We start from the raw sequence: 144,179 nt of genomic DNA, 5'->3' as shown, positions 1-144,179 counted from the left end.
CTAAATCGCTTAAATTAATTTAGCGATTTATTGGACTATAATATTATTATAGAACTTATTTTAAATACATGATAGGGTCATTGTTATATTAAATTTGAACTATGCATGTTTTGGATGTTAATTGTTAGAATATTAAATTCTTCAATGCAATTACATGGATTAATACTGGATTTCAATTGCTAGATTGTTAATATTCCTTCTGTAATTATTTGGTTATTAGTTTTGGATTATAAATTACTAAACTGTTATATATATGATGTAATTTATAAGGATATGGAGGATTGTATACACCGATATAGGACGGTGACATACTAAGGACGGTTTAGCTCAAAACACCTAAACCTAACCTAACGGATTAAAGGAATGGATTTATAAATATTGAATCCTAATTTTGTTTAAGTCATATCAACTGCAACTAAGTTGAGTGGCTTCTTGGATTAATGGATGGTAGTTAAGTCATCTCAACTAAATAAGTTGAGTGACTAACTAGTTGGTTTATTGTATGTCAGTTTAATAAATAGTTGAACTACATACCCTGGATTTGGACGGACTTTATATATATATTTATGGTACCACGAGTTAAGCTTGAGTCTCAAACTCGTTGGTTAGGGTGCGTATATGCAGAGGATGCGTAGCTGGTTATAATAGGTTGAGGTGTACCCTGTTAGGTCTAGGTACTCATGCCCATCTTTGGGTGCGTATTCGCATGTTGCCTTCTATTCAGGTTGAGACCCCTGTTAGGTCTAGACTCTCATTCATTCCACCAGCAACGTAGGATTTCACTTCACACTTTAGTCTTGGATTATTTTTACTTCCAGTTTTTCAGTTTCAGTTGAGGTTTTATTTCGGGGTCCACTAGTTGGATTCCCAAGTTATAACCTTGGAGGTTTTGGAAAGATTGGATTATTAATATTTTCAGTTTAGAGGATTTTATATTTCTTTTGGTTCTTTATTTAAATTCTTAATTTTTTATTCTGTGTTCTCTTTAAAATACTTAAATTGTTTGATATTCCCTCGGGTTTGGGCCTGGGCCTGATCAACCCGTGTCTCGGATCCGAGGGGTATCACAAGAATGCCCTGCACCTCTCTTTTGCTTCCACTGCTCCCTTCTTGCATCCTTATCTTTGATATCAGCCTCAAGTATCAAAGCCCTCTCTACTGCTTCAGAATAAACCTTGATGAACTATGCCGTTATCAACGGCCTCATTCTATCATGAAGACCGAAAACAAACTTCCGAGTCTTGTCAACTTCATCTCTCACCATTTCCAGAGCAAAGCGAGAAAGTGAAGTGAACTTGTTCTCATACTCTGCCACTGACATATTGCCTTGGATAAGGCCAAGAAACTAGTCTTTTAACTCCCATCTTTTAGAAATCAGAAAATACTTCTAGTAAAATAGCTCCTTAAACTTGTCCCAACTCATCTCTTCCACTTTATACCGATTCGTAACCGTCTTCCACCAAAGCTTGGCATCTTTAGCAAACTTGTAAGTTGCTAGGATGATCTTCAAGTGATCCTCTGTCAGATCCATTGAGGTCAACTGAGTTTCAACTTGATCCATGTAGTCATCTGCTACCATTGGATCCACACTGCCCTTAAACATTACCGGCATCGACTGAAAAAACCCCTTAATAATCTTAAGACGCTTCTGAACTGGCGTTTCCTCAACTTGAACTGTAGGTTATGGTGCCGGCTGCAGCTGAGCAGCAATTGTTTCCCTCACGGCCTTTTACAACAAGCGATTCAATACTAGTTCCGCCGAACCTTCATCTACTTCTACGGGTACTTCAACATTATCCCTCCTTGTGGGGACATTTCTCGAGGGAATCAAATCTCTGAGAAGTGTGTCCTCATCATTTAGCTCCTCCGGATTAGAGCTAGAGCTCTCGCCAACATCACCCCTTCCCTAGTTTCCTCACGCTATTACATCGTGCTATAAAACGAGAAAATGATTCAATAACAAGACACTAAGGTCCATTGTGGTTGACTCAACATGAAATGATGCCGTAACGACACTTAGTATGCACAACTATACAAGAAACATTTTAACATAAACGTTTAAGCATGTAAGCACATAAGCAGTTAAGCATGCTTCTTCAAGTAATAAGCAAGTAACAAATAGTCACATAAACAATGCAATTAACATCTCATACAATCCTATGTAGGCCTCTACCCGTCGTCTTATAGGTTTTCGAACCATCGCTCTGATACCATTCCTGTGACGACCCGAACCCGGAGGTCCGAACCGTTAACCGGGTCCTTACTCGAACCCGAGGTCATCTACGACAAGCTTATCATTTCTAGTGTCACGACATCACCTTTTAAGATCGTCATTAGGCTTTCACGAAGTTCAAAACAAATTCCCAAGGTTTGAGAGAAGGATATATTGACGAGAAGAGCAAATTGGACCAAACGGATTCACTTCGGTCGACCGAAGTGGAGCTTCAGTAGGCCGAAGCAAACCCTACCAAACCGGTCGACCGAAAACCCCTCTTCGGTTGACCGAAGCAAGAGATCCTGAGAGCATGTGAATGGTTCGGTCGACCGAACCCTATTTTGGTCGATCGAAGCAGGAGATCCTGAGAGTCAACAAAGGGGTTCGGTTGACCGATGCACCATTTCGGTCGACCGAAGTGGCTTCTTCGAGCCCTGAAGCTGAAACCGACCTGCTGCCTCATGGGAATGAAAGGGGGACTAAAATGGAGACTTTGCAGTGGTTTGAACTCAAGTTAAATCATCTATCATGAGTTATTCTACGATCGTAGACAAGAGAACCAACACGTAATCAAATTAACACATCATTTAAAATCAATTGCATAAGTTTAAAACATAGACTTTACATCATAGATAATTTACATAAAAAATGAGTTTCAACTTCCAGTTATATTCCCGTTTACATACAAAATGAACCTAATACATTTCTTCTCATGTGCTTTACAAAATAAGTTCAAGCTCTACAAAAAATACTTCCAAAGTGCCCTTCTAATTCCTTCAATTCAGTGGTGGATTTTCGTCCACCGTTTCTTTACCATGACCTAAAAAAAATGATAAGTATAGTGGGGTGAGCAAAAGCTCAGCAGGTGACACTTAAGACACGCCTCTTGCGTCCCCGTGAATCCATACAAAGAATAGAGCAATGGGGATGGGGATCATACCATGTCGGGATAATACAACATACTAATCAATCTTAAGTATAAATAATGTAATGCAATGGAATGCAATGCATGCCAATGTCACTCCCTAATTTCAACATTCAAAACCATCATTTTCAAACGGTTAATATAACCCGCCTTTTGGTGACCCCGCAGTGACACGAGAAAAAGATTGGCTAGTGTCCCTGACCCTTGGTACCGTCGCGGTGTCATTTTAGGCCCAGCTAGCTCAACCACGCTAGAACAATCTCTCTAGTTCCCTCTAGGCTATATTAACCCTTCGGCCTTTTGGTACCCCTGCGGCGACCGGGTTTTCATCAAAACACTTTCCCAAAATTCCTCATTTTCATTTCAAAACAATTCTTCGCATTTCTTGCCCAATGCCAATGCATAGATGCATCAATGCCATATATGTAATTATCATCCCATAACTAGTACAAATTTTGATTAACAAGGCATAATTTGCAAGGATCATTAAGAAGATCATAACATACTTTTATACATCAAAGATCTAGCATGATACATATTTAAAACTCAACAATTAAGCATATTCTTCACATAGGTCATTTAACACACATGATTCACAATTAACATATAAACATAACCAATGATTTGCTAGAATCTACATAATCTAATCATGATAAACAGTTAAAGGTAATTAACTCACTAAGGTACAAGATCTCATGAATTAAGGGCCCCTACCTCAAATTGACGCAAAACCCTTAAAATGGGTGTCCAATTTCGAAATCCCTAAGGAGACTCAAAGCTAAAATTGTTGGTATGGATTTGAAGGCCTCGTTGTGGGCTTCGATTTGCCATAAACGGCTTCCAAAAACTCCAAGTATTGAAGATGAAATCAAGATTCAAAGTTTGATGCAAAAATGAAAATGAAAAAGAAAATGTGATGAACAAGAGAGTGAGAGAGGGACTAGCGGGGAGAGAGAAAGTGAGGCCATGTGTGGTCTCTAGACCACTAAAAATATGAGTGGTGGGTCCCACCACCAACCTTTGACTTTTTTTTTTTTTTTTTCCTTCTTCTTTGTTTTAATTTCTACAACACACAAAATATATATATATATTTACACCACCATAAAAATGCCACTTAAAACACATAAAATAAAATGTGTGAAATGCAAATGGAGCCAATCAAAATCCCCGTGCACAACAATACCGGTAGCGGGTCCCACATGGAACCGTCTGGCCCGGAAGACGAAAAATGCAAAAATGGTCACGCTTACATTTTAAAGAGTCCTGGATTCAAAGAAATGTCCCAAACAACTCACCATCACACCCGACACATCCCACGATGTCCGGCACGAAAAATGTGAAATGACGAAAATGCCCTTGCACCATCAAAATTCCAGAAAAATGAAAAATGCTGAAAATTGGAAACCTCACAATCTCATGGTTGTTTTGTGGACTGTGTGAGATTATATTTGAGGTGTGGACCTGAGGATAAGAACGACGTTTGTGCTGAGACCGGATCGAGGATGAGGAGGGCCTGGCCAACCATTTCTCCTAAATTAATCTCTCTTTAGCACGATGTCGGGTCAAAGGTCAATGATTGTTTTTAGTTGACATGAATAGTGAGAGTATGGTATTGGGCGTGTGTAGTATGGTGGAGTGGATTCAAGTGGTTTATCTCAGGTGACGAGGTGTGTTAGGTGGGACTAAGTATCCAATCCGTTTGATTATTAAAGATCTTGTTTTGAGAATTTGTGCCCTCGGTACAGGATAGTGCGCTTTACTAATTTAGTGACTATTGTTTATGCCATCATTATGGGACTCATTATTTAATCATTTTGAAGTTGTTAAGTGGAATGATTTTTATATAGTGTGATTAGTAGTCGTTGGTACGGTTATGTGGTGGTGTAGTTACGTACTAGATAACAAGTGTTTGGTCTGTCATGGATGTGTAAATTAGAGTTAAGATTGATTGAGAGATGGACAGATCCCTTGTTTGGGGTTTAGTGTGTCCTTTGAATGATGTATTGAGGTTAGACGTTGTCTTTTTCGGTGGTCTGGCAACTGTTCTTTTCTCGGGCTTTAGAGCCTTTTGTGACTGTGTAAAGTAGACTGATGTATGTTTTGAGTCAGTCGTAAGGTCTAGTTGGTCTGTGTTATGATGAAGGGAGAGATGGGTAACCTCATTGGGCTTTGGTGGCAGTGACGTGTGATTGCCTGGTGACATCCGATGACAAAGATAATAATGTCAGTGAGTTCATAGTCTCGGAGTTTTGTGATGTGTTCTCGGAAAGTGTGTGGTTGTGGGCTTTCTCCATAAGGTGAGTAGATTTCGAGGACTAAATCTCTTTAAGGAGGGTAGATTGTAATATTTCTAATTTTTACCATTTTTTATTTTCTGAAATTTTCTTTTTTTGTAAGGGCATTTTCGTCTTTTCTCATTTTGCATGCCAGACTTCGTAGGGCGTGCCGGGTGTGATACCCCCAGATTTCCGGATGCGGGTTGGCCAGGCCCATGCCCGATTACCCGAGGATATCAAACCAATTAGCAATAATCGAACACAGAATAATTATATCAAAAGAGATAAATAAAATTTGCTGAAATGAAAACTAAAAGAGTAATCCAATATTTGAAAACCTCAGAATAAATAACTCCATTGATAAATAAGATATTTCAGATACAACTGATTCACCACGAACACATATCGTTCTCCAACCTATACAACTCGGGAATCCATCCAGTGGACCCCTAAAATAACCCACTGAACTCAAAAGACTGGAAACAAAACCCAAGTCTAAACACAAAATATATTCCAATGTCATCGGTGGAGTGAACAACTATATCTGCTCAGCACGATTAAGCTCTGCAGCCTGAAACTGACGAACACCTGTAAAGAATAATAGAAGAGTGGGTCAGGCCCACGAGCAAGTTCTAATCTAGCTGCAATCCATACAGTGACCCGATACGTAGATACACCGTAGATACCTCACAATATCTATCTAGTCCATACATATATATATCCACACTATGGGACATTTACTGAACTACAATAGGGGTCTCAACCTGAATAGAAGGCAACATGCAAAAACGCACCCAAAGGTGGGCATGAGTACCTAGACCTAACAGGGTACACCTTAACCTATTATAGCTAGCTACGCATCCACTGCATATACGCGTCCTAACCAAAGAGTCTGAGACTCAAGCTCATCTCGTGGTACCATAACCGTATATTTAAAGTCCATTCAAATCCATCCATAGGAACTCCAATAAATCGTTCAGCTTATTCAGCTGCACAGACTTATATAAGAGATCCAGTAAGTCGTTCAGTTTATTCAACTGCACAGACTTAAATATAAGGAGAATTATGTTTTTATAATTCGTACCCTTCTTCCCAAAATAGGTAGGATTGAGTATTTTGAATCAGTCTGTCCCTAGTATGTTACTGTCCCATACCGGTACATACAATCCACAAAATCCATATAATTGATAGAACAGGCAAAGCTGTTCACCAATTAAAATCTATAAGGTAGGAATTAGCATTTTGAGCTAAACCATACCTAGTATGCCACCGTCCCATACTGGTGCATACAATCCTCCATATCCATGTAAATTACAACATTCAAATGATAAGCAAGTAATTTACAATGCAAAACCAAACCCAGATAATTGACAGAATTTTAATGTGAGAATTCAGCAATTAAAATCCAATACATAATTCCAAATAATTGGCCAAATTTAATATAAGAATTCAGCAATTATAATCCAATATATGATTCCAAATAATTGACCGAATTAAGTATAAGAATTCAGCAATTATGTTCCAATACATAATTCCAGGTAAATTACAAGACATAAATAATAAGCACGTAATTTATAGTCCAAAACCAACCATCCATATCATTGCCGAATAGTATTTAGTATTTCAGCAATGTAAAACCAAGCGTTAATCCATGTAAAGTTTAATATTCCAACAACCACCTCCAAAACCATAATCCAACTCCAAGCCAAAATCCAGTTAATTGCTTAACCGTGTGTATATTACCCCAATTAAATCCTACAATACCATTCCGTTCAAAACCATGCAAACTACAGATTTATAACAGAGTAGTTTAGCAACCAAAATCTGAAACATGCATAGGACCAACTCTGTTCACTAGAAGACCCTAATATGCATTTAAAACAAGTTTTAAATTCATGCTATACTAATTAAATCACTAATTTAGAATTAGGTAATTTTAATCTTTTCCATCCGTTAATCGCATGCAAATAGGTTTAATTCCGTATTATGCATTCTACTTGTCTACCTGTATAAACCACGCATGGAGAACCATTAAGGACACCCAAGTGACATGTTAAACACCTCAGTTTACTTCCAACTCAGTCCCAAACTCACAACCCTCCAACAGTAACAGGTAATTCGTAATAAAAAAAAAAAATCAAAAATGAAATTCCAAGAGAGCCTGCTCAATTTTTCGAAAGAGCAGGCTCTTTTAGAGCCTTGAGCCTGCTGCATTACTTCATGGAGCTGGCTCTTTACCTAGAAAAGATGAGGGAGCCGGCTCCCTCATTCCATGGAGCCGGCTCTCTCCCCTTCTAAGAGCCGTCTCCAACCTCTGCAATTCCTGCGACTCTCTGCTTTGCACTTTCCACCTCTACCAGCCTTTCTATTTGGCTTTAAAACAAATCCTAATAGTCTTAATAACACCCAATAGCATCTCAATGGTTTGTTTACAGTTCGTTGGAATCAATTACAGAGAATGGACTTTTAACAGTTTTAATAGGCATACAGAACCAACACTGAACCCAGATTTGCAACTACTGTAACAGAGTTATTTTAACACATATAGATTATCAAAATATCATATAATAAACATGTATTCTCAGTTAACGATGAATTAAACCTCAGAGAACATCTAGGTGCACAGAACACAGGTCAGGGGAAAGAGGAAGAAAAGAACTCGCCTTTACAATTTTGGATGAAACCATGTCGCCGTCTTTCTAAGTTTTTTCGGCGATCTCGACTGCCGTCAAGGACTCTCCTACTCCGGTTCTAACCCTCGAATATCCCTCAACCATCATCCTTGGTCCAGCCCAAATCCCTTGTGCCAAAACTTTCATCCCCTTCTCTTTAAACTCTCTGTTTTTCTCTCTAACTTATAGGTACGTGCAAAGAGTTTTGTTAACCCTAACAGACCACTCTATTCTCTATATATATGCTAGAACAGAACCCCATCCATATATAATTAGAGTAAAACCCTAATTAAATCCTAGTCGGCCCATAGAGCAACCTAGGTTACAATACTCAGCCGCCTATACTTGAATTGCTATCAAAACTATAATTGAACTTAAATAAACTAACTTAATTTTAATTAAACTAAATAAAGAATAACACAATTAATTAAAATAAACAAACAAATAAAGAATTACACCCTTAATTAAAATAAACAAACAATTAAAAAAAATAACACAATGAATTAAAATAAACAAACAATTGGACACATAAGCATATAGATACAAAATCAATTTAAAATGCACAAAAATAAAATTTAAATTTCATTTTTTATCCCTTTTGAAATTAGGGGTATTACACCGGGTGTGTCCGAGATTTGGTTGGGATATTTTCTTGAGTTCAGGGCTCGTGGAAATGCAATGGTCGCCATTTTGGCATTTTCCGTTTTTCGGGTCGGGAAGTTTCAAGTGGGACCCGTTATCGGGATTTTTGTGTACGTGGATTGTGTCACAGGTCCATTGCATTTCTTGAATTATATTTTTGTGCATTGATTATTTCTTTTTATGTTAATTGGTGTAATGGTGAATTAGTTATTGTATATATATAATTTTATGTTATTAAAGATTATTATAAAAGAAAAGGAAAAAAAAAATGGTGGGACCCACATGATATTATAACAATTATAATGGCTTTATAGCCAATATCTTCAGTAGAACCTCACCATCTCTCTTGGCCAGTTTTCTCTCTCTCACACTGACTTTTGTTTTTTCTTTTTCTTTTACAATTTCTATCTTTGATTACTCTTCAACCACTTTAAATTTTTGGGTGTTGTTTGCGGCAAATCGAATAGCTCAGCGAGATCTACGCGTGAGTATAAACAATTTAAGCTTTTGCCCACTCTAAGAATTCTAAAATTTTGGACCCATTTGGGGTTTTTTTACAAAATTGAGGTAGGGGTTCATAATCCACGAAATTTCTTATTCCTTTGTGAATTTCCTTTGTTAATTGTTACCTAATATGCTTAATTTGTCTTGATTACCTCTAAAATGATTTATTTGTTATGTATGAAGTTCATGAAAATGTGTATTAGTTGATTTATATGAAAAACATGCCTAAATGTTAATTTTCTATGCCTATTGTGTTGTTGACTTATTAGAATTACTATATGAAAGCATGTTGTAATTTTATTGGAATTTCTTGTTAAGTATGTTATGTAGTTTAAGTTGAATTAGTTGTAAAATGATGATTATTGACATAGCATGATGCATTTTTTTTTTTTTTTTTTTTTTTTTTTTTTTTTTTTGTATAGACATTGGAATGAAAAGGGGAAAATTGTTTTAAAATACAAAAATAAAAAATAAAAAATAAAAAATAAAAAAAAATAAAATAAAATAAAATAAAATAAAATTTGGGACATAGTTTTGATAAAAAGAGTTTTGAGAAAACCCCGACGCCGAGGAGGTACTGAAGGTCCGTGGAGTTAATATAACTTAGAGGGAACTGGGGAAATCACCTTAGCGTAGTTGAGCTATCTGGGCCCCAAATGACGCCCGGAGGTACCAAAGGTCAGGGACAGTAGCCAATCCTTCTCTTGTGTCGCTGCGGAGTCACCAAAGGACAGGTTATATTAACAATTTGGAAATGATGACGAAAAAAGTTTTGGAAATGGGGAGCGACATTGCATGACATAACATGGCATGGTTCATTTATAACTTGGATTATTGTTTTTGATGTTGTGGTAATATTTTTTTTCTTCTGGAAATGGCATGATCCCGGTTCTTTTTCCTATTCCTTGTTTGGATTCACGGGGTCACAAGAGGTGTGTCTTAGGCACCTCCTACTGAGCCATTGTGCTCACCCATTTATTATTAATATTTTTCAGGACACGGAAAATAAGTGGCGGACGACCATCCACCACAAGATTAGACGGGATTAGAGATTTATATTTTGCTATTTTTGTTTTAGAACGAGACTCTTTTTATATGTATATTGTTGTTTTGGGAATATTTTATATTATTTGTATTGTGCATTGGGACATGATAGATTAGTTTATGGCCAAGTGATGCCATTACATTTTTTTAATGCATTTCAATAGGTTGTAATAGGACCCTTTCTAGCAGAGGTCATGCCGAAATTTTTTTATGACTGGTATCATTTTCGGGTCATTACATTTAGTATTTTAATAAATTAATTATAATATTAAAATTTTTTATATTTAATTCAATAAAAAGAAATCTAATTAGAAAATGAAATTAGAGAAGAAATATATAATTTTGTACAAAGGCATGGGTTTCAAATAAGTACCAAGCTAGGTATGTTTTTTGTGATTTGCTTCAAAAGTTTTGGCAACACTTGACCTTACCAAACATGTTTAATGTGATTTGCTTTCAAAATTATGAAAACGCAATGACCTAAAATTTCAATTCCAAACACTCTTATAACAAAAATTGTTGTTTTGTTTTAATCGAAAATAAAATGCAAAAAATAATAATGCATACCAAACGGGCCCTTAAGTTTTCAAAAGTATAACTAAAATGTTTGATGTTTTATGAATTTGAACGGGACACAAGCTAAATTTATTCTTTTATTTAATTTTTTTTATAGCACATGTATCGGTTTCACAATACACGCACTATTCAAGTCAGGAGTGCGATTCAAAAGCGAGACATCAATGACTTACTGTAATATTCCTAATTTTAAAAAGGATATTCCTGGTATTTAATGGTATTTAATGGTATTTAATTTATTATTTAAGTGCATTTTATTTGATTATGTGTCATTATTTTTTTATTAGGTGCTTAATTGTTTTCTTTTGTGGTGATTTAATTTATTTAAATGATATTTGTTTTTAGTTATTTGATTGGAATTACTTGTTAGTGTTTTAATTATTTAATTGGCATTAATGGTTTAAGTGTAATTGGTTGAGTTATTTGATTGGAATTACTTGTTAGTGTTTTAATTATTTAATTGGCATTAATGGTTTAAGTGTAATTGGTTTAATTATTCTATGTGTGTCTTATTTTATGTGTGTCTTATTTGGTTTAATTGGGTTTACTAATTATTATTTTGTTCAATTAGATTATTTATTAAGTATTTAATGGTGAATAGGGTAATTAGGTAAATACATCTAACTAGGGTTTTAATTACAGTATAAATTAGGGTTTTATATTATAGCCGTCGTAGGTTTCTACGTTAATTGGATGGGCCAGTTAGGATTGTGAGTTGAACTTAAATGAACCTAGGGTTTAGGAAAACTCTATAAGTATAAGGTAGACGTCTGTGTAGGGTTTTTTTTAAACAAAGCACACGTTTTGTAGAAGTGGAGAAGGAAAAATGCAGTTTTTCATATTCTGCCAAGGTTTGATCAAAGCTCTGATCCCGCTTTGTCCGTGGTCCGATCAAGCTGAATTTTGGAGGAGAGGTTCACGACTCAGTGACGCACAATATGAACGGTGGAGATCAGAGTTTGACCTCGGGAACAGTGATTCGTACTCGTGAACAGTAACTGGGTTGCACAGGTTTTTTTCCATTCTGCCCAGATTTCATCAAACATCCGATCCCGCTTTGTCCATGGTTCGATCGAGCTAAAATTTGGAGGATAGGTTCATGACTCAGTTTCGCACAATCTGAACGGTGGAGATCAGATTTTGAGTTCGGGAATAGTGTTTCGTACTCGTAAACAGTAACAGGGTTTTGGAACTCGCCGGGATTTTTTTAGAAGACGACGTTGAAACTTTGAACAAAAGTTTCTGAGGCAAGATTCTATCCTTACTCTTTCCCTTAGGCTTCATACTCTTTGCACTCTTAAATGATTCCAGGACTAATGAAGATTAAACCAAACTAAAATGATATCTGTTTTGCTATAAAACTGGTAGTTACAGTAGTGTTGTATGCTTGTTCAACCTAGACTAAGCATGTTTATGGATGTATTGTGGTTCTGTGGTTCACGTTTTTCCTTACCACTGCTAGTATAAATTATTGGAAGGATGGGTCTAGATAATAGCTATCTTAACTTCTGTAATAGCAACTGTTGGAACTTAAATACTAGGAGGATTTGAGTTTAACACTAGATTGATTCTGTGGAACACTATAATTTGAGCATGTCTACATACATACTGTGAATATTGTTTTGATGCTTACATTATCACAGTTAGTATCAACTGTGGAGGTTAGGATTTTGTGATACATACCCTACATATCTGTATGTCATTTGTAAGGTGTTAAATGAAAGTTTTAATTACTTCTGTCTTTATATCAGACTAAAGGGAACAACTTAAATTGGGCATGTATATGTTGTTGTTGTGACCCTATTTATCAATGCTTATTTTATCACTGCTAACATTGAATGTTGGATGTTGGAATTTAGTTGATATATACTTGATTTATTGGTATTATTGACTACTGGAGGATTGGAAAGTAGGCACCGGTATGGGACGGTGGCATACTAAGGATGGGTTTGGTTTTTAAATCAATACCATTACCCACTTACTTGGAATAAGAATGGGATTAACTAAAAGTTAAGTCCCGTGGATTTGTATTGTCATGGCAACTACTTGTTGAGCAGCAATACAAGGGATTTTGGATAGATTTTATATATGTACTGTTATGGTGCCTCGGTATGAGCTTGAGCCTCAGGACCGATGGCTAGGGAGCGTATATGCATCGGGATGTGTAGCTGGCTACGATGGTTGGAGGTGTACCTTGTTTAGGTATAGGTACATATGCCCACTTCGTGTGCGTTTTAGCATGTTACCTCTAGTCAGGTTGAGACCGGCCTGTAGTCCAGTGAGAGTCCTTTAGTGTGACTATATATATATATTTACGGACTATTAGCTATTGTTGAATTGTTTAGGATGTACATGCGTATCGGGCCTCTGTTTGGATTGTAGTAGTATAGAACTTGCGCGTAGGCCTGACCCACTTCTATTTTTCAGGTACACGACAGTTCCAGGATTAGACGTGTTCGTGCTGAGCAGAGGTCTCTATTCACTCTTCCGACGATGTAGGGCTCTCTCTATAGTTTTATTTCTGGACGTTTATTACATTTGTTTTATCTTCCGTTTGGATGTTTAATGGGGGTCCACTAGAGATGGATTCCCAAGTTGTAAACTGATGGAGTTTTGGAGTTTGGGTTTGATGGATTTTAATAATTATAATATTTTGCGGATTCTATTTTTAGTTCCTTCCACTTTTAATTTCATTTCTAAATTTATTTTGTATTCCGTGTTCATTATAAAATATTAATTGTTTGATATTCCCTCGGGTTTGGGTCTGGACCTGATCAACCCGTGTCTCGGATTCGAGGGGTATCACACTTACCTCCCCCGCCAACGCCGCTATGCCCCGGGGGCAAAAGCTAAATTTATTCACTCTCTTTAATTTTGGGCCAATAAATAATTGTTTTAGAAATATTTTGAGAGCATAACTTGAAATTTTTTATGAATTTACTAGCACCGCCCTGCTCGCATGGTTGAACAAATAATTTAAATAAACTTAAACGTTAATTAAAAAAATAAAATTGGTTAAAAAATACTGTACAAATTGATTTTTCTCCTTAAATGCTTCTTGCATTCACAAATATGTAAAATCCACAGATATTAGAAATATTATTTTTGTAATATTTTTGAATTTCATCATTTTCCATTTTTCTAGAATTTTGTTGATGCGAGGGCATTTTTGTCTTTTCACGTTGTGCGAATTGGACACTGCGGAGTGTGCCGATTGTGTCCGAGAGTTGTTTGGAGCATTTCATTGAGTCCAGGACTCTTTGAAATGCAAGGGTGATCATTTTCGCGTTTTTCGTTTTACGGGTTGGACGGTCCCGTGTGGGACCCGCTACCGAAATTGTTGTATGCTGGTATTTTAGTTGGGTTCAATTGTATCATATTTATTTTTATTTATTATGTTTTGAGTGATTGTAAATTAAAGGTGTGTGCATATATGTATGTGGTGTAGAATTAAAAATAAAAAGAAAAAGGAAAAAAAAAATGGGTGGGACCCACAAGTACTTAAAATGGTCATGAGACCACTTTTTGTTTTCAATTTTCTCTCATTTCCCGCAAGCTTCTCTCTCTGTTCCAGAAACATTTTTTTTTTTGGTCATGAGACCACTTTTTGTTTTCAATTTTCTCTCATTTCTCGTAAGCTTCTCTCTCTGTTCCAGAAACATTTTTTTATTTTATTTTTCTTTTTTTTTTGTTTCAATCTTCACCTCTCAATTTCTCCTTCCATACTTAGTATTTTTAAAAGCCGTTTGCAGCTATTCGAAGCCCACGACGAGACCTACAAGTTGATAGGAGCAATTCCTTGGTTGGTGCACCATAGGAAATTCGAAATCCTAAGGTTTGAGGTGAAGAAAATTAGGGGTTGTCTCTTCCTTTGAGGTAGGGGTTCTAATTCACATGTTCTTGGGCCTGTTTTTGTGAATTAGTCTACTTAATTGATGATTAGCATGCTTAATTTGTAGAAAATTTCTTACTTTATTATATGTATATTGTGCCAAAGTTGTAACTATGTGTTGCTTGATATATATGATAATGAAGCATGTAAATTGTTAATTAATTCAAGCTTTTGTGCCTTTAGTGCTAGTTTGGTGATTGGAAAGTATGAAATATAATTTTAGAATTTTTTTTTTTTTTTTTTTATGTTGTAAAGCCTGTCTAAGTACCAAATTTTCATGCCTATTATGATTAATTTGCAAGAATTTGCTATATGGAAGTGTGTTGATTTGTGAATTATGAAAATCTTATGTTGATTTGTGAATTGTAAAAATCCTTCATTTGACATGGCATTGAGAAGCATGAGATATTCATGCATATCATTAGGAAAAAATGGGAAAAATTGATTTGAAAGAAATGGATATGGATTTTTGGGAAAGAATTTTGAAAAGGATTTTGTGAAAAACCCAGCCGCCTAGGAGTTGCCTAGGGACCGCGGTGTTAGTGAGACCTAGAGGGGACTAGGGAAATCGCCCTAGTGTGGTTGAGTCACTTGGGCCCCAAATGACTCCATGGAGTTGCTATGGGTCAGGGACAGTAGTCAATCCTCCTCTCGTGCCGCCATGGAGTTGCCATGGGACAGGTTCACTAACAGTTTGAAAATAATGATGGGAATGGTTTTGGAAAAATGGGGAGTGACATTGGATGACATGTTATATCATTGCATGGCATATTCATTTGTGGTATTGGATTAATGATGTAGTGTCGTAATTATATTTTACTCTCGGCATGGTATAATCCCAATTTCCTTATTCCTATTCATGGTGTGGATTCACAGGGTCTCAAAAGGTATGCCTTAGACACTTTCTACTGAACTTATGTTCATCCCTTCATTTTAACATTTTTCAGGAAACGAAAAAGAAGTGGCGGATGACGTTCAACCATAGGCTTAAATTGGACTAGAAGACCTTTTTGTTATTTTTGTATTTAAGTCCTATTATTTTTGTAAAACTTAGTATATAGTATTTTATACTAAGACTTGTAGACTTTTGTTATTGTACTTATATTCATGGACTTTAGATCTTGGGATTGTAATTATGATACTTGGATTAAATAGAATGTGGTTGATCCACCATAAATTGAACTATGTTGAGAAATAATGAATGGATAAAAGAAATGTATTATTTGCATTGTGTTGGGATATGTTTAATAAATTTTAAAGGCCCAAGGGAGGCTATTGTATTTTTGCACATAAGCAGGTTGTTGTAGGATCCTTTTTAACAGGATTTATGCTGAATTTTTTATAAATGGAATCAGTTTAAGGTGGTTACAATTTTATATATAGCACAAGTAAAGCTTCCTTCACAAGTTTACAACTACCACATGCTATAATTTTCACAATTTAACAATATCAGAAACATCATTGACTGAAAACCAAGAATTGTTCAAAACAAAGCTTACCTTTTACCTTAAAAAAAAAAAAAAGAATTGTTCAAAATATAAGAGATCAACATTGAAAACACCACCACAGATGGATAAACTCGAGAAGCCCGCCCAAAATTCTCACTGTTCTTAAAGGCACGCTTTGCCTGTCATTGCATGATTTGCATCAATGCATTGCCTCTTCTAATGATCATTCTAAAAGCATCTCTACTACCTGACTCATGGTTGGTCTTGCATCTCTGTCTTCCTCGACACATTGCAGAGCAACTCCAATAAGAATTTCCATCTTGCATGTGTCATAGTTACCATTCAATGTAGGCTCTACAATTTCTTCAATAAAGGATGTCATTGCAGTCCCTTGAGTCATCTTCTCCCTTACCCACTTAGCTAACCTCCTCTGTTCCATCTGCCCTTCATTGTTAATGGCGTCCACACCTGTCGTAGCACTCCTTCCGGTAACCATCTCCAACACAACGATCCCATAGCTGTAAACATCAACTTTCGAAGTGATAGAGCGATTTAATAGCCACTCGGGAGCCATGTAACCTCTGGTCCCTCTTATTCTCGAGAAGATTGAATTGTTCTCACCACTTCTACTCAGTAGTTTAGACAGTCCAAAATCCGACACCTTTGGCTCGAAATCAGAGTCCAAGAGGATGTTCTGGGGCTTCACATCACAGTGCAAAACCCATTCCAAGCACTCTTCATGTAAATAAGCAAGACCTTTAGCTGTACCCACTGCAACATTGAACCTCTTTTCCCAATCAAGTGTGTTTGATTGCAAATTCTCTGCCAATGATCCATGTTCCATGTATTCATACACCAAAACCCTGTGCTTTCCTTCTGCACAATATCCCCACATATCTATCAAATTCATATGATTTAGCCCTCCAATGGTGCTCACCTCTGCCAAGAACTCTGCTTCTCCTTGGTTAGCTTCTATGAGAACTTTGATTGCCGCGACACGTTGATCAGACAATACGCCTTTATAAACAATGCCACCACCTCCTCTTCCTATCTCTTGAGTAAAATTACTTGTCGCCTTCTTTATCTCGTCATAGCTGAATCTTTTGAATCCAGAATCAACATAAAGGTAACCTTGAATAGTTGCATCTGACCTTTTTTGGGTCCTGTACAGGAAGCACCACACGAGCAAGATACAGATCAGTTCAACTCCTCCAATTGCAGTGGCAAACCAAAGCATAAACTTCACTGTCTTATTTTCATGGAATTTCCTATAAGGCCTATCAAGCTGTGTACTTAGTTGGCTTGAGCACTCTAATCTGAATGGTTGAAACGGCTCGTCATATGAGGAGAGTTCATTTTTTGGCAATTTTATATACATGGAACCTTCAAAAGTTGGAGTCAGAAGCCCGTTACGCAACTGTGTCTTAAGGTTACAAACATAATAACCGTTAATCCGGTCAATTTTGTGTTGGAACCCTTTGCAACTACACAACTGCAAGCATTCCTTTGCACACCTCTCTAAGGTGTAATTTGAGTAGACCCCAATATCATAACCATAGAAATCACCACGAAGAAATTCCAGAAAACCAGCCTCACTTTCGTCACAAGGCAGATTAGATATTGGTTCACATCCAAAAGTCCAATCTGTCTGATTAACCATCTTGTATCCGGCTAAGCAGGTGCACCTCCTGCCCGGATTTTCATGTGGAATATAAGTGCACAGGCTGTTAGGTCCACAAACACCAGGCATTCTGCATTGTTCCTTAAAGGCTTGCCACGAAGAAACCCAAAGTCGTCTCCTCTCATCTAGGCTGTATACTCGAAGGTTACCATCCGTGTCCATGGTCAATCTCCTCCTTGGCCCAATGCCCAAATCAGAGGCCATGAACCAGAAACTATCAGATGAATTGAAAAAACCTGTGTCACTAAGTACTGCCCTTCTACTAGTGTTGTACGAGGTTCTTCCAACTGCCCAGATAGTTTTCCACGGGGTAGGCCAGTAAACGCTGGATGTGTCAAGACCATCAAACAAAAGACGAAGCACGTTGTCATCGTCGAAGTAGAGCTGGTAAAAGCCAGAAGAAGGATCGCTTTTGCTGCGCCACGAGACTAGTTGTGTGTCTCGAGTGAGTAGTTGATTAGGAAGAAGGGTATTTGTTGGCGAGTCAAAACTTTGCCAAAGAGTCACACCCTCCAATGTAAGAAGAACAAGATTACCAGTGTCAAGAAGATGTAATTCCACCATGGAAATTGACTGAGTGTTCGTAGCCCAAACGGTGAGTTGCCCGGCATCTTTTAGCACAAGATTACCATTTCTTTGTAGGGAGAGGATTGAGAGCTTTTCATTAACTGGTTGGTCTCGATTGGCCATCCAAACCACCGTGTGATTTCCGTCATTTAATGGTTCAGTGAACCATATTGCAAAGAAACAGGCATTGTCATGGCCATAGTGAAAGCCGGCAGAGAAAAGGGAATTTGGTGAAATTAAGACCTCGTTCAGTTTCTCTACTGAGAGAGACGAGTCTGCGCTTAAACTACTAGGTAATGTTGAAAATGAAAATAGTGGTGATGATAGGAGCAAAGAAAGGACAAGGATAAAAGATGGAGAACCCATGAAATGTATAATTTGAAAGTATGAACTCCTGATTCTTAAATAACTTTGCACATGAAGGGGCTACTGGGTCCAACAAAAGTCAGTTCTAACATTGAAGGGGCTACTGGGTCCAACAAAAGTCATTGACCGATTGTTGTATAAATTTTATGGAAAATAAATGTTTACAACAAAAGTCATTGGCCATTGTACTTCAAAAGTATTGACATTCCACTGTTTGGAAGTCAACTCCTGTTACCGTCACCCAGGGGCGGCGCAGCCCCCACCCCCAGTTTTTTTAATTTTTAATTTTTATTTTTATTCGTGTTAAATAATTTGGAAATCTAGTCACATACGTGAAAGTGAGAAATTAAATTAACTTTTTTTTTTTTTTTTTAATGTTTTTTCTTATTTGTTTTAATTTATAGAAGAATCCAGTCATATGGTTATCACTCGGTATTTTTTTTTGGTTAAACAGTTGGGAGGTCTCCCTCACATATACGAAAGTCAGAAATTAAATTTGTTTTTATATTTTTTTCTTATTTGGAAGAGTTCAAGTCAAATGGATTGAGTTATCACTTATGCCAATTAATAACTGAAAAAAACAATATTAAAATTAAGGACATACTTGAATGTTGAATGGATCTTCATCCCTTTCCTCTTCGCACGCAGTAATGATGATATCAGGTTCACATACTCATGGGTGTTTACTATGTGTGCTTAATCCTATACAAAGCTAAGTACACATACATAGTCCATGTACACTTCAACTTTCATAAAATACAACTCATGGGTGCACCATTTTGTATCCTTGTTCTCTTTCTGCTACCATCATCACCATTTTCATCTTCAGAAGTACCTCATAGTTTAACTCAAGGCTCTTCTCTCTCGGTCGAGAGACAAAACCACGACGTTCTACTTTCACCAAATGGCCTATTCTCTGCCGGCTTTCACAGTGTTGGTGACAATTCGTATTGCTTTGCAATATGGTTCACCGAACCATTATACAATGGAAATCACACAGTAGTTTGGATGGCCAACCGAGATGAGCCAGTTAACGGGAAGCTCTCAACCCTCTCTCTGCTGAGAAACGCCAATCTTGTTAATCTTGTACTAACGGACGCTGGGCAACTCACCATTTGGTCCGCCAACACTGGTTCGATTGGCTCGGCTTCTGTAGTGCAATTGCAACTTCAAAACAATGGTAATCTTGTCCTCATCACCTCTGGGGGTGTGACGCTTTGGCAAAGTTTTCATTCACCAACAGATACACTTCTTCCAAATCAACCTCTCACCAGAGACACAGTTTTGATCTCGTCACGTAGCCAAACCAATCATTCTTCTGGTTTTTACAACTTACATTTCGACAATGATAATATCCTTCGTCTTGTATTTCATGGCCCTGATATTTCTAGCGTTTACTGGCCCTCCCCCGGGGTACCTAGCTTGCAAACCGGAAGATACATGTACAATACTAGCAGAAGTGCAATACTCGATGAATCAGGCCGTTTCATGTCATCTGATGACTTCAATTTCACTGCCACAGATTTTGGTGTCGGGCCACAAAGGAGAATGGCCATTGATGAGGATGGTAATCTTCGATTGTACAGTCTAGATGAGAAGAGACGACGTTGGGTGGTTTCCTGGCAAGCCATGGCTCAACCGTGCCTGATTCATGGCGTGTGTGGACTTAACGGTCTGTGCACTTACGTTCCACAAGAAAATTCAGGGAGGAGGTGCTCTTGCATACCTGGATATAAGGTGAAAAATGACACTGATTGGTCCTACGGATGTGAACAAGAATTCGATTTGTCTGGCAACATGGATGAATATGGTTTCGTCGAGCTTCCTAACGTCGAATTCTATGGCTACGATAATGTCTTCCTCACGAATTACACCTTAAAGAGCTGTGAGGAGTTATGCTTGAAGGATCCCGGTTGCAGAGGGTTCCAATACAAAGATCAAAATCTCTGTTACGTCAAGTCACAGTTGCGCAACGGACGTCGTATTTCTTCGAATTTATTGTTCTCAATGTACATAAAATTGCCCAAACGTGAACTCTCAACGTATGACAAGCCGGCTCAACAATTCACATTCAATTGCTCCGGCCAACTCGGTGTGCAGCTCTATAGACCTTATGAGAAATCCCACGAAAATGGGATACTGAAGTTTATGCTTTGGTTTGCAACTGCAACCGGAGGAGTTGAAATCATGTTGATCTTGCTCGTGTGGTGTTTCTTGTCTAGAACCCAAAAAAAGTCGCACGAAACTGTGCAAGGTTACAATTACGTTGATTGTGGATTCAAAAGATTCACCTACGCGGAACTAAAGAAGGCGTCTAGGAATTTCGGAGAAGAGATTGGAAGAGGAGGTGGTGGCGTTGTGTATAAAGGCACGTTGTCTGATAATCGTGTCGTGGCAATAAAACGTCTGGACGAAGCTAACCAAGGAGAAGCAGAGTTCTTGGCAGAGGTGAGCACGATCGGGAGGCTTAACCACATGAATTTGATAGAGATGTGGGGATATTGCGCGGAGGGAAAGCACCGGCTTTTGGTGTACGAGTACATGGAGCATGGATCCTTGGCAGAAAATTTAAATGCTGACACACTTGATTGGGAGAAGAGGTTCGATATTGCTTTAGGTACAGCTAAAGGGCTTGCTTATCTGCATGAAGAGTGCTTGGAATGGGTTTTACATTGTGATGTAAAGCCTCACAACATACTCTTGGACTCGAATTACCAGCCAAAGGTGTCAGATTTCGGGCTGTCTAAACTATTGAACAGAAGTGGTGAGAACAATCCGAGCTTTTCCAGGATAAGAGGAACACGAGGTTATATGGCTCCGGAGTGGGTGTCCAATCTCCCAATCACCTCCAAAGTCGATGTTTATAGCTATGGAGTGGTCGTGTTGGAGATTGTGGCCGGAAAGTGGGCAACAACAGGCGTCGACACCATTGGTGGCGACGAAGGGGAGGTGGAACAGACAAGGTTGATTAAGTGGGTAAGAGAGAGAATGAATAATGGAGTTGCAGTGACATCGTCAATTGGAGAAATTATTGCGCCTACGATAAACGGTAACTATGACACTCGCAAGATGGAAATTATGGTTGGGGTTGCTTTGCAATGCGTAGAGGAAGACAAAAATGGCAGACCAACCATGAGCCAGGTAGTAGAGATGCTTCTACACCATCAAAATGATAATTAGCATAGGCAATTCATTGTTGCAATGATAGACTATGTATAGCATTGATCCAATCCTTAATTGTACTCCATTGTAGCTCAAATCCATAATTGTGAAGTCGTTTTTCAATGTTTAATGTCCATCTTTCTCGGCAAATCGAAGGGCTAGGAATAAGTTTTCATTATCCTATTATATTTATCAGTTGTACTCAATTGTAGCTCTAGTCCATTATTTATAAAATTTTGTTTTTGAAAGGTAGCTCTAGTCCATAATTGTGGACCTACTTTTTAATGTCTAACGTATGTCTTTATAGTAAAACCGAAAGACTAGGAATGAGTTTTCATCAAATTCTTGTCTACGTCCGTTGTAGTCATATTGTAGCTCAAATCCATAATTGTGAACCTACTTTTTAATATCTAATGTGAGTCTTTCTAAGGAAACCAAAAGACTAAGAATGAGCTTTCATTATATTGTTATCTTTGTCCGACTTACTCAATTGTAGTTCAAAAGTCCATAATTGTGAACTTATTTTTTAATGTCTAATGTCTGTCTTTCTAGGAAACCCAAAAACTAAGAATGAGTTTTCATTATTTTGTTGTCTTTGTCCGTTGTAGTTAATTCTAACTTCTGTCCATGATTTTGAACTTATTTTTTAATGTCTAATGTCCGTCTTTATAAGAAAACCAAAAGACTAGGAATGAATTTTCATTATCTTGTTTTTCTGTCCGTTGAAGTCAATTTTAGCTCAGGTCCATAATTGTAAACCTACATTTTAATATTTAATGTCCTTCGTTTTAGACAAACCGAAAGACTAGAAATGAATTTTTTTTGTCCGTTGTACAATTATAACTCAAGTCTATAATTGTGAACCTACCTTTTAATATCTAATGTCAATCTTTCTACACAAATTGAAAAACTAGGTTGTTGTTTGACGAGCTTAGATGTGTGTGTATTACATTCAATGGTCCACATCACACATGTATGATTGCTTACATCCGCAAGTAATGAAAATTGTCCGATGCAATATAAAACTTGTCTTGTATTGCAAATGATTCTTACTCCTTGTTGGACATAAGAATTTTAAAACTTAACAATTGTTGTTCTAACCAACAGGCCTTAAGCCTGAGCAACAGGCCCAAGGGAAAGCAGGCCGCCAACTCTTAGGAGAATCCACATTACTGTAACTTATCTGCCTAAATATATATGGTAGAGAATATAGTAGAGTTGTACATGGAAACAAACTCGTATGGAAAGAATTTGGAGGACAAGCTATGCAAGTCTAACCCTAATCCCGACATATTCGTATAAATAGAGGCAAGGATCTCCCATAAGGATATACGTAACTTTTGCACCATTCTTATTCTTGTTGAGTTTTACTTTTTTTTTAGTGTGTTGATTTTATTCTTTGACTTTTCTAAGTTAACGAATTTTTGCACTTTCACATGCATAGTTAAAAATTCTTAATAATAGTGGATAACTAATATATAATAGGGGAGTGTGTGTGTGTATATATATATATATATATATATAAGATTCAAAATAAATGAATTGTTAAATACAACAATTTTAAAGTTGCTCCCTAAATAGTCTTCCCGTGCTTCGAGACAGTGACGTAGCCAAGAATTTTCTTTTGTGGGGGCAATCTTTAATAGCAATAATATATATATATATATATATATATATATATATATATATATATATATATATATTATTTGAACCAAAACAATATATGTAGAAATTAAAACGTTGATTCATTATATTTCTATTAAGTACATTCATAACGATTTTTTCAGATTATTCATTGATGTTTCAAAATTGAGTTCATTTAATTAAATATACTAAAAAAAATCATATTAAATGAATCAAGAATAAAATATGAAAAAGAAAATAACATAGTTACCGGTTCTAATGTATCACATATGTAAAAAAAATAAAAATCCATGATAACATTTAATCTATGATTTCATTGATTTGGGTTGCAAATTAAAACAAATTCTAAGTGTTATTTAGAGAATAATAATTAGTAACACGATTACACAAACTAAATTTTGAAAGAACAAACAAGCCCTAAAATAATTTTGATAGTAATAACTAATAAAATTTCTAATTAAAATTATAATATGAAATAATAATCGTAAATTTATATGATAAAATAAATAAATAAAAAAATCAAATTACCAATCTGCCGCACTGCAATATGATTACACATGTTCTCACATATAGATTACAACTACTCACATAAACCTCTCTTTTGCAGGATTTTTCAAAACTATGTAGATTTCCACTATGTCGGAAGCGGAATGACAATGTTGGACAAAGTGCAAGCATTTTTTTTATTCAATGAGACATCATATAGGACAAGTAGGTTGAGTAAATACACATAAAATTTCAAGTTTAATGGGTTGGGACTTCAAAAAATGTGTTTTTTTTTCAGAAAGTGCAACAAGTCGCACTATTTCAAATCAGGCTAACTTTCTCAGCTAATACAAAGAATAAAAATTCATTAAAGTCGCACCATTTCGGACCAAATTTTGAAAGGAAATTTTAGTTTTTTATTTACCTTCATCAAATTCAAATTTGGAAAAAATGAAGAATCGATCAAGTTACAAAGGGGTCAGAGCATTCACGGAGTGTTCGTGATCTATTGACAACCTTCTATAAGAATTAAATGAGTAAGAATGATGTCTAGAGCGTTTGGATGGGTCGGGGAGTACTCATAAAGCTAGAGAGAGAGAGAGAGAGAGAAAGAGCAAAGTGGGTGTGAGCCCGAGTTAGAGTCCATTGTACTTTACTTCGAAAATAGTAGATCGTTTTGCTCAAGACTACGAAAGTATTGTCCGTGGTTTTTATCTCGGATTTTCAAATTTCTTCCAGCAATGGTTTTCACATTGAAAATCCTAGTGTTATCTCTCAAATTTTACTTTATTTACTTGCACTTTATTTTTGTTTTATGGGTGGAAGTTTTATTTCGGTAAAATATTTAAAAAAAAGCAAAAATCAGATAAAGGAGTAACCAAAACCTATTCTTATTCTTCCCCTTCTAGGTTATTTTTACATCAAACTTCTACATTCACTCCGCATAGCGCCACTCACACTACCTTACCAAACTTGAAATATAAAGTATTCTCACTCTCATACCTGTTCTAAGTGATGTTCGTTTGATAATTAAGACACAAGATAAATCGAAAAATTTCTACTCCATCGTCAAGTTTTAACACCAAAATTTGCCAATACAAAAACTTACATCTCACAATAAAGCAGCTGACTCCTTCATACATGCTCCAATTGGCTCGGGCTGTTTACACGAGGGCTAGGATATAATTATGATCAAATGGGTGCAAATTAGTTATCCAAAAGCCAAAGGTTATTACAGTATTGTCTACATAAATCTTGAGTGGACTAGGGTGATACTTGACAATTCAAGAATTTAGTGAATAAAGTGACTGTTCATATTCGAACTTATATTTTTATACTTGGCAGTTCAAGTATTTTTCACTGTGTTTGCTCCACTATTTTTCGCCCAATGGAAAGGCGACATGTGGCGAGTTCCAATGAGTTTGCCACACTGGATTGTTATTGGTAATTTCCAAAAAAGGAGGCATGATTTGGAGTTGTTGAAGGTAGATTTGATTCTACCCACCACCAATAAGGAGGAAATATGTGGCGAATTCCAATGGAACTTACCACACTGGATCGCAACTTTTATAAATCATTATTGGAATTTATTCAAAGTTACGTAGTAATTGGATGGGTGGGCCATTCTTGTTATATGAAGTTTTATATTTTGGCTAAAATAGAAAAAGGCGAGTCCAAATTAGGACTTGCCATCTTTTAAAGCAAGGGCCCGCATTTTTTCCCATTTTACCACACTTAGCAAGTTCCATTGAGTTTATCATAGTTTTGACCATAGTATATCAATCCTTTTAAAGAATGATTATTATGGTTTTAATAAATGGAAACTTACCAAGTTTGGTAAGATAAAGGTTGACTCAGCTAGATGAAGGAGAGCGTGGGGTTAATAGTCCCCTTATTTATAGGGGATTTCAATGATGGTGTAGTCAAGTCAGACAACATTGCTAAAAGGAAGGAGACGTGGGAGTTTGTTTAGTTTATATATATATATATATATATATATATATATATATATTAGACTTAACCCACGATGAAGTAATCATCGTAAAATGAGTCCATGACACCTTGAGTTCTAAATCCATAAGAGGTAAGGTTGAAGGGAAGTTGCTAAAATTAAGGAAGTATATTACAACTGCAACCCACGATGAAAACTCAGTGGAAGAATAAAAGTGACTATGACGCCATGAAGACAGTATGGAAGGTTTAGCCTAAAATTAAGGGAACATGGTGGGCAGAAAATATATATATATATATATATATATATATATATATATATTCTGGAAAACACTCACGATGGGGAAGTTGCTAAAATTCAGGAGTTCATGGCGCCATATATTTCCAAGCTCAGAAGGAAAATACCCACGATGGGAAGTTACCAAAGTTAAATGGACATGGGTAATAATATATCTCTGATATATATACATATATATTTGGAATGTTATTCAAGATAAGGAAGTTACGTCATGAAATGAGGGTTTTACAGAAGAGGAAGACTACTAGAGATCGTGGGACACTTAGCCAAACAAGAAAATGTTAGTTAAGAGTGGTGGAATTTCTTAAGGGAACTACCACTAACCGAAGCAGTTGTTGAAGAAAATGGTTTAAATCAGGTCTGAAGAAGGAAGAAGTCTGCGATAAAGGAAGAAGGAGATGGGAAGAGGAAGTTACAACTACCAAGAGAATGTAGGGCACTTGGCAGTCTAGAATTTGGCCAAGTGGAAGCTACCAAGGCTGCCACACATCAGTTTACATGCATGGAGGAGCTCTATAAATAGAACACTTAGAACTAGTTTGCAAACCCTGTTCAAATCACACAGCAAAACCAGCACTTCAATATCTTTACATTTATGTAATGCACCTTCAATATGTTTAATTCAAGTCCCGCACTTATCTTTCTTACTTTCCAGCACTTTATGTTGAAGTCCTGTACTTTCAATAATGCTTTCTTTCCACTAGCCATAGATTAATCCAGAACCCCTTTTTCAAGGCAAAAAGAACATTTGAAGGTGGTAATTCCAGTTCTTTATATAATCGCCTGATCCCTGTAATCTCCTACTGAATAATTGTTCGGATACTCACTTTGGAACGACAGCAGTTCCTGGCACGCCTGACATTCACCTTTCTTTCCATACTTAGAAAGGACCACGATTTTTAGGAGCCGAACATTCTTGGCACGCCCTGTGGGACATCTTAACAAATTGTTCAATGGCCGGTGGAAGAAGGTAAGGCAAGTCTGACCAATACCCTGCCGAACTAGAAGAGATGCAAGCCAGTGAACTTCCAGTGGAAAGTTCACGATTTGCACCTGATGAAAATGATATGGTGGAAAAATTTGCTCAAACAATGGCAAATGGACCCATCATGGACAACATCCGCATGATGGCAATGCAGCAAGATAGGTATGGGCAAGACCAAGCTAGAGTCGCCCAAGACTTAGCCAGAGTTGCGCAAGACCAATCTAAGGCTAGTCAAGACCATGCAAAAGTCGCTTTTGCTAACGAGCGAAAGTTAGAAAAAATGGTAAACCGAATCTCTCAAATGTTAGAGTCTATATTGGAACGAACTCTTGGAAGCTTAAACCAAAGTTAGGCCCCTCGGCCAAACAACTCTGAAGGGTTTCAACAGTCGGCCTTCCAAGCTAGCAGGCTAGCCACATTTATTAAAGAAAGTTCCTCTCAGCAACATACAGGGTCGTTCACTCCAACTCAGCAGCAGGTGCAGTCCCTTCCAATGGCACAGACTTACATTCCAACTGCACCTGTGATCGCTCCAGTGGCACAAATGACTATTCCACAAGTGGCGCCCATGCTAACTATATAGCAAGTTCATAATCTTCCAGCTGTGGCATTTCCACAGCAGACTTGGTGTAATACCCCTAATTTTAAAAGGATAGTCTCGGTATTTATTTATTTATTTTAATTGTATTTTTTAATTTTTTAATTAATTATTTGACTAATTGCTTATGTGTTTAATTGAATTAGGTATTACTTGATTATTTGATTATGTGTCTATGTATTATTTGTATTTGTTTATGTGTTAATTGTTTAATTAGATTATGTGCTTAAATGGTGTTTTGATAAATTGTAAATTAAATGTTTTCTTTTCTTTTATTATTTTATTTTATTTTTCTTTTATGGTTATGGTTAGTAATAATGGGCCAACCAATTGGGTCCCATGGACTACTTGGATAGGAGGTTGGATGTGTATGGATTATTACCCATGGATAATGTATGTATATATATAGATATATATTATATACATATATAAAAAGGAAAGTAATTTATTAATTATTTTTATGGTAATTTGGGTAGTAATATTTAATCTGATGTATATGTTTTATATTTAAATAATAAAAATATACATAGATTTGATACGTGTTATGTTTTAAATTACTTTATAATATTATGGTAACTTAAGTATTATTGGATAATCCATTAATAAATAATGGAATGTGTATAATTTATTTATTTAATAAACATATACATAAATTATATACGTAACATATTTTACTTACCTTTTTAATATATATATATAAAAGAGAAAGTAATTTATTAATTACTTTTATGGTAATTTGGGTAGTAATATTTAATCTGATGTATATGTTTATTTAAATAATAAAAATATACATAGATTTGATACGTGTTATGTTTTAAGTTACTTTATAATATTATGGTAACTTAAATATTATTGGATAATCCATTAATGAATAATGAAATGTGTATAATTTATTTATTTAATAAACATATACATAAATTATATACGTAACATATTTTACTTACCTTTTTAATATTTTTATTTTCATTTTTTTTTTTTAGTTGACTTAGATTGGGAAAAGGGTTAGGGTTATTTTATTTAGCCTATAAATATATAGCTATAGGTTGTAAAAGGGGGTTAGAAATATTCACGTGATATATACTGGAGAGATAGTGTTAGAGAGGGAAGGAGGAAAAGGAAGGAATGAGGAGAAAAACCCTATTGAGAGAAGATCAAAGAAGAAGAAGTTAAATTTTCGATCCGAAAGTTTAAGGTAAGTTCTTCTTTTTTCTCTTTCCCTTTGATTCGTGTTTCTGTACATACCTAGAAAATTCCAGAATTTATTAAACACATAAAATTAAATAATTATGTATGTTTAATTGGGTTAGAACATAGGTTTTATGAAATTTGTTCATATCTGTTCTTGTGTTATGAATTGATAAAATGTATGATTTTGATTTGATTTCTTATGTGAATTTTTACATGTTTAAATTATGTATTTTTCATATCTATGGAATGATGGAACGTAGAAACATGCCTAGGATTCCTGAACATTAAATAGGGACTAGGTTTGGGTTTTAATAAATTTAAATAGACTCAATCATAATGATGCTTGCTATTTGAATGTTTTAAACAAACGAATGGATTTAATCTTTTAAAATATTTTAGCAATTGAGATTAAATGTGTAGGATGAATTGGATATAGAGAATCCTTATTTAACGGTATAATAAAATATCATCATGTATAAGATTCAGTTTGTGTAGGACATATGATATAGGAAGTTTAAAGAAATAATAAGTCATTCCTATTATGTGATAACTTGATATCATATTTATCATAGTTATTTATGGAATGTTTGATGTATTTCTTTAATTGTTACATCAATTATTGAATTGTGTGGTTTAATGCACCGGTATGGGACGGTGGCATTCTAGGGATGGATTAACTTATCAGTTAAGTCCTACCTATTTTATATAAGGGAATGAATTAACTAAAATGTTAAGTCCTACTTATATTTAAGTCAGGTCAGCTGAACAAGTTGAATGACTTATGGAGGATTAATTTATTATATAAGGGAATGGATTAACTAAAATGTTAAGTCCTACTTATATTCAAGTCAGGTTAGCTGAACAAGTTGAATGACTTATGGAGGATTAATTTATACTGGATAGGATGGTTACTAGATTATATATATATATAAGTATGGTGCCATGATATGAGTTTGAGTCTCAGGATCAATGGTTAGGGCGCGTATATTGCCAGGGATGTGTAGCTAGATATAGTGTAGTTGTGTACCCTGGTAGGTCTAGGTACTCATGCCCACTATATGTGCGTTTTGCATGTTGCCTACTATTCAGGTTGAGACAACCCTATAGTCTAGTGAGGTTCCTTTAGTGTGTATATATATATATACGGACTACTAGTTACTGTTGGATTGACTAGGATGTATACGTGTATCGAATCTCTGCTTGGACTGTAGTAGAGTAGAACTTGTTTATGGGCCTGACCCACCATTATTTTTCAGGTGTTCGTCATGAGTAGAGGTTGTTCATGCTGAGCGGGGATCAATCTACTTCATTCTTCCGATGCTATATAGGAGTTCCTTTATGATTCAGTTTCCTGTTTCAGATTACTGTCATTTGTTTAGTTTGGATTTTCTAGGGGTCTACATAGTATGGATTCCCGAGTTGTATTATCAGAAGAGTTTATTAATCAATATGAGGTTTATTATTAGATTATCATTTTAGTTTCTTGTCAGCATTTTATTTATTCTTCTTTATTCTTTTGTACTCTGTGTTCGTTTATTATCAATTTGTTTTGATATTCTCGGGTATTCGGGCGTGGGCCTGGCCAACCCGCATTCGGAAATTCGGGGGTATCACACTTGGCATGATCAGCCTGGCCAACCATGGCTATACCACATCCCTCAAGCACAACAAAATGTTCCACCTGTAAACATTCAGCCAGCCGCACCTGTTCCAACAAGGCCACCCATGGTCGTTCCTATGGCGGTTGAGGGGCAACCTTTTCCAAGGGAGCCACTTCTTGACCAATGAGGAAAGAACCGTGGTAGGAACAATTATGGAGATGCCAACCCACTGCTAATGGCGGGTGGGGGGCATCAAGTGGCCAATCAACCTTAAGGTTGGCCAGACAACAACCTTCCACAGCCTATGGTGCTTGACAAAGCCAATTTGCAGAATTCCTTCAATAAGAATTTGGCCTAACTCGAAGGGGTGGAAGGCCAACTTAAAGAAAGTCCTATCCAGAGTTCATTGATGAAGTTGAATTCCCAAGGAATTTCAGAATTCCAAAGTTTGCAACGTTCAATGAAGAGGGTGAACAGTCTACCTTGGAACATATCAGTCGGTTCACTGTCCAATGTGGAAAAGCCGCAGCCAATCCATGGCTGAAAGTACGCTTATTTCCAAACACACTGACTGGATATGCTTTCAGGTGGTATTCCAACTTGCCAGCCAACTCCATCCAAAGTTGGCAGCAATTTGAGGATTCATTCCATACTCATCTATAGAGCTGAGCCTGGAGTGTCTATGGCAGACCTTTCTAGACTTCATCAACCACCTGGAGAGTCGGTGATGAGCTTCATTTCCAGATTCAGGAGGGCTAAGTACAAATGTAATTTGTCTTTGCCACCAGAATAATATGTGAAAATGGTTATGAACGGCCTAGAATTTGAACTTCGTAAGAAGTTTAAAGGTGTACAATTTTATGACTTGTTTGACTTGGCCGACAGAGTGGCTAAGTATGAAGAGCTCCTTCACGAGGAGCAAGACCGGAAGAGCTCCTCTAAGGGCACCTACTATCGTGATCCTAATTATGAAGCGTACACCACTGAAACTGATGGGGAGTGATCGAAGGTTAAACTATCAATTATAATTCAACCCTTTTGTAATAGCACAAATCATTGAAAAATAGGGCTATTGGTCGGGTAAGTCGAACCACTGGGACTGCTAGTTTATGGCAACTTAGGTGTCTAGAATCATTTTTAAAATGATGAAAAGGTAACGAGGATTTGTTGGTTTGTCACTTAAGCTATGAATTAAGAAATGCATAAAACAGTAAGTTGCAAGGAGTTTAAAAGGAAGAAATCTAGATAGAGAGGTCTAGGGAAGTGAATCCACTCTTACACATGCTAAGTAAATGATTGATTTGGGGAATTAATGTACATACATGACCATGATACATAGCAACACATAGTTACTACAATATTTTCAAGAAATTCATTTAATCACAAAGTAAGAATAACCTATCAAAACTTCACATGCTTGAGCTACCTAAACTATGGTGTAACCTTAGACATGCTTGCTAAGCTAGAGATTGTCAAACCCTAAATTAAATGGTGAAAGCACATGGAATCAAGATGTAAGATTAACCCATCAAAAGAAAGTCTTAAGCTATGGATTAATAAGTTCCTCAAAAACCATGCCATTAGAACCATTCCATAATCTTGTTTCCATTGTCACTATGAAAATACTAGCCACACAACCATGAGAATAAATAATCTAAGACCGGATCATTTTATTCAACATGATTATTTATAATTAAAAACATTCATTACAAATTGTAATATGCTCTAGATTATGGAACTTGGCCATACATATATTTCATTCCCCAAAATAAATCAAAAATTAAACATGCTTACAAGGAAGTGTTTCATCACCTCCCTAGATGGAGGTTTAGTTACCCATTAATGCTACAGGAATGAAGAGGAAGAAGAACATCCCTCCATTTCTGCACCCTTGCTCCAAGAACACTTCTCTCTCCTCTCTAGATCTCAAAAAATGTTAGATGTCTCATATGAGATCACTTTCCCCCCTTTATCCATCCAAAACCTACTCCCCATACTCACCATCCCGAGCTCCCCCCTCTGTATGAAGCTAGACCACACAAAAGAAGGATAAGGGGACCAAAAAGTTAAAAATTAGGGGCAGTTGAACTACCTTCAACAGTTCCGCCGGCGCCCGTAAGGCGCCGGCGGGGGCTTGGCTTCACAAGGGCTATACTGGTGTGTTTGGCGGGCGTTTGCAATGGCGCGGTGGGCGCCCGCAGTGGCTTGCGGGGTGATCGGTTGGTCAATTAAACATCAACCTTCGCAATAGCACGAATCATTGTAAAATAGGGCTATTGGTCGGGTAAGTCGAACCACTGGGACTGCGCTAATCTATGGCAACCTAAGTGTCTAGAGTCATTTTAGAGTGATAAGGGGTGTTCATAGAGGGTTTGTTTTGTTTGTCACTAAATTACAAATTCAGAATGCATAAAACAATAAATTGAAGGAGATTAAAAGAGAAGATTTAGAGAAGGAAGTCTAGGGAAGTGAGTCCACTCCAAACCTCTACACAAGCTAATTATATGATTAATTTGGGGAATTAATATAGAAATGACCTTGATATATAATAATACATGACTACTATAATATCTTCAAGAAATTCAATTAATTAAAGAGTAAGAACAACCTATCAAAGCTTCACATGGTTGAGTTACCTAAACTAAGATGCAACCCTAGACATGCTCACTAAGCTAGAGATTGTCAAACAATTAATCAATTGGTGGAAGCACATGATATCAAGTCACAAGATTAACTCATCAAAAGAAATTCTTAAGCTATGGATTAACAAGTTACTCAAAACCATGCCATTAAAACCGTTCCATAATCTTAGTTCCATTGTCACTATGAAACTATAAGTCATACAACTATGAGATTAAATAATCTAAGACAAGAGTATGTAAATCAACATAGTCATTCAAACATTCAAAATCTTCATTACAATTTGTAACATGCTCTAGACCATGGAACTAGCCAAATATACATTTCATTCCCCAAAATAAATCAAAAACTAGACATGCTTACAAGGTAGAGCTTCATTACCTCCCTAGATGGAGGTTTAGTTACCCATTGATGCACTAGAGGAAGGAGGAATCAAAGCCTTGACCTCCATTTTCGAGCTCCCTTCCTTTTGCTCCAAGAACCCTCTTCTTCTTGCTCTCTTCTCTCTCCTCTATCTTGTAGAATATAGGATAATGATATGTGTGGCCTTCCTTGCCTTATCTCCTTCAACAAAGCTCTCTCTCTCTCCTCCAAAAAAAAACATCCCCAACCACCTCATAAAGAAGTAAGTAGAAAATGAGGAAACCAATGCACAAGTGGCTGCCAAAATGAGAATTCCCGAAGGCAATTCTGCCCCAAATTCGAGCACTCTAAGCAAGGCCTCGAGCGCTCGAATTTAGTGTAAAAATGCCCATACTTCACTTGCTCCGCCCAGACCTACTTTGGTTAAACAGCCATAACTTTGCGCTCCGAACTCCGAATGACGAACCGTTTAAAGATTTGGAGAGCTGATTCAGAGCTTTAAAAACTTTATGTTTTGATGAAGACCCAAATCTCAAGTCTGGTTGGTCGAAAATGGGGAGAAAGGCAGTACTTCAGTGCTGCCAGGCAGTTCTGCGCACCTCTGGTAACAAGGCCAGAACTCTCTGCTCCGAGCTCCGAATGATGAACCGTTTGAAGATTTAGAAAGCTAATTCAGAGCTCTAAATCTTTCATGTTATGATAGAAGTCCAGTTCTCGAGCTTTCTGGGTCAAAATGGCGAGCAAAGTCCTAACTCCACTGCTGATCTCGTGAAGCAATCTGCCCTAATTTCGAGCACTCGAAATTAGGCCTCGAGCACTCGAAAATTGGCCAGAATGCCCTATGCTTGGTTTGCTTATCCCGGACCTACTTTGGTAAAATGGCCATAACTTTGTGCTCTAAACTCCAAATGATGAACCGTTTGAAGATTTGGAAAGCTAATTTAGAGCTCTAAAAACTTCATGTTTTGGTGGAGATCCAATTCTCAAGGATGATTGGTCGAAAATGAAGATCAAGGCAGAATTTCATTGCTGCCAGGCAGTTCTACACACCTCTAGTAACAAGGCCATAACTCTCTGGTCCGAGCTCCGAATGATGAACTGCTTGAATATTTGGAAAGCTGATTCGGAGCTCTAAATATGCGATTTTATAATGGAAGTCCAGTTCTCGAGTTTGCAAGGTCAAAATGGTGAGCAAAGTCCTGACTCCACTGCTGCCAGAAATTCAGAATTGTGCCTTTTGATGGCCAAAACTCCACAAAGCCTTGATTTTGCTCCTTTTTTGGCAAATGGACCTGAAAATATATACATACACACAAATGAAGATAATCTACTTAAATAATCAAACGATGGACTTAACTAATGCAATTTAGGGTGCTTGAATATACAATATTCGGCGCTTATCACACCCCCAAACTTACATTTTGCTAGTCCCTTAGTAAAACTACAATGAAAAACTTAATGAAAAGACAACCATGGGCATGCTACTACAAAAATATCATCCATGGTAAAATGAGATAGATACATAGCTCAAATACAACTTGAAACAGACAGAAACTAGAGATGGGGTCATTGGGAAAACTACCTTGCATATATGAAGCATTGATACAAAAATTGGCTAAATACATTTCCATATACATGCATCAACATCAAAGTCTATATAAATAACTCAATTATCATCTCTTGAATGGAAATCAACTCTAGCTTCAGTGAAAGTGAATTAGATTCTCAACATGCGGCTTTTACTTTCTTTTCCAATTCCAAAGCGCAAGTTTTCAAATCATTGAATTCCCCTTTAAATGAGGTCCCTAAGGCATGATTTTATTTACAAGACAACTTTTGTTGCTTGTTGACAATTTATTGTAACTCAAGTGAAACATAGAATGGTTGTGCAATGCTGAAGTCCCTTAAGCTTTCTAACCAACCCTTGTAGCAAGCGTTAGGCCAACAACTCCCAAACCAGATGGCTTTAGGGTGTTAAGTGTAGAGACACTCCATAGGGCTTAATAGCTCAAGTTGGAAAGGCTACGAACTCCAACGAACCATGTTTATTACCAGTTTATTTTTTTGAATGACCGTGCAATGTTTAAGTCCCTTAAGCTTTCTAACCAACCCCTGTAGCAAGCGTTAGGCCAACAACTCCCAAACCAGACGGTTTTAGGGTGCTAAGTGTAGAGACACTCCTAGGGCTTAATAACTCGAGTTGGAAAGGCTACGAACGTCAACTGATCATTATTTTCTTTCTTTCTAAGTTTTTTTTTTTTTTTTTTTTTTTTTTTTTTTTTTTAGATTCATGCCAAAAGTATTCATCCATTAGGTTCATCAAATCAGATTAACTAGGGCAAGGTCAAGGTCAATCAAGTTGCATGCCTCACAGTTAAGTTTCCAATGTGCATCTGTGCATTGTGAAGCTTAAAAGAGTGTCAAATCCAGCGAGAATTTAATTGAGACATTTATACAGACTAATTTGAATCTACATGATCATTTCAACTCAAATTTTCTTTATTTTCAAAAATATCAGCTGCTTCTATACACAAAGTTTTAAACATATGCTTTCATCTCCAACAGGTTTCAAATTCCATTATCATTGCTTAGCAAAAATGTAAAACCAAAAATACATAAATGCACCCCCAAACTTGAATGTCACATTGTCCTCAATGTGAGAAGACAAGTAAATCAAAATAAGCGCAAAGAGGGTAAAAGAACAATAATACCAAGTGGAGTGATGACGACGTAGATGTTCAGCCATGTGAGTGCGCAACGGCGTCCCCCAAACTTGGACATGAAGACCTATCAAGACAGAACTAATGTACACAGGTGAAAGCATAGGTCTCTTAAGAAAAAAAATCAAAACAGAAATGAAAACACTAAGACGAATGTGATTGCAAGGTAAAAATCCATACAAAATACAAATTGGCACACATGAGTCATAAGTGTAAAATGGAAAACAAAACAATGCCAAAAGCCGTGCATTTAGAGAGATAAAGTTGGCTTAGGCAATTCGTCAAACACGTGGTGTGCAAGACAAAAAGGAAGAGGGCCAAAGGTTGATTAGAGATGAGAAAATCCACAAATTTGGCCCTGCAAATGCAATACACAACTCCCAAACAATCACAAATCCTTCACACAAGCAATCCCATCCTCCATTGATCAAAAATTGAAAGAAAAAGAGGGTAGACACTTACCCAACAATGGAGAACACAAGGCCCATTATTTGTGGTTAATGGAAGATGTGGATGAGAGGTTGATGATGGTGCTTGGGTTAGAGGAGAGTGGGGAAAAAGGTGGAGGAGGTGAAGGTGGGTTTGCATGGGGTGGTGAGGTTGAGGGTGGTTGGGTTGTGAAGTTGGTGGAGGAGAGGGGTTGGCATGGAGTGGGTTGTTAGAGAGTTGGGGTGGTGGATGGAGATGCCGAGAGGGTGGGTTTGATGGGTTGAGGTTTGCCGAGAGAGATGAGGAAGGTTGGGGGGTTGATGGTGGTGAGTTATGGGTTGCATGCATGGTGGGATGAGATGAGGGTGGTGAAGTGAGGTTGATGGTGGTTGAATGGTGTGAGGCCGAGAGGGATGGTGGTTCACATTTAGAGCACTCCAAATGGGAGCTAGAGTGCTCTAAATGAAGGCAGTAGCTTGGGGTGAGATTGGTTCACATTTAGAGCACTCTAAAATGGAATTAGAGTGCTCTAAATACAAGCAGCAGCCTCGGAATGATGGTGGAGAAGTTTGGAGCAATCCAAATGGAAGCTAGAGCACTCCAAACTTGGGCAGTGAGCATGCAAAATTGGTGTGGTAATTTGGAGCAATCTGAATGGGATTTGGAGGGCACGAAATTGGCTCAGTAGGCTAGGGGGTGAGCTCGGCTGTGAGGACTGAAGCAATGAGTGAAAGGGAAAACATGCAAGACAGTGAGCACCATAGAAGTTGAATTTGTTGCAATGGAATATGGAATGTGAGCAACATGGAAATGGAAGTTGTTCAAAATGGAGTCCATGCATGGAAATTCAGTGGCTTGGAGATGAAAGAATGCATGCAATGAATGCATGCAATGAAAGAATGCATGCAATGAATTTTAATGTAGGGAAAATTTTTGAAGCCTTGCAAGAGAATTCCAATCCAATGCATGGATGGAAAATTTTTGAAACTTAGCACTTTATCTCTAAAGCATGGAAAAAATTTTAAAATTTGCAAATTCAGTCCATTCCACTGCATGGATGGAAAATTTTTGGAAAAATTGTCGAATTGCTCAACATTTCTAATGCCTAGATGAAAAATTTTCAAACTTTGCATTTCATCTCCAATGCATGGAAAATTTTGGGGAACCATGATCCAACAATGTGTTGAAAATGAGAGGTTGTGCACATGAGTTGCATGCCAAAGATCCTATGAACTTGCTCGAAAGCGATGGAAATTTCCGGGAATGAAAATTAGAGCTGAGAAGGGCTAAGAGGCCAGTCTAAAATTGCGGAACGCAACTGAAGATCATTTCAGAAAAATCAAATTTTTGGCTTTTCTAAACCATTTCCCAGAAAATTTCAAGGCACGAGCAATTGAAGACAAGGGAAGCATGGAAATTGGAAGAATTGCTTCCCATGAGTGCTAAATTTAGCGTCGATAGCTAGACGCACCGAGATCAGGTTAGTCCTCCTTACCCTATACCATGTCTCTCTAGAGATTCAAGCTTCCCTAAGTAAAAAAGTTCGTTTGGAAGCAGAAGAAAAAGAGCTTGAAGACAAAAGTTGGAAAGAGGTAATGGAAAGGCCTCAATCCACTCTTCATCCTCAATGAAGTACTTTGGACTATGGGGTTGATTTGGATTATAGGAAGATGGAGTAGGTGAGAGTGCACCTAGCAAAGGCTTTTGAAGGGTCACATTAAGCACGGGAATGCTCGACAACTTATCCTTCAAAATTTCAACATCCTCCTCACACTTATCCGGCGGTTCGGGCTCAACAACTTGAGACAACTCAAGTGAGGGAATGGGATGAGATGCAAGCTCCCAAGAAAGAGATACATTTGATGTTGACCAAGGAAGAGAATGAATAGGTGGATGAATATTAAGCAAAGAATTCACCTCCGAAATGGAATTGTCAATATTAAAACCCTCACAATTGAAATGAGCCAAACAAGCTTTTAGAGGATCCTCCATTGAAGGAGGTGCATCAAGCAAATGATTATGTAGGGGCTGTTTTGGAGTAGGGTAAACAATCTCTACATCATTATTTTTCCCATTTTGAACCACAATTGCTTCATTTTGATGTGGGGCAATAATTTGATCTTCAACCACCATTTCATCATTTTCACATGTAATAACCACTTGATCATTCTCATGATTTAAGTTACTAGGAGTAATCTCATCATTCATAGAATTTTCTTTTGGATTGGCCATAAATTCAAATGAAAATGTTTCCTCCTCTTCATGATTTTTAGCATTAATCCTTTGTTGAATTTGAGATATTTGGTCATCTATCATTGCACTAACTTGGGACTGGTGATATGGTACCACTTGATTGATAGACTCTACTGTGGATTGCATGCTAGCAAGGGAAGCCAATAGTTGATTGTTGGAGTCCATCATTTGCGTGTGCATAAACTCCATCATTTGTTTGTTAGCAACAATTAGCTCATCCAATGGAGACGGTGGAAAAGGAGAAGAGGGCGGGAAAGAATGATCATTGGGTTGAAAAGGTTGCATATGAGATTGTGGGGTTGAATTTCCTATATCATGCCACAAGAAGTTTTGTTGGTCTCCCCAACCCGAGTTGTAACCATTGAAGTATGGATCACTACCCGGTTCAAAGAAATTTTCATTTGGTTGCTCTAGATAAAAATCTGAGAATTGTCTCGTTGGAAGACAATCTCTTGTATGATGTGAATTACTAGAGCAAAAAGCACAAAACGCATGTGGTGCGTAGAATTGAGTTGGGAGATAATTATTCTCCATCTAGGAGTTAAACATCAACAACACACAACATAATCAACACAACAATTCTTTATCATCAACTCCACATACAATGATCCCTTTCTCCTCAATTATCAACAAGATAGGAAATAAATGGCCACGACAAGGACCGATGCTTTGCAATATAGTAAAACAAAAATAGCCTCGATAAGGGCTTCACAAATAAATTAACTACTTCTAAGCTTAACACATGCACAATATCCACAATTCGAAACTAGAAGTCACGAGACTTACCTGGGGTCCTCTAGACTCACAATTTGCTAGCATTCCCATGGCGAGCTTCGAGTCCCTAGGATCTCACTTACAACACAAAGATGGTCAAAACACACAAGAAATATTCACAAGACACAATATTCAAAATCAAACTAAAATTAACCCTAGAACTTTGGTCGCTAAACCGTTTGCAGTCCCCGGCAACGGCGCCAAAAATTGATCGGTTGGTCAATTAAACATCAACCTTCGCAATAGCACGAATCATTGTAAAATAGGGCTATTGGTCGGGTAAGTCGAACCACTGGGACTGCGCTAATCTATGGCAACCTAAGTGTCTAGAGTCATTTTAGAGTGATAAGGGGTGTTCATAGAGGGTTTGTTTTGTTTGTCACTAAATTACAAATTCAGAATGCATAAAACAATAAATTGAAGGAGATTAAAAGAGAAGATTTAGAGAATGAAGTCTAGGGAAGTGAGTCCACTCCAAACCTCTACACAAGCTAATTATATGATTAATTTGGGGAATTAATATAGAAATGACCTTGATATATAATAATACATGACTACTATAATATCTTCAAGAAATTCAATTAATTAAAGAGTAAGAACAACCTATCAAAGCTTCACATGGTTGAGTTACCTAAACTAAGATGCAACCCTAGACATGCTCACTAAGCTAGAGATTGTCAAACAATTAATCAATTGGTGGAAGCACATGATATCAAGTCACAAGATTAACTCATCAAAAGAAATTCTTAAGCTATGGATTAACAAGCTACTCAAAACCATGCCATTAAAACCGTTCCATAATCTTAGTTCCATTGTCACTATGAAACTATAAGTCATACAACTATGAGATTAAATAATCTAAGACAAGAGTATGTAAATCAACATAGTCATTCAAACATTCAAAATCTTCATTACAATTTGTAACATGCTCTAGACCATGGAACTAGCCAAATATACATTTCATTCCCCAAAATAAATCAAAAACTAGACATGCTTACAAGGTAGAGCTTCATCACCTCCCTAGATGGAGGTTTAGTTACCCATTGATGCACTAGAGGAAGGAGGAATCAAAGCCTTGACCTCCATTTTCGAGCTCCCTTCCTTTTGCTCCAAGAACCCTCTTCTTCTTGCTCTCTTCTCTCTCCTCTATCTTGTAGAATATAGGATAATGATATGTGTGGCCTTCCTTGCCTTATCTCCTTCAACAAAGCTCTCTCTCTCCTCCAAAAAAAAACATCCCCAACCACCTCATAAAGAAGTAAGTAGAAAATGAGGAAACCAATGCACAAGTGGCTGCCAAAATGAGAATTCCCGAAGGCAATTCTGCCCCAAATTCGAGCACTCTAAGCAAGGCCTCGAGCGCTCGAATTTAGTGTAAAAATGCCCATGCTACACTTGCTCCGCCCAGACCTACTTTGGTTAAACAGCCATAACTTTGCGCTCCAAACTCCGAATGACGAACCGTTTAAAGATTTGGAGAGCTGATTCAGAGCTTTAAAAACTTTATATTTTGATGAAGACCCAAATCTCAAGTCTGGTTGGTCGAAAATGGGGAGAAAGGCAGTACTTCAGTGCTGCCAGGCAGTTCTGCGCACCTCTGGTAACAAGGCCATAACTCTCTGCTCCGAGCTTCGAATGATGAACCGTTTGAAGATTTAGAAAGCTAATTCAGAGCTCTAAATCTTTCATGTTATGATGGAAGTCTAGTTCTCGAGCTTTCTGGGTCAAAATGGTGAGCAAAGTCCTAACTCCACTGCTGATCTCGTGAAGCAATCTGCCCTAATTTCGAGCACTCGAAATTAGGCCTCGAGCACTCGAAAATTGGCCAGAATGCCCTATGCTTGGTTTGCTCATCCCGGACCTACTTTGGTAAAATGGCCATAACTTTGTGCTCTAAACTCCAAATGATGAACCGTTTGAAGATTTGGAAAGCTAATTTAGAGCTCTAAAAACTTCATGTTTTGGTGGAGATCCAATTCTCAAGGATGATTGGTCGAAAATGAAGATCAAGGCAGAATTTCATTGCTGCCAGGCAGTTCTGCGCACCTCTAGTAACAAGGCCATAACTCTCTGGTCCGAGCTCCGAATGACGAACTGCTTGAAGATTTGGAAAGCTGATTCAGAGCTCTAAATATGCGATTTTATAATGGAAGTCCAGTTCTCGAGTTTGCAAGGTCAAAATGGTGAGCAAAGTCCTGACTCCACTGCTGCCAGAAATTCAGAATTGTGCCTTTTGATGGCCAAAACTCCACAAAGCCTTGATTTTGCTCCTTTTTTGGCAAATGGACCTGAAAATATATACATACACACAAATGAAGATAATCTACTTAAATAATCAAACGATGGACTTAACTAATGCAATTTAGGGCGCTTGAATATACAATATTCGGCGCTTATCACGGGGGCTTCTGCTGGAGCTAAGCAAGGGCCAGCGAAACCTGGCAGAGATTAGAGGGGTTTGGCGGGCGCCTGCGGTGGCGCGGCGGGCACCTGCGGGAGCTTGCCACTACAGCTTTGACAATGCTTCTTATAAGTCTCATCAAACCGGATCGTGGACATGCTACCATCTCAGAAGCACAATGAACACTAAGCCATGGCTTCACAAAAACTGCAACATAAGAGGTTCGGTCCAAAAGATGACTCCCCGGCACGGCGCACGTGTTTCAACACAAATGATGTCAAAACCACTTCTTTGATCATTCTCGGGAAAACCACCTGAAACCAGAAAGAAATACACAAATGAATTAAAACTGTACATTATCCTCTAATAATGGACTTAACTAATGCAAGAAAGGGCGCTTGAATATGTAATATTCGGCGCTTATCAGGGAGTTTGAAGTAAATGTAGCCGAGCTCAACATAAAAAAGGCTATACTTGTGAGGCTTTAGCAAAACCAAAATCAGCCACAACCAACTTGCAGGCCGCCTCTGGTTCCAATTGGAAGGGGGCAGATCCTTCTAGAAGTTACTCTTTTGACATCTCTAAAGCTGAGCAAATTTTTGATTTACTTATGGTTGACAAGCAACTGATTTTCACAGTAGGCCATAAGATGCCAACGGCCTCTGAAATGGCCGAGAAAGATTATTGCAAGTTTTATAATTCGTAGAGGGATTCCACTAACAATTGTATTATTTTTCGCAATATTGTGCAGAAGGCAATTGAAGATGGCAAGTTGAAGTTTCTAGAAAAAACAGAAGTCATGGGTGTTGATAGAAATCCTTTCCCCAAGGTCGTTGCCACAAATGTTACTTACCTTGCCTCGAAACACCCTAAGAAAAAGGTGGACTTGGCAGATTAAGGGTTTATTGGAAAACTAGAAATTCCAGAGTCTGCAACATCCATGGAGAAAACAGTGGCCGAGTTGGAAAAGCAACTCTGTGAGGCTCAGAGCCTTAATCCAGCAGGGTTGTTGCCCCAAGTGTAAAATTCAGAATGAAAGTTATCGTAGAGACTTTCCACAAGAAAAGCAGAAAGAAAGCCTTTCCAATGGCGACCGAGGTCAGAAACGGAAGGTTCATGACCAGCCAACCTTCCAAAAGATGGAAAGCTTAGTTACTGTGACCATTCTAGAAAAGGAAAGCCGGGTCCATACAGAAAGAAGGGCAGTAACACGGAAACCAAAATTCCTTCCAAGGAGCGTGGAAAGGAGTAGGGTTCCTTATAAGGTAAGTTTTCGTCCTAGCAGAAAGTATGAAAGTAACAGATGGCAATACCGAGGTTCTGAAGGTGATAGGCATTCTAGGCCAAATTGGCCTCGGAAGTATGGGTTAGAAAGGGGAATGAGCATCTACGACCAAGAATGGTTAAGCCTCCCATCTTGCAAAGTGACAGGTGGAAAAGGCTTGATCATCCCAAGTTCCCTATTCCTGATGATTCATATATGACCCATACACAAAAGCGAAGGCAGCAAAGAAAGATGGCTGATAGAAGGAAATTATAGGAAAAAGACCATGGCTGGTCCAACTGGCAAAAGAAGATGGCTAAACCATCAGACTTATCAGAACTTCCAGCTAAAGGAGGAGTTAGAGATCTTGATGATTTATTGGATTTGGTTTCAGAAGTTGGAAATTCCTTGATTGCAGACGGCCCTCCTACAAAAGATAGAACAGACTTGGAAATCTCCAATAGTTCCAGTAGCAGCAAGAAAATCTGTTTTAGGAGCCTTCTAGGTCAATTTACTTGCAATATGGTAGTGGTTCTTCCCTTATTTTTGGAGCCACAGCCAAATCAGCCAAATTCAATGGAAGGAGATGTAGTAGATACAAGTCCTCCCATGGAAAACCCTGGACAGTTTAGTTCCGGGCCAATCATAATGTAACTGAATAATGGTATCCATATAGAAAAAGTTTTCGAAGAAGAAGCTGAGCATCTCCGAAAATTAAAGGGAGTTGTGATTGAAGAAAACAGCCCCACAAAACCAAAGAAAATTGTGTTGGAAAAGCCACCATACGGCATGACTCAGCAGCTCAAACCTTTATATATCAAGGTACTGGTGGAAGGGAGGCCCTTGGCAAGAGTTCTGGTGGATAATGGTTCAGTATTGAATGTTGTTCCAGTCAATGTCATGCGCATGCTTAGAAAGTCACCTAAAGACATCATTCCAACTGATGTATCCATTAGTGGGTTCACAGGAGGAATAGTGAAGACACAAGGCATTTTACCGTTGGAATTAACGGTGGGAGATAGAACTTCCATCACAGCCTTCTTTGTTATTGAGTCTACAGCGGCCTATAACTTGTTTTTAGGCCACGAATGGATTCACCCAGACTTTTGCATTCCATCCTCACTCCATCAAATGCTGATATTTTGGGATGGAGATAAGGTAAAAGTGGTGGAAGCTGATAGGATAGCAAGGGCCGTCCTGCGCGTGTGTATGTGCGTCAAGAATTCAGTTTTTGGATTGGGCCAGGGGTGGGACAACATTTAAGAATATAGTATTAATTAATAATGTTTTTGGTAATTACATTTACAATTGTCCTAGATGAAATTTAATATTAAGCAAGATTTTGTGTACAAATTGGAGTGAAAAACTATGTATATGTAAGTAACACAATTATACAAAACAAATTTGAATGGTTGCATGTTCTAGTGTATCCTTCATTCCCTCTTACAATGAATACAATTTAGAATTTTCCGATAAGTCAAATTATTTAGGACTTAGAGACCGTAGCGTGTTGTATAGAAACTCTTTATTACTTTGGTTGTCCAAATCCAATGACGGTTTTTAAGGGAGTTTGTTTAGAAAATTTAAAGAGAGAAGAAATAAGGTTTCTTTGCTATAAATGGATAAGATCTTCTTGGGATATGTTGTGCTTTTCAAATTAGATACAGAAGGAATTAATATTGAAGGGACCAAGGAGTGAGCCGCATGAAAATAGGAAGTTGGAATTTAAGTGGGTCATGATGGCGGAATTCAAGTCTCATGCCTTATCATCAAGTTGTTCCATATGGCATAGAATTTGGGGGGCATATGTTTGCTCCACTATTTTTGGCTCAATGGAAAGGCAACATGTGGCGAGTTCCAATGAGTTTCCCACACTGGATTGTTATTGGGAATTTCCAAATGAGGAGGCATGATTTGGAGTTACTGAAGGTTGATTTAATTCTACCCACCAATAAAGAGGAAATATGTGGCGAGTTCCAATGGAACTTACCACACTGGATCGCAACTTTTATAAATCATTATTGGAATTTATTCAAAGTTACGTAGTAATTGGATGGATGGGCCATTCTTGTTACATGAAGTTTTCTATTTTGGCTAAAATAGAAAGAGGCGAGTCCAAATTAGGACTTGCCATCTTTTAAAGCAAGGGCCTGCATTTTTTCCCATTTTACCACACTTGGTAAGTTCCATTGAGTTTATCATAGTTCTGACCATAGTATATCAATTCTTTTAAAGAATGATTATTATGGTTTCAATAAATGGAAACTCACCAAGTTTGGTAAGATAAAGGTTGACTAAGCTAGATGAAGGAGAGCGTAGGGTTAATAGTCCCCTTATTTATAGGGGATTTCAACGATGGTGTAGTCAAGTCAGACAACTTTGCTAAAAGGAAGGAGACGTGGGAGTTTGTTTAGTTTATATATATATATATATATATATATATTAGACTTAACCCACGATGAAGTAATCACCGTAAAAGGAGTCCATGACGCCTTGAGTTCTAAATCTATATGAGGTAAGGTTAAAGGGAAGTTGCTAAAATTAAGGAAGTATATTACAAGTGCAACCCACGATGAAAACTCAGTGGAAGAATAAAAGTGACCAAGACGCTATGAAGACAGTATGGAAGGTTCAGCCTAAAATTAAGGGAACATGGTGGGCAGAATATATATATATATATATATATATATATATTCTGGAAAACACCCACGATGGGGAAGTTGCTAAAATTCAGGAGTTCATGGCGCCATATATTCCCAAGCTTCGAAGGAAAATACCCACGATAAGAAGTTACCAGAGTTAAATGGACGTGGGTAATAATATATCTCTGATATATATACATATATATTTGGAATGTCATTCAAGATAAGGAAGTTACACCATGAAAGGAAGGTTTTACAGAAGAGAAAGACTACTAGAGATCGTGGGACACTTGGCCAAACAAGAAAACGTTGGTTGAGAGTGGTGGAATTTCTTAAAGGAACTACCACTAACCGAAGCAGTTGTTGAAGAAAGTGGTTTAAATTGTGTCTGAAGAAGGAAGAAGTTTGCGATAGAAGAAGAAGGAGATGGAAAGAGGAAGTTACAACTGCCAAGAGAATATGGGGCACTTGGCAGTCTGGAATTTAGCGAAGTGGAAGCTACCAAGGCTGCCACACATCAGTTTACATGCATGGAGGAGCTCTATAAATAGAACACTTAGAACTAGTTTGCAAACCCTGTTCAAATCACACAGCAAAAACAACACTTCAATATCTTTACATTCATGTCTCTTTACATTCATGTAATGCACCTTCAATATGTTTAATTCAAGTCCCGCACTTATCTTTCTTACTTTCCAGCACTTTACTTTGAAGTCCTATACTTTCAATAATGCTTTCCTTTCCACTAGCCATAAATTAATCCAGAAATCCTTTTTCAAGGCAAAAAGAACCCTTGAAGGTGGTAATTCCAGTCCTTCATACAATCGCCTGATCCCTGCAATCTCCTATTGGATAATTGTTCGGATACTCACTTTGCAATGACAACAGTTCCTGGCACGCCCAACATTCACCCTCCTTTCCACACTTGGAAATGACCACGATTTTTAGGAGCCGAACACACTGTACTAAGCAATTAGCATCCCCATTAATATTTATTACATGCAAAAACGAGTTTATTACCCAAAAACTCAACTGGATTGTTTGATCATGGTAATTAGATAATTAATTGAGGTAAGGGTTTCTCCCACTGTTACTTCTGGTGGGTGTATTGGCATGAGAGATGCTTTTCACGATCTGAAAAGTGCTAGAGACACTCTATTGAAGCCAGCTCTGTTTAGAAAGTCAATGACAGTGTTAAGTAGATGAACACACACACACACACACACATATATATGTATAAGCTTAGCCAACTCTGACTGCAACTTTTGTTCGTGTTTTGGTATTAATAAAATGTTTATCTTGCTAAGAATTTGGCATTGTTAAATTAAATCATTTCAAGTATCACTTATTCTAATTAGATATATTGGACACTCATAAAAGCTTTGAGAATGTTTTCAATCATTGTAATTTAGGGATGTCAATTTGTGTTTGCCGGGTTATTCTACTAAATAGTTTAACGCGAACACGATTCATTTAACCCAACTTCTTTATTGCAACCCTTTAATATCATATTTATTAAAACAAAAAATTATATTATTTAAATTATTAATCTTACTCTATCAAACAATAAATACTAAAAAAATATAAATTTTAATTCAATCAAATTACTGAATAATCTCTAATCTATAAAAGAGTAAATTATAAGATACAAGTTTAGATAGTTATTTTACAACTTAAATATAAATTTGTTTATGACACGTATATTTAAACGGGTTACACGAGTTGAACTATCTCAATTCAAACACGATATAATTAACTAAACGGATTAATCGTGTCAATCTGTTTATGACCCTAGCACATTTAAGGTCAACACAAACCTGTTTAACTCGTGTCGTATTCGAATCGTATCCTATATTACCACCCTATCATTGTTTCTAAACCCACCCATATATTCTCATTTAGAAACTTACGTCACTCATCGTAATCCTTTCGAAAGCACATCTCAAGAGGATATGTTAGACTTAAAAAAAATTTCTAGTCTCAAGCGTCGTCTATACCTGGTTTTGATTTTGTTCAACATACCAAACATTTATTGATTTTGTTCAACATACCAAAAATTTATTGATTTTGTTATAAGAGTGTTTTGGGTAAAAATCGAAATCATGTTTGGTAATGGAAATTTGTTTTGAAAAATTTAAAAATTTACTTTAGTTCCTCTCCTATAATATCAAAACATACAATATTATCAATTTGGTGATATGAATTTGAGCCAAAATATATAACAATTTATGAATTATTTCAAATTAATATCAGTCATCTCAGAGAGGCTCAAATTTAAATACTAATATCAAAAAAATAATATCGTAATGCATGTCAAACAGCCCTGTCTACCTAGTTGTGATTCCAGTGATAAAGTTATGTTTGGCTCATATAGCTTCAACTCGTACCCAATGAGACTTTAAAGAGTTACTTACGTCTTGACTTGGGCACCGGGGTAAAGGTCTTCCCATCAAAGGCTGTGTTGTTATTGTTGGTTGGCCTATTGATGTTTACGTGCCTTTGGGAGCATTATTCAGCGAAGTAATGAACACTTTAAAAGACTTCAAGTCTTTGATTGGATTAATTTTGCAATGTGACACAATACAAAATTTGAACTAATATATACTCCCCAGTCTCATAAAAAATAAAAAAAATACTTTTGTTTGTAGGAAGGTTATTTTAATAATTTTGAAATAATTTTGCAATAAATCTTTTTTTTGTCTATGAAAGACTTATTTGATTTAGGAAGAATATTTTGATATTTTGAAATAAGAGTTGGGAGGGTATTTTAGACATAAATAATAATTTTCAATAAATATGTAATTATTTTGCTTAACTCAACTAAATTGAAAATTCAACTTTTAAAATAGACATATTTGTTATATAGGGCTCTTAATGTAGTTTTCCTTATAAAAAAGGAGTTTCGTTAGTTAGAAAAGGAAAATATTAGATGGAAGGAAGAGAATAAGGGATGAATGATATATTCCTAGATAAAAAATTGTCTCTTTCCCTCTTTTGATTTGGTTTGTTAGAACTCCCTAAGGTAATTTAGGATAATTGTAATTTATTGTGTTTGTATAATTTAGGATGAAATGCCCATAGACCTCCTTAGATTTACCTTTATTGCTCATAGATTAAATTTGTTACAAAATGGCTCTGACACCCCTGCTGGAGTTAACAGCTGTTTGTTTTTTTAACGGTTCACATGCTTTTACCGTTTTAACCTTTTCTTTAATCCAATATACTCTTACATTTTTTATTTTAAAAATAAATAAATGCACAACCTTACATAATACAAAACCTTAACCGTATGCTAAAATCTTTCTTTCACCATTTTCTCCACCTTCATCAATGTCACCTACGATTGGTCAAGCATCCAATGGTGGCTTGATGGGGACAACATCTCATCAAACAAACATAGCAATCAGAACCAAACTTTCATCGAATATATCTATATATTCAAACTCACCTTGTATTAATGAAGAAATGACTATTCATCCCTCCTATTATCATGTCTCTTTTTTTTCTCTGTACCAAATAAAAGAAATTGTTTCTTACTTCCTATATTCCCTTCGCACCTCCTTCTTCCTTCCTACCGAATAAAGGTGTTCTTACAATGAACTCATGCTCCTCATTGTAGCACTGCATAAGAATTTAACATGGACTGGAAGACATCTTCTGTTATTTCAATGTTTAATGTAACTGCTACCATTTACAGAAGCCATAATTATTTAGACACCAAGTTTGCTTGCTGATCAATTTCTACCCTGGTGAAGCGAAGACTGAGTCAACTAATTAAGTGTACAGGTCCATACGTATACACCAGGGAGTTAAAATTGGTCTCTCATATTTTTAGTGCTGATTAGATTTCTACCTAGTGAAAGCACTTTACACGCCTCTAAGAAAGGAGAGAGCCAATTTCAACCTACAGAAGTCCTATGCTGTATCAAAGATGGAGATTATATCATCAATAGAGTTAACTATTATTAATTGGTCTTATCTAGTAGTTCAATTTTTACCACGTGGCTTTGGTAGATCCCATTTATTAATTCAATTTCAATCATAAAATCATCTCCAAGAAGATCTTTATCCTAATGTCACACCAATTTATTCCCTTCGTCAACTGTGAGTTTACTTTGGATTGGGTGGAGTAACATTTACTACACGAAAATATCGTCTCACAGTATGATATGTCTAATGCCTTCTTGCTCATATGAATGTGTCCAAAAACATTGGATTTTAGTTCAATGCTATGTTGGTTAAATGGAATTAATGCTTTGAAATTAAAAAAAATATTTTTTCTGTCTCAAAAAGAAAAAAAAAAAAAAAAAAAAATTTTTTTTGAAAAATTGTGAGTTACAATTTCTCAAAAGGAAATTTTTTTTTTTTTTTTTAAGGGATAGAGGGAGTATATATTAGTTCAAATTTTTTATTGTATCACATTGCAAAATTAATCCAATCAAAGACTTGAAGACTTTACTTTACTGATTAATGCCCCCAGTGGCAGGTAAAGATCACTAGGCCAACCAACAATAACAACACGGCCTTTGATGGGGAAACCTTTACCCCGGTGCCCAAGTCAAGACGTAAGTAACTCTTTAAAGTCTCATTGTGTACGAGTTGAAGTTATATGAACCAAACATAACTTCATCACTAGAATCACAACTAGGTAGACTTGGGCTTTGTTTGACGTGCATTATGATATTATTTTTTTGATATTGGCATTTAAATTTAAGTCTGATTGAGATGGTTGATATTAATTTAGAATAATTTATAACATGTAAGATATTTTGGCTCAAATACATATCACCAAAGTGATGATATTGTGTGTTTTGATATTATAGGAGAGGAATTAAAATAAATTTTTGAATTTTTCAAAATAAATTTTAATTACTAAATATGATTTTAATTTCTATTTAAAACACTCTTATAATAAATTAATTATTTTAATATTAATAAAAAACATAACCTTTAAAAATGCATCGCATACCGAACTGGATTTCGAAATCAAATGGTCGTTCGAAAATTAGTCTTTGCGATTTCAATTTCAAGTACTTCATATTTCTTAGGCAATGTAGTGTAGTGTTATGGTAGGACCCATGAGAGTGAAACTTCTACGTTGACAAAAAATCCAACTGATTTACCTTCCGAAAAACAAAAAAAATCCAATTGACAATAAAGCTGTGGGCTCAAATCCCCTGTTGTGAGTTACCCTGCAGTCCCTTGCTGTGAGCTGATGAAAGGCCTTAGTTTGGCCACGTGTACTTCAGTTTGTAATATGTCTGTGGGCTCCACTAAAATGGTGCAAAACGCATTATTCCGTTAAATTTGCCTTCCGTTAAACATCCATCTCTCGGCATCTCTGAAAAAGCCCAAAAGAGCCGACTCTACAAATTAATTGAGCTGTCTCCAAAAAATTGGGTTGAGCCGTCTCCACATTTCTTCTTGAGCCGGCTGTCCATTATTTTTTTTTTCTTTTATTTTTATTTTTTTTTTTGCTTGGCAAGGAGCCGGCTCAAAAAATTCTAATCACAGGAACTCTGATCACCTTCACCATCAAAATAAGCTATTGACACAATTCTGTAAAACTAATTTCACACCTCTGTAAAACTAATTTGACACCTAAATTTAACATTTTTTAATTCTTTCATTTGTCATCTGTTAGTGTAAATTATGATATTTTTCTACTTGAAATTGACATTGGTTAAGCATTCTAGCATATTTGAAATGTTGAATAATTGTAGGATTTTTTTCTATAATCTTCAATAACCATTCTAGTGAATGTAAAATCTTACATAATTGTTTTTTTTAACTGAGTTGCCTTCATTAGGTACCAATTTGTTATCCAAATATTTTTTCTTCTCATGTATGCGGTAATTACACATTTCACAGGTTATTATGTGACATTAATGAGAAAAAATACATTGTGAAGTTTAATAAGTAGGGACACTGATTACCTTCACCATCAAAATAAGCTATTTACACAGTTCTACTAAACTAATTTCACACCTAAATTTAACATTTTTTAATTCTTTCATTTATCATTCGTTAGTGTAAATTATAATTTTTTTTTACTTGAAATTGACATTGGTTAAGTATTCTAGCGTATTTGAAATCTAGCGTAATTGTAAGATTTTCTTCAATAATCTTCAATAACCATTCTAATGAATGTAAAATCTTCCGTAATTATTATTTTTTTTAACTGAGTTGGCTTCATTACGTACCAATGTGTTATCCAAATATTTTGTCTTCTCATGTATGCGGCAATTACACATTTCACAGGTTATTATGTCACATTTCTGAGAAAAAATACATTATAAAGTTTAATAAGTAGGGACACTGATCACCTTCACCATCAAAATAAGCTATTCACACAGTTCTACAAAACTAATTTCACACCTCTGCAAAACTAATTTCACACCTAAATTTAACATTTTTTAATTCTTTCATTTGTCATCCGTTAGTGTAAATTATAATATTTATTTACTTGAAATTGACATTGGTTAAGCATTATAGTGTATTTGAAATATTGGATAATTGTAGGATTTTCTTCTATAATTTTCAATAACCATTCTAGTGAATGTAAAATCTTCCATAATTATTTTTTTTTAACTGAGTTGGCTTCATTAGGTACCAATGTGTTATCCAAATATTTTGTCTTCTCATGTATGCGGCAATTACGCATTTCACAGGTTATTATGTGATATTTATGAGGAAAAAAACATTGTGAAGTTTAATAAGTAAAGACACTGATCACCTTCACCATCAAAATAAGTTATTCACACAGTTCTGTAAAACTAATTTCACACATCTGCAAAACTAATTTCACACCTAAATTTAACATTTTTTAATTCTTTCATTTGTCATCTGTTAGTGTAAATTATGATTTTTTTTTTTTACTTGAAATTGACATTGGTTAAGCATTTTAGTGTATTTAAAATCTTCGATAATTGTAGGATTTTCTTATATAATCTTCAATAACCATTCTAGTGAATGTAAAATCTTGCATAATTGTTTTTTTTTTTAACTGAGTTGGCTTCATTAGGTACCAATGTGTTATCCAAATATTTTGTCTTCTCATGTATGCGGCAATTACACATTTCACAGGTTATTATGTCACATTTCTGAGAAAAAATACATTGTGAAGTTTAACAAGTAGGGACACTGATCACCTTCACCATCAAAATAAACTATTTACACAGCTCTGCAAAACTAATTTCACACCTAAATTTAACATTTTTTAATTCTTTCATTTGTCATCCGTTAGTGTAAATTATGAATTTTTTTTTCTTGAAATTGACATTAGTTAAGCATTCTAGCGTATTTGAAATCTTGGTTAATTTTAGGATTTTCTTCTATAATCTTCAATAACCATTATAGTGAATGTAAAATCTTCCATAATTGTTTTTTTTTAACTGAGTTGGCTTCATTAGATACCAATGTGTTATCCAAATATTTGTCTTCTCATGTATGCGGCAATTACACATTTCACAGGTTATTATGTCACATTTATGAGAAAAAATACATTGTGAAGTTTAATAAGTAGGGACACTGATCACCTTCCCCATCAAAATAAGCTATTCACACAGTTCTGTAAAACTAATTTCACACCTCTGCAAAACTAATTTCACACCTAAATTTAACATTTTTTAATTCTTTCATTTGTCATCCGTTAGTGTAAATTATGATTCTTTTTACTTGAAATTGGCATTGGCTAAGCATTCTAGCGTATTTGAAATCTTGGATAATTATAGGATTTTCTTCTATAATCTTCAATAACCATTCTAGTGAATGTAAAATCTTCCATAATTGTTTTTTTTTTAACTGAGTTGGCTTCATTAGATACCAATGTGTTATCCAAATATTTTGCCTTCTCATGTATGCGGCAATTACACATTTCACAGGTTATTATGTCACATTTATGAGAAAAAATACATTGTGAAGTTTAATAAGTAGGGACACTGATCACCTTCATCATCAAAATAAGCTATTCACACAGTTCTGTAAAACTAATTTCACACCTCTGCAAAGCTAATTTCACACCTAAATTTAACATTTTTTAATTCTTTCATTTGTCATCCGTTAGTGTAAATTATGATTTTTTTTACTTGAAAATGACATTAGTTAAGCATTTTAGAGTATTTGAAATCTTGGTTAATTGTAGAATTTTCTTCTATAATCTTCAATAACCATTCTAGTGAATGTAAAATCTTCCATAATTATTTTTTTTTTAACTGAATTGGCTTCATTAGATACCAATGTGTTATCCAAATATTTTATCTTCTCATGTATGCAGCAATTACACATTTCACATGTTATTATGTCATATTTATGAGAAAAAATACATTATGAAGTTTAATAAGTAGGGACACTGATCACCTTCACTATCAAAATAAGCTATTCACACAGTTCTAACAAACTAATTTCACACCTTTGCCAAACTAATTTCACACCTAAATTTAACAGTTCTTGGGATTTAATGGAGCCAGCTCTTGAAGTTCAATGGAGCCGGCTCTAAGTTGTTGAGCCGGCTCTTTGAGTTGGCAGCCGGCTCATAATAAATATGAAGCCGACTCTCAGAATTTTTAGAGCCGGCTCTTTGCCAAGCAAAAAAAAATAAAAATAAAAGAAAAAAAAATAATGGACAGCCGGCTCAAGAAGAAATGTGGAGACGGCTCAACCCAATTTTTTGGAGACGGCTCAATTAATTTGTAGAGCCGACTCTTTTGGGCTTTTTCAGAGATGCCGAGAGATGGATGTTTAACGGAAGGCAGATTTAACGGAATAATGCGTTTTGCACCATTTTAGTGGAGCCCACAGATATATTACAAACTGAAGCACACGTGGCCAAACTAAGGCCTTTCATCAGCTCACAGCAGGGGACTGCAGGGTAACTCACAGCAGGGGATTTGAGCCCTAAAGCCGTGACACGTTCAAAAGTTAAAAACCTAACCAAAATGAAAATGATTAGTAATTTTGAATTTGTGGACCACGGTGACGCATGATGATGGGATATTCAGTAAACCACGTTGCCCAAATATATTGGAAGCCGATATTATAAGTAGGGGTGATAATTTATATTCGGGAGTCGAAATCATATCGTGTCAATTTAAAAATATTATACTAAACAGCTCAACTTGAATATGATCCGTTTAATAATCGTGTTAAGAACTCTCAATACTAACTCGACTTGTTTATTAAACGAGTTACACATATAACTTGTTTAATGATCTATTTAAAAAAAAAAAAAAATTTATATTATTTAAATTATTAATAATACTCAATAAAATAATAAATACTAAAAAAAATATAAGTTTTAATCAATCAAATTACTAAATAGTTTCTAGTTTACAAAAGATTAAATTATAAGATACAAGTTTATATAGTAATTTTAAAACTTAAATAAAAATTTATTTACGATATATATAGTTAAACGTATATAAAACGGATTACATAGAACTCCTCAATCCAAACATGACACGATTAACTAAATGGGTTAATCGTATCGACCCATTTATGACCAAAACTTGTTTAAGGTTAACTCAAATTCGTTTAACTCGTGTCGTGTTCGAATCGTATTAGCAGGTCATTTCAATTTTTTGCCACCCCTAACTATAAGGTCAAGGTCATGGATCTTCAGAAGTCAATAAATGTTTGATATGTTGAACAACGCTAAAACCACCTACACTTATGATAAGGGAGATCATGAAAAAATTAAATCATTACTTTAATAAATGGTACATTAATAATTATTTTTTTATTTATAAAAAAATGTAATTAATTGAGCCAAATGATGATCATCTCAAGCATAACGACAAACAATGAATATTTTATATATTCGTCAAAGAGTTTAATTATATTTTTCTTTTTGAGGACAAATATTTGAGTGTATAATTTTTTACTAATTTTTAATATATATATATATGAAAGTTGTAACAATATTGTTCAAAGTTAAAGAAAATATCTTGTTTTCCTAATTTTTTTAAGTAAATAAATTATTTTAAGAAAGTAATTGATTTTAGGGAAATAATTTAGCGTTTTGAAATAAGATATTGGAGGGTATTTTAGACCTAAATAATAGTTATTGAAGTATGTATAATTATTTTACATAATTCAAGCAAAGTGTAAAATAAACTTTTAAAATAAATAATTTTATTATTTGAGACACCTAACCTCCAGTTAAGTATAATTTTCTTTATATTTGTAGAAAAATTTATCCACCCGTTTTTTGTGGTAGATTTGATTTTATGTCTCTTTTATTGACTTGGATTTTCTAAATTAAATCTTCTTTAAGTTATTCTAAGTTAGATTATCTGTTGAACCGATTGAAAACTGCACCATTTTTAAATAAGTAAAATTTATCGTACTTTAACGACGTTACTCTCTCTCCTCTTTTCAGAAAAAAGATTGCTCCCTTTCTCTCCTCTAGCTCATTGCCACAATTGGAGAAATATTTCGCCAAAAATGAATGTTCTTTCACACAATTTTTGGCGCCTAAAATCTCTAGCTCACTCTTTTTTTTTTTTTGAAATCTAAATTGCAAAATTACTCTATTTTCTGAAATATAAATTGCAAAATTTCTCTTTTTTGAAATTTAAACTACAAAATTGCTCTGGTTCACTCTCTTTTTCTGAAATCTAAATTGCAAAATTTCTCTTTTTTCACCCTCTTTTTTTGAAATCTAAATTGCAAAATTCTTTTTTTATTTTTATTTTTATTTTTATTTTTTTTAATTTAAATTGCAAAATCCATTATAGAGGCTTAAGTATTTCCCCAATCGTGGGAATAAGCAAGAGGAGAGAGAGGGAGCGATCTTTTTCGAAAAAGATGAGAAGAGAGAACCATCGTTAAAATATGGTGAATTTTTTATATTTCAAAGTGGTGCAATTTTCAAACTTTGATAAATTTTTCTTATATCAAAATGATGTAATTTTTAAAATTTCTTTAAATTAGTTGATGTGCTGTATATAAATTTTAAATGTCACGCGTTAATTTATAAAGAATTTAATTTAGAGGATTCAAGTCCCTCTTTTATAACCCAATAATCGTTTTGAATTTGAAATGAGAAAACACGGTGAAGAACGTTGGGGTTACGTCGAACAGAGTATCATTTAGCAATAAAAGAAGTCGCTGACGATGAGTTGTCTACAATTAGATGTGCTTTCCTTTTTGTGAATTTTACATACCCACTCCATGCACTAATTGAGTTCACACGTAAGGCCCAACAATCCAGTGCTGAACAGCTAAAGCAATGCATTAAAGATCTCACTTGAGGCCTCACCACAGTTGGAGTATATATATAGATATATTTGTATAAATATGATATGTCATAATAAATTTATTTAAAAAAATTTAAATTATTTATTTTTAACTTTAGCAGTTGTTTTATATTTTTTGTATAAAAATATATTCCCAATAACAACTAATTAGTATCATGACTAGACTTCACATAATTTTTACAAATCTACTTAATATAGGTTATTTATTAATGGAATGAGAAAGGGGAAAGAAAAAACAAATCTACTTAATATAGGTTATTTCGTTAATGAAATAAGAAAGAGGGAAGAAAGCGGAATATACTAATGTGACTATGTAAAAAAGTTGTATAAAATATACAATAATTTTACACATTAGTGACTTGACACTATATCTTAGAATATCTTCAATCTATGTGTATATAAAAATTGAATTATTTAATTTTAGCTCCAACATTTGTTTTATACGTTTAAAAATATATCTCTCAATAATAACCAACCATGTGTCATGCCAGGACTTCACATAACTTTTACAAACTTACTTAATATATGGTTGATTCTTTAATGGAATGAGAAAGAGGGGAGCAGAAAGGAAATATATTAATGTGGCTGTGTAAAAAAATTGTGTAAAATATACAACAATTTTATACATTGGTTATCTTAACAGATTAACAGACTGTTGAGATAAAAAAATTTATACATCATTCGTGGCTGTGTATATTTTATACAAAAAGCTGTTTTAATGTATTGCTGGAGATACTCTAGCTCAAGCAACTTGAGCCATGTAAGAAAATTTACGAATGAGAACAAAGTACTTGAGATCATGAAACTAAAACTAAGTTTAAATTTTACAATCTAAACTAATTTGAAAGCTTGTACATTATTTATGAAAAATAAAATTAAAAATAGATGATATACCAGTGAGTGTAGGTAGTAATATACTTTACATTTTGTTTTTGTAACGTTTATAAGGTCATTAAAATTTTGGAGAATATGAGAAACTCAAAAACAGTCATAAAACCAATACGGAATGAAATGAATTGAGATGTAATGGGTCTTTCGAGACTTAAACTTGGTGAGTCACAACCCTTACTCAAAACAAACTATAAAAAACTCTTGGTTGCTTAAATGTGGAACTTTGTTCTAATAATTTTTAAACCAATTTTTCAAACCGACGTAAATAGCCGAGGGGTTTTTATATTTTTCAGGTGGTGAGTTTATTCAGTACATCAAAGGAATAAAAACTCCTTCGACTACCCGCACCGATTTGAAAAATAAGTCTAAATAACATTATTCTTTGAAAAAGAATTCAAAGCATCAAAAGAAAGTTGAAACAATACAACATATTTAAAATAAAATCAAAACTTTTAATTAAGTTCTAGGGTAATCATTCATGACCCAGGCTAGAAGTTGATCTTGTTTGCTTTAGTGACCTCTAGGTGTGACCCGGAAGAGGTCAATTGTTGCAACTATGGACAAGAAAATCCTTGTTGAGAGTAGCCAAATCCCACAAGCATTGCATGTGCCATAGTATGTGAATAGTGAGATGTTGTTTTCTATAAATACCTATCTACACATCTCTCTCTTCCATGCAAGTGAAAAATAAAGAGCCCAAAAGATATGGATTTCCCTCACCTTCTGATTGTTCAGCTTTCCATTCTAGTTGTTCTAATCATCTCCTTTAAAAGCATATCTTTAGCTGCTGCAGAGTCATCGACTCTAAGCGTTGCCACAGACAAGGAGGCCTTGATCTCAATCAAGTCTCAGATCACAACCACAGAACCACCCAACCCACTATCTGATTGGGACCAAAACTCATCCCCATGTAACTGGACCGGTGTCGTCTGCAACAAATTCAAACACAGAGTGGTGGGGCTCGAGCTATCTGGCCTCGGGCTCAAAGGTTCCTTGAGCCCTCACATAGGCAATCTCTCCTTCCTAAGATCACTTCAACTCCATGACAACCAATTCACTGGAACACTTCCTGATCAACTTGGCAACCTTTTTCGCCTGAGGGTCCTAAACATGAGCTCCAACACAATAGAAGGTACAATTCCTTCAAACATAAGCCGGTGCACGAAGCTGAGGATCATCGACTTGATGCAAAATGAGTTTTCAGGAACAATTCCTGAAGGGCTCAACCACCTCCAAGAGCTTCAAGTTTTGAACTTGGCACGAAACCATTTCTCAGGTCCCATTCCACCATCCATAGCCAACCTTTCATCACTCATCAATTTAAATTTAGGCACCAATACTCTAGGTGGCATGATACCTAGTGACTTGGCTCGCCTTCGAAATCTGAAACGACTTGATCTCACCATCAACAATCTCACTGGCACAGTTCCACCCCCCATATACAACATGTCTTCACTGGTTTATTTGGCCTTAGCTTCTAACCATTTGTGGGGTAAACTTCCCAACGATGTTGGTGTCACACTCCCGAATCTATTGGGCTTTAATTTTTGCATCAATAAGTTCACTGGTACAATTCCAGGGTCACTGCACAACCTCACCAAGATTCAAATCATTCGCATGGCACACAACCTTCTGCATGGAACAGTGCCACCAGGATTGGGAAATCTCCCAGACCTGCAAATGTATAACATTGGCTACAATTATATTGTGAGCTCAGGCGATGATGGTCTCAATTTTCTTACTTCTTTGATAAACAGTACCCGTCTCAACTTCCTCGCCATTGATGGCAATCTTCTAGAGGGTGTAATCCCAGAGTCCATAGGCAATCTTTCCAAGGTTCTTTCAAAATTATACATGGGAGGAAATCGTATTCATGGTAGCATACCAGCCTCAATTGGTCATTTGACTGGCCTAGCATTGCTAAATTTGAGCTTATAACCATATCTCTAGTGAAATTCCTTCAGAACTAGGCCAGTTGAAGGAATTGCAGGTGTTGAGTTTTGCTGAAAATCATATGTCAGGCAAATCCCAAATTTTCTAGGAAATCTTGGAAAATTGACTGAGATTGATTTATCAGGAAACAATTTAGTGGGAAGTGTGCCCATTAATGTAGAGAACTTCAAGGATTTGCTTTCAATTGACTTATCCAACAATAAGCTCAACGGAAGCATACCCCAACAAACTTTCAATCTTCCTAGTTTAAGCACCAAATTGAATCTTTCCAAAAACTTTCTGACTGGACTCTTGCCTGAAGAAGTTGGGGACCTGGAAAGTGTTGCCACAATCGACTTGTCACACAATCGTTTATCAGGCAACATTCCTAACTCAATCAGGAAACGCAAGAGCTTGGAAAAATTGTTCATGGCAAATAATATGTTCTCGGGTCATATTCCAAGTACTTTAGGGGAAGTGAGAGGTTTAGAAACTCTTGACCTCTCTTCAAATGATTTTTCTGGCTCAATTCCTCTTGAGCTACAAAAGTTAGGGGCCCAACAGCTATTGAACCTCTCTTTCAATAACCTGGAAGGAAAAGTTCCTAGTGGTGGGGTTTTCACAAATCTCTCTAGAGTCTACGTGGAGGGTAACTCAAAGCTCTGCTTGCATCTGGCATGTGAGAATAGTCACGGTCATACAAGAAGATGGATTTTGGTTCTCATCATAACCATAGTCACTGCGACATTAGTGTTCTTCTTTGCAGTTGGTTTTCTGTTCTACAACAGAAAAAGAAAAGCCAACATCATTGAGACATCTGACTCCTTCAAAGGACATCACCAAATGGTCTCTTACGATGAACTTCATGTTGCAACTAGAAATTTCAATCAAGAAAATCTGGTTGGACAAGGGAGTTTTGGATCGGTTTATAAAGGGTATCTTAGAGAAGGTATTGCCGTTGCTGTTAAGGTCCTTGACATAGAGAGGAATGGATCTTGGAAGAGCTTTTTTGCAGAGTGCATGGCTTTGAGGAATGTGAGACATAGGAATCTTGTTAAAATCATCACATCTTGCTCGAGCATTGACTTGAGGAACATAGAATTTCTGGCTCTAGTTTATGAGTTCATGAGCAATGGGAACATTGAGGATTGGATTGTAGGAAGGAGAAAGCACGCAAACGGAGAGGGATTGAGTATAGTGGAAAGATTGAATGTGGCCATTGATGTTGCTTGTGTCATGAACTATTTGCACCATGAGTGTGAAGCCCCAGTTGTGCACTGTGATCTGAAGCCTAGCAATGTTCTTTTAGATGAAGACATGACTGCAAAAGTGGGAGATTTTGGATTGGCCAGGTTGTTGATTGAGAGAACTGGCGATCAATCTTCCATCAGCTCTACACATGCCCTCAGAGGTTCCATAGGCTACATACCTCCAGGTTAGTAGTTCTCTTCAATAAAAGCTAGGCCGATAATTTATTAATTTACATGTTTCTGTATTGATCTATAAATGAATTGTGATGCAGAGTATGGTCTTGGAGAGAAACCATCCACTTCAGGAGATGTTTATAGCTATGGAATTATGCTGCTAGAGCTTTTTACCGGGAAGAGTCCAACCCATGAGACTTTCGTTGGAGGGTTAAGCCTAAGGAAATGGGTGCAAATGGCTTTTCCCACCAGTGTGGAGCAAGTAGCAGACCCTGAGCTGCTTCTAAACAAGGGCAGGCTTTGTCATGATGGTGAAACAATTAATCCAGAATCAAAGCGTGATTCCTTGGTCACGGCCATTGGGATTGGACTATCTTGCACCGCTGATTCTCCTGATGGGCGTATAAACATGAGGGATGCTCTTCACAAATTGAAAAGCACTAAAGACGCCCTTCTCAAAAGCAATCTTACTAAGGAAATCAAGTGCTGATTTTTTAGTTCTTTTTTTCTTAGCACAACAAAAAACATAACTAGGTTTCTGTTTCAAATAAGCAATGTGTTTGTATGTGTATATTAATATAGAGGCAAAGTTATGTGTGGACTGTTTCTTAATGTAGTACTGGAATGTATTTGCATGATTACTTAATGTAAAATCACAGCTCTTCTTGTTACTTCTGATTTGTGTCTGTATTGTTAAGGGAGTGTTGGCATGCCTTTTGTAGTAGCTAGTGCAATTTTTGAAGATGCAGTCTAAACAGGAGAGTAATTGCACAATTCTTACCCAAGTTACATCCACTCAGTTGAAGCAGGGTGGGTTATTTTGACTCAATTTGACATCTCTAGAGAAAGTGGATTAAAAGTGTAGTTTTCATATATATAGGTGATTATCGAAATTTCCATTGTTGGGACAGCGGAACCGTACAAACATGGAGGTCCAACAAAAAGAATAAACAATAACACAATACACACAAAATTTATGTGGTTCAACACAACCTGACCTACGCCAACACCGGTATCGTGTACCTACTTTGTACCGGACGTGTGAGGTAGAGGATTAGAGACCCTCTCATTACACTATATCTCTCTCAATCTAGTCTTACACCCAATTGACAACAATTTCTTGTAGCCCAAGACTTGACTAATAGGAAATTTTATAACGAAATACAACTCTAAAATGAAAACCTAATGAAATCCAAGATGCTTGCTCCCAAAAACATAAATTCGCTCTCACTTTACTGCTCACATTCTGTATCACGGAGGATTCAAATTCTAAGCAAAACGAGTATAAAAAAGTAAGAAAAATCCTACACAAATCAAACTCAAATCTTCGAATTCTCCACAACCTACTTGGATTCTAAACCAATCAAGAAAAAATTAAGAATCTCAATCTTATAAAATGTAAACAACAGAATTAACATATTCATGTATACAGATACACATATAATAATCATGGATTCGAACAGGAGTATGAAAGTTCTTACCAAACCATGCCATAAGCGCCACCACCGAGTCACCGACGGAACAATGGGCACACACCTTCTGTTATGTTAGTTATAAATGGGTTGTTTATGGAAGGCAATTTTCAGCCTCTTCTTCGTTTGCAAGTTTCAGAGGAAATGTTGGTGGTTAACCTTGCTATGTGCAAAGCTTCTCAATCTTAGCAATGGATCAGTTTTGAATTGGGTTCCTAGATTCCATTGTTGTTTGGAAAAGTTAATGTTTAGGGTTGGGACTTGGGTGCCACTAAGCGAGCAACCTGATTCCCGGCCAATAAAGTTAGAGAAGGACATATTACCAGAGAACAAATTTTATAATTCTCTAAAAATTAAAAAATAAAATAAAATAAAATAAAAATTGTTTATGTAGTTCTAAATAATAAAAATTTAAATATGAAGTGTTAAAATAAAAAGACCCCACGTCATAACACTAAATTCTAGCCTTCAATTCCAAGTAATATGGCTTCAATCTAATTTGTCAATATGATGTGTATTCACAAAAGCTCATTTCATGGAGTAAATGCACTGAAAAATGGAGGCACTGATTGATCCTTCGCATACTTTTTCTCCATGGCACAAAAACTGGACTAATGTATTTTTGCCATATATTATTATCAAGAGCTACAGTGTGGAGGGAAATTTCTCCACCAATCACAGCACACCCACGCGTCCATGAAACAAGGGTAGCCCGTCATTTGAATTAGCGGCCCAACAATCCAGTACCATCGAAAGCCCACCATTGACAGGCACTTAGACATTCAAATCAGCCCAAGAAGAACGTGGCCTAGGATAAGGGCATTAAACGACCCATAACGCCATTCATCACAAAGAAATAGGGCCCTTGATCACCCACATAGAAAACTGTCAATAACAACCCTACGAAAAGCTCAGTAAACACATATAAATAAGAGATCAATAAGAAGGAAAAGGACATCAATCTTCAGCAATCTGATTTTCTTCTATCTAAATTATTTCAATTCAGTAACGTTATCTTTGCTATAGTGTTTTTGGTGTTGAATTTTGCACTTACACTTTAGCGCCATCTGTGGGAAGCTTTACAAAAAGCCTTTCACTATTTCTTTCATGCGACATCGCTACGGAATGGCAACAGGGTAGATGCCACACAAGTACATCAACAGGAAATCATACAAAAAGTGTGCGAGGAGATACAAACACAGATTGACATCCTACGGCAAGCCAATGAGGCTAGCACCGAGTAGATCAATGCTTGGAAGCAAGCCAACGAGGCTAATGTAGCACAAATCAATGCTCTGTGCGAGGAGAATGAAGGACTCCGGGCTACTGTTCAGCAGGTGAATCCACCAACTCTTAGAAGAATCCACATTACTGTAACTTATCTGCCTAAATATGGTAGAGTTGTACATGGAAACAAACTCATATGGAAGGAACTTAGCGGACAAGCAATGGGGGTCCAACCCTAATGTAAAGTTTATGATTATATATATATATGTTAAATTGTAAGATATTTTTTAAAAAAAGTTAGTGGCCCCACCAATATATTAAATATCACAAAAGGCCTAATGGCCATTGACCAGATCAGTCTTTTCTCTCTCTGCGTATCTCTCTCTCGTCTAGTCCAGTAGCTTCCATTTTTTTTTTTTTTTTTAATTTCAAGGCTTGATCTTTCTCATACCAATTGGAATTTGGTAGAAATGTGATGTTTCTGATTTTTAGCATTTTTTTAATTTTTCAGAAATTTTATCATCGTGAGGGCATTTTTGTCTTTTCACGTTTTTCGTATGGGATTTTAGTTGAGTCCATTTGCGTTTCCTACATTTTGAATTATGTGAGCTATGTATCATTTGTATAATGGTGTGTTACATGTATTCATGTGGTGTAAATTAGAGCAAAGAGAAAAAGAGAAAAATAAAAGTGGTGGCGGGACCCACCACTATCCCATTCATATTCTAGAGACCACATTTTTGGTCTCTTATCTCTCTCGCTCCCGTAAGTTTCCCTCTCTCTCTCTAGTTCTTTGCTTTTTTTTTCTTTATTTTGTGTAAAGCTTTGATCTTTGATTCCTTTATCTCTACTTGGAAGTTTTATGTGCCGTTTGAGGCAAATGGAGAGCACGACGAACTCTACGCGTGAGTACCAACAAATTCAGCAAAGGGCCTCCATAGGGATTTCAAAATTTGGAACCCATTTTGAGGGTTTTGCACAAACTTGAGGCAGGGGCTTCCTAATCCGCATATTCTTGCACTTTTGTGAGTCAAATTATTTGAATTGTGACTTAACATGCTTATTTGTGCTAATTGTAGTTTAAAATGATTTAATTGTGTATATGTGGTTATGTGAGGACATGATGAATTTCTATGCTTATTACGTTGTTTATATGCTATGAATGATGGATGAAGGCATGTTCGTTGTGTTATGTGAAAATCCCTTATTGTAAAAACATTAAAAGTATGAGACATGCATGTAAGTCATTGGGTTTCATGAAAAGGGATTTTCGGGAGAAAATTGTTTTGAATCGGTTTTGAGAAAACCCGGTTGTCCCGGGGGTACTAAAGGGCCGGAGTGTTAATATAGTTTAGAGGGAATTAGGGAGTCGCCCTAGCGTGATTGAGCTAGCTGGGCCCATAATGACGCCGCGGGGGTACCAAGGGTCAAGGACACTAGCCAATCCTTCTCTCGTGTCGCTGCGGGGTTACCAAAAGGTGAGTTATATTAACAGTTTGAAAGTGATGATTTTAATTGTGAAAAATGGGGAGCGACATTGGCATGCATTGCATCCCCATTGAATCATATTATTTATGTTGAGATTGGAAACCATGTTGTAATTTCCTGACATTGTATGACCCCAATTTCCATGGTTCTATTCTTCGTTTTGGATTCACGGGGACTCAAGAGGTGCGTCTTAGGCGCCACTTACTGAGCAAATTGCTCACCCCACCATATTTAATTTTTTTTCAGGTCACGGCAAGGAGTTGGCGGATGATAATCCACCTCATGCTTGAGAGCACTTAGGAAGCATTCTGGATGTTTTTTTTTTGTAGAGCTTGAACTTATTTTGTAAAGATGTTGACTTAGAATGTATTACTTTTGCAACATGTAAAATATTTGGATTTTAGCATGTACATGCCCAGTGGGGTAATGTAATTAAGTTTTACCATCATTTAATCCTTTAGGGTATTTTGGTAACGTGTGGTAAATTATGTTAACATTGTAGTTGTTGTTATTGTGGATGTTGAAATGTATTTAAGTATGTACGTGAGTGTAGTGATATGGGTGATTGGCTTTCAAAGTTGGTGTATCTCAGTGACAATGAGTGAGGATGACCCAAACCAGTTGACGTAAAATTCCATACGTCGACCGAGTTGCGTAAACCAGTCGACATGTGGCTTCCCACACTGTCACGCCCCAAAAATTTTAACAAAATCCTCAATTTATTCAATTCAAATACATCAAAATACACCTAGGATCATAAAAATTGCCCTCTCTTTATACAAAGTCAATTGCCTCAAATATACAAAAAAAAATTCTCCAAATAATAAAAATAAAACTCGCAACGCCAACTGTTCATCCTAAGCCCGCCTCTAGCAATTCTCGTTCATCTTCGGAACCTGAAACTGGAGGATGGTGAGACAAAAGTCCCAGTAGGAAAAACCATAATAAGAATTTCATGGAGTTTTAACAAAGCAGCTTCACAAAATAAACATATACAAGTGAGTATAAACAAAATACATATACATTTAATTAAAACATTTAAGCAAAACCTCCCCATGCTATTCAAGGTATAGAAAACCTTACACTGAAAAAGAATTTCCTCACTGGATCATCAAGTCTCCAAACTTCCGCTGCGCCCTCTGCAACTCTCGACTCACTCACTGTCTGCTCAAACTCTCTCTATCTTAGTTCACACTATTTTTCTCTCTCTTAACTCTCTGTCTCGGCTCTCTTTCTATTCTCTAATTTGTCTCACTTAGTGCATGAAACACTCAAGACCAATACTTCAATAAATAGGCAATTTGTACCAACCCAAACCATACAACTCACCCAACAAATAATAAATAAGTGGACCCCGCCACCCACCTTTTCTTTTCCTTATCTTCTCATTTCTTATCTTCACTTTCCTAATATACACCTAATAACTCCATCAGCCACAAAAAAAACAAAAAAAAAAAACAAAAAACCAAGACCACGTGAACAATTCAAAGCCAAGAAATTTGGTTCAACAAATCTTCTGTGGGCCCTGCGACTACAACGCACCAACTTCCTTTTTCTTTTTCTTTTCATTTCACAAACAAGAAATGCAATCTCACCAAATAAAGCCCACGTGAAGCCAAAGACAAATGGGACCTACACCATCATTACAATTAATCTTTATTTCTTTTCTCATTTCGGCACCTTCACTATTCAGCAGACAAATCTCTCTCTCTTTCTCTCTCACACACACACACACACACACATATAAACTATATAAAAAAATAACTACTACTACAGCTCCACTGAACTAAATTAAAAAATAATTATAAATTAAATTTTTTTTTTTTTTTTTTTAAAAAAAATCTGGGTTATCACAATCTCCACCACTTAAAAAGAATTTCGTCCCCGAAATTCAGATCCAACAGTCTTCGTAGAGCCAAAAACACCAACAATCACAAAACCAAAATCCAAATCCTTACCCTAGGCGATGTGAGATACAGTGATATGTAGAACGTTGTGGTAGCTGATAATGCTAGTCACCCGCCCACACACTCCGTAATCGTTGTGGTAGCAAGTCGATGCGTCACCCGCCCACCTACTAAAAAAACAAACAATCTCAAATCTGGGCTACTTGCCCAACCACACTAACCAACCATCCCAGTAGCTACCAATGACCGCCATCTGCCCACACACACCCGGCTACAAGTGGTAGCTCACCAGTGCTACACACTCGCCCACACACACCCGTCTACATCATCACTACACTCACACTTCCGGCTGGGTACAGCTCTGATACCATTTTGTCACACCCCGAAAATTTTAACAAAATCCTCAATTTATTCAATTCAAATACATCAAAATACACCCAGGATCATAAAAATTACCCTCTTTATACAAAGTCAATTGCTTTAAATATACAAAAAAAATTCTCCAAATAATAAAATTAAAACTCGCAACGCTAACTCTTCATCATAAACCCATCTCTAACAATCCTCGTTCATCTTCGGTACCTGAAACTGGAGGGTGGTGAGACAAAATTCCCAGTAGGAAAAACCATAACAAGAATTTCATGGAGGTTTAACAAAACAACTTCACAAAATAAACATATACAAGTGAGTATAAACAAAATACATATGCATTTAATAAAAACATTTAAGCAAAACCTCCCCATGCCATTCAAGGTATAGAAAACCCTACACTGAAAAAGAATTTCCTCACTGGATCATCAAGTCTCCAAACTTTCGCTGCACCCTCTGCAACTCTCGACTCACTCACTGTCTGCTCAAACTCTCGTTGTCTCAGTTCACTCTATTTTTCTCTCTCTTAACTCTCTATCTCGGCTCTCTTTTTATTCTCTAATTTGTCTCACTTAGTGCATGAAACACTCAAGACCAATACTTCAATAAATAGGCAATTTGCACCAACCCAAACCATACAAGTCACCCAACAAATAATAAATAAGTGGACCCCGCCACCCACCTTTTCTTTTCCTTATCTTCTCATTTCTTATCTTCACTTTCCTAATATACACCAAACAACTCCATCAGCCACAAAAAAAAAAAAAAAAAAAAAAAAAAAAAAAAAAAAGACCAAGACCACGTGAACAATTCAAAGCCAAGAAATTTGGTTCAACAAATCCTCTGTGGGCCCCGAAACTACATCACACCAACTTCCTTTTTCTTTTTCTTTTCATTTCACAAACAACAAACACAATCTCACCAAATAAAGCCCACGTGAACCCAAAGACAAATGGGACCCACACCATCATTACAATCCATCTTTATCTCTTTTATCATTTTGGCACCTCACCTTTCAGTAGACAAATCTCACACACACACACACACACACACATATGAACTATATAAAAAAAATAACTACTACTACACCTCCACTGAACTAAATTAAAAAATAATTATAAATTAAATTTTTTTTTTTTTTAAAGAAAAATCTGGGTTATCATAATCTCCACCACTTAAAAAGAATTTCGTCCCCAAAATTCAAATCCAACAGTCTTCGTAAAGCCAAAAACACCAACAATCACAAAACCCAAATCCAAATCCTTACCCCAGGCGATGTGAGATACAGTGATATGTAGGACGTTGTGGTAGCTGACAGTGCTAGTCACCCACCCACACACTCCGTAATCGTTGTGGTAGCAAGTCGATGCGTCACCCGCCCACCCACTAAAAAAAACAAATAATCTCAAATCTGGGCTACCTGCCCAACCACACTAACCAACCATCCCAGTAGATGCCAGTGACCGCCATCCGCCCACACACACCCGTCTACAAGTGGTAGCTCACCAGTGCAACACACTTACCCACACACACCCGTCTACATCATCACTACACTTACACTTCCGGCTGGGTACAGCTATGATACCATTTTGTCATGCCCCGAAAATTTTAACAAAATCCTAAATTTATTCAATTCAAATACATCAAAATACACCCAGGATCATAAAAATTACCCTCTCTTTATACAAAGTCAATTGCCTTAAATATATAAAAAAAAATTCTCCAAATAATAAATATAAAATTCGCAATGCAAACTCTTCATCCTAAGCCCATCTCTAGCGATCCTCGTTCATCTTCGGTACCTGAAACTGGAGGGTGGTGAGACAAAAGTCCCAGTAGGAAAAACCATAACAAGAATTTCATTGAGGTTTAACAAAACAGCTTCACAAAATAAACATATACAAGTGAGTATAAACAAAATACATATGCATTTAATTAAAACATTTAAGCAAAACCTCCTCATGCCATTCAAGGTATAGAAAACTCTACACTGAAAAAGAATTTCCTCACTGGATCATTAAGTCTCCAAGCTTCCGCTGCGCCCTTTGTAACTCTCAACTCACTCACTGTCTGCTCAAACTCTCTCTGTCTCAGTTCACTCTATTTTTTTCTCTCTTAATTCTCTGTCTCGGCTCTCTTTCTATTCTCTAATTTGTCTCACTTAATGCATGAAACACTCAAGACCAATACTTCAATAAATAGGCAATTTGCACCAACCCAAACCATACAAGTCACCCAACAAATAATAAATAAGTGGACCCCGCCACCCACCTTTTCTTTTCCTTATCTTCTCATTTCTTATCTTCACTTTCCTAATATACGCCAAACAACTCCATCAGCCACACAAAAAAAAAAAAAAAAAAAAAAAAAAAAAAAAAAAAAAACCAAGACCACGTGAACAATTGAAAGCCAAGAAATTTGGTTTAACAAATCTTCTGTGGGCCCCGAGACTACATCACACCAACTTCCTTTTTCTTTTTATTTTCATTTCACAGACAACAAACACAATCTCACCAAATAAAGCCCACGTGAAGCCAAAGACAAATGGGACCCACACCATCATTACAATCCATCTTTATCTCTTTTCTTATTTTGGCACCTTCACCTTTCAGTAGACAAATCTCTCTCACACACACACACACACACACACACACACACATAAACTATATAAAAAAATAACTACTACTACACCTCCACTGAACTTAATTCAAAAATAATTATAAATTAATTTTTTTTTGTTTTTTAAAAGAATCTGGGTTATCACAATCTCCACCACTTAAAAAGAATTTCATCCCCGAAATTCAGATCCAACAGTCTTCGTAGAGCCAAAAACACGAACAATCACAAAACCAAAATCCAAATCCTTACCCCAGGCGATGTGAGATACAGTGATTTGTGGGACGTTGTGGTAGCTGACAGTGCTAGTCACCCGCCCATACACTCCGTAACCATTGTGGTAGCAAGTAGATGCGTCACCCGCCCACCCACTAAAAAAACAAACAATCTCAAATCTGGGCTACCTGCCCAACCACACTAACCAACCATCCCAGTAGCTGCCAGTGACCGCCATCCGCCCACACACACCCAGCTACAAGTGGTAGCTCACCAGTGCTACACACTCGCCCACACACACCCGTCTACATCATCACTACACTCACACTTCCGACTGGGTACAGCTCTGATACCATTTTATCACGCCCCGAAAATTTTAACAAAATCCTTAATTTTTTCAATTCAAATACATCAAAATATACCCAAGATCATAAAATTTTCCCTCTCTTTATACAAAGTCAATTGCCTCAAATATACAAAAAAATTCTCTAAATAATAAAAATAAAACTCGCAACGCCAACTCTTCATCCTAAGCCAGTCTCTAGTAATCCTCATTCATCTTCGGTACCTGAAACTGGAGGGTGGTGAGACAAAAGTCCCAGTAGGAAAAACCATAACAAGAATTTCATGGAGGTTTAACAAAATAGCTTCACAAAATAAACATATACAAGTGAGTATAAACAAAATACATATGCATTTAATTAAAACATTTAATCAAAACATTTAAGCAAAACCTCCCCATGCCATTCAAGGTATAGAAAACCCTACACTGAAAAAGAATTTTCTCACTGGATCATCAAGTCTCCAAGCTTCTACTGCGCCTTCTGCAACTCTCGACTCACTCACTGTCTGCTCAAACTCTCTTTGTCTCAATTCACTCTATTTTTCTCTCTCTTAACTCTCTGTCTCGGCTCTCTTTCTATTCTCTAATTTGTCTCACTTAGTACATGAAACACTCAAGACCAATACTTCAATAAATAGGCAATTTACACCAACCCAAACCATACAACTCACCCAACAAATAATAAATAAGTGGACCCCGCCACCTACCTTTTCTTTTCCTTATCTTCTCATTTCTTATCTTCACTTTCCTAATATACACCTAACAACTCCATCAGCCACCAAAAAAAAAAAAAAAAACCAAGACCACGTGAATAATTCAAAGCCAAGAAATTTGGTTCAACAAATCTTCTGTGGGCCCCACGACTACATCACACCAACTTCCTTTTTCTTTTTCTTTTCATTTCACAAACAAGAAACACAATCTCACCAAATAAAGCCCACGTGAAGCCAAAGACAAATGGGACCCACACCATATTTACAATCCATCTTTATCTCTTTTCTCATTTCGGCACCTTTACCTTTCAGTAGACAAATCTCTCTCCCTCACCACACACACACACACACATACACACATATAAACTATATAAAAAAATAATTACTATTACACCTCCACTGAACTGAATTCAAAAATAATTATAAATTAATTTTTTTTTTTTTTAAAAAAAATCTGGGTTATCACACACATATTGACCGGTATCCTGACAGTAAGCCTTTCACCGTGCACGTTCCAAACCAGTTAACGTGTAGCATCCCACACGTCGACCGATATCTCGGCAGTGGGTTTTTCACTATTCATAACCCAAACCAGCTGACGTATAATGTATGTACGTCAACCGGTTCCTGTTCCACATATAATTTTTTTATTTAGCTTTTCCAATTACTCTCTAGCACCAAATTATTGGTGGGAATAATTATTTTATGACCCAATAAAATGCATTAATTATATTTTAACCACCAAAAAGACTATATTGTCTCGGACCTTATTTTATTTATTACGTGATGCAAGTAAATGACTATTATACCCTTTGAATATTAAAACTACTTAAATTGTAGCAAATTACCATCTTGCACTTTTTGGACCATGATTAACATGAAAGGACCGTATTACCCTTGGATGATTCCGGGTCAGGTAAGGACCCGTTTAATGATTCGGATCCATGAGGATTTGGGTCATTACAAGAACCTTGTGAAGCAAAGTCAGAGAGCTCGTCGAGGCCGTTAATTTGATAAGAGCCAAGCACCAATTAGCCAAGCCTAGGGATTCTGAAATTAGGGCTTGGATTTGGGGATTTTGGGGGTTTTCACTTCCATTGAGGTAGGGGTGTTCTAATCTACAACTTCTTGGGTCTTTTGTGAATTTTTCCCTTAAATTTTATCCTAAGCATGCTAATTTTGGTTACCTAGTTTGTGGTTGTTGTAAGTATGAGTAATCAAAATGATAAATATGTTTCATGTGCTATTTGAATTCATATACATGACTATTTTCATTAAGGTGAATGAGCATGCTTAGTGTTGACATATTGTATGCCTTATGATTATTTATTTATTACTTTGAAAAATTGATGCTATGGTTATAAATAAATAAATAAAATAAATGAATGTTTAGAAATTCTTATTAAATTGTGATGATGATGTAAATGGAATGTGTGAAAGCCTATAGTTGAATTGATGATTAGAAGCATGAAGCATTTATGCATCCATCGGGAAGAGAAAAGGAAAAAATGTTTTAAAAAACAAAGGAAATAAATTTTTGGGAAAGTATTTCTCAAAGTGTTTGCGAAAACCGGATGCCTAGGAGGCGCCTAGTGATCCGTGTTGTTAGTGTAGTCTAGAAGGGAGTATGGTTGAGCTAACTAGGCCGGATGCGATGCCTTAGACCTGCCTTGTGGTCGTGGATAGTTAGGCAACCCTCCATTCGTGACGCCTTGGGGGGTGCCTTGGGTTGGATTACACTAACGGTTTGGAAGTTGAAACGGAAATGTTTCAGAAATGGGGAGCGATATTTGCATAACATTGCACTTCATGACATTGTGGGAAATTTGTGATTGGTTGAAATTTGCTACATACTTGTTGTTGTGATTGAGAATATGTATTTCCCATGGTATGACCCCGTTCCTTTTTACTCATTCCTTATGTGGATTCACGGTGTCATAAGAAGGGTGTCTTAGACACTTCTTACTGAACTTATGCTCACCCAATTATTTTTAACAATTTTCAGGATATGGAAAAGAGGTGGTGGATGACGATCTGCCACAAGTTTAGACGAGATTGAAGATTTATTTTATTTTGCTATCTTTTATATTAGAACTCTAATATTTTGTAAATGTAATCTTAACTATTTTATGAAACTTTAATTTAATTGTTATAATGTTGTATGCTATGGACTTTAAAATTTTAGCTACATTTATGGACTGTAACTTGATGTAAGTAAGGTGTGTTCCTTATTTGGATGAGATGGAGGAAGGGGATTTTTTAATATGTATGTAATCATTTTATGAATGTGATATAATAATTATATTGTGCGTTGGGACATGATAGGTTATTTTTAAGGTCCAGTAAGGCCATTGCATCTTTTTTGTTATTTCAACAAGTTGTAGAGGAACTTTTTCTGCGGAGGTCATACCAAAATTTTATATATTTTATTATTATTATTTTGGTGTCTTTTCGGGTCGTTACAAATTTGGTATCAGAGCGATGGTTCGAATACCGTTAGGACGACAGGTAGAGGCTTACCCAGGGTTGTATGGGGAAATTGAATTGCATATTTATCTACTTATGCGCAAGGTGTTAAATTATTTGAGAAGCATGTCTACTTGCTTGTTTGTTTACCTATTTATGTGATTATGAGTTAATTGTTAAAGTTGATATCTATTGTTAGCATCATCATGCTCATTATTAGTTGGGTGTTATAGAAGTATGGAAAGTGTTTAAATCTTGTCATTTCCTGTAGATTTTTTCATGTGAGGATTCCGTTCTCGTGTGTATCTTGGTGTCATCATTTTTAATCCATTCTCTCATTTTCTTTAGCGTCATGCCACCACGGAGGGATCCTGGGGAAAGTTCTAGCTCTAATCCAGTAGAAAGGTACAAGGAGCAAGTTGAAGAGGATGTTTTGTTGCATGACTTGGTTCCGCCAAGAGGGAGACAATCGAGGGGGTCCGTTAATCTACCTTTTCAGATAAATAAGGAGCAATTGAGGTTGGCTGCTCAGGCAGCTCTTTTTAATGCATTTCGACCGACTGGTGCGACATCGTCACAAGTTGTGCCACCACCACCACCACCTCTAAAAACAAGTGAGACAGATGATACTCTTTATCACATTGCTAAGTTTGTAAAGTTGATGCCGACCTTGATTGAGGGCGGTCCAGATCCGCTTGTTGCAGATAGTTTCATAGATAGGGTGGAGAAACATATTAATGCCATGAATTTGGCAACAGATAAGTTGAAGATCACATTGGCAACCTATAATTTGGTTGGGGATGCTGAGATTTGGTGGAAGACCATTTCTCACACCCACAATTCGGATAAGATGACCTATGATACATTCAAGAAGCTGTATTACGAGAAGTATTTTCCGGCACCTAAGTGGAAAGAGCTAAAAAAGGAGTTTGATGGGTTGAAGCAAGGAAACATGACAATTACAGAGTTTGAGAACAAGTTTACATCGCTTTTGGGGTTTGCACCGGGGATTGCTAATGATGAGGAAGGAAAGATAGAGAAGTTTGTTAATGGTCTTGATCTCACCATTAGGCTAATAGTGGCTGCCTCAGAACCGACGAAGTTTACAAAGACAGTGAGAAAGGCCTTGGTGGTTGAAGTCGAGAGTAAAGATAGTAAAGCTATTAGAGAGTCCTATAAGAAGAGCAGGAGTATGAGTGCTTTCTCCGAAGGTCAATCAAGTAAGAAGCAGAAGCATGAGCAGTAAGGGTTTAGGGGACAACAGTTAGTTAGATCCGCACCCACAACTTCAGTGTCCATGGGGTCTTCTAGAACAAATGTTACTTGTTTTAGATGTGGACAGCCTAGACATTACAAGTCCCAATGCACTCAGGCTCAGGTAGCTCAAGTGATTTGTTTCAAGTGTGGGCAGTCAGGGCATCATAAGTCCCAGTGTACTCAAATTCAGGTGGCGTTTGGTGGGTGTTTAGGGTGTGGCTAGCAGAGTCATAGGGTGAAGGATTATCTATAGCGAGGCAGTGGTTTGGGCAAAGGTGGAGGTTCACAGCATAGGCAGATGCAGTCTGCCATAGTTCAGTCAGGGTTTCGGCCGCTACCACTACCTCAGCCGTCTCAGCCAGCCATCAGCCCAGAGTTCCCGACCAGGTAGAGGAGCTTCTTCGAGTGCACCCACTCAGCAGTATGGTTATCAAGTAGGCGGTTCTTAGGGGCAGAGGACCCAGGGTCGTGTGTTTGCACTCACTCCAGTTGAGCCACTATCTGGTCCTTCAGTTTTTAGGGGTATGTTTCTTGTGTCCCATTCTTGGGCTCGTGTATTATTTGATTCTGGTGCTACCTATTCATTCATTGCTTCATCATTTTCACGGGCATTGGGATTGGAGGTCAGTCAGTTAGACAGACCACTTTGTGTTGACACACATGTTGGGGATTCAGTCACTCTTGGTAGAATTTGTCGAGGTTGTTCTATTACCATTGCCAGACGTGTTCTTGAGTTCGATCTCATCCTTCTTGAGATGATAGGGTTTGATGTCATTCCTGGGATGGACTGGTTGTCGTCCTTCAGAGTTGTCATTGATTGTTTCAGAAGTAAAGTTTCAGTGTGTACCCCGGATAGGGATTATTTCTGTTTTGTGGGAGATCGGTGTGATCCTCTCACTCATTCATTCTATGGTGTTAGGGGTCGGGATCGGCAGACGTTCTTCTTGGCTAGACTTTTTGCCGATGATGATGTGGAGTATTGTAGGGTTAATTATTCGGTGGTTGTACGCGACTTTCTAGATGTGTTTCTTGAGGACTTGACTGAGTTGCCTCCATACCGAGAGGTGGAGTTTGCCGTTGATTTGATGCATAGTACCATGCCAATCTCTATGGCACCGTATCATATGGCACCGATTGAATTAGAAGAATTGAAGAAGCAACTTGATGATTTGAGAATGAAAGGCTTCATCCGACCGAGTGTGTCACTGTGGGGTGCAACGGTCTTGTTCGCTAAAAAGAAAGATGGTTCTTTAAGGTTGTGCATTGATTACCGGAAGTTGAATTATGCCACCATCAAGAACAAGTATCATTTACCAAGGATAGATGATTTATTTGATCAGTTGAAGGGAGCCAGTTGTTTTTTGAAGATTGACTTGAAGTCAGGTTATTATCAGTTATGGGTTAGAGAAGAGGATATTCCAAAGACCGCTTTCTGTACGCGGTATGGACATTATGAGTTTCTTGTCATGCCCTTTGGTCTGACTAACGCACCAGCGGCATTCATGGATCTAATGAACCGCGTCTTCCACGATTACTTGGATCAGTTTGTGGTAATTTTCGTGGATTACATTCTTGTGTATTCACAGACTCGGGAGGAGCACGAGGTCTATTTAAGTATAGTGTTGCAAATTCTACGGGAGCACCGTTTGTACGCCAAGTATGAAAAGTGTGAGTTTTGGCTACAAGAGGTGAAGTTTTTGGGATATGTTGTCTCAAAAGGTGGGGTTTTAGTTGATCCTTTAAAGATAGAGGCAGTTCTGAATTGGGAGCAACCCAAGAATGTCTTTGAGATCCGGAGTTTCCTTGGCCTAGCGGGCTATTATCGGAGATTTGTGAAGGATTTTTCCCGTTTGGCAGTTCCTAGACCAGATTGACCCGAAAAGGGATCAAGTTTACATGGAATGAAGCCTGTAAGTCATCCTTTCAAGAGTTAAAAACAAAGTTGACTACTGCTCCAGTGTTGGTGATACCTGAGCGTGGCTTGGGTTATGTGATCTATTGTGACGCCTCATGTGATGGTTTGGGTTGTGTGCTGATGAAGGATGGTAGAGTAATGGCTTATAGGTCTTGATAGTTGAATACTCACGAGCTTAACTACCCTACTCATGATTTGGAGTTAGCAGCAGTCGTGTTTGCTTTGAAGTGTTGGAGACACTATTTGTATGGTGAGAGATTTGAGGTGTTCTCGGACCACAAGAGTCTCAAGTACCTTTTCTCCCAAAAGGACTTGAACAACAGACAGAGGCGATAGGTTGAGTTTTTAGAAGACTACAACTTTGATTTGCAGTATCATCTTGGTAAGGCAAATGTGGTAGCTGATTCGTTAAGCCGGAAATCTCGTGGGACTTTGGTCAGGTTAGCCATTTGGAAGTGAAAGATGCCTGAAGATTTGGCTAAAATATGATTGTATTTCTTTAATGATGATGATGATGGCAGTGAGTCAGCATTCTTGTTTAGTCTCATGGCTCAACCCACTCTTGTCAGACGGTTGATTGAGTCACAGAGACAATATTCGGATTTGGATGCCATTTACACTTTGATCTCCAGTGGCGAGACCATGAAGGATTGGACCTTACATGCAAATGGAGGTTGTAATACCCCTAATTTAACAAGGATAATTCTGGAATTTATTTAATTATTTAAATTGTGTTTTATTGATTTAGTTGTGAATTTGTTGATTTAATTGTGAATTATTTAAATGACTTGTTTTGTTTGATTGTTTTATTTAGTTGTTTATTTATTTGGGTTTTAATTATTGGATGTAATTGTTTTCTTTAAATAGAATTAATTATTTTTCTTGAAATTGAATTAATTGATAAATGATTTAATTTAGTATAAATGAATTTTCTATAAATAGAGTTTTATGTTAGTAGGATTAATTAAGGGTTTTGGTTTTAGACGTCACGTATGTAGGGTTTCATAATTAAGCATTAATTAGGTTTCATATGGGCCAACTAAGGATTTAGTGTAGGGTTTATATTAAACTAGGGTTTTTTGTAAACTTATAAACCTATAAATATATCTGTATAAGGCTGTCAAGGGTTTAGAACCCTGACCACGTTGTGGAGACAGAAGAAACAGAGAGAAGGAAAACCAAAGGGGCGCCGGGAAAACTTAGAAGAAAGACGCTGAAATTTCTGAACCGAGTCTCATAGGCAAATTTTATAACTAGCTCTACCTCTTTGACCTGTGTTCTTTGCATCCCTAACACAATCTCAGGATGAAATAAGAATTAAAATAAATTTGGTTAGCATGCTTGCATTGTTTAATAAACATATGTTTATGAACTGTTAAATTGGTCGTTTTATAGTGTTGTTTGTTTTACTGTTTTGTTTTACTTAATTCATGATTTTAATGATGTCAATTGATGGATTAAGAATTTCAATAGTTTTAAAACATAGTGGGAAATCTTAAAATAAATCTGGGTCGCAGGGCTAGATACCTGAAACAGTATGTGTTCTTGTATGGATTTTAATCCACTTAGAAGCTGTTTTGTGTAATTCTTGTTCCATATGATTTGGGTAATAAGTTATGAATTTAATTAACTTTGGAACTCCCTAAGACTTAGTTTTAATCAGTAATGAACTTAGTTGGAGGAATACAGTTACCGGACACCGCCGGAACTGGAGAAAAAGACGCACAGGGGAAGGAGGAATAAAGCAGGCTCCATTAAAAGATTGAGCAGGCTCAATCTAAGGATGGAGCCGGCTCTTTAGGAAGTTAGAGGCGGTTCCATCATGATGGAGCCGGCTCTATCATAGAATGGAGGCGGCTCCACTTTGTGTGGAGCCGGCTCCTTCAACAGGTTTCAGTTTTCGCTTTTCCAGTGATGGTTTTGGCTACGGGTTTCAGAATTTGGTGTTTTCAGATGCTATTAGGAGCTATGCAGGGATCTTTCAGTAGCATCTAAGTCCTATTAGAAATCCTGAGGGTATGATGATACATAATAAATTACAAAGAAATCGGTAGATTTAAACCATTATAGTTTCAGGTGAACTTGTGGACTGTTTTTGGAGGCAGAGGGTTTTAAGTGCATAACCCTATGAGTTGCAATTTATCTAGGAATGGTAATATTGTTAAATCATGTTTCTGTAATTTAATTTAAGTTTATTAGATTACAGAATGATTATATATTTATAAGTGACAGTAAGACACTTTTAAGGAAGTTTACATGGTTGAAATTTTGTAAACGATTCAAGTTGATTAATTTTAAATTAGCAATTGAATTAGGAGTTTGATATGTAAATCATATATCAGTGGTATGGGATTAAGTCTATTAACTAATAGAAATTTAGTTAATATTTAATATGAAACTAGTTGATGTTACCAAGAATTTGTTTATGTCAACTTGAGGGATGTTGTGGAGTAATTATAAGTAAGCATGTATATACTATTATTATTATTATTATGCTTATTATGAGTTACAGGATGGTTATATTTCTACACTGTATTTAAAAATTTGTCAGAGAATCAGGTACTGGATGTATTGAACAAGCATGCTAATTAAACATTCTTGTTATGCTTATGATTGGAAATGTTGATATTGATATGTTATGCTATCATATATATATTATCAATACTACATGGATGGTTTGTATGCACCGGTATGGGACAGTGTCATACTAGGGGGATTAGCTCAAAAATGCTAAGTCCTGCCTACTCTGGATTAAGGGACGGATTAACTACAAAGGTTAAGTCCTACCTATATTTTGTGTCAGATCAATAAATAATTGAGTGGCACTTTGGTTTGGAATGGAATTTAAATATATTTTTATGATGCCACGATATGAGCCTGAGTCTCAGAGTCGTTGGTTAGGGAGCGTATATGTATTGGGATGCATAGCTGGCTATAATGGTTTGATGTGTACCTTGCTAGGACTAGGTAGTCATGCCCACCTTTGGGTGCGTTTTTGCATGGTGACTACTACTTAGGTTGAGACGGGCCTGTAGTCCAGTGAGAGTCCTGTAGTGTGATTATATGTATATATAGTTATCTACGGACTATTAACTATTGTTGGATTGGGTAGGATGTACATGCGTATCGGGTCTTTGCTTGGGTAGTAGTAGTATAGACCTTACATGTGGGCCTGACCCACTCATCATTTTTCAGGTATCGGACATTTCCAGTCTAGAGCTTGTTCGTGCTGAGCAGAGACGATCTTCTATTCTACCGACGACGTAGGATTTCTTTCCAGATATTAGATTTCGATTTTATCTTCAATTTTACTTTCATTCAGTTTGGGTTTGTTATGGGTCCACTAGAGATGGATTCCCGAGTTGTTAAACTTATGGAGTTTTGGATTATGGGATTTTAAGTATTTAATTATAAAGGATTTTATTTCTAGTTTCTTCAAGCTTATTGTTTTTTATTTCTTATTTCAATTTGTATTCCGTGTTCATTAAAGTATTAATTGTTTGATATTTCCCTCGAGTTTGGGCCTGGGCCTGATTAACCCGTGTCTCGAATCCGAGGGGTATCACAGAGGTCTACGGTTCAGGGGTTTGTTGGTTGTTCCCACTGTTTGTTGTGAGGACATTTTACTGAAATTTCACACTTCCCACTTTGCAGTTCATCCAGGTGGTACCAAAATGTATCACAATCTGAGACATCAGTATTGGTGGAATGAAATGAAGAAGGACGTTGCACAGTTTGTGGCTAAGTGCCTTACCTGTCAGTACGTGAAGACAGAACACCAGAGACTAACTGGTTTATTACAGCCATTGCCGGTAGCGCAGTGGAAATATGAGGAGATTGCAATGGATTTTGTGACAGGTCTTCCTAGGTCACGGAGGGGAAATGAAGCCGTATGGGTCATTATTGATAGATTGACCAAGACGGCTCATTTCTTGCCAATTAAGGCAACAGATGACGCAGAGGCACTTGGTGTACTTTATGTGAAAGAGATTATAAGATTACATGGAGTTCCAGTGGCTATTGTTTTAGATAGGGATGCCAAGTTCACCTCGAAGTTCTGGGAAGGACTTCAAGCAGCGTTTGGCTCAGCGTTGCACCTTAGTACGATATTCCATCCATAGACGGACTGCCAATCGGAGTATACCATCCAGATCTTGGAGGATATGCTTCGGGCCTATGTACTTGACTTGGGTGGTAGTTGGGAGGATCACCTTCCACTTATTGAGTTTGCCTACAACAGTTATCAGGCGAGTATTTGGATGGCTCCATTTGAGGCGTTGTATGGCGGACCTTGTAGGTCTCCTATTTGTTGGATTGAGGTGGGCAAGATAGCCGCCTTAGGACCCGACATTGTTCTCTAAACTACCGAGAAGATTAAACTAATTATTTGGTGCTGAATGTTATACATTTTAGCCCCTTTACTTGCATATTTTATTCTCTTAATAATAGTTTATTTGTGATTTTACATTGTTTTATTATTTTTATTTATTTCAGGGCTTTAATTGTAAAATCAATTAAGACTAGTGATTTTGAGCTTTAAAAGATGACATTCCGTGGGACTGAGCATTGTTGAAGATCCAAGTTTAATTATACTTAGAAAATATTCCAAAAGAAGCCACAAGTTGATGAGAATGGGAAGAAGAAGAAAAGGAAAACTCCTTCTCCAAAAAGGAAACTTTCGCCAAAGTTGGTAACTTGAACCCGTTTTGGTAATCTAGCTATATCTCTTTTCTCGAGTGTCAAAATGGCTAAATTTGTACATGAATTGAAAGGAAATTTGAAGAGCTACAATTTTGTATTTCACGAGGATTCCCTAAAACAGCTGTTTACCTTGTCAAAATTGGCCTAGAAGTTTATATGAATTTTAGAGTCCTTATTTGACAGAATTTTTATGTATGTCTCCTATATGAAAAAAAAGGAACTTTAAGGATGATCTTTTATTATTTAAAGGGGGTCCTCTACAAAATTAAGGGATATACAGAGGAGCTTGAGGCTGAGATCAGAAAGGAGCATTCAGAAAAAAGAAGAGATCGATCCATGGCAGTGAAGATGTCTTCCTCAATCATGAAGAATTCCATTCCAGTCATGCTTGGCTAAACACTTTGCTAGGGTTGTGAGGTAGCCCTAGCTTAGCACACTGGTTTGATTGTATTTAATTATTGGAGAACAATTTTTATCATGCATGATTGTGTAATCTATAGGATTTTTAATTGATTTTTCAATAAGAATCGGTTTTAGAGTTTTAATTCAATTACAAATATTTTTCTATCTTGTCTTAGATATTTTAATCTTGTGATTGAACACAACTCATTCACTTCTTGTAGTTGTGAATGAGATGATTACACAATAGTTCTTATCTGAATATAATGTTAGAGATTTGATGGATTATGCCTAGAAAAGATAGACCATGTGACACCATAGAGTAAAGTAGATAGGTAGATGGTTTATGCTAATCGAAGATAGTTCATGCTTAGCTTTAAATTATATTATTTTCTAGCTGAATTAATGTGTGCTTGTAGCCATGATTAATTTCCTGTGTATATTATATGACATATCTTCAATAAATTGATGCAATTGACTGGTGGTGCGACGTTAGTGGTGAAATCATACCGCTAGTTCTCTCTTTCTATTTTCTACATCCTATTTAATCATTGTTCTTTAGTTTATTTTATTTTTTGATTTGGTTAATTTAGAATTCAACATCACAATTCGATTATCCTACTTTCTAATTAATTTAAATTTAAGAAATATGATAACAAACTTATTTTACACAAGTCCATTGGGTATGACACCCTTACAAGTAAACCCTATCTGTAAAGATTCGTGCACTTGCGAATGATACATATAAATCTCACAACAAGTTTTTGGTGCCGTTGCCGGGGACCTGTTTTAGTTATTGACAGATAATATGAAATTCTACAATTAATTTTAATTAGGATCTTAGTTTAGGATTTTATTTTATTTATTTATTTTATTTTCTTTATTTTATTTTATTTTGATACTGTTTTCTTTTAATTATTATAGGTGACATTATATGTTTGGAATCCGTTAGATCCAGAAATCGAAAAGACTCAAAAACTTGGAGAAAGATTTTAGAGGCTTTAAAAAGGAAACGATGGCAGATGATCCACGAGCGGCAGAAGCAGTTCACTGTTTAAAGGATCACTACGAACTAGGTGCCTACAACTCTTCATCTGCAGTTCGGTATCCTCAAGTGAGGGCCCCTCACTACGAAATTAAGGCTAGTACTCTTCAGTTATTGCCTTCTTTTTACGGCCTATCAAAAAAGGATCTATGCCGGCACTTGGATGACTTTACAGAGGTGTGCAGAACAATAAAGATCCAGAGCTTTCACTATGATGTGCTCAACTACACCTTTTCTCCTTTTCATTAAAGGACAAGGCGAAGGACTGGTTTAATTCATTGCCAGTAGACTCCATCACTACATGGCTGAATTGTAACAAAAGTTTTTAAACAAGTACTTCCCCATGGTAAGAACTACTCAATATCGAGATGCTATAACTCGATTTGCTCAAGGGCCTGACGAGCCTTTCCATGAGGTTTGGGAAAGATTTAGAGACATCCTTCAGAAGTGTCCTCATCATGACATGCCAAAATGGCAACTTGTCAACTTCTTCCATAAGGGGCTTAATGAGGCACAAAGATATATGGTGGATGCCTTTTGTGGTGGAAATTTTATGTTGAAGAGTGTAGAGGAGGCATTTTAGTTCTTCGAAAATATATCTGATAATTCTACACAACATGTCTTACCTTGAGTAGCAAGACTGTAATACCTCTAATTTTATAAAAGATAGTCCTGGTATTTCATTAATTGTTTAATTGAAATTTTAATGGTTTAATTGTTTAATTTCTTGTTTTTGTGAATTAATTGTTATTATTTGACTTATTTGAATTATTTGAATTTTATTGTGATTATGTGAATTACTAGAATTAAATTGTGATTATGTGAAGTACTTGAATTAAACTGTGATTATGTGAATTAATTGACTTAATTGTGATTGTGACTTTTGAATTACTGGTGTTAATTAAATAGGTTGTTTTAACGATTTTGTTAAATTATATTGGTTAATTATATTATTTGATAAATTGGTAATTATTTAATTAAGTTAATTACTGAATAGTTTTGTGTCCACAGTTTATTTGTTTTACGTTGTGTAAGTTAGGGTTTTATGTCTCACATTGTAGCCGACTTATGGTTAGTATAGGAATTAGGTTTTGGTGATATTTGAAGCCTATAAATACTATATGATATGTCAACTTAGGGTTTAAAAGACAGAACCTTTATTTCACGTAGTGGGAAAAACAGAGAGTTACAGAGAAGAATATAGAGAGATATACAAAGAGGAAGTCTAGGGTTTTGCCTTAGGCTACGGTTGAACCAAGGAAGGATTGAAGGGGTTGTATGTGTGTGGAACCAAGGAGAAATAGAGGGATTGATTAGTGAATGATTTGCCTGAAAATCTTGAAACGATATTTAGAGATTTTAGTCCAAAGTCTTAAAGGCAAGTCTCTGTTCTTCTCTTTCCCTTAAACTTGTGATCTGTGCATGTTTAGATGGACTCCAGGAGTTTAATGAATGCCTAAAAAATCTGTTATGCATGTTTAAGTTGATAATTAATCTCGTTGAATGAAACTGATATACCAAAATTCTTTAGGTTTCTGTTAGTTGGTTTCTTCTGTAAATATGTTTAATTCTTGCTTATTTGAGATCAACAATTCATATGGTTGCCTAGTAATTAATTTAGAATGTTAAATGTACACTAGAATAAGAATTTAAACCCATTACAGAGGCTTGGAGATTACTGGAATCGAAGGAGACGAGGTGAAAACAGACGATGGCTGCCAAGGGAGGGAGAATAGGCTCCCAAAACCCTTGGAGCCTCCCTAAACCCTTGGCGACCGGCTCCCAAAGAAGTGGAGCCGACTCTTGGTGCCTTGGAGCCGGCTCTCAAGGTCCTAGAGCCGGCTCTAGGTGAATTAGAGCAGGCTCCAAAGTTTAGAAGAGCCTGCTCCATTTTTAACGGTCCAGTTTTGACACTTAGGGGCTGTTTAGACTGAATAGGTTTTTCTCGGTTGGTTTAAACTATTTTAAATAGTGTATGTGACTATAATAAACCTGTAACAGTAGGGGAAAACATTAATTCATAATTGGATTAAGGGATGGCGCGAGATGGATTTAGGGAAAAACCTATAAACGACACACTATTGTGGTTAATTAACTTATGTGCTAGGTTTTGAAGCTTCTGTTGTATATAAATTTTATACAGTTTAATTATGTTTAAACATAGTTATAAGCATAGTAACCTCTTGAAATCATCTATGCTTGGTTTGAAATAAATTGATACGTATATTCTGTTAATTGTGTTAATTACACGATTATGTGGAGGATTTAAATGCTATAACTCATGTTAGCAATTTAAATATTCGGAAGGTGATTTTTAGGTTCTGTCATGAATGCTTAATGCCCTAATATATGTATTGAACTGTATTTATGCATATCCTGGCTAATGGTTGATAAAGAACAATTACTGTTTTAACAAGTATGTTGTTTAGAGGATTGTATGCACCAGTATGGGACGGTGGCATACTAGGGATGGATTAGTAAAACACTAAATCCTACCTATTTTGGAATAAGTTGGATTAACTATAAAAAGTTAAGTCCTACTTATATGGATGTTTATGCACCGGTATAGGATAGTGTCATATTAGGGACGGCTCAGTTCAAAACACTGAGACCTACCTATATTAGGGATGGATTAGTTCAAACACTAAGTCCTACCTATATTGAAATAAGATGGATTAACTACAAAAGTTAAGTCCTACTTATAACTAGGTGTCAGGTCAATAAACCTTTTGAATGACACACTTGGAATGGACTTTATATATTTATGTTATGGTACTATGGTATGAGCTTGAGTCTCAGGACCATGGTTAGGGTGCGTATATCATCTAGGATGGATAGCTTGACAGAGGTGTTGTTCCCTAGTAGGTCTAGGTACACATGACCACATTATGTGCCATTTGCATGGTATCTCTACTCAGGCTGAGACAGACTTATTGGATTAATGAGCGTCTTATAGTGTGTACTTATACATATATGGACTACTCTAGATATTGTTGAGTCTATTTAGGATGTATCTGCGTATCGGGTTTATGTATGGATCGTAATAGAATAAGACTTGCATGTGGGCCTGACCCACTCTCTTATTTTTCAGGTGTTCTTCAGTTCTAGGGTTATAGCTTGGACGTGCAGAGCAGATACAGACACTTACTCCTCCAGTTATGTTGGATTATTTTCTATATTTAGCTTTGGACTTGGTTCAGTTCTTCTCGTTACGATTTGAGATTTTATTAGGGGTCCACTAGATGGATTCCCGAGTTGTAAATAAATGGAGGTTTTGGATTATGGGTTTTACAATAATAACCTTTGAGGATTTTGTAATTAAAATTCTTTCAGCTTTAATATTTATTTTTACATTCAGTTTTGTATTCTGTGTTTGTTTTACATATTAATTGTTTGGTATCTCTCGGATTTGTGCTCGGACTTGACACCCGTGGCTCTAGAATCAAGGGGTATCACAAAGACCTCATACCATATTGAGGAGAGTATAAAGTGTGAATGAAGCAGGAATAAATCAAGGGTTAGTGAGCTAAATTGAGGCATTAACCAAGAAGGTTGATCAATTGATGACTTCACAGTCAAATTTTACTCCTCCTTCGACTAATGCTCAAGGCTTTGAAGTGTGCTCTTTCTGTTCCAGTCTAACTCACCATATGTCCATTTGTCCAAGTGCATCTCAATATTTAGAAATTCCACAAGAGCAAGTTAATGCTACATATGGAAGGCTCGGAGGGAATAATATGTATTCAAACACTTACAATCTGGCTTAGAGAAACCATCCTAACTTCTCATGGAGAAATCCAGCCATAGGGACATCAGCTCCTCCACCTCAAGTACCTCAGGTGCAAGGCAATTTTTAATCTCCAGTTCAGACTTCAAATCCTCCTGGATTTGCTCCTATGAATGCCTTGAGTCAACCTCAACAATTCTTATCAATGCTTGAGGCAATGATGGCAAATCAGTTAGAGCAAACTAATCAACTCGTGCAGTCTTATTCTCAATCCCTTGCCAAGTTAGAGACTCAAGTTGGCCAACTAGCTCAAGCCTTGAATAGAAGAGAAGACGGCAAGCTTCTTAGTCAACCAGTGGCTAATCGAAGAGGTGTGCGTATAATTGATAACATTACTGGCCAAGAAGTCCACCATGAACAAGTGCAAGCAATTACTACTCTGAGAAGTGGTAAAAGAGTTGAAAACAAGGTGAAAAAAGAAGAAGCAAAGAAGGATGAAAATTGGAAGAAAAGACTTGAAGAGAAAAATAAGTGTAATAAAAAAGCACAAGAAGTACCTCCAACTACTGAGCCATCTCCAGAACAAAGGCATGTTATTGTGCCATTCCCTCAAAGACTACAAGAAACATCAAAGGTAGCGAAGCAAATAAACAAACTTCAGGACATAATGGAGATGTTCAAACAGGTGAAGATTAATCTCCCATTGCTTGATGCAATTCAACAAATTCCATCTTACGTTAAATTTCTGAAAGATATGTGTACTCAGATGAGGCGTTCAAGTAGCCATGTTCCTAAGAAGGTGCTATTAATTGAGCAAGTTAGTTCCATAATCCAGCACTACACTACTCCAAAATTTAAAGATCCAGGCGCTCCAACAATTTCATGCACAATAGGGAATCATAAAGTAGAGCGAGCTCTCCTAGATTTGGGTGCAAGCGTAAACCTTCTTCCTTATTCAGTTTACTTACAACTCAGATTAGGAGAATTAAAGTCTATTTCCATTATTCTCCGATTGGTAGATAGGTCAACCAAATAGCCTCGTGGTGTTATTGAAGATGTGATCATCAAAGTAGATAAATTTTACTTCCTAGTTGACTTTATTGTGCTAGATACCGAGCCAGTTCTGGAGTCAAAGAGGCACATTCCAGTGATCCTTGGTCGTCCTTTCCTTACGACAACAAATGCGAGCATAAATTGTAAGACAGGCATCATGGACGTATCTTTTGGCAATATAAAGGTGCGCTTAAATATTGTTCAATGCAAGATAATAATGATTATTTTCTAGCCGATGCCATCGATGAATGTGTTGAATAGATAACCCCATTTGCCTTGACAAAAGATCCACTAGACGTATGCTTATCTTATTTTGATGCTGAGTCATTTGATGCTGAGAAAAGTATTGAAAAGGTGAATGCCCTGCTTGATGTGGCGTGTAAACCACCTCCACAATATTTCACCATGGAAGATTCCTATTGAGCCACTTCCACAATTGTCAAGTAAACCACCTCTACCATCTTTGGAGTCTCCACCAGAGCTAGAGTTGAAGCAGTTGCCCTCTCATCTGAAATATGCCTTTCTTGGGCCAAAAAGTACTCTTCCAGTAATTATTTCAGTAGAGCTATCAGACATCGAAAAGGAGAAATTATTAGAAGTACTAGCCACCAATCGAGAAGCTATTGGCTGGAGTGTGGCTGATCTCAAAGGGATTGATATGTATGCATTGAATTTTCTTAGAAAAGGACTCCAAACCTTCGCGAAAGGCACAGAGGCGGTTAAATCCAAATATGAAAGAAGTGGTAAAAAAGGAAGTAGTCAAGTTACTCGATGCAGGCATTATTTACCCAATTTCAGACAGTCAGTGGGTAAGCCCGATTCAAGTGGTTCCAAAGAAATCTGGGATCACTGTGGTGAAAAATTCTGAAGGTACTTTACTTCCCCAATGCACTACTACAGGTTGGCTAGTGTGCATAGATTACCGCAAATTGAATTCTAAGACACGGAAGGATCACTTTCCTCTCCCCTTTATTAATCAAATATTGGAAAAACTGGCAGGGAAGAAATTTTATTGCTTCTTAGATGGGTATTCTGGATACAATCAAGTTGTCATTCATCTCAACGATCAGAAGAAGACAACTTTCACCTGTCCATATGGTACTTTTGCCTATCGCCGTATGTTTTCGGACTCTGCAATGCACCGGCCACTTTTCAGAGATGCATGATGGCAATTTTTTCTAATATGATTGAAAACTTTCTAGAAGTCTTCATGGATGACTTTTCGGTGTTCTTCATTCGATAATTACCTGGAGAATTTAGTGCTTGTTCTTCAATGATGTAAAGAGAAAAATCTAATATTGAGTTGGGAAAAAAGTCATTTCATGGTATAAGAAGGAATTGTCCTTGGCCATATAATATCCAAGAGAGGAATTAAAGTAGACAAAGCTAAGGTCAATTTTATCTCTAATCTTCCTCCCCCATCGGTGAGACAAGTGCGATCATTCCTCGGCCATGCAGGATTTTACAGACATTTTATCAAAGACTTCAGTAAACTCACAAGGCCCTTATGCAATTTAGTGGGCAAAGATGTTCCTTTTCATTTTGATGAAAAGTGCCTAAAGGCATTTGAGTAACTTCGCTCTTTACTGTCTTCTGCACCCATTATGCAGGCTCCAGATTGGTCTCTTCCTTCTGAGATTATGTGTGATGCCTCAGACTATGCAGTGGGCTCCGTCTTGGGTCAGAGAATGGAGAAATTGCCAAGAATAATTTACTATGCAAGTAAGATCTTAACAGAGGCACAATTAAACTATACCCCTACTGAAAAGGAATTATTGGCAGTGGTCTTTGCTTTGGACAAGTTTCATTCTTATTTGTTGGGTTCCAAAGTTATTATGTTTTCTGATCATGCAGCTCTTCGACATTTGCTTAACAAAAAGGACACCAAGCCAAGGTTGATTAGGTGGATTCTATTGTTACAAGAATTCAACCTAGAAATCAAGGACAAGAAGGGTTCAGAAAATATGGTGGCAGACCACTTATCCAGAATTTTGGTAGATTCATCTTGCACTCTTCCATTGCATGATTCATTCCTAGATGAGCAGTTATTTCAAATTCAGAAGGAGAATCCACCATTGTATGCTGATATTATGAACTGGAAGGCATATAGAAGAATTCCATCTAATTAGACCAAACATGATAAAGACAGGTTTTTCTCTCAAGTGAAATTTTATCATTGGGAGGATCCATAGTTATACAAGTACTGCTCGAACGAAATTATTCGTCGCTGTGTGCCAGATATTGAAATTCCAAGTGTTCTGAAATTTTGTCACACACTAGCTTGTGGTGGCCATTTCAGTGGAAAAAAGACAGCTGCAAAGATCCTTCAGAATGGTCTAACTTGGCCTTCTTTGTTCAAAGATGCTTATACGTTTGCCAATTCCTGTGATCGATGTCAACGGTTGGGCACCATTACAAAAAGAGACATGATGCCTCTCTTCTCAATTCTGGTTATTGAAATTTTTGATGTCTGGGGCGTTAATTTCATGGGACCATTCCCGATGTCACATGGCAAGGAATATATTTTGGTAGGGGTGGTTTACGACTCCAAGTGGGTAGAAGCAGTGGCAACAATGACTAATGATCACAAAGTGGTGGTCAAATTTCTTCAAAGCAATATTTTCAATCGGTTCGGAATGCCAAGGGTAGTAGTCAACGATGGTGGAAAGTATTTTTGTAATTGTTTTCTTTGAGTCTTTTTTTAGAAATATTCCATCTCTCACAAGGTAGGTACTTCTTATCACCCTCAGACAAACGGTCAAGTAGAGATTTCAAATCACGAGATCAAACATATACTTGAGAAGACGGTTGGACCGGATCGAAAGGATTGGTCATTACGTCTCAATGATGCCTTATGGGCGTATCTCACTGCATTCAAGACACCAATTGGGATGTCGCCATATCGCTTGGTCTTCCAGAAAGCATGTCATTTACCTGTGGAATTGGAACATAAAGCTTTTTGGGCCAGGAAAAAATTGAACTTTGACATGAGTTAAACTGGGGCCAAGAGGAAGTTATAGCTAAGTGAATTAGAAGAACTTCGCAATGATGCTTACAAAAGCACAAGAATTTACAAAGTTAGAACCAAAGCGTTTCATGATAAGCACATTGTCAGGAAAAATTTTGAGCCAGGTAACAAAGTCTGGTTGTTCAACTCCAAGCTGAAACTATTTCCAGGGAAATTGTGCTCACGATGGGATGGTCCATATAGTTAAAACGGTAACCCCTCACGAGGCTATCACCATTTTTGACCCAAAGAAAGGTAAGACACTTCAAGTAAATGGTCAAAGATTGAAGTTGTACATTGAAGATTCTGTGCCTACAGAAGGAGTTGAATCCGCCACTTTGACGGATCCCATTTACTCCACCTAATCATCCAGGTATCACGTCGCCTACCGACGTTAAATGTAGGAATTGCAGATATGATTTTTTCATTTATGTATTTTTTTTTTTAATTTTGTTTTCTCTTTTTCTCTTTAATTTTATCTTTTTTTTAGTAGATTAGGAAGATTTAATGTGTTTCGTAAGATTTTTAGTTGCTTGTGCAGGATATAAGTTATGCTTATTTTGAAAAAAAAAAAAAAAAAAAAAATTCATGACATATAAAGCAAAAATGGGTTGATTAGAGCAGAACAGAGCATTTTTTTGGGTCCAATCATCGACCAAACCGCCCACGGCGATGACAAAGTTATTGCCATTTGAAGTTTGCAAAAAAATAAAAAATAAAAAAAAAAAAATAAAAAAAAATAATGGGACCAACTGGCCCATGGGCAACCATCTCCCGGGTGGAGATTTTCTTTCAAAGCAAGTAAAAGAACCGGGCGACCATCGCCAGACCCATGGGCGACAGTCGCCCGGTGAATTTTTTCCCGACGTGCAGCAAATGAGTAGTAAGATCGGGCGCTCATTCGCCTGTCTGCTGGGCGACCATCGCCCGGTCATTAAATTCCGTTGGACAGCAGTTCCAGCACCGGGTGATCATTCACCTGGCTTCACGATGACCGTTGTCCATCATAGGCGACGCAGCAGCAGCCAACAGCGCCGACGAATTTTTTTTTTTTTTTTTCTCGGCAGAAGCAATAGCCACGGTGACTTAATCGGCAACCGAGGACCATGGCCCGGCCAATCTATTTTTTGGCACAATCACAGACCCCGTTCTTTACAGGCTACAGTTTCACCGGCTCTTCAACTAGCAATTTCTATTTCATCTTTCTATTTCTTCTTTTGCCGGTGGGTTTCTCCTTCTCTTTTCCAGCAATGTGGGTCTTCTTCGGCACCATTTTGGTCATGGGCTAGCGTCATTGTCTACTACAGTGGTCAAATTGTTTGGTTGTTGATTACAATGGCTGATAGTTGTGGGGGCTGATAGTTTTGATGACTGTGGGAGTTTGGTTGCTGTTTGGTGGTTAATTGGGTTGTACCACTTGGTTAAATTATGGTTGTGGGTGCCTGCCCATGTTGAGTTTGTTGCTCGGCTGTAATTTGGGTGACTCTTTGTTCATTCGTTGGGTTATAAATGATTATTCACCAGATTTTGCGATTCAAGTTTAAGGGTGCCCAACTATTTTAATACTTGGCCGGTTTAATTTCGCTCCCTCACCTCAATGTTTTGGATCAAAGGTCCACGATGGACATGATGCGCGCTCTTCTAATTCACAATGGGCTTAATCCCGATGTTCCGCCGCCTCCATTTTAGATATCCTACCAGGTGCTTTCATTCTTTGTTTTTATTTTCTTTTTCGTTCTAATTTTTCTTGCTTTTGATTTTTACCCAGTGAGGACACTTTCCAATTCAAGTTTGGGGGCATAGCGTCTACTCTAGTTGTTAAAAAATTATATATATATTAAAAAATTAATATATATATATATATATATATATATATATATATATATTTCAATTCTTTTTCTTTGGCATATTGACTTTAATTCAAGTACTTGCAAATTGTTGGGGGGATTAAGACACTTAAGTACTATTTAAAATTCTTTTCTGAGATCGTCTTGAATCCCTAATTTTCATGCTTTATTTTATTTGGGCTCTATTATCTAGTGTGATGGGAATTTTAGTAATTGTCGGTTCTTGATGGATTTCACATGCACACTAGAATTTTATCTATGGGTATTTGTTTTTTTGGTTTTATTCTGATGACTATGGATGGATATGAATTGGTAAACTTTGAAAGTTATTACTATGGCAGAGATATATATATATATATATATATATATATATATTTCATAACCCTTGCATGGAGTAATCGGGGCTCATGTCTCATATGCATAGAGTGTTCACATGAAGAAGTGGGGGTAAGGATAAGAAAAATAAATAAATAAACAATATTTTGCAATAGAAAATAATTTGAGAAGGGATCTGAGGAATTGAAGTTATAGAAGTTGGGTCCAATTGAAAATATATTACTACATAGGTGATTTGCTAGTTCACAAATTTCACAACATTGGGGATTGATTTTGCTATTTTCCTTGTTATGTAACTGTATGAGAAACATTGGGATGAAGTAAGAAAATAGGGACAAAAGAGTATTGTCAGATAATAATTTTTAAAGTACTTTTGTGTAGTTTTCCCCTTAATTATTGTCATGGTATGAGAATAAGTTGATTTCCAAATGATTGAATTGTAATGACCCGGTCATTTTTTTCCTTTCCTTTTTCCTCAGAATTTTACGGATTAATTTTTTTTTCGTTGAAATTTCTAGTCTGAGTTCAGTTTCTCATCGCTTAGTGTCGTCTCAAGTGCTCAGAAATGGTTTCTAAGACTCTTTCCTTTGGATTGACAACTTCCTTTGAGGACCGAGTCATTTCCACATTTTTCGTTTTTCGACACTATTCACTTTTCGTCCTTTTCCCTATATTGTCATCTTCCTTATTTTGTCTTTTCCCTGTTTATCACTTGGTTGGCATAACCTCACTCCTTGTGTTCGGAGTTAGTTTTTGACTTCACTTATCTTCATTCTAAGTGGTTTCCACGAAATATGTATCTTTACTTTTACAGAAAAGTACTCTGGTTGCTCCCGGTGTTTATATGGGCATGAATGCACAGTTCTTTAGAATCATTTTCTTTTCTTGGGGTGGTTTTCATAAATATCTTTTGAAGATATTTTATTTCAGGGATATCTAAGAAAATATCTTTTTGAAGATATTTTCATTCTGGGGTAGTTTTGTAAACCCTTTTGTAGTGGCCATTGTGTAATTAACAAAAGTTATTACAAAATACCTTATTTTGAGCCTGGATTCTCGTACGGGATTCATTTTCATATTTCGTCGAGTCGTGTACTCATAGAATTTTCTTCTGGTCATTTTTCTCCAGTTTCAGGGTTTCTGGACCTAGTTGCCACCTAACTTGTTTGGGACATATCTCACTGTTTGGTACTCGATTTTTGACACCGTTTCTTCTGTTGTTCATTTTTCTTATTTTGAATCTTTTTCGTTCACGGAGTTTCACCGTTTGATCGCGTTTACTCAAATTCCACTTTTCCGGACCGGGCGGGGACCTTTCGGGGCACTTTTAGGGTTTTTCTATAAATAGGGTGACTTAAGAAAAAAAATATGATTTTCTTTTCTTCTTCCTCTCTTGGCTGACAGCCATGGAAGACCATGGGGCTGCCACCTTCTCTCTCCTCCTTTGAACCACTTTTCCTTGGTGAAAAGTCTTCGACCTTGACGTTTAATGCTCGCCTTGACGATGCGCATCTTTCCCCCTTATTAGAACCCATTTCTGACCATTTTGTGAGTTCGGGTTTGAAGTCAAGTTGTGATTTTCATAGGGCTTCCTTGGGATTCATGTTCATTGTGTTGTCCCCAACAAAACTTAAGAGTTTCGTCGGATTCAGAGCGGTTTCAATTCGGTGGGGATTTGAGATTTCATCTCAAAATGAGGTAGGGGATATCTTAGGTTTATATTAATGTTGTATTGATTGTTACATGAGCATATACAACTTGTAAGCATGCCTTTGTTCAAGTTTTAGAATTTAATTTTATTATTTTCTATGTTTAAGATTTAATTCTCATGAAAGTGTGTAACTTATAATTAAATTTTGGCATGCTATAAATTTAGGCCTTGGTATACTTGTTGACATATATTAAATTGGGAGCATTTGAATAAGAATTGCAAAATTTATTTAATATTTATCTTTTGTGAAAGATTAATTCACATAGTTGTATTAAGTATGAAATCAACTTGTAATGTGATATTTAAGTAGGCCTTTGTGAGCTCTTTAACATATGTTAAATTGAGGACATTTGGATGTGTTTGAAAATCTAGAGAAAAATTAATTAATTAGCTTAATTAATTTTGTTTTCAATGTTGTGGTCACTTAAATTGCTTTTGGGTATAATGTATAGGAAGACTATGTTATAACCTTTAACATATATTAATTTGAGCCTAGTTGGAATTGACTTGAAATCTAGAGACTTTAATGATTAGGTTGATAATCTCTTGAAATGGAATATGTTTAATTACCTTGTGAGTATGCTATTAACTTGTTGTAGAATTAGTACTTGTAATCTCTAAAGATGGTGATTTGACTTAGCATGATAGGTGATATCATTGTCGTGAATAGCTTGTTTAAATATATCTTGTGTAGGTATATAGCTTGTTAAATTATTACAATTGTTTACCTTGAAAGCTTGATACTAAATTGTAGCCTATTTAGTATTTGTGGCTTAGAATGGTAATGTGGCTCAATTGTTGTAAAATATTCTTGTTTTGTGTATAAATTGCATATTGAGGACATGACATGTCATATGCTATTTAGATTTGATTTCTAGGACATGAATTGTATGGATTCAACCTTACTTGTGTATGGAATGTGTAACTTGCATTTGATTTTATATAAGTTTTGAACTTATTGGTTTTGGAAAGCTTGTGAGGACATAATTTATGTGATGGCTAGGGTTTCGCTTTAGTACGGAGACAAAAGTCTTCTAAGTCATAAGTGCGCACTAGGTGGTACCTTGTGGATCGTAGTTACCCGAAAATACCTTCTTGGTCTAGCGACCATATGTCCTAGTTTTTCCACTAATTCATTTCGCATTTAATTTCAAGTTGTTAATCATGGATTACTTGTAGCTTGAGAATTAATGCTTGCCTTACATATATTTGAATCATATTTAGTATACTTGGACTTGTATACTAGTTACATGAGTTTAAATTTTGTTTAGTATGCTTGTGCCATATATATTTGTTTTAGGCGTATCTCTTTTAGCTTAGTATACTTGTGTTCATATACTTGATTTACGAGATTTTCCATGTAAAATGCATACTCGTGTAAATATGCTTAGACATGGCATGACTTGTCTTAATATGGTTTAGTATACTTGAAAATATATGCTTGTATGTCGTATAACATGTTTTACATTGTTTAGTATACTTGAGCATGTATACTTGTATGCCGTTGTTCACTTTAAATTGCATGAGTAACTTATGATGCTCCATGAGTCTCACTTTGACGTAGACGTTAGGTGGCATGAGCCCCTTTAACATGTTTCACTTTAAGGTGATATAATTGTAAATGCTAGGTCGATGCATGCTCATCTCCTACGAGTAGCTCTTTGTTACTCATCCACGTAGTAGGGACATTTTTCAGGTACAGGGACCTTGATTTGGGATGCACACTACTCCATGGAAGTTTCGTAGGCTTGAAGTATTATTTTCTTGAAAATGTTGGTGTGAAATCCTATTTATAGCTTTGTATGACAAAACTTGTATTTTTGTTCTAAATATGTAATGTGTACATAATTACACTTTTTGTAACATATTTGACGTGTATGACATGAGGCCAAGGTCCACAAACTTTAAAGTTCAAGTGTACGTATGTAAATTTTAAGTTTTGACTTTGAAATGCATTTTTATCATCTATGGAGGTTTGGCATGTCAAATTTTGTAAATTATATGCAATGAGGCCATGGGCCATTGTAATACACTTTAATATATAAAGTACACATGTTGGCATGCTTACATAGCTTTAAAGTTTGTTTTTGAACCATTCCATGATGGGGTTTGAGGCTTGGGTGAACTTTATCAATTCTAGTGCGTAACAAATTTTTTGCAGCTCTTTAAGTCATTTCGGTCGTCCGAAACTCTATTTCGGTCGACCGATGGATTTTGGTATTTGTTTGAGGATAAAAAACACTAATTCCAGTAGCCAAAATTGCCATTCAGGGCCGTTTCGGTCGACCGATGGCTTATTTCGGTCGACTGATGGTTTATTTCGGTTTACCGAACCAACCAACCCTTAAAAACATGTTTTTAGAAAATTTTCTGCCCAGTTTGGTCGACCGATACTCTATTTCGGTCGACCGATATAGCTTGCTTGCACACAGTCTATTTGGTATGTTTTACCACTAAAGTTCCAACTTTAAATGGTTATATCGCCTCCATTTTTATTCCAAATGGGATGATTCTTGATCCTAAATTCATGGATTTTGAGTCAGATTTCCAATGGTACCAATGCCATTCTCAGATTCAAATCATAGTAGGAGTTATTCAAGTTTTAGTGACGTAGTGTCAGTTTCCGCTTAAACCGGGAAAAAGGGCGTTTTGTGGGATTCTTGTCCAAAGTTCTTAGAACCTCTTGGAATGTTGTGAAATGATTAGTATAAGTTGTGTGGACCTTATTTGGCTTTGTTGGAGTCAAATTTCCCTTCTTAGTTACAAATTGACCATTTTGCCCTTGATTAACGAGTTTTGCTCGTCTTTCTTCATCTTATATTTTTCCTCCGTTCGGACTCCAAATCATGTGATTCTTGAGTCTATCTTGATTAATTTTTCATTTTCTATCCAATGGTGTGCGCGAAGGCACCCAATTCTGGGCAAAATGACCATTTTACCCTTGGTCCATTTCTTGTAGGGTTTTGAAACCCTTGTTTCCTTCTTGTTCCCGTTGAGTCATGGGACTCCTCGAGAAGCAATGTTTGTGTCTTAGGGATGATGTACATCTCTAGAGGCCATGGTTCTTTTTAACTTCCACATTTTTTTTGGATTCGTTTCGAGTCATCATTCGACACACTAGGTTTGTCAAAATCCAGGGTCGTTACAAGTGGTATCAGAACTCCTAGGTTCGAAAACTATAGGACGATGGGTTTTGGGTGCATATCATACTTGTGTTTCCATGCTCTATGTGTTTAATTGCTTTTGATAACATACTGAATGTGATCACATGTTTGCGTGCTTATGTGGATGTATGTTTAGAAGTTCCTTTAACTATGTCAGTAAGATAAATATGGTTGTTTATTTTAGTATATTGTATGTGCTAGTCTGTCTGAATACATTGTATATACTTGTAAGTCCTAGTACACATGTGTGCTTTTCTATTTTAGCATGTTGATTTACGCTTGTTTGCTTAACATGAGGGTTATACTTGTTTGCTTTAGCGTATCATATATGCTTGTTATTCTTAGCATGATTGTATGACGCATACGTCGACATGCCTATGTGATCCTTTACTACTTGTGTAAGTATGTAAATTATCACTATATTACGTGTCAACTGCTTACTTCCTATGTCTTGTTTTGGCATTGTGGGTTGTTCTAGCTTTTTGGTTGAGATTGATACTAGGGTATTGTCTCTTAGAGTCGTTGTATCCCTTAGATACGTTCTTGTCGTGCGAAGTTTCTTCCTTGGGTAGGAGAAATTCATTCTATAAGGGCCCTATATCGGGAACCTTATTGTCTGTTCATTGGTTTGGGTGTTCCAAGACCTTAATCTGATGTTTGATGCGAGTAAGGCTCATGTGAGCGTAGAGTCGCAGTTCTTGTCTGTTGGAATGAGACGTGGGCCAGGGAGGCACTGTTTCATTTTCCTTTTCCTTCGTGGCTTCACGACGTGAACGGGGAGTGTCTAGGGTGTTGGTGTCATCTTTTGGGGTTTTATGACCTTGATGTGATGATGTCATTGGGGTCTTATTTCTAGTATCATGAGATGATGAGTTGGATTTACTCAAGTCCTTCCTCGGGGATTGGGAGGTTTGTTTTCTTAAGCCTCAATGGCGGGGTTCTTGTGTCTTTTCTTCTTAGAGTGATGGTTAGGGATCTGATAGGTGTGTTGACCTTGAATTCTTCTTATTTTGCCTTGGACAGCTCTTACGAGCTTAGGTTGGGGTGTGAGTGGTTTCGTGTAATTAATTGCATAATTGCATTAATGCAATTAATTACCTTATCCCTGTAGACTTGGGATGTTGTGTTTAGAGGTCCGATAGGATCCTGTAGAGTTCTCATCGAACTCATCGAAATCTTGAGTTGATTTCTTTTATTGGTGTCTCGTAATGGTTAGTATTAGGACTATCCATTACATCGTTGTTTATTTGTGTGGCGTTAGGATTCTACCTTATGTTTGAGCCAGTCTTGGGAAAGATTTGTAGACTCATTATTTTAGGAACCTTAGTGTTCATTCTGTGGAGATGATTCCTTTCCTCACGAAAAGAGAACAGACTCATCCTGGTTTTCAGATTCCTTTTTATGAGTTGTCCTTCTGAGAGGCATTCCATCCCTTCTTGCTTTTGATTTTGTGGGATTGTTATTTGCATAGTTGTTCTTACATGTTTATATGCCTTGTTGTTTTGAGCATACCTTAGAAACATGTTAGGGGATGTGACCATTTGATGGTTATATGCAGGTGTAGATGATGTGTCTTTCGTTTACAATATCTGCTTGTCATACTAGCGTCATAAATGATGTGTAGCATATCTCTGATGCTTGACCCCTGTGTGATAGGCAGCATATTTGATTGCCCTTGGACACTGTGTTTAGTTGTATGGTGCATGGATTTTCGTTAACGTTTAGTATACTTATACCTAGCATGCTTAAGCGTTGTTTATTTTAGTTCGTTTTGGTTTAATATACTTAAGCCTGTATACTTGTCTACCATGGATTTAGTACTGCTTAGTATACTTATGAGTGTATACTTGTACATATATACATATCGCATTTCCGTTTTGACATTTCTTAGTATACTTGTGAGTGTATACTTGCATAGATATATATATGTTTTATGACTAATTGCTTTATTAGTTCATTTTCTTTATCATTCCGCACTGTGCTTGGGGTTGTATGACCTTGGTTGTCGGGAATGTGTGTGTGAGCTTGGTCCGATGTCTTGATTCCTAGGCGTAGCCTTGTAGTAGGTCAGCTTTAGGATGATGTGGAGGATTTTGGGTGCATTGTCTTGTTAGGAGTCGTTGTAACTAGGGTGGAGGTGATGTTGTTTGATTTTATAAAGTCCAATCCATTGGCTTAAGGGCATAGACTTGTCAGGCTTTGGATTCGTGACTGATGTGGTCGACAATAGTGTTTTGAGACTTGGGATTGTTAATTTCCAGTATTAAGGATTTAAGCCCTTAAGCGTTGCAGAATCTATGAAATTGTTGTTGGAGTTTTGGGATTAGCCAGAATGGTCCGGCTGGACATCTTTGGACCATATCTCAACTCTCACAAAATGCTTGATTTTCGTGGTGCCTTCGGTAATGATTGTTTGGCATTGATGTCATTTGTATCGATAAGTTTCACGGGTAAGCAAGTTGGGGGCAGGTGACGAATTAGGGCATTATACTGTCATGCTACATAAAAGTTATGTGTGGTAGGTGAGTGCTAGTTGCCGTCGATGCTACCTTGCATTACCTGGCTAGTAATGTAAGTGTGTGCGGGCACTTGATGTTGTCGATGCTACCGCACCTTGGGTACGTTGTGGGTGGGTTTTAGTCAGTATTTGTGCTGCCATGTTACTCCTGGTTGTGTTCCTTGTTTAGTTATGCAATTGCCTTGATCTCTTTTGGGTGGTTGACATTGGGTTAGTATGTTAGTTTGTTGGAGAGGTGTCTCACGGTTCGTGGTTTCGTGTCTCTTCATTGATCTTGAGACCTTTGGAGTTGTCCTTGGGTACTTTATGATCTGGTCATTGGTGTGACATTGTGTACGGTCCTTGTTCAGTTCTTCTGGGAGTGTTCCTAATTTCGGGGACGAAATCTCTTTAAGGAGGGTAGGTTATAATGACTCGGTCATTTCCTTCCTTTCCTTTTTCCTCAGAATTTTACGAATGAATTTTTTTTTCATTGAAATTTCTTTTCTGAGTTCAGTTTCTCGTCACTTAGTGTCATCTCGAGTGCTCGGAAATGGTTTTTGAGACTCTTTCCTTTGGATTGACAACTTCCTTTGAGGACCGAGTCATTTCCATATTTTTCGTTTTTCGACATTATTCACTTTTCATCATTTTCCCTGTTTTGTCATCTTACCAAATTTGTCTTTTTCCCGTTTGTCACTTGGTTAGCATAACCTCACTCCTTGTGTTCGGAGTTGGTTTTTGACTTTACGTATCTTCATTTTAAGTGGTTTCCACGAAATACGTATCTTTACTTTTACAGAAAAGTACTTTGGTTGCTCCCGGTATCCATAGGGGCATGGTTGCACAGTTCTTCAGAATCTTTATCTTTTCTTAGGGTGTTTTTCATAAATATCGTTTGAAGATATTTTATTTTAGGGGTATCTAAGAAAATATCTTTTGGAAGATATTTTCATATGGGGTAGTTTTGTAGTTAATCCTTTTATATGGGCCATTGTGTAATTAACAAAAGTTATTACAAAATGCCTTGTATTGAGCCTGGATCGTCGTACGAGATTCATTTTCACATTTCGTCGAGTCGTGTACTGATGGAATTTCCTTCTGGTCATTTTTCTCCAATTTTAGGGTTTCTAGACCCGGTTATCGCTTAACTTGTTTGGGGCATATCTTATTGCTCGGGACTTAATTTTTGACATTGTTTCTTCCGTTGTTCATATTTTCTCCTTTTGAATCTTTTTTGTTCATGGAGTTTCGCCATTTGAGCGCGTGTACTCAAATTCCACTATTCCAGACCCGGCGGGGCCCTTTCGGGGCACTTTTAGGGTTTTTCTATAAATAGAGTGACTTAAGAAGAAAAATCTGATTTTCTCTTCTTCTTCCTCTCTTGGCTGGCAGCCATGGAAGACCATGGGGCTGCCACCTTCTCTCTCCTCCTTTGAACCACTTTTCTTTGGTGAAAAGTTTTCGCCCTTGACGTTTAATGCTCGCCTTAACGGCGCGCATCTTTCCCACTTATTAGAACCCATTTCTGACCATTTTGTTAGTTCGGGTTTGAAGTCAAGTTGTGATTTTCATAGAGCTTCCTTGGGATTCATGTTCATTGTGTTGTCCCCGACAAAACCTAGGAGTTTCATCGGATTCGTAGCGGTTTCAATTTAGTGGGGATTTGAGATTTTATCTCAAAATGAGGTAGGAGATGTCTTAGGTTTATATTAATGTTGTATTGATTGTTATATGAGCATATACAACTTGTAAGCATGCCTTTGTTCAAGTTTTAGAATTTAATTTAATTATTTTCTATGTTTAAGATTTAATTCTCATGAAGGTGTGTAACTTAGAATTAAATTATGGCATGCTAGAAATTTAGGCCTTTGTATACTTGTTGACATATATTAAATTGGGAGCATTTGAATAAGAATTGCAAAATTTATTTAATATTTATCTTTTGGGAAATATTAATTCACATAGTTGTATCAAGCATGAAATCAACTTGTAATGTGATATTTAAGTAGGCCTTGGTGAATTCTTTAACATATGTTAAATTGAGGATATTTGGATATGTTTGAAAATCTAGAGAAAAATTAATTAATTAGCTTAATTAATTTTGTTTTAAGTGTTGTGGTCGCTTAAATTGCTTTTGGGTATAATGTATGTGAACACCATGTTATGACCTTTAATATATATTAATTTGAGCCTAGTTGGAATTGACTTGAAATCTAGAGACTTTTCATGATTAGGTTGATAATCTCTTGAAATGGAATATGTTTAATTACCTTGGGAGTATGCTATTAACTTGTTGTAGAATTAGTACTTGTAATCTCTAAAGATGGTGATTTGACTTAGCATGATAGATGAAATCATTGTCGTGAATAGCTTGTTTAAATACATCATGTGTAGGTATATAACTTGTTAGATTATTACAATTGTTTACCTTGAAAGCTTGATACTAAATTGTAGCCTATTTAGTACTTGTGGCTTAGGATGGTAATGTGGCTCAATTATTGTAAAATATTCTTGTTTTGTGTATAAATTGCATATTAAGGACATGACATGTCATATGCTATTTAGATTTGATTTCTAGGACATGAATGGTATAGATTCAACCTTACTTGTGCATGGAATGTGTAACTTGCATTTGATTTTATATAATTTTTGAATTTATTGGTTTTGGAAAGCTTGTAAGGACATAATTTATGTGATGGCTAGGGTTTCACTTTAGTACGGAGACAAAAGTCTTCTAAGTCATAAGTGCGCACTAGGTGGTACCTTGTGGGTCGTAGTTACCCGAAAATACCTTCTTGGTCTAGCGACCATATGTCCTAGTTTTTCCACTAATTCATTTCGCATTTAATTTCAAGTTGTTAATCATGGATTACTTGTAGCTTGAGAATTAATGCTTGCCTTACATATATTTGAATCCTATTTAGTATACTTGGACTTGTATACTTATTACATGAGTTTAAATTTCGTTTAGTATACTTGTGCCATGTATACTTGTTTTAGACATATCTCTTTTAGCTTAGTATACTTGTGTTCATATACTTGATTTACGAGATTTTCCATATAAAATGCATACTCGTGTAAATATGCTTAGACATTGCATGACTTGTCTTAATATGGTTTAGTATACTTGAAAATGTATGCTTGTATGTCGTATAACATGTTTTACATTATTTAGTATATTTGAGCATGTATACTTGTATACCGTTGTTCACTTTAAATTGCATGAGTAACTTAGGATGCTCCATGAGTCTCACTTTGACATAGACGTTAGGTGGCATGAGCCCCTTTAACATATTTCCCCTTAAGGTGATATAATTGTAAATGCTAGGTCGATGTATGCTCATCTCCTACGAGTAGCTTTTTGTTACTCATCCACGTAGTGGGGACATTTTTCAGGTACAGGGACCTTGATTTGGGATGCACACTACGCCATGGAAGTTTCGTAGACTTGAAGTATCATTTTCATGAAAATGTTGGTGTAAAATCCTATTTGTAGCTTTGTATGACAAAACTTGTATTTTTGTTTAAAATTTGTAATGTGTACATAAGGACACTTTTTGTAACGTATTTGACGTGTATGGCATGAGGGCAAGGGCCACAAACTTTAAAGTTCAAGTGTATGTTTGTAAACTTTAAGTTTTGCCTTTGAAATGCATTTTTATCATTTATGGAGGTTTGGCATGTCAAATTTTATAAATGATATGTAATGAGGCCATGGGCCATTGTAACACACTTCAATATATAAAGTACACCTGTTGGTATGCTTACATAGTTTTAAAGTTTGTTTTTGAACCATTGCATGATGGGGTTTGAGGCTTGGGTGAAGCCTTATCAATTCTAGTGCATAACAAGTGTTTTTGCACCTCTTGAAGTCATTTCGATCGTTCAAAACTCTATTTTGGTCGACCGATGGCTTTTGGTATTTGTTTGAGCATCAAAAACATTCATTCCAGTAGCCAAAATTGCCATTTAGGGCCATTTCGGTCGATCGATGGCTTATTTTGGTCTACCGATGGTTTATTTCGGTCTACCAAACCAACCAACCCCCAAAAACATGTTTGTAGAAAAGTTTCTGCCCAGTTCGGTCGACCGAAACTCTATTTCGGTCGACCGAAATAGCTTACTTGCACACAGTCTCTCTGGTATGTTTCAACACTGAAGTTCTAACTTCAAATGGTCACATCACCTTCATTTCTAATCCAAATAGGGTGATTCTTGAGCCTAAATTCATGAATTTTGAGTCAGATTTCCATTGGTATCAATGCTATTCTCAGATTCAAATCACAGTGGGAGTTATTCAAGTTTTAGTGAAGTAGTGTTAGTTTCCGCTTAAACCGGGAAATGATGTTTTGTGGGATTCTTGTCCAAAGTTCTTAGAACCTCTTGGAATGTTGTGAAATGATTAGTATAGGTTGTGTGGACCTTATTTGACTTGTTTGGAGTCAAATTTCCCTTCTTTGTTGCAAATTGACCATTTTGCCCTTGATTAACGGGTTTTGCTCGTCGTTCTTCATCTTGTCATTTCTCCTCCGTTCGGACTCCGAATCATGTGATTCTTGAGTCCATCTTGATTAATTTTTCATTGTCTATCCAATGGTGTGCACAATGGCACCTATTTTTGGGTAAAATAACTATTTTACCCTTGGTCCATTTCTTATATGGTTTTGAAACCCTTGTTTCCTTCTTGCTTCCGTTGAGTCATGGGACTCCTCGAGAAGCCATTTTTGTGTAATCAGGATGATGTACATCTCTAGAGGCCATGGTTCTTTTTAGCTTCCGTATTTTTTTTTTTTTGATCCATTTCGGGTCATTACTGGACACACTGGGTTTGTAAAAATCCAGGGTCGTTACAAGTGGTATCTGAGCTCCTAGATTCAAAAACCTTAGGACGATGGGTTTTGGGTGCATATCATGCTTGTGTTGCCAAGCTCTATGGGTTTAATTGCTTTTGATAACATGTTGAATGTGATCACATGTTTACGTGCCTATGTGGATGTATGTTTAGAAGTTCCTTTAACTGTGTCAGTATGACATATATGGTTGTTTATTTTTGTATATTGTATGTGCTAGTCTATCTGAGTACATTGTATATACTTGTAAGTCTTAGTACATTGTGTGTGCTTGTCTGTTTTGGCATGTTGATTTACGCTTGTCTGCTTAGCATGAGGGTTATGTTTGTTTGCTTTAGCGTATCGTATGTGCTTGTTATTCTTAGCATGATTGTATTATGCATACGTCGACATGCCTTTGTGATCATTTACTACTTGTGTAAGTATGTAAATTATCGTTATATTACGTGTCAACTGCTTACTTCCTATGTCTTGTTTTGGCATTGTGGGTTGTTCCAGCTTTTTGGTTGAGATTGATGCTAGGGCATTGTCTCTTAGAGTCGTTGTATCCCTTAGATACATTCTTGTCTTGCGAAGTTTCTTCTTTGGGTAGGAGAAATTCATTCTGTAAGGGCCCTATGTCAGGAACTTTGTTGTCTGTTCGTTGGTTTGGGTGTTCCAAGACCTTGGTCTGACGTTTGATGCGAGTAAGGTTCATTTGAGCGTAGAGTCGCAGTTCTTGTCTGTTGGAATGAGACGTGGGCCAAGGAGGCACTGTTTCATTTTCTTTTTCCTTCGTGGCTTCACGACTTGATCGGTGAGTGTCTAGGGTGTTGGTGTCATCTTTTGGGGTTTTATGGTGACCTTAATATGATGATGTCATTGGGGTCTTGTTTATAGTATCATGGGACGATGAGTCGGATTGACTCGAGTCCTTCCTCGGGGATTGGGAGGTTTATTTTCTTGAGCCTCAATGGCGGGGTTCTTGTGTCTTTTCTTCTTAGAGTGATAGTTAGGGAATTGATAGGTGTGTTGACCAGAAATTCTTCTTGTTTTTGCCTTGGACAGCTCTTACGAGCTTAGGTTGGGGTGTGAGTGGTTTCGTGTAATTAATTACATTAGTGCAATTAATTACCTCGTCCCTGGAGACTTGGGATTTTGTGTTTAGAGGTCCGATAGGGTCCTGTAAAGTTCTCATTGAACTCATCGACGTCTTGAGTTGATTTCTTCTGTTGGTGTCTCGTAATGGTTAGTATTGGGACTATCCATTACATCGTTGTTTGTTTATGTGGCATTAGGATTCCACCTTGTATTTGAGCCAGTCTCGGGAAAGACTTGTAGACTCTTTGTTTTAGGAACCTTAGTGTTCATTCTGGGGAGATGATTTCTTTCCACACGAAAAGAGAACGGACTCATCCTGGTTTTCAAATTCCTTTTTGTGAGTTGTCCTTCTGAGAGGCATTCCATCCCTTCTTGCTTTTGATTTTGTGGGATTGTTATTTGCATAGTCGTTCTTATATGTTTATATGCCTTGTTGTTTTGATCATACCTTAGAAACATGTTAGGGGTTGTGACCATTTGATGGTTATATGCAGGTGCAGATGATGTGTCTTTCGTTTACTATATCTGCTTGTCATACTAGCATCATATATGATATGTAGCATATCTCTGATGCTTGACCCCTATGTGATAGGCAGCATATTTGATTGCCCTTGGACACTATGTGTTTAGTTGTATGGTGCATGGATTTTCGTTAACGTTTAGTATACTTATACCTAGCATGCTTGAGCGTTGTTTATTTTAGTTCGTTTTGGTTTAATATATTTAAGCCTGTATACTTGTCTACCATGGATTTAGTACTGCTTAGTATACTTATGAGTGTATACTTATATATATACACATATCGCGTTTTCGTTTTTACATTTCTTAATATATATGTTTTATGACTAATTACTTTATTAGTTCATTTTCTTTATCATTCCGCACTGTGCTTGGGGTTGTATGACCTTGGTTGTCGGGAGTGTGTGTGTGAGCTAGGTCCAATGCCTTAATTCCTAGGCATAGCCTTGTAGTAGGTCAGCTTTAGGATGACGTGGAGGATTTTGGGTGCATTGTCTTGTTAGGAATCGTTGTGACTAGGGTGGAGGTGATGTTGTTTGATTTTGTAAAGTCCAATCCATTGGCTTGAGGGCATAGATTTGTCAGGCTTTGGATTCATGACTGATGTTGTCAATAATGGTGTTTTGAGACTTGGGATTGTTAGTTTCCAGTATTGAGGATTTAAGGCCTTAAGCGTAGCAGTGTCTATGACATTGTTGTTAGAGTTTTGGGATTGGCCAGAATGGTCCGGCCGGACATCTTTGGACTATATCTCAACTCTCAAAAAATGCTTAGTTTCCGTGGTGCTTTTTGTGACGACCCGGGTTTTTAAGAGTTTTAATTATATTTATTTCATTATTATTTTTGTGTCATTGGAGACTTTCCAATTGAAGATTGAATTTTTATTTTTTTTATTGGAGACTTACAGTTGATTGGATTTGATTATTTTGTATGCATATATTTTATATCTATGTGATGTTCTCTAATGAAGCATAAAGGACTAGCGAAATAGGAGAAGAAAAGAATATGGAAATGATATTGTTTTTGGTGGGCCCACTTGGAGACATTGAATAGATTTTGTGCGGGCCCATAAGATGATATTTAAGTAAGCAAATTTGGTTTTGTTGCTTTACATACATATATGTATATATGTTGTCTGTTGAAGGGGCTGCCGACAGAAGGGAAAAGGAAAATTGCAAAATTGGTAATGTGTAATTGACGGTCCCACTCTTGATATTTAATGGTTGGAAATGGGTTTTTGATTTGTTACATATTATATATATATATATATATATATATATATATATATATATGTAAATTGTGTGATTGTCTGATGGAGATGGAAAAAGGACCAGCCGAGAGATTGGAGAACAAAAAAAATGAAAAGAAGAAAAAAATGAAATGGGAATTGCGATTATTTTGTTTGCGGGTCCCACTAATGACTTTAGGGCCAAAGATTTTATGCAGTTTGATATTTTAGAAAGAGACATTGTAATTGTTTTATGTGGTCAGATGGTGCTAAGGCACCCGACAGTGGGAGTTAAAGAAAGAGAAAAGTTGATATTTTGAAATTGTAATGAAATTGTTCACGTGGGCTTGTTTGGTGACCAGTAGTATTTTGATATTTGTGTCGGTGCATTTTACGTATTTATATGGGCATCTGTTTGGTGAAGAAGAATAAGAAATCTAGAGAATTTGTGTGAGCAACAGAGAAGGAGAATTAAAGAATTAAAGAGAGAGAAGGCCGAGATTTTTAAGGGCACACACACAGCCGAGACACAGTGAGTTTGAGGATAGAGATATTGATGGTCCAGTGATGATTTATTTCTATTTTTACAGAGTAGGGTTCTTTATACCTTGAATTGTCTGAGTGATTTTATCTTAAATATTTTACAATTGCTCTTTTGTTTCAAATTGCATATATGTTATTTTGTTTAAAAGCATATATATTATTTTGTGAAGCTAATTTTTATGAAACCCCTTGAGATTCATGTTATGGTTTTTCCTGCTGGGACTTCCCCCGTCTCACCCTCTTCTAGTTTCAGGTACCGAGGATAAGCTTGGATTGCTAGTTTCGGGCTTAGGTGGAAGAGTTGGTGTTGAGAATTTTGTATATTTTCATTTGAGGAAATTGATTCTGTGTCAATAAATGATATTTTATTTCTTTTGAGATCTTGGGTGTAATACTGATGTATTTTGATTTGAATAAATCGAGGAATTTATTTAGGAAAATTCGGGTCGTGACACTTTTGGTAATGATTGTTTGACATTGATGTCATTTGTATCGATAGGTTTCACGGGTAAGCTTGTTGGGGGCAGGTGACAAATTAGGGCTTTATATTGTCATGCTACCGTACAAGTTATATGTGGTGGGCGAGTGCTAGTTGTCGTCGATACTACCTTGCATTACCTGGCTAGTAATGTAAGTGTGGGCGGGCGTTTGATACAATCGATGCTACCGCACCTTGGGTACATTGTGGGCGGGTTCTAGTCAGTATTCGTGGTACCATGTTACTTCTGGTTGTGTTTCTTATTTAGTTATGTAGTTGCCTTGATCTCCTTTGGGTGGTTGACATTGGGTTAGTATGTCAGTTTGTTGGAGAGGAGTCTCACGGTTCGTGGTTTCGTGTCTCTTCATTGATCTTGAGACCTTTGGAGTTGTCCTTGGGTACTTTATGATCTGTTCCTTGGTGTGACCTTGTGTACGGTCCTTATTCGGTTCTTCTGGGTTCCTGATTTTGGGGATGAAATCTCTTTAAGGGGGGTTGGTTGTAATGACCCGGTCATTTCCTTCCTTTCCTTTTTCCTCAGAATTTTACGGATGAATTTTTTTTTCATTGAAATTTCTTTTCTGAGTTCAGTTTCTCGTTAGTTAGTGTCGTCTCGAGTGCTCAGAAATGGTTTCTGAGACTCTTTCCTTTGGATTGACAATTTCTTTTGAGAATCGAGTCATTTCCACATTTTTCATTTTTTGACACTATTCACTTTTCGTCCTTTCCCTATTTTATCATCTTCCCTATTTTGTCTTTTCCCCGTTCGTTATTTGATTGGCATAACCTCACTCCTTGTATTCAGAGTTGGTTTTAGTATGCTTGTGCCATGTATACTTATTTTAGGCGTATCTCTTTTAGCTTATATACTTGTGTTCGTTGATGAGCACTGAAAAGTGCATATTTAAACTTCTTAAGCTTAAGCATTCTAGTACCTTTATCTATCTTACTTTACCATTTTAGATTGATTTCGTATTGTTTCCTTTTTCAGGCACTTATCCCGAAAATAAGCTAACTTAGCCAAATAAGAGCTTAATTGAAGCAATTCTGGGATTAAACAAAGAAATGAGCAAAGTGGAGAAAGAAGGAAGCAAATGAAGCCAAAGGTGGCAAGCAGCAAAGTTTGATCGATCCAAGTTCAAGGTTCGATCGATCGAACAATGATCAATCTCAGCACTTCAAGATAGATCCAAGCCTTGACCTAAAAGCATAAAGTTCCAAAAGTTCGATCGATCCAACACCATCCTTCGATCGATCGAACACTTTTGTCTTTATTCAAATGATTGATCCTATCCACAGCTGTACCACCCACTAACCACTTTTGTCCTTTTTCCCATAAATATCTCGGATTTGTCTTTTTCCAAAAAGCTCAGTCAGTTGGATCGATCCAACCTACGTTCGATCGATCTCACTTACTTTCGATCGATCCAAGTTTAAGGTTCGATCGATCGAACTTCCTCCAGTGCGAAAAAGTTAAAATTCCATCTCATTAAAAGTTGTCCTTTATCCAATCATTAGGGAATATTGTGTGCACGACCCCAGCTCATTTTGGGTGTCATTTTTTACCTACCTATATAAGGATAAGGATTGCTTTTACAAAGGGGATTTATTATTTCATATCATCTCTTGGAGAGGAAGCTTAGAGGAAGAGGAGGCTAGAGATACCATTGGAGACTCTTCATCAACAAGGAGTAGATTTCAACTATGGAATTAGCCCTTGAGGGTTGGAGCATCATCACCATGAGTGGCTAGACATCCTCTTGGGGCTAGAGTTAGCCCCAAGCATGCTTTCTATATCTTAATCTTGTGTATTATTGAGGGATTAGTGTTGTAATTAATGTTTTGACACTTTTATACATATAGATCTTGTTTATTCAATGATTTATGTGGTTTAATGCTTCCAATCAATTATTTCATTCTATCCATATGTCTATGTATGCCAGAATAGATGTTCATGTGTTTACCTCTATTTCTTATATAATTGATGCATGTCTATGCGTATTAATGCTATAGATTTAGGGATTGTCAAAACATTGTGCTTAATAGAATACTCTTGTGATTTTCTATATGGTCCATGCTCACTTCTTGATGGATTATGCCTCTCCCTTAGCTTAGTTAGTTTAATTTCATGCCATTAGTTTAATTGTAGTGTAGTGATAGCATAATTGTTAGATGAGAGGACAATCCATGCTAGTTGTTTGATGTTCCATACTTTTGAATGCAAGTAGCATATGTCTCTAACCTTGTGGTGTGTTTGGTTGGTGAGCTTAATGAAAGGATTAATGACTTGCTAGATATGTTATGCTTCTCACATGCTATTTAGACAATATATACTTAATTGCTAAATATATTGTGCTTTTCACATGTTGATTAGACGATGTATGCTTAAATTGGTCACCCTTGCTAATTGAATCAACCAAGCACACACACACAAATATTACAACACACTTTACCCTCATTAGTCACTAGTTGGAAGTGTAGAAAAGCATTGCTTAGTGGTGACCTCTAAACCCCAAGATCTCTCTCTCTCTTGCTTACTCTTGTTACATTCAATCACTTAGTCTAATTTAGTTGCTCTCTAGTTTACTTACCCAACCAACCATTTGTTTGATCACTCGACCTACTAACCCTAGTTGCATTTTCACATTCAAGTACGACTCCTATCCCTTGGGACGACCCCTTCTCACTCATACTACATAGTAAAGGTGTTAAGCGGTTTTTAAATTTAACTATGATGCCCACTTGACACTAATTTCCAAACTCAAAGTGTTGTGCATTATTTTGTGCACACATAGGGCAAAGCATCATAGTTTTTGCCGTCGTTGCCGGGGATTAGGCAACGTTGTATTTGTGAATCAATTAGGAATTAGTACTCTTTTGATCGTGTCTTTACTTTGTTTTTCCTTTAGATTACTTATTGTGTTTGTTAATCTTTGACAAGGAGTATTGAGCTAGGAGGCAAGCGAAGGGGCCATCAAGTAAAGGAGCTAGGCAAGCAAGGAAAAGTGCTAAAATTAATAAAAAAAATTTGCTAAACTAAGCTTTAAATTTGGAGTTGAAGTGCTAAAGGACCTTTGTGAGACTTTCTTACTCAATCCCGTAGTTAAATCGTCGACCCGCGTGGAGGCTATTTACTTTACTTTGCATTGTTATCAAAGCATGAGAGTATGGGGACATTGTATGTGGAGGAAGTTTGTTGATTGTTGATTGTTGATTTGTTGCGAAGGAGGAGTACTTGCTTGTTTTGTGGTAATTTGTGTGTTGTTTGTAGCCTTGTATAGACCTAGTCCTATCATACATTCTAGGCATTCACATGGAAAATCTAAAGGGTAATCTTGGCTACTTAGACCCACGTTTCATGCATAACCTACCTCTTAATCAACATGACCCCGGAGTTTAAACTCCAATTCCTCCAATGGTCCTTCGTGATCATTATAATCTTCATGCATACCATGCACCTACTTGCATTGTGTTACCTAATTTTGAGGCTAATCAATATGAAATCAAGCCCGAGACCATTCAAATGTATCCACTCTTTTATGGCTTGGATGAAGAGGAACCATATAGGTATCTCAATGAATTTCTTGAACTATGTTCCACCGTAAGTTCTTAAATTACTCATCTTCCCTTTTACACTTAAAAATAAAGCAAAGCATTGGTTCAATACTTTAGGGGTGAATTCAATAACATATTAGGCACAAATGTAAAATGAGTTTTTAAAAAAAATTTACCCCGTAAGTTTGACTAATGTAATGTGTGCTTCAATTAGAGAATTTTCTCAAAGGGAAGGATAGTTGTTGCATGAGGCGTGGAAGAGATTGAATGACTTGCTAAGAAAGTGTCCACACAATTGTATCCCAAAATGGCAAGTTGTCTAATACTTCTATGAAAGCCTATCCGACATGCAAAAGGACATAGTTGATACCTCATGTGGGGGTTCATATTTTGGAAAACATGAAGATGACATTTGGCACCTCTTTGAAAAAATGAGTGAAAATTCTTTGCACAAATATTACACTTCTCGGCTTGACCATGGTTTTTACTAAAAAATAGGAAAGTGTAATAGTGTGTCAAATTGATAATTCAAGGGAAATTGTAGCCGAGGTTAAAACTCTTTCTCAAAAACTTGATCAATTCTTGTTGAATCAAAAACCAGCTACCAATGTGTCTCCTTTTCATCATACAACTCATCTTTGTGAGCCTTGCATGACATGTTCAAGTCTTTTGCATACTACTTTCAATTGTCCCCATGGACAAGTTGTTAATGAACCCCATGGACAAGTTGTAATGAACACTTTGAACAAGTTAATGCCACGTTTGCTCACCCTTATTCAAAAGCATATGTTCCATTGTGGAATGAAAACCCTTATCAAGCTAAAAATCTTCGAAGGAAATACATTCCACCTCATAAAAGAAATGGAGGTTCTCAAGGGTTCGTTTCTTCTTCTTTTCATCATCAAAGAATGAATGACTTCTCACATCCCCAAATGTATGATTCCCAAGTTGGCTTTCATTATCCTCAAGCACTTTCTAGTAATTCCACATTTGAAGATAAGGTCTTGATAGCTTTGGGTAGCTTAGAAAAGGATACCAACTTGTTGCGTTCCCACTCCCAATCTATATCAAAGCTTGAATCCCAAATTAGGACCATAGCTAATGCATTGAATACAAGAGAGATTGGGAAATTACCTAGTCAACCCGAGAGGAATCCAAAGGCCCAATTTTGTGTGGAAGCAAACCCTACATCAGGGTGTTCTCCCCAAGCTCAAGCGCAAGCCATCACCACTGGTGGCTTTACTCGGGCGGTGCACAAAACAATGCACAACACTTTGAGTTTGGAAATTAATGTCAAGTGGGCATCATAATTAAATTTATAAACCGCTTAACACCTATACTATGTAGTATGAGTGAGAAGGGGTCGTTCCGAGGGATTATGGGGATTGAGCAATGTCGTGGAATCACAATTAGGGCTAGTAGGTCGAGTGATCAAACAATTGGTTGGTTGGTTGATTAAAAAGCAACTAATTAAAGTAAGTGACAGCAAATGAATGTAATTAAGAGTAAGTAAGAGAGAGAGATCTTGGGGTTTAGAGATCACCACCAAACAATGCATTTCTATATCATTGACAAGTGATTAATGAGGGCAAATGGTGTGTTGCAATATTGGTGTGTGTGTGTGTGTATTTAGTTGATTCAACAAGCAATGATGACTAGTTAAGCATGTATTGTCTAAATATCAAGTGAAAGGCACAATATATCTAAGCAATGAAGCATATATTGTCTAAACAACATGTGAAAGGCACAATAAATCAAAACAAGTCATTAATCCTTTCATTAAGCTCACAATCCAAATACAACACAAGGATAGAAGCATATGCTACTTGCATTCAAAAGCTTGGATCATCAAACAACAAGTATAGATTGTCCTCCCATTTAACACTACACTACAACTACACAACATTTATACTACTAGCATGAAAATAAACTAAGGGAGAGGCATAATCCATCAAGGTATAAGAATGAACCATCAAGAGAATCACAAGAGCATTCCTTTAAGTACTATGTTTTGACAATCTCCAAATCTATAGCATCAATACATATAGACATGCATCAATAACACAAAATCTAGAGACAAGCACATGAACATCTATTCTAGCATACATAGACATATGGATAGAATGCAATGACCAATTGGAAGCATTAAACCACATAAATCATTGAATAAACAAGATCTATATATATCAAAATGTTAAAACATCAATTACAACACTAATCCCTCAATAATACACAAGATTGAGATATAGAAAGCATGCTTGGGGTTAACTCTAGCCCCAAGAGGATGTCTAGCCACTCATGGTGATGATGCTCCAACCCTCAAGGGCTAATTCCATGGTTGAAATCTGCTCCTTGTTGATGAAGAACTCCAATGGTGTCTCTAGCCTCCTCCTCCTCTCCAAGAGATTATATGAAAATAATATTGGCCTCCTTTTGTAAAAGAAATCCTTATCCTTATATAGGTAGGTCAAAATGACACCCAAAATGAGCTGGGGTCGTGCACACAATATTCCCTAATGGTTGGATAAAGGACAACTTTCAATGAGATGGAATTTTAACTTTTTCGCACTGGAGGAAGTTCGATCGATCGAACCTTAAACTTGGATCGATCGAAAGTAAGTGAGATCGATCGAACTTAGGCTGGATTGATCCAACTGACTGAGCTTTTTGGAAAAAGACAAATCCGAGATATTTATGGGAGATATCTATGGGAAAAGGACAAAAGTGGTTAGTGGGTGGTACAGCTGTGGATAGGATCAATCATTTGAATAAGGACAAAAGTGTTCGATCGATCGAAGGATGGTGTTGGATCGATCGAACTTTTGGAACTTTTTGCTTTTGGGTCAAGGCTTGGATCTATCTTGAAGTGCTGAGATCGATCATTGTTCGATCGATCGAACCTTGAACTTGGATTGATCGAACTTTGCTGCTTGCCACCTTTGGCTTCATTTGCTTCCTTCTTTCTCCACTTTGTTCCTTTCTTTGTTTAATCCCAGAATTGCTTCAATTAAGCTCTTATTTGGCTAAGTTAGCTTATTTTCGGGATAAGTGCCTATAAAAGGAAATAATACGAAATCAATCTAAAACGGTAAAATAAGATAAATAAAGGTACTAGAATGCCTAAGCTTAAGGGGTTTAAATATGCACTTTTCAATGCTCATCAACCACCTTGAGGAGTGGTAAGATAGTGGACAATAGGGTTGAGCTACCAAAGGAAGATAGTGAATCGGTGCAACCTAAAGTTGTCACCCATCCAATTTCCAATTCTACTCCTACTCCTTTGAATGAAAATGATCCTAATCGGAATTCTCAATCTTTTCCATCATCCTCTCAAATTACAAAGTCTTGTGAGCCAAAAACTCCATTCCCTTATGCTTTAAAGGAAACTTCGCCTCTTGGGAGACAATAAGGGAAAACACATGACATGATGGAAGTTTTTAAGCAAGTCAATATCAATCTTCCTGTTTTGGATGCCATTAAGCAAATTCCACCTTATGCAAAATTCTTGAAAGATCTTTGCACACAAAAGAGGAAGAGCAAGGGACCAAGCCCTAAAAAAGTGTTCCTCACGGAGCAAGTGAGCTCCATTCTTCAACAAAACACTCCACTTAAGTTCAAAGATCCCGGTGCTCCGACTATTTCTTGTGTGATTGGAACTCATGAAATTCGTAGAGCTCTTCTTGATTTAGGTGCAAGTGTCAACTTGATTCCTTACTCCGTATATGTCCAATTAGGGTTGAATGAATTGAAGCCAACCTCGGTGGTGCTTCAAATGGCCGATAGATCCGTCAAAACACCTAGGGGCATGGTTGAGGACATTCTTGTCAAGGTAGATAAATTCTATTTTCTGGTTGATTTCGTAGTTCTTAATACCGAACCGGTTACTAATTCCTCTAACCACATCCTAATCATCTTGGGAAGACCATTCTTTGCCACTGCAAATGCAACAATTAATTGTAGATCCAGGATAATGGACCTTTTTTTTGGCAATATAATGATCAAACTTAATGTTTTCCATGCAAGTCGACATCCCATAGATGAGGAGGAGTGTTGCCTTGTAGAAGTGTTAGATGAGGTTGTTGAGGAAGCAATTCCAACAATGGTAATGAAACAACCAATTGAGGATAGTCTTTCATTTCTTTTATCTAATGATCCTCTAGCCTCTTGCCTTCTTGAAATGTATGGAAGTTGTGGATTTGATAATGAAAATTCAATGAATGAGGTAAGCAATCTCATGGAATCTGTTGCAAGCTTAGATTTTCTATCTTGGAAAACTCCAATAGAACCTCTTCCTCCACTCTCTAGCACTCCACCGGTCTCATCTTTAGTCTCTCCACCAATTCTTGAGCTTAAAACTCTACCTTTCAATCTCAAGTATGCATTCTTAGGACCAAAAAAAACTCTTCCGGTTATCATTTCTTCAAGTCTCGAAAAAGACCAAGAAGATGCTCTCTTAAGTGTGCTTAAAGAAAATAAGGAAGCCATAGGATGGAGTGTGGCGGATCTTAAGGGAATTGACCCCTCTATTTGTATGCATCGCATACTTATGGAGGATGATGTAAAACCCTTTAGGGATGCCCAAAGGAGACTTAATCCAAACATGAAGGAAGTAGTTAAGGAGGAAGTTGTCAAACTCTTGGATGCTGGAATCATTTACCTAATCTCCGATAGCAAATGGGTGAGTCCAACTCAAGTAGTTCCTAAAAAATTGGGGATTACGATGGTTGAGAATGCAAAGGGTGGGAAAATCTCTAAGCGTACCACCAATTCATGGCGTGTATGCATTGATTACCGCAAATTAAATGCCGCCACTAGAAAGGATCACTTCCCTTTGCCATTCATTGATCAAATTCTAGAGAGATTAGCTGGGCAATAATATTATTGCTTCCTTGATGGCTATTCGGGGTACATCAAGTAGCCCTCGACCCATTAGACCAAGAGAAAATCACTTTTACATGTCCATTCGGCACATTTGCTTATAGACGGATGTCTTTTGGTTTGTGCAATGCACCCGCCACATTCCAAAGGTGTATGATGTCAATTTTCTCGGATATGGTGGAAGAGTATCTAGAGGTCTTCATGGATGATTTTTCTATTTTTGGATCTTCATTTGATGCATGCCTCAAAAACTTAGATCTAGTGCTTAAGAGATGTCGTGAAACCAACTTTGTACTTAGCTGGGAAAAGAGCCATTTTATGGTTCAAGAAGGTATTGTTTTGGGTCACGTTATCTCAAGGAGAGGAATAGAGGTAGATAAAGCGAAGGTCGAGCTTATTTCTGAATTGCCTCCACCTTCAACGGTGAGAGAGGTTCGCTCCTTTCTAGGTCATGCTGGTTTTTACCGCCGTTTTATCAAAGACTTTAGCAAAATTGCTCGACCCTTGTGCAATCTTCTTGCCAAGGAAACTCCTTTCGTCTTTGATCAAGCATGCCTAGACGCTTTTCATAAATTGCATGAATTATTATCATCTGCTCCTATCATGCAACCTCCCAATTGGGCATTGCCATTTAAAATCATGTGTGATGGTTCTGATTATGCCATGGGGGCAGTTTTGGGACAAAGAGTGGGTAAGCTTCCTTGTGTCATATACTATACAAGTAAAACTTTCTCGAGAGCTCAATTGAATTACTCCACTACTGAGAAAGAATTACTTGCCGTAGTATATGCTCTTGGTAAATTTTGTTCCTATCTCTTAGGGTCCAATGTTATCGTTTATTTTGATCATGCCGCCTTGAGGCATCTATTGACAAAAAGGGAAACAAAACCTAGGCTAATTAGATGGATTTTGCTTCTTCAGGAATTCGATTTTGAAATCAAGGATAAGAAAGGCTCCAAAACTGTGGTTGCCGATCATCTTTTTAGGTTATCGATAGAGCCTTTCCCCAGTCTACCAATCTGTGACTCTTTTTTGGATGAACAACTCTTTCAAATTTCTAATGGAAAAATGCCTTGGTTTGCCGACATTGTGAATTATTTGGCAGTAGGCAAGCTACCAACTTCTTGGTCGAAGAACGAAAAGAATCGTTTCTTTGCCACCATCCAGAATTACTATTGGGAAGACCCTGTCTTATATCAATATTGTCTGGATCAAATTGTGAGAAGATGCATTCCAGAGAGTGAGATTCCAAGTGTCCTAGTGTTTTATCACACTCTTGCATGTGGTGGGCATTTTAGTGCAAATAAGACCGCCTTGAAGGTTCTTCAAAGTGGGCTCTTTTGGCCCACTATTCATAAAGATGTCTACAATTTTTGCAAATCATATGATAGATGTCAAAACATGGGAACAATGTCTAGAAGGGATATGATGTCCTTGACCAATATACTTGTTGTTGAGATCTTTGATATATGGGGCATTGATTCTATGGGTCCATTTCCTATGTCCTATGGTTTTTAATACATTCTTCTTGCTGTTGATTATGTTTCCAAGCGGGTGAAAGCATGTGTTACCAAAACAAATGACCACTCCGTGGTCATTCAATTCATCAAATCCAATATCTTTGCTCGTTTTGGTATGCTAAGGGCTATAATAAGTGATGGAGGAAAACATTTTTGTAATCAATTTTTGAGGCACTTATTTCTTAAGTACTCCGTCACTCATAAGGTAGCCACTCCCTACCATCATCAAACAAGCGGGCAAGTTGAAGTGTCTAACCGGGAAATTAAGCATATTCTTAAGAAAACGGTTAACACCACCCGGAAAGATTGGTCAAGAAAGCTAAATGATGTTTTATGGGCTTATCGGATGGCATACAAGACTCCCATTGGCATGTCTCCTTATAGACTTGTATATGGAAAGCCTTGCCATCTTCCGGTTGAGCTAAAGCATGAAGCCTTATGGGCAGTTAAAAAGCTCAATTTTGACCTTGATAAAGCCGGAGAGAATAGGTTACTTCAATTGAGTGAGTTAGAAGAGTTGAGACATAATGCTTATGATAATGCCAAAATCTACAAAGAACGAACCAAAGCCTTTTATGATAAGCATATTGTGAAAAATTCTTTGGAACCCAGTCAAAAAGCTTTGCTTTTCAACTCTAGACTGAAACTCTTTCCTGGGAAATTGAGAACCAAATGGGAAGGCCCTTATGAAATCATCTCCGTTGCACCTCATGGGGCGGTTGAAATCAAAAACTTGAAGAAGGGCAACATTTTCAAAGTTAATGGTCAAAGATTGAAGCCTTACATAGAGGGTCAAGTCTTTCAAAGACATTTTGAAGCTGCACATCTAATTGACCCGGTGTATGAGCACATAGAAGATTGCATTGACAAGGAACCAAGAACTCCTTTTGAGCCTAAACCAACAAGTTCTTCAAAGAACCATTTGTTGGAAAAAGTTCAAAGAACAATTCATCATCCCAATAAGGAGGGGATGCATAACAAGATCTTTGATCCGGGCTAAAAGAGTCCAACGTCTTGCTAGAGACGTTAAAGACTAGCAAAGGCATTCGTAGGGTGTCAAAACCCTATTCCTCCCTCATTTCTATCTTTCATTTCATTTCATACAAAGTCTAGATACTTGTTTTTGGTTCTCATATGCATTGAAAGGAACTTTGGTGAGGATTGCATGAGCTTTCATGTCATTGTTGAGCATTTTGCAAAGTTCGATCGATCTCAAACTTGAGTTCGATCGATCAAACTCCTCTCTGCATCCAACACTTAGAAAATTTTTCGACCTGCAGAAACCTACATCCAAATCACCTCTCTGTCCCATCTTTCGAACCAACTCTTAGATCGATCAAGAGACTTTCGATCGATCCAACTTCCAAGTTCGATCGATCTCATGATTCAACACTTAGAAAAATTTTGAGCCTGCATCCACCTGTATATTTTAGCTCTCTGTCTGATCGTTCGAAACATTCCAAGATCGATTTGAAAATTCTTCGATCAATCCAACTTCCAAGTTCGATTGATCTCGTGTTCCAACACTTAGCCAAATTTTTGAACCAAAAACCTACATATTTTTGCTCTCTATCTGATCGATCGAACTCTTGTTCTGATCGATCTCAATTCTCCATTTCATTGTTTGACTTTGTTTTGACTTTTCAATTTTCAAAAATCCAAAAATATTTTTATTTTTATTTTTATTTTATTTTCTTGTTTATGAAAAAAAAAAATTTTTAAAAAAATAAAAGAAGAAGTTTCGATCGATCTGAAATTCTAGTTTGATCGATCGAACTCTAGTGCGACAGTTTTTAAATAGAGGATAAGATCCCATTCACCCCCATTTCCCAACCCTAGTTCCTACGTCATCGTATCCTCGCCCATCTCCTCTATCTCCGGCGAGATCTCCATAGTGAGCCAGGTGTCGATCTCTCCCTCTTCTCGGATCTTCTTCCTCTTCACATTTCATTTCATCTCTACTTTCTTTGCTTCAAGGTAAGATCCGAGACCCTATTATTGATTTCACACCATGATTTGTTAACAATATGCTTTAAGTGTTTGATCCACTCTCATATTCATGATGATTGTTGGCCATGGATGAAGTTTTAAGCTTTTCATGTTTATATGTCCATTTTCGTCTTTATGCCATATCCATTGTAATGAGTTGCTTTGATTTTTGGGAGTGTGAGCCATTATAGGTAATTGTGATTGATGATTGTTGTGATTGATGGGCCCACGAACATGTTTGTGTGGGTCCCGTGCTTCCACAGTCCCAGATCTGTGACTTCTCTTTTTTCACAGAACACAGTTTGATCGATCGAACTTGTGCCCCAGATCGATCGAAGTTGTGAGATCGATCTCACTTATTTTCAATCGATCCAACTTTTGTGATCGATCTCACTCCTTTTTTTGATCGATCAAATTTCACAAATCTCACATACACGCTTCATTCATCTTGTATTCACTTCATGTAACGCCCTGAATTTTTTTCCTAAATAAAATCCTCGATTTCATTAAATCAAAATATTTCATAAAAGACACCCAGGATCTCAAAAGAAATAAAATACCCTCTATTGATACAACAATCAATTTCCTCAATTAAAAAAGACAACATCTCAAATTAATTAAATTGATACTAAATCAATTTTCTCAAATAAATACATAAAAATCTCTAAATAAAATAATTTAATTCCTCAACTCTTACTCTTCCACCTAAGCCCGCTACTAAAAATCCTCAAGCATCCTCGGTACTTGAAAATGTAGAGGGGTGAGACAGTAGGAAAAACCATAACAAGGATTTCAAGAAGTTTCATGCAAAATTAATTTCACAAAAATATACATATACATTTAAACAAAAATACGTATATGCAATTTAAATAAAAGAGCAATCATAAAATATTAGAAACAAATCATCCAAGCCATTCAAGGTATGATGACCCCTGCTCTGTAAAAGAATAAATCACTGAAACATCAAAGCCACAAGTCTTGCCCTCTGTGTAAACTCTCGTCTCTCTCTGTATCTCTAAACTCTCTCTGTAATCTTTCCTCTATTTTTCTTTTTCTATGTATCAATATCATTCATGCACCAGCATAGTTGTTAAAGGCTCAAGGCGCACAAAAGCGCAAATGCCTCTTGGAGCCTGAGGCGCAAGGCGCAAGGCGAGGCGCGTGCCCAACTGAAGTAAGGCGCACTTTGAAAAAAAAAAAAAAAAAAAAAACCCACCCAATAAAATATTAAAGATGCAATAGTATATATAAAGATGTAAAAGTCAACTAAATGAATTACTTAAGTTAAATATTCAACATAAAGATTGCAAAACCAAGTAAATCAAGTACTTGAGTTCAACAGTGAATATTCAAACATATTAAAACTAAAACAAACAAACATAAACATCATATATGGATTGCATAACATGTTCATACATTTATATACATTCACTTATTACTTGCATATACTATATGAGATTTATCTACTATATGAGATGTAATATATATGTATATATGGACTGCATGATACCATATACCAACTGATATGTATACTACAATTTATTCCAGCAGCATAGAATTGTATACTACAATTTATTCCAGCAGCACAGATTATAAAAAAATAAAAAAAATAAATAAAAGAAGAGGCTGAACTCTGAAGAGCAAAAGCACAGAGAGCCGAGAAGAAGAATAGAAAAAAAAAATACCATTGAAAGACACCATTACGTTGGACAAAGACGTTTGGACTGACACTAAGGGGATCCATTACGTTGGATTAACCCAAGGATCCATTACTGATTTTTAATTAATTGTGTCCCAGAATCAAATTTTAATATAAGAAAATATTGTTGAAATTTGCGCGAGCCTTTGAGATTTTATAGAGAAGAAGAAGAAAAGAAGAAAAGAAGAAAAAAGAAAAGAAAAAGACGAAAAAAACTGGAGAAAGAAAAAATAAATAAAAAGAAGATGACAAAAAAAAAAAAAATAAAATAACATTGAAAGACACCATTACATTGGACAAAGATGTTTGGACTAACACTAAGGGGATCCATTACGTCGGACTAACCCAAGGATCCATTACTGATTTTTAATTAATTGTGTCCCAGAATCAAATTTTAATATAAGAAAATATTGTTGAAATTTGCACGAGCCTTTGAGATTTTATAGAAAAAAAAAAAAAAAAAAAAGACGAACAAAGCTGGAGAAAGAAAAATAAAATAAATAAAATAAAAAGAAGAAGACAAAAAAAAAACAAAAAAACAAATCTGCCAGGACTCAGGAGAGAGCCGAGACTCGAGAGAAGAAGAAGAAAAGAAGAAAAAAGAAAAAGAAAAAGAAGAATAAAACTGGAGGAAAAAAAAATAAATAAAAAGAAGAAGAAAAATAAAAATAAATGATATAAATCTGGCAAGAAAGAGCCGAGAGTCCGAGAGTCGAAAGAAGAAAAGAAGAAGAAAAAAAGAAGAAAGAAGAAAAAAAAAAATTTGACAGATCCGGCAAATCTAAGAAGAGAAGAAGAAGTGAAGAAGGAGAGAAAAAGGAGAACTTACCTGTTGAGTGTTTGCCGAAGGCGCGACGCAGATCCGAGAGTCCGAGTGAGCATTGTATTGCCTTCGTTGTCGCTGTCTTCTTCTTTCCTTTGCTTCTTTTTTTTTTTTTTTGCAAGGCTTTCGACTTTGAGCTTTCTACTATATTAAGTAATAAAATAATAAAATACAATAATATAACAATACACACTTACACAGTGTCACAGACAATAAACAAACAAAAAAAAAAAAATAGCAAAAAAAAGTAAAAAAACCACAGTTCCATGCAGGCGCCCCTTTATAGCGCCTGTAGCCTGACGCCTTGGTCGGAAAGGCGCACGCCCCTCTTAACACAGACACCTTAAGTGTACCCAAGGCGCAAACATGGCGCCTGGAGGCGCCTTGCGCCTCCAGCGTCTTTGACAACTATGTGCACAAGCACTCCTTTTATAAGCAATGCACCGACCTATACAAATATCTCAATACAGATCATCATAAAATATCAATTATCATCAACTGAACACAATCATTCCGTCTCCAAGTAGCACCATGTGCATAATTCAAAACCAAATAATTTTGGCCTTAAAGTCATCTAGTGGGCCCCACAAAAATCACTTTTCTTTACTCCCTTTCTCTTCTCTCGGATGGAAGCTTCTATTCCATCTCTAATACAAATATATATACATATATTACACAAAAGAAATCAAACCCATTATCTCCTCGTGGGTCCCGCTGCAAACACATTTCCATTTTTCCTTTTCTTTCCTTTCCCCATTTGGCTGCTCTATCTCCTTTAACAGATACACTTTATATATATATATAATAAGAAATTAAATCAAAAACCAACTCATTAATCAAGTCCTAGTGGTAGACCCCACTAATAACCATTTCCATTCACCAAAACTAGAATACATAGGCATCATTCGTGACTTGCCTTTTTAGCCTCATTTATACTTATCAATTGTCCACTAACATCAGAATATCCAAGACAAAATAAACTTTAATCAAATAAAACTCACAAGCTCACTAGACGCCGAAAATGAAAAAGAAATAGATACTCTTCCACTGTCCATTCTTTATTCCTCCACAAATATATATATATATATATATATATAATGTGCAACAACTAAAACAACCCAAAATCTCTAATTAAAATTAATTCAATCACCAAAACTCTTGGATAAGTCTCCAATTCAATAACCAATGACCCAATTTCTAATTGGTAAAACTCCAATAAATACTCAATCAAACTTAATATATATATCACAAATATATATACAAGTGCATACCTTGTGACCATAATTAAACCTAATAAATATTTAAATTGGGTAAGTCTTCAAATAAAATTTAAATAATCAACTATGACAATTAAAAATCATGAAATAAAAATAATTTCAACTCTTAAAAATTCGGGTTGTTACTACTTAAAAAGAATTTCGTTCCGAAATTCAGATCCAACAGTTCTCACATACCTGAGAACATCAAAAGAGGCTAAACAAAATCCAAAAATCCTTACCCTAGGCGATGTGAAATTCAGTGACATGAAAAATATTGTGGTAGCTGACAATGCTAGTTACCAGTCCAAAAATCCTTACCCTAGGCGATGTGAAATTCAGTGACATGAAAAATATTGTGGTAGCTGACAATGCTAGTTACCAGCCCACACACTCCGTAACCGTTGTGGTAACTAGACGATGCCGTCACCCGCCCACAAAATAAAACCAATAGTGATCTAGGGACACCTGCCCCTAATCACTGATAGTAATCAACCTAGCAGCTGCCAGTGAACGACATTCGGACACACACACCAGGTTATGAGTGGTAGCTAGTCAGAACTAAACACTTGCCCGCACACACCCGACAACATCATTACTAAATTCACACTTCCGGCTGGGTACAAGCTCTGATACCATTCTGTAACGCCCCAAATTTTTTTTTCTAAATAAAATCCTCGATTTCATTAAATAAAAAAACTTCATAAAAGACACCCAGGATCTCAAAAGAAATAAAATACCCTTTATTGATACAACAATCAATTTCCTCAATTAAAAAAGACAACATCTCAAATTAATTAAATTGATACTAAATCAATTTCCTCAAATAAATACATAAAAATCTCTAAATAAAATAATTTAATTCCTCAACTCCTACTCTTCCAACTAAGCCCGCTACTAAAAATCCTCAAGCATCTTCGGTACCTGAAATTGTAGGGGGTGAGACAGTAAGAAAAACCATAACAAGGATTTCAAGAAGTTTCATGCAAAATTAATTTCACAAAAATATACATACACATTTAAAAAAAAATACGTATATGCAATTTAAACAAAGAGTAATCATAAAATATTTGAAACAAATCATCCAAGCCATTCATGGTATGATGATCCCTACTCTGTAAAAGGTAAATCACTCAAACATCAAAGCCACAAGTCTAGCCCTCTGTGTAAACTCTCGTCTCTCTCTCTATCTCTAAACTCTCTCTGTAATCTTTCCTTATGTTTCTTTTTCTGTGTATCAATATCATTCATGCACAAACACTCCTTTTATAAGTAATGCACCGACCTATACAAATATCTCAATACAGCTCATCATAAAATATTAATTATCATCATCTGAACACAATCATTCTGTCTCCAAGTAGCACCTTGCATAATTCAAAACCAAATAATTTTGGCCTTAAAGTCATCTAGTGGGTCCCACAAAAATCACTTTTCTTTACTCCATTTCTCTTCTCTCGGATGGAAGCTTCTATTCCATCTTTAATACGAATATATATACATATATTACATAAAAGAAATCAAACCCATTATCTCCTCGTGGGTCCTACTGCAAACACATTTCCATTTTTTCTTTTCTTTCCTTTCCCCATTCGGCTGCTCTATCTCCTTTAACAGATACACTTTATATATATATATATAATAAGAAATTAAATCAAAAACCAACTCATTAATCAAGTCCTAGTGGTGGACCCCACTAATAACCATTTCCATTCACCAAAACTAGAATACGAAGGCATCATTCGTGACTTGCCTTTTTAGCCTCATTTATACTTATCAATTGTCCACTAACATCAGAATATCCAAGACAAAATAAACATTAATCAAATAAAACTCACAAGCTCACTAGACGCCGAAAATGAAAAAGAAACAGATACTCTTCCACTGTCCATTCTTTATTCCTCCACAAATATTATATATATATATATATATATATATATAATGTGCAACAACTAAAACAACCCAAAATCTCTAATTAAAATTAATTCAATCACCAAAACTCTTGGATAAGTCTCCAATTCAATAACCAATGACCCAATTTCTAATTGGTAAAACTCCAATAAATACTCAATCAAACTTAATATATATATCACAAATATATATACAAGTGCATACCATGTGACCATAATTAAACCCAATAAATATTTAAATTGGGTAAGTCTTCAAATAAAATTTAAATAATCAACTATGACAATTAAAAATCATGAAATAAAAATAATATCAACTCTTAAAAATTCGGGTTGTTACACTTCATGCTATCATATCTATGCCCAATGCCTATGATATTCCACATTAGATGCATTTCATTTTTATATTTCTTGGCATACTTCACATCCTATCACTTGCATGGATTTATGTCATATATGTTTTGTCTATCCTATCTGACAAACATGTTACTATTGTGCCTTTAATTCATTATTCTAGCTCTTAATCCCATTGCAAGATTTCCTTTTTGCAGACCATGACTAAGAATAACAATTCTTCCACTTCAGCCACACCTGAGGCTCATGATCAGATATGTCGCTTAGAGGAGCACCTTAAGAGTTTAGAGGATATGCTGGTTGCCCTTAGAGCTGACATTAGTACCCTTCGTCTGAATGTGATGGCTGCCATTCGAGCTACCATTTCTCGCCTCCGTACGGAGATCTTGACTGCCATTGATGACTTAGCCAGGGAGATCCACGGAGCTCCCTCTGCCTGAGACTCCCAGTCTCTTTATCTTTTTATGCTCTCTATCTATATTATGTGTCTACTACACTTAAGATACTATTATTTTTACAGCCGGGTCTGTCGGCTTTGACACTGGATGTATTACACTTTATTGTTATTTTTATCTACGATGGATGTTGTATACTTTTATTGATACATCTATCCTTTTAACTCCATTAGGTGCATCATAGTGACTTCAGTGAGAGAGTGCTACCCAATTTCCAGGACCACCCTTATACCTCTCTCATTTCTTTATCTGTTTATCCCATTTACACTTGTATGGCCACTGTGCACTGATTATCCCATTTTGTTATCTGATAAGTTTATCCAAGTACCAATTTTCAGGACCACAGTTCATCCCAAGTTTGGGGGACAATGCCACCTACTTCGGATACTTCAGTCCCGATCATTCTTTCTTAGTTGCACTGGTATACTCTTTCCTTTGTTCTCTTTGCACATTGAGGACATTGTACGATTTAAGTTTGGGGGGGACTGGTGCTTTACAGTGATAGTTTTAAATTCAAATTTTGAGCATGACTTGTGTATTTGAGGGATATTTCTATGATTGGTCCATATTGACTTGAGTGTCCAATACTCCTTGTATGCCTTATGGATGCCATTTAGGAGTAAATTTTTTGAAAGATTGATATCTTACTTGCCTTTGTGGTCCACATCATTTTGATTTTGTGATTGTTTTGAGATTCACTCTAGGATTCTACACTAGTACAGGCGCACACTAGCATTCATTTGTAAGGTACATGCTTTGTTGATTATTAAATTGGTTATATCCCAATTGGGCTAGTGGTGCATTAAAAGCTTTCATTCTTGATAAAGGTGGATATAACATCCCCTTTTCACTAAGTAGCCGGGATTCTAGCCTCATCAAGCACTGAACTTCTCGCGCCGAAAGGTGGAGGGCCCAAACTCTTGGTTAATAATTGAATTCAAAAAAAAAAAAAAAAAAAAAAAAAAAAAAAAAAAAAAAGAAGCAAAAGCAATAAAAGTGAGGACTTCTCCCAAAAAGGTGAGAAGTAGAAAATGATTAGATGGTTGTTGTCTTAATTTGTTGCCTAGTTGATTTGAGCTTGTAAGTCCGTAGGGGTATTTGAATGCATAATGCCTTAAAGTCATCTGGTTTGAGAGTCATTGACCTAATGTTCGACCTCATGAATTACTAGAAAGCTTAATAGATCAACACATTGCACTATACTTCCATCTTTGATCCTTAATAAAAAAAAATAATAAAAAAAATATAAAATAAAATAAAATAAAATCGAGTGAAAAGAATAAGCGCACCAAGAACAATAAAGCTTTAATAAAAGGTCCACTTTTTGTCTTGATGATCGATACTAGATTTGTGTGCTAGTTTGAGAGTAAGGATGTGATTAATTCTTTAGTTGGTTTAGATAGCAACACATTTGATGCCGGTCCACTCAAAAGGATTCTAGAGTTGTTTTGATTTGTATGATCATTTTCTTGATGTGTGGAGGACCATACTTGCTTGCTTGATGTTGAAATTTTGGGAGATTGCTTAGAAAGGGTTGAAAACTTGCATACTTGAGGTAGTTTTTTCCCAATGCTTGTTTGCAATATTAGTGCCTCTTCTGAAAGAATGAGCTTAATGTTTGTGGGTACCATTTCTGGAAACCCTCACGAGACTTCACTCGTCCACTAGGGGTAACCTAGGGGGTTTAAAAGGCTTGTTGCATATACTAAGTGCAATCGTGTTCCCTACGAAAGTGGCGTTATCTATTTATTATTTTCTAGATTCATACTTGTATAGTTGTTTATTTCATTCCTTTACTTTCTAGTTCATTGCTAGGGACTAGCAATATTTAAGTTTGGGGGTGTGATGAGCACTGAAAAGTGCGTATTTAAACCCATTAAGCTTAGGCATTCTATGTGTATTAATGCTATGGATTTAAGGATTGTCAAAACATTGTGCTTAAAAGAATGCTCTTGTGATTTTCTAGATGGCCGATGCTCACTTCTTGATGTATTATGCATCTCCCTTAGCTTAGTTAGTTTAATTTCATACCATTAATTTAATTGTAGTGTAGTGATAGCATAATTGTTAGATGAGAGGACAATCCATGCTAGTTGTTTGATGTTCCATGCTTTTGAATGCAAGTAACATATGTCTCTAACCTTGTGGTGTGTTTGGCTGGTGAGCTTAATGAAAGGATTAATGACTTGCTAGATATGTTGTGCTTCTCATATGCTATTTAGACAATATATACTTAATTGCTAAATATATTATGTTTTTCACATGTTGATTAGACAATGTATGCTTAAATTGGTCACCCTTGCTAATTGAATCAACCAAGCACACACACACAAATATTGCAACACACTTTACCCTTATTAGTCACTAGTTGGAAATGTAGAAAAGCATTGCTTGGTGGTGACCTCTAAACCCCAAGATCTCTCTCTCTTTCTTGCTTACTCTTGTTACATTCAATCACTTAGTTTAATTTAGTTGCTCTCTAGTTTACTTACCCAACCAACCATTTGTTTGATCACTCGACCTACTAACCCTAGTTGCATTTTCGCATTCAAGTACGACTCCAATCCCTTGGGACGACCCCTTCTCACTCATACTACATAGTAAAGGTGTTAAGCGGTTTTTAAATTTAACTATGATGCTCACTTGACACTAATTTCCAAACTCAAAGTGTTGTGCATTATTTTGTGTACACCTAGGGCAAAGCATCATTCGTATACTTGATTTACGAGATTTTTCATATAAAATGCATACTCGTGTTAATATGCTTAGACATTGCATGACTTGTCTTAATATGGTTTAGTAGACTTGAAAATGTATACTTGTATGTTGTATAACATGTTTTACATTATTTAGTATACTTGAGCATGTATACTTTTATGCCGTTGTTCACTTTAAATTGGATGAGTAGCTTAGGATGCTCCCTAAGTCTCACTTTGACATAGACGTTAGGTGGCATGAGCTCCTTTAACATGTTTCACCTTAAGGTGATATAATTGTAAAATGCTAGGTCGATGCATGCTCATCTTCTACGAGTAGCTTTATGTTACTCATCCACGTAGTGGGGATATTTTTCAGGTACAGGGACCTTGATTTGGGATGCACATTAAACCATGGAAGTTTCGTAGACTTGAAGTATCATTTTCATGAAAATGTTGGCGTGAAATCCTATTTGTAGCTTTGTATGACAACACTTGTATTTTTGTTCTAAATATGTAATGTGTACATACGTACACTTTTTGTAACGTATTTGACGTGTATAACATGAGGCCAAGGGCCACAAACTTTAAAGTTCAAGTATATGTATGTAAACTTTAAGTTTTGCCTTTGAAATGCATTTTTATCATCTATGGAGGTTTGGCATGTCAAATTTTGTAAATGATATGTAATGAGGCCATGGGCCATTGTAACACACTTCAATATATAAAGTACACTTTTTGGCATGTTTACATTGTTTTAAAGTTTGTTTTTGAACCATTCCATGTTGGGGTTTGAGGCTTGGGTGAAGCCGTATCAATTCTAGTGCATAACAAGTGTTTTTGCACCTTTTCAAGTTATTTTGGTCTTTCGAAATTCTACTTCGGTCCACCGATGGCTTTTGGTATTTGTTTGAGCATCAAAAGCACTCATTCCAGTTGCCAAAATTGCCATTCAGGGCCATTTCGGTCGACCGATAGCTTATTTCAGTTAACCAATGGTTTATTTCGGTCTACTGAACCAACCAACCCTTAAAAACATGTTTTCAGAAAAGTTTCTGCCCAGTTCGATCGACCGAAACTCTATTTCGGTCGACCAAAATAGCTTGCTTGCACACAGTCTCTCTAGTATGTTTCAGCACTGAAGTTCCAACTTCAAATGGTCATATCGCATTTATTTCTAATCCAAATGGGGTGATTCTTGAGCCTAAATTCATGGATTTTGAGTCATATTTTCAATGGTACCAATCCCATTCTCAGATTCAAATCAAAGCAGGAGTTATTCAAGTTTTAGTGAAGTATTGTCAGTTTCCACTTAAACCTGGAAAGGGCGTTTTGTGGGATTCTTGTCTAAAGTTTTTAGAACCTCTTTGAATGTTATGAAATGATTAGTATAGGTTGTATGAACCTTATTTGACTTGGTTGGAGTCAAATTTCCATTCTTAGTTGCAAATTGACCATTTTGCCCTTGATTAACGGGTTTTGCTCGTCTTTCTTCATCTTGTCATTTCTCCTCCGTTCGGACTCCGAATCATGTGATTCTTGAGTCCATCATGATTAATTTTTCATTTTCTATCCAATGAGGTTCACAACGGCACCCATTTCTAGGTAAAATGACCATTTTACCCTTAGTCCATTTCTTGTAGGGTTTTGAAACCCTTGTTTCCTTCTTGCTTCTGTTGAGTCATAGGACTCCTCAAGAAGCCATTTTAGTGTCTTAGGGATGATGTACATCTCTAAAGGCCATGGTTCTTTTTGCCTTCCGCATTTTTTTTTGGATCCGTTTCGGGTCATCACTGGACACACTGGGTTTGTAAAAATCCAGGGTCGTTACATAAATTGTGTTGTATGTTTATGAGTATCATCTCTGAAAACCCTCACGAGACTTCACTCGTCCACTAGGGGTAACTTAGGGGTTTAAAAGGCTTGTTGCATACGCTACATGCAATCGTGATTCCCACGAAAGCGACATTTATGTTTTCTCTAGTTTTATTGCTACGGGACTAGCAATATCTAAGTTTGGGGGTGTGTTAGGCACTGAATGTTATACATTTTAGCCCCTTTACTTGCATATTTTATTCTCTTAATAATAGTTTATTTATGATTTTACGTTGTTTTATTGTTTTTATTTATTTCAGGGCTTTAATTGTAAAATTAGTCAAGACAAGTGATTTTGAGCTTTAAAAGATGACATTCCGTGGGACCGAGCAATGTTGAAGATCCAAGTTTAATTATACTTAGAAAATATTCCAAAAGCAGTCACAAGTTGATGAGAATGGGAACAAGAAGAAAAGGAAAACTCCTTCTCCAAAAAGGAAACTTTCGCTAAAGTTGGTAACTTGAACCTGTTTTGGTAATCTGGCTGTATCTCTCTCCTCGAGTGTCAAAACGGCTAAATTCTTGCAAAGGTCTAAAGAAAATTCGAAGAACTACAATTTTGTATTTCACGAGGATTCCTTAAAATAGTTGTTTACCTTGTCAAAATTGGCCTAGAAATCTGTACGAATTTTGGAGTTCTTATTTGGCAGAATTTCTATGTATGTCTCCTATATGAAAAAGGAACTTTAGGGCTGATCTTTTATTATTTAAAGGGGGTCCTCTACAACATTGAGGGATATACAGAGGAGCTTGAGGCTGAGATCAGAAAGGAGCATTTAGAAGAAAGAAGAGATCGATCCATGGAGGTGAAGATGTCTTCCTCAATCATGAAGAATTCCACTCCAGTCATGCTTGGCTAAACGCTTTGCTAGGGTTATGATGTAGCCTTAGCTTAGCACACTGGTTTGATTGTATTTAAGTATTGGAGAACAATTTTTATCATGTATGATTGTGTAATCTATAGAATTTTTAATTGACTTTTCAATAAGAATCGGTTTTAGAGTTTTAATTCAATTACAATTATTTTTCTATCTTGTCTTAGATATTTTAATCTTGTAATTGAACACAACTCAATCACTTCTTGTAGTTGTGAATGAGATGATTACACAATGGTTCTTATCTGAATATAATGTTAGAGATTTGATGGATTATGCCTAGAAAAGATAGACCATGCTACACCCTAAAGTAAAGTGGATAGGTAAATGGTTTATGCCAATCGAAGATAGTCCATGTTTAGCTTTAAATTATATTATTTTCTAGCTGAATTAATATGTGCTTGTAGCCATGATTAATTCCCTGTGCATGTTATATGATATATCTCCAATAAATTGATGCAATTGACTGGTAGTGCGACGTTAGTGGTGAAATCATACCCCTAGTTCTCTCTTTCTATTTTCTACATCCTATTTAATCATTGTTCTTTAGTTTATTTTATTTTTCGATTTAGTTAATTTAGAATTCAACATCACAATTCGATTATCCTACTTTCAAGTTAATTTGGAATTTAAGAAATCTATTAACAAACTTATTTTACACAAGTCCCTTGGGTACGACACCCTTACAAGTAAACCCTATCTGCAAAGATTCGTGCACTTGCGAGTGGTACATATAAATCTCACAACACTGATCAGGCAGAGATTGCTTACAGCTCAGAGTCGACAGAAAAGTTATGCCGATAGGCGGAGACGACCGCTATCCTTTGAGGTGGGAGACCATATTTTTCTTTGGGTTTCTCCAAGGAAGGGGTTGATGAGGTTCAAGACGAGTGGCAAGTTGTCGACCCGATTCATTGGACTTTTTAAGATATTGGACAGATTAGGAGAGGTTGCCTGCAGACTAGCATTGCCACCGCAGATAAACAGAGTCCATAATGTTTTCCATGTATCAATGCTACGGAAGTACGAATTGGATCCATCTCACGTTTTAAGTTGGGTTGAGGTTGACATTGATGAGGATGTTTCCTATGAGGAAGGGCCAGTTCAGATCTTTGACACATAGTAGAAGGTGTTAAGGAAAAAGACGATACCGTTGGTAAAGGTTCTTTGAAGGCATCACGGAGTTGAGGAGACTACTTGGGAGCTCAAATAGGAGGTTCGCTCCAAATATCCAGAGTTGTTTTCTCCCTCAGGTATGGCTTGATTTCGAATACGAAATCTTTTAAAGTTAGGGAGAATGTAAAGTTTATGATTATATATATAAATGTTAAATTGTAAGATTTTTTTTAAAAAAAAGTTAGTGGGCCCCACCAATATATTAAACATCACAAAAGGCGTAATGGCCATTGACCGGATCAGTCTTTTCTCTCTTTGCGTATCTCTCTCTCTCGTCCAATCCAGTAGCTTCCATTTTTTTTTTCTTTTTTTTTCCTTTTATAATTTCAAGGCTTGATCTTTCTCATACCAATTGGAATTTGGTAGAACCTTGTGAAGCAAAGTCGGGAGCTCGTCGAGGCCATCAATTTGATATGAGTCAAGCACCATTTAGCCAAGCCTAGGGATTCCGAAATTAGGGCTTGATTTGGGAATTTTGGGGGTTTTCACTTCCATTAAGGTAGGGGTGTTCTAATCTACAACTTCTTGGGTCTTTTGTGAATTTTCCCCTTAAATTTGATCCTAAGCTGCTAATTTTGATTACCTAGTTTGTGGTTGTTGTAAGTATGAGTAATCAAAATGATAAATGTGTTCCATGTGTTATTTGAATTCATATACATAACTATTTTCATTACGGTGAATAAGCATGTTTAGTGTTGACATATTGTATGCCTTTTGATTATTTCTTTATTTATTTATTGCTTTGAAAAATTGATGTTATGGTTATAAATAAATAAATAAAATAAATGTTTAGTAATTCTTATTAAATTGTGATGATGATGTAAATGGAATGTGTGAAAGCCTATAGCTGAATTGATGATTAGAAGCATGAAGCGTTTATGCATCCATTGGAAAAAGAAAAGGGAAAAATGTTTTCAAAAACAAAGGAAATAAATTTTTGGAAAAGTATTTCTAAAAGTGTTTGCGAAAACTGGACACCTAGGAGGCGCCTAGTAGTCCGTGTTGTTAGTGTATTCTAAAAGGGAGTATGGTTGAGCTAACTAGGCCGGATGTGACGCCTTGGAGGTGTCTTATAGTCATGGATAGTTAGTCAACCCTCCATTCGTGACACCTTGGAGGTGCCTTGGGTCAGATTACACTAACGGTTTGGAAGTTGAAACGAAAATGTTTCGGAAATAGGGAGCGACATTTGCATAACATTGCACTTCATGACATTATGGGAAATTTATGATTGGTTGACATTTACTACATACTTGTTGTTATGGTTGAGAATATGTATTCCCCATGGGATGACCCCGTTCCTTTTTACCTATTCCTTATGTGGATTCACGGGGTCATAAGAAGTGTATCTTAGACACTTCCTACTGAACTTATGTTCACCCCATTATTTTTAACATTTTTCAGGATACGGAAAAGAGGTGGCGGATGACGATCCACTATAAGTTTAGATAAGATTGAAGATCTATTTTATTTTGTTATCTTTTATATTAGAACTCTAATATTTTGTAAATGTAATCTTAACTATTTTGTGAAATTTTAATTTAATTGGTATAATGTTGTAAGTTATGGACTTTAAAATTTTAGCTACATTTATGGACTGCAACTTGATGTAACTAAGGTGTGTTCCTTGTTTGGATGAAATGGAGGAAGGGGATTTTTTGATATGTATGTAATCATTTTGGGAATGTGATATAATAATTGTATTATGCGTTGAGACATGATAGGTTATTTTTAAGGCTAGTAAGGCCATTGCATCTTTTTTGTTATTTTAACAGGTTGTAGAGGGACTTTTTCTGCGGAGGTCATGCTGAAATTTTATATATTTTATTATTATTATTTTTGTATCTTTTCGGGTCGTTACACCTAATCCTGACATATTTGTATAAATAGAGGCGAGGACCTCCAATAAAGATATATGCAACTTTTGCGCCATTCTTATTCTTGTTGAGTTTTACTTTTCTTTGAGTGTGTTGATCTTATTCTTTGACATTTCTAGGTTAACGAATTTTGGCATCTACACATGCACACTTAAAAATTCTTAATAGCAAAAGTTGATAACTAATATGAGACAAAGGGAGTATATATATGTATGCAGAGTCGAATAAAAGATTCAAAATAAATGAATTGTTAAATACAATAATTTTAAAGTTGCTCCCTATATAGTCTTCCTATTCTAGGTTTCCACTTTAGACTAGACAATAGAGATTTTTTAAGATTTGTGCAGATATTACACACTACGCATATGTTCTCACATACATATTACAACTACTCACATACACCTCTCTTTTCAAGATTTTTCAAAATCTATGTAGATTTCCACTATGTCAGAAGCAGCATGACAATGTTGGACAAAGTGCAAGCACTTTTTGATTCAATGAGACATTAAGTAGGACAAATAGGCTGAGTAAAGACACTTAAAATTTCAAGTTTAGTGGGTTAGGACTTCAAGAAATGTGTTTTTCTCAGAATGTACAACCAATCGCACTATTTCGAACCAGCCAAACTTTCTTAGCTAATACAAAGAATAAAAATTCATTAAAGTCACACTATTTTGGACCAGTTGCACTTTACAAATTTTGAAAGGGAAATTTAGTTTTAGTTCAACTTGGTTTCTTTTTCTTTTTCTTTTTTTTTTTTTAAAGATTTTTAAGAGAAGGTTTTGCATAAATTATACTTGTTTTCTAGTTCAAATTAGGTCTTTAACATCTATATAAACTCTCTTTCTCTCTTGATTAATTAAAGGTTTTTGAATGTTGCTGTGCCGTTAGGGCTGCAAACTATTCCAAATTTTGACATAATATCATCCTCGATTTTTTTTTTTTTTTTTTGGTATATTTTTCTTTATATGAGGACACACACTTATACACGAACAAATTAGGGTGATATTCTCTATCTGTTGTCTTGAAATTCAGAGAAAGAATACGAGAATTAAAATCATATTCAATAATTCATTGATGAGTATTACATCCAATTTATAGAATAGGATTAGCTAAAATATGTAACTAATTACCTTCCAATTAGCCTTAAATCAAAAAGTAAATAATTCAATCATACAGCTGTACTATAAAAGATAAAATCTCAACACTCCCCCTTAAGTTGGTGCATAGATGTCACACATGCCCAACTTGTCAAAAAATGTTAAAAACACTTGATTTGAGACTACTTTGGTGAGAATGTCGGCTAGTTGATCCTCAGATCGAATCTTAGGCAACTCCACAATTTTCCCGTCCAACTTCTCCTTAATGAAGAATCTGTCTATTTCAACATGATTCGTATGATCATGTTGAACTGGATTATGGGCAATATCACATGCTATTTTATTGTCACAATATAGTCGAATAGGTTGCCCAGGTAGATAACCCAAATCCTGCAATAAAAGTCTTAACTACAATGTTTCACAAAGTGCAAACGTCATACCTCTGAATTCAGCTCCTGCACTCGAGCGAGCAACAACATTTTGTTTCTTGCTTCTCCATATAACAAGATTACCTCCTACAAAGGTAAAGTAACCAGAAATAGATCACCTATCATCTATAGCTCCAGCCCAGTCAGCATCAGTATATGCAGCTATGTTTTGATAACCAGCATTTTTAGTAAACAAAATTCCTTTTCCAAGAGCATATTTCAAATACCTCAAAATGCGCATAACTGCATTCATATGTTGCTCTCCAGGATCATGCATAAATTGGCTAACAATGCTCAATGCATAAGCCAGATCCAGTCTCGTGTGTGCTAGGTACATCAATCTCCCTACAAGTCTTTGGTATCTTCCTTTATTAGTAAGTACTTGGTCGAACTCAACACATAACTTCAGTCCGTTTTTTACTGGCGTCTCAGCTGGTTGACATGCTGTCATACCAGTCTTTTGTAATAGATCTAAGATATATTTTCTTTAAGATAAAAAGATTACTTTATTAGATCGAGATACTTCGATCCCAAGAAAATATCTCAAAGGACTTAGATCTTTCATTTCAAATTCTTTGGACAAGTACTCCTTGAGAGCTTTCATTTCCTTAGGATCATTCCCTATAACTACCATATCATTTACATATACAATGAGTGCAGTGATCTTACCCTGCTGTTTCTTCAGAAATAACATGTGGTCTGAATTGCTCTGACGGTTCCCAAAGGCTATCATAGACTTTGTGAATCTTCCAAACCATGCTCTTGGAGATTGTTTCAACCCATATAATGATTTCTTTAACCTGCAGACCTTTCGACTATACTTTTCGGGTATTATGCATCATGGTAGGAGATCCATGTAGACTTCTTCAGATAATTCACCATGCAGAAAGGCATTCTTCACATCGAATTGTTGCAATGGCCAATCGAAGTTCGCAACTAAAGATAATAAGACACGAACTGTGTTGATTTTGGCTACAGGTGCAAACGTCTTTATGTAATCGATTCCATAGGTTTAGGTGTAACCTTTTGCCACCAATCTTGCTTTAAAACGTTCAACTGTGCCATCGGGTTTATACTTTACAGTGTAAATCCAACAACATCCAACTGGTTTCTTTCCTGGTGGAGGATCAATGAGTTCCCAAGTTTCATTTTTCTGTAAGGATTTCATTTCCTTGTTCATAGCTGCTTCCTGCACACTGTTAGAAATAGATACAGTAGATAATTGATTTACAAATGATAAATTTGATTCTGACAAACGATGGTTCGACACATAATTGCTCATGGGATACTTAACTTTACTATAAAGTTCGGGTTCATATATGGGTTTAGGAATACCTCTAGTGTGACGTGGTGGTAATTGTTTTCTGAGTGGCTCATACACTAAATCAGGAACATCCTCAGTAGGCAATTGGTTTGATATATCAGTTGCGAGGGACTCGAACTCGGACGATGATGGGGTTGGCCCCATACTTTCCATTTTTGGACATTCATCACCACTTTGATCCAAATTTATACCACTCGAATCCAATGTGCCCGATTCCAGATTGGTTGGTCCAACTTTTGAGTCATCAACACTAGAATCACCATCCTTAAATGTGTGATAATCATAATCTAGAGTCTGAATTTTGTTCTGGTACTCCCCCTGAAGTTCAGACGCAGAGGAAAAATATATCGAGTCTTCTTGGAAGACAACATCTATTGTGATAAACATTCGTCGAGTTGGAGGGTGATAACAGCGATACCCCTTTTGATGAGTAGCATATCCGAGAGAAACACATCGCAATGCTTGAGGAGTTAGCTTGTTGCGTTGATGCTTATGGAGGTGTACAAATGTTACACAACCAAAGACATAAAGAGGCAGATTTGAAACGGTTGAGGCAACAACTACGTCAGTGAGAACCTGCAATGGTGTCTAAAAGGCAATAGAGCTAGAAGGTACTCGATTGATTAGATATGCTACAGAGGTAAATGCTTCTCCCTTATACGATAATGGCATATGCGCTTCTATCAATGAAGCATGAACAACCTCCAAAATGTGTCGATTTTCGCTCTGCAACCCCATTCTGCTGGGGTGTATTGGAACAAATGGTTTGATGAATAGTTCCATGTGCTTTCAAATACTGCTGAAGGTCAAAACTCTGATATTCTCCACCATTGTCACTACAGAGAACCTGAACATATGCGTTGTTGAGTTTCAAACATTTTATGAAACTTCTGAAACAATATAAGTTCACTTCACCTTTGGACCTCATCAAGCACAACCAGGTCATCTTGGTACAGTTATCAATAAAATTTACAAACCAACGGGATCTACCTAAAGTAGTGACTTTGGATGGACCCCAAACATCAGAATGTATGATCATAAAAGAAAGTGGACTTTTATGCAAACATATGGATACGAAACACTATGGCTCTTTGCTAGTTCACAAAAGAATCTAAAGAAGAAACAACTAAAATAGAATCTAGATGCAGATTATCAGTGAGTGTCAAAGATCTTTCCCCAATAAGTAGGGTCGAAGTCCTATTGGCAGTAGAAACAAATTTGTGTGAGGATGAATTAAAAGCTGAGACCTGTCTAGAATCAAATGTTATATGATTTGTGACGCCAAAATCAATTATCCATGCACTATTAGTAACAAGTATAGAAATATTGAAAAACTTACCACCATTATATGTTGTTTTAACAACTGCTGCAGTGAAGGGCTTTGTTGAATTCTTCTTCCAATGACGATGATCCCACCATTCCGGATATCCCATAAGTTTGAAACAACGACTTTTGGTATGACCAGTCTGGTTGCAATGAGTGCATTTGTAAGTAGATTTGTTTGCTCCAAATGATTCAATATTTTTTGCACTCGTCATTTTTTTTTTTTTTTTCATTTTTTGTTTTTTTTTTTGAATATATATATAATATTCAAGGCACTCATCTTTCTTTCTTTCTTTTTTTATTTTTATATGTTAAATAAAAAATAAAATATGCAAGGAACCCATCTACGTCTCTATTACGCAACAGAAGGGCGGCTTCACCAACAGCGATAGCAGAGAGCCTCTAGGATGGCACAGAGTAGATCCGGCGATAGCAGATCTGAGGACGGCAGAGAGTAGCGACGGCTATGGAGAGCAGCGACAGCGACGGCTATTGGAGAAAGCAGCGGTTCGTCGCCGTGACGCGAGCAAGGTGGCTTACATCGCCGGCGAAGAACTTGTGCACAGGTGTTGACTGTGATCTCACAGAAACAGAAGCCGCTGAGCATGGAGTAGCGGCAGCGGCGAGCTTGGGGATGGAGAGCTTGCGGCTGCAGATGGCAGATCGCCGGCAGGCAGCAGTTCGGTAGATCCGGTGATGAGACGTTATGCAGCTGCTGCGGCTTGTGATGGGAGATTAGTTAACTTCTGGGTTGGAAAAATGGTGAAAGGGATGACGGTAACTAGATGGTATGGGTATGGATGACTGTAAATGGTGGACGGGATGATGGTGACTAGATGGTATGGGTATGGATGACTGTGTATGGGTATGTACGGGTCTTCGAATTTCTGTATGTATATAGGTATGTATGGGTAGATTTAAAGCTACAGGATCAATGATGACTTTGATATCATCTTGAAATTGAGAGAAAGAATATGGGATTAAAATCATATTTAATAATTCATTGATAACTATTACATCCAATTTATAAAATAGGATTAGCTAAAATAGGTAACTAATTACCTACCAATTAGCCCTAAATTAAGGAGTAAATAATTCAATCCTACAACTGTATTATAAGAGATAAAATCTTAACAGATTTTAGTTTGAGCATATTAAAGATTTAAAGAGTCGGTTGAAAAAAAATAAATAAACAGAAAAAAAAAATTAGTTACCAATTAGCCCTAAATTAAGGAGTAAATAATTCAATCCTACAACTGTATTATAAGAGATAAAATCTTAACAGATTTTAGTTTGAGCATATTAAAGATTTAAAGAGTCGGTTGAAAAAAAATAAATAAACAGAAAAAAAAAATAGGGTTTTTATTTTCCTTCATCAAATTTAAATTTGGAGACGATGAGGAATCAATTGAGTTACGAATGGGTCAGAGCATTCGCGGAGTGTTATTGATCTATTGACAACCCTTCTACAAGGATTAAGGGAGTAAGAATGATGTCTAGAGCGTTTGGATGAGGGAGTATTCGCAAAGCCAGAGAGACATTCAACAATTGGTTCTTGATAGAGTAAAGTGGGTGTGAGCCTGAGTTAAAATCCATTGTACTTTACTTCAAAAATAGTAGATCGTTTTGCTCGAGACTGAGAAAATGTATATGGTTTTCATCTCGAATTGTCGAATATCTTCCAACAATGGTTTCCACATTGAAAATTCCTAGTGTCATCTTTCAAATTTTACTTTATTCACTTGCACTTTATTTTTGCTTTGTGGGTGGATGATATGTCATGTCCCAAGATCGGAGTCTGGATTGTGAACCTACAATAGGATAAAAGAATGCTCAAACTTAGAAGTTTCTGATCGATCTCCGGAACACTGTCCAAAAATTTTAAACAAATTATAATGACCGTGGCATGTTATTAAAAGAACCCCTTGGTTCTAGTTCATTTTTTTAACAATGTTACCCTGTCCCAACATGCATACTCAAAGTTCATTCCCCTGTGCATACATTATATGAAATGTAAAAGTAAGTTTCATATTTAAAGTCCCATAGTTCTTTAATTACAATATTTAAACATAATTCAGTTGTATAATATTTCATAACATATATGTGTAAACAATATTTTGGGTTTGAACCAAAAGTCATATCGTTTTGGGTTTGAACCAATAGTCATGTCGCTTTAAGTTTGAACCAAAAGACATGTCTTTTGGATTTGAACCAACAGACATGTCTCTGTTTTTCATGTACACGCATATATATACACACACTATGTATGCATAAAAATATCAAATATTTTAATACAATTATATTATAATGCAAACATGTATGCTCAAGATCTTCAAAATTTATATGCATACAAAGATATATATATATATATATATATATATATATATATATATATATATATATTCGTACATTATTATTTTGGGACAAACATTTGTATAATAAGACAATGCATTTGCATGTACTGAAATATGATATATATGAACCATTCTTTAGAAGAATGTTTTAACATGAATGTGTTGGACAACAACGTCAATGTCATTAATATTTATGGAACAATAATATTTTTAGGTGTTCTTGGCACACCAACGTTTTGGTTTCCGGTGTTTATATCCGCCAAAATGAATATTTCTCATTCGGTAATATTTCATGTGAATGGTTGTCTGTTAATCACATGTAGAGTCATGTATGATTGTTTATGATAGTTGTAGGCTGTTAATCACATTCAACATACCATTGCATACTTTCTGTTTGGGTTACAAATGTTCTCAAAAGTCATAACTTTTGGAGTTCAAATTACTAGTCATGTATGTTGGTTCAAATCCAAAAGACATGTTTGCTGGTTCAAATTACTAGTCATTTTGGGTATTCATGTCTCTATAAGAGTGTCACAGTTGTTTAAGAATGTGTTGAACAAGAATGTGAATGTCATTTTGGAGTGTGCATGATAACAACGTTTCTTGAGTGTCATATATATCACATTAGACAGCAACATAAATCTCTGACATTCATATACTAATATTTTAGTTTTGAGGCCGTTTTGACTGTTGTAAATAAAACAGTACCACCCATACAACATACCCTTGTATGTTTTAATCTGGGTCACAAATGTTCATTCATGTCTTTTAAGTTTCAATTAAAGGTCATGTCTTATGGAGTTGGAATGAATAGTCATATAGGTTCA

General features: G+C 36.4%; 3 protein-coding genes, 1 long non-coding RNA gene and 1 pseudogene across 4 annotated transcripts; 3 read left to right on the top strand and 2 right to left on the bottom strand.

The window, feature by feature from the left end:
- Positions 1-16,001: 16,001 nt before the first annotated feature.
- Positions 16,002-18,580, bottom strand: LOC132279480 (putative receptor protein kinase ZmPK1). The gene has a single exon (XM_059781470.1). The coding sequence runs from the start codon at positions 18,563-18,565 to the stop codon at positions 16,418-16,420; it is 2,148 nt and encodes a 715-aa protein (XP_059637453.1). The 5' UTR covers positions 18,566-18,580; the 3' UTR covers positions 16,002-16,417.
- A 993-nt stretch (positions 18,581-19,573) lies between these two features.
- On the top strand, positions 19,574-21,988 carry LOC132279804 (putative receptor protein kinase ZmPK1). The gene has a single exon (XM_059781847.1). It carries the CDS (start codon positions 19,574-19,576, stop codon positions 21,986-21,988), a length of 2,415 nt encoding a protein of 804 aa, XP_059637830.1.
- Positions 21,989-58,979: 36,991 nt separating this feature from the next.
- LOC132279674 (probable LRR receptor-like serine/threonine-protein kinase At3g47570) lies at positions 58,980-62,468 on the top strand (annotated as a pseudogene).
- Positions 62,469-66,654: 4,186 nt separating this feature from the next.
- LOC132279565 (uncharacterized) lies at positions 66,655-72,580 on the bottom strand. Its single transcript, XR_009471350.1, has 2 exons — positions 66,982-72,580; positions 66,655-66,800 (listed from the first exon to the last, which is right to left on the bottom strand). It is a non-coding gene; the product is annotated as an uncharacterized LOC132279565 (long non-coding RNA).
- A 3,503-nt stretch (positions 72,581-76,083) lies between these two features.
- Positions 76,084-84,094, top strand: LOC132277620 (uncharacterized). The gene is made up of 4 exons (XM_059779459.1): positions 76,084-76,172; positions 76,306-77,005; positions 77,126-77,335; positions 83,753-84,094. The coding sequence occupies exons 1-4, from the start codon at positions 76,084-76,086 to the stop codon at positions 84,092-84,094; spliced, it is 1,341 nt and encodes a 446-aa protein (XP_059635442.1).
- The last annotated feature ends 60,085 nt before the right edge of the window (positions 84,095-144,179 follow it).

The sequence above is a fragment of the Cornus florida genome, unplaced genomic scaffold (assembly GCF_030987335.1).
Source record: "Cornus florida cultivar Cherokee Brave unplaced genomic scaffold, ASM3098733v1 CherokeeBrave_3.0.0_Hap2_Chr10, whole genome shotgun sequence".
Taxonomy (NCBI): Eukaryota; Viridiplantae; Streptophyta; class Magnoliopsida; order Cornales; family Cornaceae; genus Cornus; species Cornus florida.
The sequence above is the reverse complement of the archived record's forward strand: the minus strand, read 5'-3'. Positions and strand labels throughout refer to the sequence as shown.

Coding starts and splice junctions, on each gene's coding strand:
- LOC132279480 (XM_059781470.1), bottom strand. CDS start 18,565: ATGGCCAATCGAGACCAACCAGTTAATGAAAAGCTCTCAATCCTCTCC.
- LOC132279804 (XM_059781847.1), top strand. CDS start 19,574: ATGGGTGCACCATTTTGTATCCTTGTTCTCTTTCTGCTACCATCATCA.
- LOC132277620 (XM_059779459.1), top strand. CDS start 76,084: ATGCAGTCTGCCATAGTTCAGTCAGGGTTTCGGCCGCTACCACTACCT. Junction 77,006..77,125: donor TGTCACTGTGGGGTGCAACG/GTCTTGTTCGCT, acceptor TTATTTGATCAG/TTGAAGGGAGCCAGTTGTTT. Junction 77,336..83,752: donor ATTACTTGGATCAGTTTGTG/GTAATTTTCGTG, acceptor GGAATCCGTTAG/ATCCAGAAATCGAAAAGACT.